At 45.2% G+C, this 102918-nt stretch overlaps 1 protein-coding gene across 2 annotated transcripts; it reads right to left on the bottom strand.

The window, feature by feature from the left end:
* Positions 1-2772: 2772 nt before the first annotated feature.
* Positions 2773-92824, bottom strand: ACAN (aggrecan). Of its 2 annotated transcripts, XM_075897060.1 has the most exons (19): positions 92377-92824; positions 45801-45877; positions 44949-45332; positions 41530-41704; positions 40675-40802; positions 39697-39990; positions 36366-36824; positions 35649-35823; positions 34658-34785; positions 34192-34485; positions 33561-33758; positions 30021-32312; positions 28313-28426; positions 16311-16424; positions 11499-11657; positions 9004-9086; positions 8366-8510; positions 6223-6405; positions 2773-2968 (listed from the first exon to the last, which is right to left on the bottom strand). In XM_075897060.1, exons 2-19 carry the CDS (start codon positions 45868-45870, stop codon positions 2880-2882), a joined length of 5484 nt encoding a protein of 1827 aa, XP_075753175.1. In that variant the 5' UTR covers positions 45871-45877; positions 92377-92824; the 3' UTR covers positions 2773-2879. The 2 variants fall into 2 exon arrangements, with proteins under 2 accessions (XP_075753175.1, XP_075753176.1); XM_075897061.1 differs by lacking the exon at positions 16311-16424 and having other exon boundaries at positions 92377-92821.
* Between the last annotated feature and the right edge of the window lie 10094 nt (positions 92825-102918).

Raw genomic sequence — 102918 nt, 5'->3', positions numbered from 1 at the left:
CAAGTGCACAGCTTACAGGGAGCACTGACTGTGGCTACCAGAGGAGTATTAGGTTCTTATCCTTTGAGTAACCTAAAGGAGTGGAATGAAAGGGGTCTGCAGGATCATGAACAGGAGGGCAAGGCAAGGAAAGTGGGGGTAGGGAGCCTGTGAAATAGCATGGTGGGGTGGATTCTGGTAGAGGGCTGCTGTGTCATGTTGGGGTGAGGGAAACTACCTGCGACTGGTTATGCCCAGAAGCCAAGGGGTTGCTTCTTTAGCTCATCTGCTGTGACCTAAGGACCTAGGTCTAGCCCCCAGATTCCTATTTGCATTGGCAAGTCAGGCTGGGGGATGCTGAGACCTGCTGCTGCCCTGGACAAGAAGGCTGCTCCCAACACAGTTCTGTAATAGCAGAGTTAACCCTAAGAGCTCCGCAGTGCAGGGGGCAGCATGCATGTGGAGACGTAGCATGAATCACCATTTCATGCTTCCCCACAGGCCCCACTCTGCGGAAAGCACGTTTCCCCAGCTCAGGATGCCCCCTCAGAGCAAGAGAACCCAAGGCGACATGTTGGTGATAGAGAGCTACAGAAAGACTCTCTTCCTAGAGTCTGCGCTATATCCTAGAAACTTTTGGGTTGGGGGGCACTAACCCACAGAAAAATCAGTTGGGGGGGCCACACAAAAGCAAGAAGAAAAAAACCCCCCAAAACGAAAAACACCCCCCCCCGCCCAAAACCTCCACCTCACTGACGTGGTCTGCAACTGAGAAGGAGAAGGATGCTGCCCACATTCCCCTCACATGCCAGAGCCTAGGGGGTAGATTTTTGTGCCCCTCCCAAAACTGAGGGGGGGTCAGTGTGGGGGAGGGAGAGCTACTGGGAAGCAGGCTTGACGTGTGGGTCTAGGCTGGTGGGAGGGTGCAGGAACAGAATGGAGGTGGGGTCTGGGTGGGAAGGGTGGTGCGAGGTCTGCGTGTGGGGGGATGCCGGAGCCCACTGGGCACAGCCCATGGGTCAGATCTGGACCTGGTTTGCCTGGCTGCAGACCACGAGGCTTGGGGCACTCCAGATGGGAGAGATTGGTGGGGCTGCAGGGCTGGAGAGCCAGTACCACTCCCTGATGCTAGGGGAAGGGCAAGCTGTGGGGGCTGAATTCACACAAGCTGGGGACCCCTGGGCCTTCGGGTCCCCACTCCTGTTCTAGACAATGCTGCCCTGAGCATTATAAACTTTCCTGCTCCATAGGTGACCGGAGACTTCCAGAGAGGTTTGGAGGAGCAGCTCTAGCAGGAATTCATGTCACCACCAGTTTGGTCTCAAAAGACTTATGGGCGGCTCATTTGCATTGCTGCAAACATACAGCCTGGCCTGATCAGGGAGGCACCTTTTGCTTGGGGTTTTAAGGCATGTTGCTTGCTTCCACTCATACACTCGCTCACCTGGGGAAGGGACGGACCCCTGCTCACTCAACCCCAGCTGCATGTGTGCACATGGCACCCACAGATATGCATCCGCATGCACACAGAGCGGTCACACAGCCAGACTCCCAGGTGCCTGAGTGATGGATGCCATTGTGACCAGCATCAGGGCATGGAACAGTGGGAACTTTAGCGCTAAAACCACTGGCCTTGCAGCCTGAACTAAAGAGTCAGGCTCTGGAGATGGGGGCTGGATCTGACTCCCATCCAGTGTGGGTAAATCACGGAAGGGGCTTCTTGATTTACATGGGGCTTTCCTGGCGCATGTGCAAGCACACACACACACACACACACACACAACATTTCATAAGCACACGCTTGGCAACACGCACACAAACACGCTGTGACACACAACCACATGGTCACCTACACGCAGTCCATCAGGTAACAGGAAGAATAAAATACAACCAGTTTTATTGTCCAGGTTTCACAATAGCGCTGACAGCAGCAGGCACTGCCGTGTGTCAGGGTCTCATTTTAGGCACAAGACTTATAATAAAAAAAGTTTGGTTTTTTTTTTTCTTTTTACAAGAAGAAAATCTCAAAGCTCCCCTGCCCCTTCCCAGACTGAGTCTCCCCACCCCTTGTCATGACTGAAAGCACAATTCAGGCTATGCACACATAAGCTCCTACCAGCATCCCGGAGATTTTGGCTAAGACATTAAATTACCCCTCCCCCCCAAGACTATTCCAATTTTTCTTTACTATCATTTCTCAGCTTCATGTTTTGAAAATATAAATAGGTGCAGGGAACCCTGGTGCCCCGCACGGTCCCCCAGAAAGAGCGTGCCATCACAGGATGGGAGCTGCTTCGCCATGGGGCCTGGGGAGACTCGGCATCTAGGAACCAGCGGCGGGAGAGAGGGGAGGGGCCAAAACCAAGAGGCATCTGGGCCCAGATTTTTAGCTTTCCTCCCCCCTCGTCCATCTTTCTCACTCCCTTCCATTCCCCCGACTTTACTTGCCCCTCTCATACATTCAGCAACACTTCACAACTACAGACGGCCCCCCCCCACTCTCCCGCCGTACTGCAGCAGTGGAAGGATTCTTTAAAATAAAACAGAGGTGGCGTCCACCCCAGCGATTAAATAACAGAAATAATTACATTGTTCGTGGATAAAATCAGGAAAAAATAATCTTCTTTATTATTTAACTTAACCCCCCGCTGCCCTCTGCAACCCTCCCACCCCATCCCCAAAGGCACAAAGGTGTTTGGAACCGGACGGTTAGTAAAAATGCTGGAATCGAATTCACGGTGCTTTGGTGTGCTGAGGTTGGTTTGTTTTTGATATATATACACAAAGGTGGAGTTTTTCTTTAATATATTTTTTTCCTTATATGACAAAAAGCAACAACATCAAGAAGAAGACACTGACTCTGCTAATATAATTTTGGTAAAAATCTCTCGCTCCCCTCTCTAATGGGTGGGTGTCTGTGCCTCTCTGCCATTGGGTCTTGACCGATTCCTTGGGCTCCTCTTGTGTAGTCTGCGTTTGTAGATGGAGGCTGCGGGAGGAGGAGGAGAAGAAAAGGCAGCTTGTTACTGGGAGAAAGTTACAGAGCCCCTGCTTGTCCTTAGCTGGCTCACCCCAGGCCTCACGCTCCCTGGAAAAACACAGCAGGGGCTTCTATGCAAGCTCTGCCTCTGACCATCCGGGCAGAGTGTGCTGTGGCGCCAGCCCGCTCGCCACCAGACAATCAGGCCTTCTCTTGCCTCTGGCGCGCCGGGACCGGAGAAATCAGTGGAGCTTTTTCAGTGCACTTTGTGATGGCCCCTGTCCCCCCGCAAACACCGAATTTAAAGAGAGTCAGGTGCCTCCTGGGAGCCTGTTGAAAAGCATCCTATTCAGAGACAACTGGGCTGCTGTCTGTCCAATACGCTGTGTATTTCTTCCCTCTCCTTGTGAGCAGACAAGCATAGAAGCAGCCAGCACAGCCCAGACCACTGGCCCAGCAAGGAATGAGATCGCCCCCAGAAGCACCCATAATGCACCCAAAGACTTTGCTTAGGGAGACAGGAGCTCTAAGGTCTGTCCATTGTACAGCTGCACAGTGTGGCACTGGGCACATCCCGTCCCCTGTCTGTGCCTCAGTCTTCCCATCTGTAAAATGAGGCTAATTCCAACTTAACCCATGGGGTGGAGTCGGGGAGACTTTGAGCACCTCTGATAGAAGAGGCTACAAGAGGAAAATGAATTAGTGTTACGTGTAGTGGGAGAGTTTCTTCCCACCCCCAGCAGTGATCTCATTTATCACAGGGGCAGATGGCTGTGAATACAGCTCACAGAGCGGTGCCTCCCCACCTACATGTGGAGCCTTCTACTCAGGATAGCTCAGCAGGTTGCCGTAGGGGCAAATATGACATCAGTGGGGAATGAGCAGTGAGCACAGATGGGCTAGTTAGGAACAAAGACCTTCCTTTCATGCATCTGTCCCTGAGTTCAGACCCTTCCTCTTGGCTTGATTGGCACCAGCAGTGGATAAGCGCCTATGGGCCTTAGGAACATGGTGCAACATGTGCAGTGCCAAGGGGAGTCAGGAGCCAAGGCTGACTAATACAGTGTTTACCTGCAGTTGTATTTCACTTATCTCCTGGTCCATTTTTTCCCCCTTGCTTCTGAATTGAGTAGCAACTTTAGTTAGCCACACTTTGATTTACCTTGGAGTCACCTAACTAGATCACAACTGAGGGAGGCAACTGAGTTGTTCTGATTAAAATGATTTGTTTTTTGCAGGCTTTAGATCAAATTAAACCCAGGCTCAGATTAGCCAGTGAATGAGGGGTCCTGTAGCACCCGGGCAGGGGACTGAACAGAATGGCTTGGTCATACTTCCTGGATGTGTTGGTTGCTGTTGTTTAGATGCTTGGGAGGGAACAAGCCAGGAGAAGAGGGGACAAAGACCCCTGGTTGCCTGGCTCTTGGACTAACCCTTCCTTGGAATTTTATGTTTCCTGCTTCTGTTCAGAGCCTCACTGCGGGAGTGGGATACACAGGGACCACATTGGGTAGACAGGCCTAAACTGAGTCTCAGTGAGGTCTTAGGGTGCCCTTTAAGGTGGCACCCTAACTCCCCGCAGATATTGCCATAACAAACCATTTAATCTTCTTCCCTCAACCCCCGCCACGTGCAGATTTCTCCCTCCATGGGAATCCTGGTAGATCCATTTTAGCTGCTTCTCCTCCCCTCCCCATGAGCTGTCCCCCATCTTCCTCGACAGCTATAAGGATCCCTGGGCTCAGAGAAGCCAGCACATTTTGACTAGGCAGAAGCTTTCAGACCATTGGCGGCTGCACTGACTTGGAAGAGTCAAGGCTGTGTTTCCAGCTGGTCCCCGTGGTCCAGACCCACCTGGGAAATACCAGCACCAATAATCCTGGTAACGCAGGAGTTTTAACTGAGACAAAGAACAATCTTGACTTTCTGGCACAGGCTAAACAGCCCTTTCCACTAGTCTGGGTGACAGCAAACCTGTATCTTCCGTGGATGAGAGAGTGGGTGGAGGACACCTCTGTCCTGGAGCCATATATATCACCCTTCCTCCTGCACTTTGGCTCTCCACCATCCCACCTCTTTGCTCCATGTCCTTCAAGTCCCTCCAGACAAAAAGAAATGGAGGCAACTCCCTCCAGAAGCCATCAGTCCTACATCTGGGTGGGGGGGGGGGGGAGGGGGGTAAAGTTGCCCTCTCCCTGGTTAGGCTGCCTTTTCAATTCAGGCCCCACCAATGGCAGTGGGTGTGCAAAGATGGCAGCGGCCCTGAGGCCTCAGAGATTTAAAAGGGCCCCAGGCTCCCAGCCACCACTATAGAAGCAATGGCAGTGGCCAGAGCCCTAAGCCCTTTAAATTGCTGTTGGAGCACTGGGCAGCATGCACTGGGCAGTGCTGAAGGGCTGACTTGGGGCGGCAAGCACCCAGCCACAACCCTTTTGCCCAAGGTCCCACCCCTTGCAGGGGTCTAGAGCTATCTCCTCCCACCTTTCCCAAAGCCCAGCAAAGTCTGTCGGCCACCCTGCCCTGCATTGTAGAGTGTGGATCAGTGGTCCCCAACCTTTTGGGGCTGCCGTGCGCCCGGCGGCGGGGCCACTCACGCGCTGGGCACCCAGGGGCCGGGACGCACATGCGCCTGGGGGCGAGGCCACACAGGCACCCGGGGCTGGGGCCGTGCACGCGCCCGGGAGAGGGCCACCCATACGCTGTGTGCCCAGTGCCGGTGCCACCCATGTGCCGCACTCCTGGGTCCGGCGCTGCTCCTGTGCCTCACACCCAGGAGCCAGCAGCGCCCATGCACTGCGCGCCTGGGGCCGGCGCCGCTCCTATGCCACGTACCCAGGGGCGGGGATGCTCATACCCCACATGCCCGGGGCTGGCACAGCCCATGTACCATGCGCCCATGGGTGGGGACGTCCATGTGCTGCGCACCCAGGGGCCGGCACCACGCATATGCCGCGCGCCCGGGGCTGGCACCGCCCTTGCGCTGTGCACCCAGGGGCGGGGCCACTCATACACTGCGTGCTTGGGGCCGGCACCACCCATGCACCACGTGCCTGGGGGCGGGGCTGGCCCTGATCACTCCACAGGCGCACAGAAATGGCCCGGTGGGCGCCATGGCGCCCGCAGGCACCGCATTGGGGACCACTGGTGTGGATTGTTTCCAGGAATCCACCCATGGACTCCCAGAGCTTGGCCTTGGGCTAAGTGTCACGCGGGAGACTCAGAGGGCCATGGTGCAAAGAGCAGGCAGGGAGAACAATACGTACGATCTATGCAGGCTATCCGTGGTTCCTCCCAGTGGCCATTGGGCTGGCACCGAATCGTGGGCACGTGGCGTTGTACGTAGCCCTGGTTACACTGGTACCGCACCATGGAGTTTATTTCATATCGGTCCTTCTTCCTTCCAAAGGTCCTGGCGTTCTCGACCACAGGTGGGTCCCCGCAGGCAACTGACACAGGCAAGCAAGACAATGAGCAACTGGAGGCTCCAACCTCAAGGTGCCCCTGCTAGGCAATGGGCCAAAGCGGGCTGTCCACCAAGCAGCTCGAGTCTAACCATGCTGCTCACATTCACACACTCTCCCTAGAATAAGAACCATTCAACTACAGCTCCCTGGTGCAGTTTCTCCCAGGGGATCCCAAAGTGGGTTACAGGCTGTACATAAAAGGACTGCTTCACCTACCACTGAAACGCAGTCCTTTCTGGGGGGGAAAGGGGCAGCTGCATATACAGGGATCATTTCTCACCCCACCAGGAATAGGCTGACTGGCTAGTGTGCTGCTCAGTGCTTCTGTGCTGCACGGGGTGAAGTATGAGCTGCTCCATGTGGCACGTGAGTGGTGGGAACCCTGAGTGTGCATTATCTCAGAGACACAGGTAAAACATCAGCCTGTTTGATTCACTGCAGCCACAGCAGAGGCCTCCGCGTTGCTCGGCTGACAAGCACACCTGGCTGCAGTGCAAAGCACATGGCCAGCTCCCTGCGGATGCCTTGGATCCAGACAGGGAAGGGGATTCTACACTGGAGCTCTGTTGGGCATCTATTACATGCCAGTACTTGATGCCAGCGTTGCTAAGTGCCTGCCCTTGCCTAGGCCTGGCTTGCTGTATTGCCACATCTGTCAGCCAGACGTGGGGGCCACGGAAGCAGCAAACAAAGGAGGGATCATTTCCTTTGTTTGGGGGACTAGAGACGGAGGCCCTAAATAAAAGCCAGTTAATTACAAACCAAACTCCTTTTCAGATTCTGCTGCGGTTACTTCTGTCTTGGAAATTTAATCGGGGGGATATTGAAATTCTGCGACAGGCTGGGAAACTTAGCAACAACCTTCCAAAGGGTTCCATCCCTCCCCTCTGGAAAGGCAGGGCCATAGTGAGGGTCAGGCACAAGGAAGTGGCTGTCAGGAAGGCTTTTGTTGTTTCTGTGCCACTGGGGCTGTGGGTGGATGGGAGTGGATGGCTTGAAGAAGAAAGTGAGCTAGGAAAGGGCACTTCCCATACTCCATCATCTTCCTGCAATCACACCACCTCTGCAGCTTGATCCAGGGCTGGACGAGATCAATGCTTGGACCGGAGACCTCCAAGGTGTATCAAAAGAGCAGTGAGAGTGACCCAGAATCAGCACGGACTCAAACACCCCAATGCAGGGCTGGGGAGTACGAAGTCACAGGCGATTCTAGACAGTGGTGTGCTGCAGAGATGGGTGGGTGTCTCAGTAGACGGTGCTCTCCATCCTCAGGCAGTCTGGACTCAATGGCCTTAATTTTTGTACAATGCTAAGGGATGTGGTGCTGCTGGAAATACCATCATACCACATAAAGCCAACGTCCTGACCATGCGTGTTTATTAAAAATTTTACAGCACTTTTCTTCAAGACTTGAGAGGTGTTGGTACTGGGGATCCTGGTCAAATCCTAATTCTGCTTCCATAAATCCCTTTTGCTGTTTCAAATCCATGTGGGATTTGTCTCCATTTCCCGTACTAATCTCTTAAGCGGGGTCACTCTGCAAAAATTAAGGTTCTGCCCAAGGAATGGGTGAGGTTTCCTGGGTTCACAGCCAGGTGTTTACTCCTGTTAGAGCCAAGCGATAACTAAAGTATGGTCCACCAAGTCCTGCAGTGCCTCTGTGAACTCCATGGAGGGTAAGTATCCCAGCTTGCAATGTTCCACCTTTATCGAAGCAGAAGTCACACTGCTTTCCGGGCCTAGTCATCTCGTAAGCTGCCCCTACGTATCAAGGAGGAAGGGCTTTGCTAAGTACTCTACTGAAGCCCTTTACATCCTGGCAAGATGCCGATGAAACCCTTGGTAGGATAAAATTTAGCTGCTCTCGTGCTACAGATTTAAGAGCTGCAGCCTAAGCCTGGATATGGACCCGCACCCAAAAACAAGGAGCGCCATAGCTCACCTGTTCCTTTCTTGCACGTGAAAGGGAGGTGATAGTTGCATGGGACATCGTTCCACTCTCCTTGCTCATGCCAGATCATCACCACACAGTCCTCTCCTGCCGCAAAGAAGTTGTCGGGCTGGTTGGGCCTCCAGTTCTCATATTGCTGTGAAGAGATGAGAAGCCCTTCCTCTAAGTTACAGAGACATTTTCCCTATTCTCTTCAGCTTTCATACTGTGCAAACACTGAACGGGATGGTCCCAGTGTTCCCTATAAGCTGTGAGCTTAAGCAGCCACCCAGGAGAGATTCAGATACTACCCAGATGATTAGCAAAACACCCACAACCGGTAGCATGTGTTTCTACAAGTGGTGCATATTTGCACATGCCTTGGTGCATCTAACACAATTTATTCCACACATGGATGGAAAAAATGAGAAGGAACGTTGGTCCCTCCCTCTGCAAAATAGCTCATAACTGACTCCAATCAGTGCGTGTCCCAGTTGCCTCACTCCAATGACTCTAACATCCAGTCCCCAGACAACAGCTTCATGACCATACACCACAGCACAAAAAGTTAAAGTGGGCATGGGAAAAGGTGGTGCTTTCCTGAAATGACTCTCAGTGAAGAAATGCCCCCATCCCCACACACAACTCACGAGGGAGTTTCCATCAGACCAGCGGAAGTCATGTTCAATGGCCCTATCACTGAGTCCAATCCACTGGTAATCCTGTGCGTAGTCTGAAAAAGAAAGATGGAGAGAAGAGTAAGGAATGGGGAAGGGAGTTCCACCACCATTCACCTCGCCCACGCTAGTGGCAGGAGACGCAACAGAGGCACCCTGGGTTCTGCCAAGGATTGGAACATCATAGTGACAGGTCTGTATCATGGTTGTTTGACAAAGGGTGGCTCTGAATGATGAAGTCAGATCAGTTAAAGGAGCGGTGGATAAATCTCCCTCAGCTAGGAACTGAGAGTGCCTAAGCTGGCGGTGCTCTGGAGCAGTGTTTCTCAACCTTTTTTTATAAAGTACCCCTTTACAAAAAAAATTATAAGTACCCCCAGTACCTACAGTTTTCAGACAGACAACATTTTTTTCTACCGTCGCAACACATTTGTTTAAACAACTTCATCGTAGCCGGGCGGGCGATGAAATTTTTGGGTGTAAAAAGTACAAAAATAATAAAGTGCTGTAAAACTTAAAACAAAAAGTCAGATTCTCCAAATTTCAGTTGTGTTGACGTACCTCCCAGATTTCTCTTGAGTACCCCTAAGGGTACTTATACCACTGGTTGAGAAACGCTGCTCTGGAGTGTCACTGTACAGGTGGCTCTAGTTTGCCTTATTAATCTCATGAAAGTCTCCTGTAGTACCCTTGCCATGGGCTGCCAGGTGGCTACTCCGACTAGAGATGTTATTATCCTAGTGCGGACGAAGGGCAGGTCTTACTTTGTGGTCTATCACCCCTTCAGAAGCAAGGATGCAGAAGGGCACAGCAAGAAGGGAAATGTTGCATCTTGGTGCCCCAACATAAAACCCCAGTTGGGTCCAAACTGGGCCACTTTTCCCACATGCCTGCAGGCCCTCATATCTCCCTCGCTCACTAATGGGGCCAGAGAATGGCACACTGGCATTCTGGTTGGTTTTGGCATAAGGGAAGTCCCCAGGCATCCTGGACAAGACTGTGCACCATAGTAGAAGTTTCACCAGTTCTAATCCCCTTAGACTGAAACTTGGTTGGACAGAGTTCTGCTCCCCACCCCGGCTGCATGATGATCCCACTCCAAGTCGATCCATGGGGTGTACTCTCATCTCAGCTCCCTCTCCTCCAGAAAAATGGGAGGGTTATTCCTTCTTCTCCCGGAGTGAGAAGACTTCTCCAGCACCTCCTCACTGCACCAGCTCAGAGGAGACCATCTCCCTCTCTGGTCTGGAGCTATTTGGAGTCCTGGGGTGCAGTCTCACTGGCTCCAGTGTAAGAAAGATGCTGCTTCCACCCCAGCCCACTCCCAGGTCTTGCTATTTCTACCAAGATTGGAGAGGTGGGAGGCAGAACAGTCAGGACTGGGCAGCCCCATGGACCAGCCCTGCAGAGTTTCCCACAGCCAGCAGGACTTTTCCCTGCCTTTCTTCCTCTGGGCCACCAAGAGCACAGTGGCACAAGTGCCGCGGGTGGGGGGGAGAAGCACTCCCCTTGGATCCTTCTCCTGGCTGGTGTGAACTGCTCCCCACACACCCCATCTCAGAGTCCCACTCCTCACATGCCCTGCCCATGCCAAGTTCCCCACCCCTGCTCCCATTCCCCCCATCCTGCCTCAGACTCCCACATGCCCCATCCTCACCAAACCCCTCTCCTTACCGCAGGCTCCCAATGCTCAAACCCACTGTCAAGCCCCATTCCCCCGCCTCAGGGTCCCACTCCAGACATGCCTTGTTCCTGCCAAGATCCCCTCCCCCGCCTCAGGCCCTTGACCCCTAAATGCCTCACCCCTGCCAAGCCCCCATCCCTGCCTCAGGCCCTTGAGCTCCACATGCCTCACCTCATCAAGCCCCCTCCCCTCCCTCAGGCCTTCAACCCACAAATGCCTCACCCCCACCGACATCCCTCCCCACTTCAGGCCCTCTGCTCCTAGTGCCTTGCCCTCCTGCCAGTTCCCCTCCCCGACCTCAGACTCCCACTCCTTAACACCCTGCCTTTCCTCTCCCACCTATGTCACACCTTCCCACTCCCCAAAGACCTTCCTCCCAGCTCTCTCACACTCCCATCCTTTCCCCTCCTCTCAACAAGTCACCAGGCACCCACCCCTCAGCAACACCTACATCTTCCAATATCCTGCTCCCCACAAACCTCTGCATTGGTATGAACATGCCAACAGGTGCAAACATCTTGGGAAGCAGCTAATGTGGCAATGGGATACCATAGCAAGTCTGTATGAGCCACAGATCTATGGAATGAACCGGGTTTGTTTCCCAATATGGCCCCAGATACTGACGATTCCTCCTCTCCTTTAGGTTGACAGGCCTCGATTGACAAGAACTGTGAGAGTCAGTGGAATTCACCCAGCAAGTTCAGTGGACTTTTTGAGGCCTAAATAGTCAGCTTGATCTTTGCCCATCCTCCCTCAGATCCTAGCCATTAACCCCAGCACTCACTGTTCACAAACTCTTGTTCTTCTGGAGTGATGATACTGCTCAGATGGGATTGATGTTCCCGGCACCGGGTCTCAGCTTCCACCCATGTCTCTCTCTGTTCAAAGTGCTTGTAACAATGGCCCTGGAACTTGGTCCAGCCCTCATCACAATCCTCCAGGTCTGAAACACACAAGAAGGGAATGAAAGGGAACTGCATGTGTCAGAGCAGAGTGCCATCCAACTCACCTCTCGGTTGACCAAGCATTCATGGAACAAAAATACACACATGGTCACACCCACTAAAGAATAAACCTTGATATTTTTGTATGTTATAGTCTCCAAGGTAAAATGATCAGAAGGCAACCAAGGAATAGTTTATGGAGGGGATGTAGGCTAAAGACCCTGTGGTAGAAGTGGAGATAGGCACTACTGAAAAATTTGACAGATAAATTCCTGAATATTTCAAATTCCCAATCAGGTTCCAGAACTCTACATTTGAGAAATACCCTCAGATTACACCACTTTCCCCCCCCAGGGCTGTCCTGCTGATTTTGTTCACCTTGGGGAGCAGCTTTCATCTTTGAAACCTGTATTTTGCTCCCCACAATCAGTGTTTATGCATCAAAGATGGGAGGGAGGGGAAGGAGAGGTCACAGTTCAGATTCAGTGGGATACAATCACTATTCTGAGTCTTCTCAGATGGAATAAGCAACCCGGTGAGATCACAGAAAAGCAACGTGGGGCAGGACTTACCATATGGGAGACAGAAAAAAACAACCACTAAAGAAAATATTTAAAAAAAGGATTAGGAAAAGAGCAAAAATCGATCACCTCTTTAAGTGGTTATTGCTAGTGATTACTGAGAAATGCCATCAAAGAAAATTAAAGGCACAAAATATTTGATTTTTTACATTATGACTGGGGTCAAGGATTGAAAGGTAAAGTCATTAAAAGGGAAGTTAGTGCCTACCCTCTTCACCTCAGAGAAGTTAGCTATTTTAATTTGTTTTAATAATGGAGGGGGGTAGTTTCTTTTGAACAGAAATGCTAGCTCTTATGTGGAGAGGATGCATATGGGAGATTCTCTACAAGGAACAGATACCAGGAAAGGGCATCAGATGGTAGCTGAGTCCTACATCAGGAAGTGTGGGTCCTGGAAATGAATAATTGGGGCCACAGAAACTCTGGAAACTGATTCACAGGGCACAGGGACTATGAGACTAGCTGTCCAGGGCTTGGGGACTGAGGAGAAAAGGTAAGCAAGGGATGTAAGGCAGAAAATACATAAAAGTAGAACCAAATCCTTTTTAAAAATGGAAAAGGGCTGAGCAGATGCAACGGAATAAAGAAAAGAAAGGATTTTGGGGAATCCTTTGTTCTCTGCCGTTAACAAACGCATACAAATACCTTCTGAAAACCAAGAAGAAACAGGGACAAACACAGAAATCGTTGGGGCAGATGCTCTTGTGATGACAGATTCATAGATTCATAGGATGGGAAGGGACCTCAAGAAGTCATCGAGTCCAGTCCCCTGCACTCATGGCAGGACCAAGCACCATCTAGACCTTCCCTGACAGGTGTTTGTCTAACCTGCTTTTAAACAGTTCCAATGATGGAGATCCCACAACCTTCCTAGGCAATTTATTCCAGTGCTTAACCACCCTGACAGTTAGGACATTTTTCCTAATGTCCAATCTAAGATAAAACAATCTCCTTCAAATAGACACTTACATTGCAGGCAGTTGCCCTCAAATCATGGAATGATTATCTTTTTCGGTCTTTGAATTTACTATAGCCTATCATCTCTTATCACGGCCTCCACTGACTAGCACCCAGAATCTGCACCACCACGACAAGGTACAAAGCCAGAGAAGAACTGTCACTGTGAGGAAGAGGAGATGCGATGAGCCCATTGATGAGAAAAGGGAGCATCAGTGATGTGAAAGGAAGGAAGATCTAATGGTGACAAGATGGAGATTTAGTCGCATCCTTTCAGTGGCAGAGAGAGTTCATCCATCTGTCATCCTTTCTCAGCTCCTTGTGCCTTCCAGGTCATGGGTTTTATTTTTCCTTTTGACCATTCAACAAATCCCTCTAACCCTAAGCAAGGAAGACGTTGTATATTCCACTTTAATGAAATATAGATATATCTATAGAAAGGGGTTGGTGGGTCCTTTGAATTCTCTTTTTTTGCTTCTTCCTTTACAGACCAAACAGACCATCTCCACTGGGTCAACCTTGGGGCGCAGGAGCTGTTCACAAACCTGGGTCACGTCCACCACATCTCCAAGAGCTCGGGAGGGAGTACATAATATGCCTAAGTGTCTTTTTCTGGTTGGTTATGTCACAGACCTTTATAAACTATCACACTCACTGATTTAGGATGGAACGCAATGCACAATCTCACTAGGACATTCTACCAGAAAACAAAAGGCTTTCTTATAAAGCAATAACCTATACATAAATATGTAGAGCAGCTGTCTATAAGAAGCAGGTAAAATTGAATATCAAGTGGCACTCACTCCAAGCTTTCACATAGGAACATAAAAATGATCATACTGGTTCAGACAGACAAAAAGTCCATCTAATCCAGGGTCCTGTCTTCCAACAGTGACCAATGCCAGGTACCCAGAGGAAATCAACAGAACAGGTAATCATCAAGTGATCCATCTCCTATCGCTCATTCCCAGCTTTCTGCAGACAGAGGTGAGGGACAAAGAGGCTAATAGCCATGGATGAATCTACTGCCCATAAATTCATCTAGTTCTTTTTTGAACCCTGTTATAGTCTTATCCTTCACAACATCCTCTGTCAAGGAGTTCTACAGGTTGATTTCACATTTATAGGCATTTAAGAATGACTGACTGTGTATATGGCCATGAGAAGTGATTCTTCTGCTTTACTTCGTGGTGATTATGCTTCAACTGGAGTATTGTGTCCAGTTCTGGGCACCACAGTTCAGGAAAGATGTGGAGAAATTGGTGAAGGTCCAGAAAAGAGCAACAAAAATTATTAAAGGTCTAGAAAACATGACCTATGAGGGAAGATTGAAAGAACTGGGCTTGTTTAGTTTGGAAAAGAGACAACTGAGAGGGGATATGATAACAGCTTTCAAGTATCTAAAAGGGTGTTACAAAGAGGAAGGAGAAAATTATTCCCCTTTACCTCTGATGATAGCACAAGAAGCAATGGGCTTAAATTGCAGCAAGGGAGGTTTAGGTTGTACATTAGGAAAAACTTCCTGACTGTCAGGATGGTTAAGCACTGAAATAAATTATTAGGGAAGTTGTGGAATCTCCACCTTTGGATTTATTTTAGAACTGGTTAGATAAACATCTGGAAGGGATATGGTTCCTGGTCCTGCCGTGAGTGCAGGTGATTGGACCTGATGTCTTCTTTTGAGGTCCCTTCCAGTCCTAGTGTTCCATGATTCTATATTTCTATCTAAAATGCTACTGACTTCATAGATGTTTTTAGGGAATCAAAGAAGTTAGAGAAGGAAAAGTAGCTCATTCATTCTGTCTTGGGGGTAAGGCTGGATTTTAAAGGTGGCATTTCCACTGATATTTAGGGCAGTAGACTGCTCTCATACATTCCAAAGTAATCCAATATAAAGATACCCATTGATGTCAAGATTCCATTAATAGACAAACTGTTATGAAGAGAAGAGATTACACTAGGTTTGGGTCAAATATGGGAGTGGTGTTTCAATACAGCCATTAGAAGCAATACTCCATATTATAGGAGGTCTCTTGCTTCATCTAAGGTGGGGCTCCTATGCCAGACCAGTAGGAGATGCTAAACATTAGGACTGAGGTACACTGGAAGAGATAAGTGAAGGAAGCTTGAATAGCGCCTGCTCACAACTCTACTCATTCTTAACAGTTCTTCTTCTACCATTGACTCTATCATATATTCATATTAAAAGGAGAACGAGTGGGGGGAAGATCAAATATTGTTTCTATTGCCCATTAGAAGGTGAATGGGTAGTATTTTCAAACCTGCTTCTCCCTGTCCCTGTAGAGAAAGGCAGGAGCATTTTTCCTCCTGGAGAAAGTGTCAAAAAAGCTAACTTTCATGGACTTGAGGTAAAATATTCTTCTGTTTTCTCTCTCTAAACAAATGATATTTGTGCACACAAGAAAATATCATTCTGATGAAAAAACAGGATATTTCATTTTTCCCTCAAGGATTCTCACTGCTTGCCATTGTTGCCGTGAAAACTGCATTCGTTGGAAGGAAATGACACACGTCAGGTGGAATCTGAGAAGATTCACAAGCATGAATGAAGTCCTTCATAGAAGAATCCTCACAAAGTGAAACATGGTCATGTCACATGACTCAATTCACCCATCTTTCACTGAAGTCCCAGAAGAGCAGACAAGATTCACATGCCATAAAAATGTGCCCTATTACTACAGATGGATTATTACAGGTAGATTGGAATGGTTTTCTTTGAGCCAACAGCATGCTTGTGCTTATGGCAAACAGTATCAAATGTGCTTTATGCAATTTTTTTTAGCAAAAACAACAAGAAAGAGAGTAATCTCTCTCTTCAAGAAGCCAAGAAGACAGTAGGTTCCCTAGAAGCCCTAAAGATGCCACTGTCTCCTAGAAGTTAAGAAGAATTTCCTGGATAAACAAGATGCTGTGATGGAAAAATAACAATAATTGTAAGCAAACAGCTCGGTCTTTTCCCCTGTAAGATGTATTTTAACTGCTGTTAGGAGTTAGCTTATTGCGATGAGGGCGGGATTGGTGGGAGAATGTTGGGGGTCAGTTTTTTGGGTGGTGCAGCTGTTAGTAAAATTAGCTGAAGCTAGTAGGCCGTACCGATCTCACACAGGTCCCCTCCGTAGCTGGGAAGGCATAAGCATTTGAAAGAGTCGATGCCATCAGCGCAGGTAGCTCCATTCAGACAGGGGCTTGAGTGGCACTCATCAATGTCTGCAAGAAATCAAGGGCTGCCATTAGGACTCCGGGCAGGGAACTCCACCAACAGGAGAACTTGTTTGTTTACTTGTTCAACAGGGAGCATCCATGGTTTTGGGAGAGCTCAAGCTTGGGTTACGGGATAACTTTTAAAACTACTGCTGCTGCTGCTACTGCTGAAGAAAAGAAAGCTAAAAGCCCAACCCACCCTAAAAGGCTGACATTTTTCACTCAAATTTCTGTCACTTGATGGCTGGAGAATGCTATGGTGATATTAGGACAACATCAGCGGAGATTGGAGAGATGACTTTCAATGTATTCTGCTCAGTATCTTTTGACGTCAGTTGTGGCTCTTCCTTGTCCATCTTTTCTGCTTAACTTGTGTCTCAGCCTCCATAAGCTAATGTCTAAAAGTCAGACATTGGACTTCTCTTAAACAAGAGAACAACCTCAAACATGGAACAATACTTCCCTTTCCCTCCTGGACTCCTCATTTTTGACTTCTTCTAACCAAAGTCCAGATGTCATTCTTGATCCTGAACTCCCAGGGCTAACTCCTCACCTGTTCCATAGAACAGCGGGTTGCAGGGGTCATTTCTTTGGCAAGAAATGCTGGAATGCCATATGTTCCAACCTTGGCCCTGCCATGCACCTGACCCTGCTTGCTAGTGATGGGGCAGGAGTAAAGCCAGCTCTAGCAGCTTTTCTCCATACAGCAGGAACTTCTAGCTGCCCATTTAGGACAGTTTTATGGACTCTTTGTACTGCTCCATTGGTACAAAGAGGCCTTTGGGTAGATCCAGCTTTGGTCCCAAGTCTCATAGTTTGTCAGTTACCCCCAATATGGACAGTACATGTCACTACTGTAATGGCTTGCCTAGCTCCCACCAATTCAGGGAGGGAAAGAAAGTGGCTTGGATCAATTGGTTGTTATGTTCAGAATGATACCACAATGAACAGTCTGGATCTATATGCTACAAAATACAATCTTCTATATTTTTTTCTTAATATCTCTCAAGTCTGAACTTAATCCTATTCCTCAGTGAGTCTTGAAATCAGACAGAAGAAACAAGTTAATTAGAATGAAAGGGCTGCAGAGATGAAGTCAGCTCAAGAAACTGTAGCAAAGCGCCAATGAGTAAGAATGTAATTGTCTCCAAATGCATACAGAAAAGCTTGTAGGCTAAAAACAGTAGTTTCTGGTTAGCTCCTTTAGTGAGACTATTCTTTTTTTTTTCAAAGTCTTGCTCCTCAAACACCGAAGTACTAGAATGTCTTAAAGATACTGACTTTAACAGAAGTCATCTTCCTGACACCACACGTCAATGCCAGAGGGGTTAGTGGGAAAACAGACTAAGAGAAGATGAATCACAGAAGGGCGTGGAGATGGCCATCATGGTGCAGAACAACAATCCATCAAGTTCCATATTCTGACTTCTGCCACATTGGATCAGATTAATCGTTTGTCTAGTCCAATATCCTCTCTGCTGCCATACCAGAGCAGAACAGCGATCCATCTAATCAAGTATTTTGTCTTCAGCCATAAGAAAACAGATGAATGTTTTAACTTTGCTATTGTCTAGTCAGATACTTCAGAGAAAAATCGACTCTTTTAGCACATTGAATTGTAAAATATTACTAGGGAGCTGCAACCTTTACTCGCTATGCTTGCCTACCCCCCTCTCTCTGGCTGCTTTTGCTTCGCTGAGAGAGCCTGTTGATGCTGATGATGTGATGATGTTATTCTGTTGCTCGGCAGGAACATTCTGTCATCTGGCAGGAAAAACTTTTTTGTATATAGAGAGAGAAATGATGAGCAGCAAGTCTTCCTGGCACCAGCTGGTAGTCAGTTTGCACTTAAAGATTGAGAGCCCTTGTTATTTGTATCCTAATTTGTGGGCCTGGGGGGTATTGCAAATATTCTGCAAATGGCTTATGAAACATTTAAACTAGTTTTGCACTTGGCTTCTTCTCTGGACTTTCCACTGAAATACTAATTCATCTTTTGTGAGCTATTATTTTTAGTGTAATGTGAGGCTTTCAACAACACTAATAAGCATTTTGGGACTTTCCAGAACAAAAAAGGAATGATTTTGTAGAAAAGAAAGGATGAGTCAGGTTGATAACAACTTATGGGCTCACGTCTTTGGATCCTAAAAGATTTAAAACACAAAAGGGAAACTGAAATGTGTTGAGAGGAGATTAAAATCCCAGTACACACCAAATTTCCCAGGAACAGTAGCAGCAGGAGTTGATGCCAATTACAGTGGTCGCCACCTGAACAAGTAAGGGAGGGTTCTCCTTTGTCCATTAGCTTCTATAAGTGGAAAGCCACACTGTAGAAATGGAAATAAAGCATGTATAGGAGCTAAAGCAGAATGTTTAGCAAGGAGTTGCAATGGGCTCTTCATTTATGTTCAGTGAGAAGGATTAACGTTTTATGCACCCAAGATCACTTTCAGACACAGCTGATCTGCAGTGGTCCCACCTGGAGGAAGAAGGGCAGCAGATATACACGTGGGCTAGTATACTGCATCAAATTTCAAATCAGGAAATAACATCAGAGCAGAACTTGCTGTTGTACTTGTATATAATATGCACTGTACATATTATATATGCTATATGGATACTCAATATATATATATATATAAACGCCTATACACACACACACACACACACACACACACACACACACACACACACACGATATATTTTAACAGTGTTGGTAAAAATAACATAAGAACATTCAGACATGAAATGCATGCTGCAAATATTTTGAAAGCTGACATTTAAAACACATGAAAATAATAAATATTGAACTAGCCATTTAGCATGTTAGCTCTTTGAGGCAGGGACTGTGCTTTTGTCTATATTTAGAAACCATCTTGTCTCAGCAGTTACCGGTATCTATAGAGTCTCCCACAAGTCAAGACATATGGAGTTGGTGTGGCTGAGTTTCTATTCACCCTGGTGGTATTTGGGTTTTAGAGATGTTTTAGAATAATAAATAATATCACCTGCTCACATCCAACATAATATAGACCCTAGAGACACTGGAGAATAGATCTATGATATGTATGTTCTGGAGCCGGAGCTTTACATGAGAAGGAAACTTAAGTAAAAGAAATGTTAAACCATTCAAACACGTAATGCTTGGCATTTTACTGTTATCCCTTTAGCTGCCACAAGTATATATTACACACCCATAGCCTCCATAGTCTGGCTCACCATTCAACCCTTCACGACAGAGACTTTCAGAGTTGAGGGGAGGATGCAAGGATCCTTCAGCAGCCAGCAGCTGTGTCATGTATCTTAACACTGAAGGAATTTACAAAGCTACTGTAATTTGATATTTGTTATTTTATGTAAATTTTGCCTAAAATGCATGTTTGTTTTCTCACGATTCCCTCGCTAGTCCCCCAGCATTGCTGGTTTTAACAAGGACAGGAAGAAAAGATGACTATTATTTAAGGGCTAACAATGTACTTGGGGTGGTACAAAACAGATTGAGAAAGTCCCTGCTTTGACGAGCTTCCAGTCTAACAGAAAGACAGAAGATGGCATGTTCTGGGGAACTGAGAACAGAACATCAAGAAAATAAGGAGTCTTTTGAAGATGATTTATACTTACGTTGGTATCGTCAGAACATTAAAAAAGACCATTCAAACGTCTTGTCACAACATGAGGTTTCTAGTTGATGTATTCTTAAAGGGACTAGCATTTTTACAAAAAATGTTTTCATGATTAAAAAAATGAAAATAGGATGTCCTATTTAATAAATATAAACTGTTGATTGACGAAAGCAAGGAGGTAGCAGGATTGCACTAGATCAGGGGTGGCCAAACTCTTACAGTCAAAGGGCCAAAATAGTTGTGCATATAGTGCAAAGAGATAGGGGGAAAATGTTGTTAAGAAAACAAACAAACAAACAAACAAAAACAAAAAAAAACCAGTTCAGTCGAGCAAAATAGACACTGCCCCTTTAAAAAAACCTCAGATTGGCTTTTTGGACACATCGTGCTCCTGTCAGCACTATTTTGCTTTGCCGCACCGGACAGCTCCCCAGAGAGCTCAGAGAATTGGGGGCCATTTCTAGGGCTGCAAGGGAGGCTTCACGAACTGCAATTTAAGGGGGGGGAAGAGCCACATGCGGCTCACGAATTGGCCACACCTGCACTAGATGTTTCATTTAGGCAAATACAAAATAGCTTCACCAGCTTGTTATCCCCTTCCTAAGTTCCAGTGTTCCCAGGTACATATTACATTTACTGCTACTCTAGTCACCTAGGGTATATCTAGACTACACGCCTCTGCTGACATAGTCAATGAAGCGGGGATTTAAATATCCCTGTCTTAATTAAAATAAAAATGGCTGCTGCGCTTTCCCGGCTAAGCTGATCGTCGACACAGTGCGCAAGTCAAGACACGGATAGGTCGACAGGGAATGCCTTTGTCAACCGCTCCCTTATGCCTCGTGAAATGAGGTTTACAGGAGCGGCCGACAAAGTCGTTCCCTGTTGACCGATCCGCGTTTTGACTGCTGCGCTGTGCCGACGATCAGCTGAGCCGGCACAGCGCAGCAGTCATTTTTATTTTAATGAAGCGGGGGATATTTAAATCCCCACTTCACTGACTATGTCGGGTAGTCTAATTTACATGCCTATGGCAACAGAGGCATGTAGTCTAGACATACCCCTTGTATTAGATGCAACAAAGATCTTCCCACGCAGTCTTGCAAACTTAAACACAGTAGCACTGTACCAGGACATAAAAATCAGGAAGAGAAACCCTTTGTAAACAAAAGTGAAACTAACCATTTTATATAATTACAAACATGACCAAACAGCACAAGTGATGAAAAAATACATTAAGAGTTTCAGAACCATTTCCCTTTTAAATATCTAATAACTTACTGGCAGTAAAAGTAGTATGGATTTAAAAAAAATACAATATATTGTTTTATTAAAAGGGCATCCTTTATCACTGACAGATTTGAGTATTGATTAAATAAGTTTTGTTTTATATTTAAAACATTCACTGATGAGGAACAGCATGCAAGGAAGGCTGTGAAGCATCACTTAAACACTGAAAAAATTCCTATTGCCATCTTGGGTTTTAGGGTAACCTGTCTGGAAATACAATCTGACATCCAAGTCTTGACCCCATTCTGCAGGTTGAGTAGCAAGACATTTTCAAAGTGTACAACAACACTAACCTGTGTTTATGGGATTTTCTGATGTATGTGAATCACTAAATAGGGACTCAAAGGACCAACTAAACAATAATTTTTAGAGAAAAACTTTCCAGAAGTCATAGCTTCTGCTTTCCAGGAATTCCTGGGAATATGATAAATACTGATCTTGTGTGTTAAGCAGGGAAGAATGTTCCAAAGTCCGTAAAGTGGCACCTAAAAGATAACTTCATTCACACTTTATCTCTCCTGATCAAAGAAGAAAAGAAGCAGCTGGAGAAAACAATTATCGTAGATGTGAGAGATAATTAATGGCTCGTGGCAAGAGCACAGCCGAATAGTGACTTTGACAGCAGATGGAAAGAGTATAATTCTCTGACTTAAGCCACAGAAATATATATCAAATAATGAAATTTCAGCCTCAGGGTCCAGAGGAGGAGAAAATAACCTGCCACAACACAAAACATATACTATTAAACTACAAAACGCAGACACTTATCAGGAAAACAAGTTTATCTTGCAGTGCTCCCTCTCAGGCTACGTTTCCAAGTGATGATTTAATTACAAGCATTCAGAGCTCAGGAATCCTTGGTTCCATAATATTATGTGTGAAAGAAAACCTACTTTACCTGTACAACAGGCCATTCTTTTAGGTTGTGTCCTCAGAGCTGGTTTTCCATTAAGCAAATAAGCCTCTGGCGTCATGTCATAAAACAGCCAAGAGACAGCAAATAACAGGACTGGCCAGTAAAGACAGCTGCCAGTGCTGATATCTCAGCTGAAACTTATTAGAGCTACCTTCCTCCTTCATAGCCACATTCCCACATTAAATAGAATTGTATGAAGCAGTCGTGTGATTTAAAAAAAAAGTTTTTCTTTTCTTGCTTTCCTTTAATTGACAAAGTATCCCCTTCAGGCTTTCAGGCCCTAAAGAATCCTTGCACCAACCAAGACTCCTTCAAAATTGCCTACTACTATTTAGCTGCTTTGGCTGGTTGGACAACAGATCCAGACAGATGCAAACCTTGTGGTAAATTGCTGACATTTCAGCAAATGTCAGTTTTCGCCTCCACCTGACTGCAGTCTTTAAACCATCTGCTAATTCAAAAGATGCAAACCACAGCATTTCCAGTGAAATGCCCACACAGTATTTTTGCTAATACTTGTGTGCCCTCAGATTCTGCCAATGGTAACAGACTTCTACACATAGTTGTCAAAAGTCTGGCTGAAGAGACCAGTGATGTGAACAGCACTTTAAATCTGAGGCTTTTGTGAGATCCTAGTCTTGAGGACAATTATAGACTGCTGATTACTTCCATGCCACATCGACCTTATAATTCCTTGTCTAGAAGCCTGGAAAATGCCAGCATTCCACGAGTTAATTTTCAATCCACTGGGTAACACAACTTCCACTTTGGCTTCTAATGTTGTTATCTTGGGGGAATAATATGGTATGGTAAAGGAAAGAAATCTTCATATAAAAAAACCCTTGTGATCACTGAATCTACTTGAAACCCTTAGCCAGGTAAGCTTAATAGGAATGTATATGAAAAACTATCATTAAAGCCCCACTTCCACTGGGTCTTAGCTTTGGGTTTCTTCTTGCAAGACAAACTAGATTGCATTCTGCTTTATTATCAACTAGCAGATTTACCCAGCATTTCCCTGTAGTGCCAAAACAGAGCATTAATCCACACTTCTCCATTTTATCTCTTTTCTGTAAGGTTTATTGAGAAGCAATTCTATTTCAGGTCCACCCTATTTTTCTGGCTCCTCTTTCAACATTTGCTCAGTTTTATCAGTCATGAGGGCATTCCAGGTGCATCCCATTTTCCTGGCACAACCAAATTCTTACGTTACTTTAATTTATGATAAGAGGATGCTGTGTACCTAATTTGGTGATCCTAGCTCTAATTGTTTAGAAGGAGGTCTTGATCAGTCAGAAAGACAAACAGACAAACTCTCTAAAATATATAGTAGATTATCTTTTTTTGATTATTCTTCTGGTGCCAACAAATGTTCAGCACAGCACAAGACACAAATATCAAGACAGTGCCTGTTCCAAAGAGCTCACTTTCTAGATTAAGAAGGCAAGACACAGCAGAAGAGCCAGAAGAAGGAGGCACTGAAGGTCCATTATATTAAATACCATTATTGTTATCAGTAATTGCCCATTTCATTACTCTAGCACCTCTCATCTCAAAGGATCCCAAAGCACTTTGAAGATTATCATTTTAGTTGAATTGGGCTAACCCTGCAAAACAATCTTTGTGAATATTTGTTTCATTAAAAAATGACATTGTTTACACATTTAGTTCTTATTTCTAGATGAAATTCACCCTTTTGTAGAGGGTTAGTACAAGGAGTAGGCATCCATTAAGTTCTTTTCTGACATAGGACTCGTGTGGGCTCTTTGCCCATGGGTGAATTTCACTCTGCATGAATATGTTGGTAAATAAGCTTTACTAGCCTAAAAGGCATGTTTTCAGCTTCAATGCTAGAATAGTCACTGAACACAGATTCTAAACCATATAACTAAACTGTCATATATATTCATTCCAACTTTTTACTGTTGATTACTTACATCAATTTTCCAACTGACAAACAAAAACAATACATTGTGACTTTTGTACGTTACCACTACAAAGCACATTTCAGATTTTGAACATGTGCAGCGAGCTATACACAAATGAGATGCAGATCACAAACTATTCCCCAAAGAGAGTTGCCAAGAATTTTAAACAGGTTAATGTGAGAATTTTGCAGTTTTTATGGGTAATTTACAGATAGAAAAAGAAGCACAACGATCAGGCCAGTTATTTCATACAGCTCATTTGATGAGCTCTAACGTACAGCCATATAATCATTTCCTATGTCATTGCTACACCACCGTCTCTGGGGCTGACCATGCCAACAGTGAGTTAAGCCAAGACTTTAACCAGTACTCTTGCAAAAAGGGCTGGCAACTATTTAATGGCCGGGACCACAACTCCATTAGCATAGTACCAAATCCCATGGCTGGCATCCTGTAAGAACAGTGGTTCAATAATGTCCCTCTTGAGTCCTTCATACCAACACAGTATATTTTAGCAACAAACGGGGGCTCTGCCATTAGTACTGACTCAGAAAGGAAAGTGTCTTCTATTGAGTTACCAATACCATTCCCTGCAGCACAGTGCACCTAGAACCGTGCTGGGGTATCAAGATCAATAGTTACTGATAGGGAGACTTGCCCCCGGCAGAGTCACCCACACTGTTCCCTACACCATTGCCCCCCTACTACTCTGGTGGGGAATTCAGGTCAGTTCTGAATAGTCCCCTGTATATCGGATATTGGAATCCTTTGATTTCACTGATTCTGGAGCAAAGGAAAGAGACAACACCTCAAATGAGATGCAGACTGTAGTGAGACATGTAGCCTCCACAATACTACAACTTAAAGAAAATAGATGCTGGCTCCTGTCACCTATTCTCCATCATCATGTATTAAGAACCGACAAGGTTGTGATTTCAGGGTTTCTTTCTTCATACATGATCTATGCCTGGAGTTGTGTTGGTAACCTTGCAAACAAGAAGAGACTGCAGTTTCATAATCCGCCACAGGTGTGGGCAAGATTTGCAGAGATGATCACATGCATGGGATACACCATCAAGAAACCACCCGACAAAGTAAACATTTTATTAGTAAGTCAAAAAGAGAAGGCAGTGGGGAGAGAGCAAGAGGGCACTGAAATGTCAGATATATAACAAGCTTGATGGTCAATTCAGATCTCAGAGACAAAATAATACTTTGTATTACCATAGCACCTTTCACCTAAGAAGTGTTTTATGAACAGAAATTAATTAAGCCTCACAACCTACCTCAGAGATGGGTAATTAATACTATTTCTATTTTATAGATGAGAAAAGTGAAGCACAGAGAGTGCAGCGATTCAGTGGAAGGTACAGAATCAGAACCCATCTCTCATCTCCAATGCTTCTAAAAGCCCCTGCCTACCTCCAAAGCAGTTTGCACTAGTGGTATCATTGAGTTAAAGTGAGAAAATAGTTCTGGGGGGGCTGCTGATAATTTTTTTTAACCAGAAATGACTGAGTAAGTCTGGTTGCATCCATGGATTGTACTCTCGTTTGATATATAGGCTACGTCTAGACTGGCATGATTTTCTGCAAATGCTTTTAACGGAAAAGTTTTTCCATTAAAAGCATTTGCGGAAAAGAGCATCTAGATTGGCACGGACGCTTTTCCGCAAAAGCACTTTTTGCGGAAAAACATCTGTGCCAATCTAGACACGCTTTTCCGCAAAAAAGTCCCGATCGACATTTTCGTGATTGGGATTTTTTTGCGCAAAACAAATCTGAGCTGTCTACACTGGCCCTTTTGTGCAAAGCCTTTGCGCAAAAGGGACTTTTGCCTGAATGGGAGCAGCATAGTATTTCCACAAGAAGCACTGATTTCAGACAATAAGAAGTCAGTGTTCTTGCGGAAATTCAAGTGGCCAGTGTAGACAGCTGGCAAGTTTTTCCGCAAAAGCAAGTGCTTTTGCGGAAAAACTTGCCAGTCTAGACATAGCCATAGAGAGAGAGGCAACCAAACACACACACACACACACACACACACACACACACACACACACACACACACACACACACCATGTTAACAACTGTGAGGCACAATTACTTAAAGAGACCCTTATTTTATACAGAAGGCATGTCCATCCTTCCATATTGCAACCTTGACTTGGTCTAGCCTAGGGTACATTCTGTTTTGCTATCCAGAAATGGGACGTGCCAAGGAATTCTATGTTATCCTTCACATAGTTCTCCTCACCCTGGCAGACAGCAATAGCCAGATAGGTGATTGCTGTGGAAGAAAATTCCCAATTAATTGCTAAGGAATGACTTTTTCTTCAGTAATCTTCCAGTACATTAGGTTAGGCAGCTTACACACTCAGAGCTGGTCTACACTAGGGAGTTATTTGAAAATTACCCCCCTTATTTAGAAATAACACGTGGAGCTTCCACACTACCAAGCCTGTTATTTTGAAATAATAGGCTGATTATTTTGAAATCTGTACTCCTGCTTTCCTCAGGGAAAAAAGCTTATTTCGACATTGTTATTTCAAAATAGTGTGGATAATCCAGTGCTGTTATTTTGAAATAACTACTCTTTGGAACAGAGCAGGACAAGAACCACTTGACGTTCAAATCAAGAGAAGAAAGTGGGGATGGCTAGGCCACACTCTCAGAAAACCATCATCCAGCATAGTCTGTTAAGCTCTCAAATGGAACCTGCAAGGAAAACGCAAAAGAGGAAGACTTTGGACAACGTGGAGAAGATCTACTGAGATTGAAGGACAACAACTGGGGTACTCCAGGAAGTTTTGTCTTGAGACAGAGTGAAGTGGAGGAGACTTGTAGATGACCTATGCTCTACTCAGAGTACAAGGGTTTAAGACTCCCCAGAGTAATTTGAATAATTGCTCCCCAGTGCTTCCTGGGGTTCTAAGTCAAGGTAGCGTGATCACAATAATGGAACCTGCCTCGGATTAATTTTGGGCTATTTTGATTTTGTTACTTTGGGAGTTATTAAATCAATTTTAGTTATTTCAGAATAGTTTCCTAGTGTAGACATGCCTTCACTGTATGAATAATATTGAGCTGTTTGTAAGTTCCAGAACAATGTATACGTACACCAGTGAAAAAGCCCACCAATGCACAGATTGAAAGAGAGGAGTGAAACAGACATATGCCAAAAGAGCTAATAAAAAGTAAGAGTTAATCTGAATTAGACCCCATCTCATGCATAGTACCCTTTGGAGCCAGTCCCCACAAACAGAGGCACAAGACACAGGACATCAGGCAGAACTGCAGTTCACTTCTCTTCCTTGAAAGCTTTGAAGAAATAGATTTTATTTCATTCCCAATGCATAACTGGGCCTGACAAACTGATGCCAAGTCACTTGCACCTTAGATGGGGATGAAGGTCCACCAAAAGATCCTTTTTGGATATGGCAAGTCCTAGCTGCCATAGGCAATGAAGTGACAAATTCTGGTGACAGAAGGGGACCCAGGCTAAGCGATGGGTGGTGAGGGGTTGCCTGCCAACAGTTGCCAGTGGACAATGCAAAGGCTAGGAACATGGGTTGGCATGTGCATGTACTGCATCCAGCTCAGAGAGCAGAAAGTTCTGATTTTCATACTGGCTTGTTTTTTACCTTGAGTGCCACAGAAGAGGCCAGGGAGTCCATGGTAGCAAACCTACTGCACCCCAGCAACAGAATGAAACACAAGGCCTCCATCCATAAGTACATATAGATTCTAGTGCTCAAAATTCAGGGCATATATGTGTAGCTAAGGGTGGAAGGCTAAAGAAATAGGACCAACAATGGTGAATATTCCATGTTACAGTACTTCTCTGCCTCTTACTCTCACCCCTGAGTTGCCAGGATAAAATTTCCCTATTGATCAGGAATGGAAGGAGCAGCTGCCTTTTCTAGGGCTTCAGAAGAACAGTGCATCCCTATTTTCTCTGGGCTGGAACAGCATTTAACAGTGATAGTGAAAGGGAAGTGAACTCTTCATGGTTTCCTCCAGATCTGCTGTGCTCCTGGACATGTCCACAACTGCACTCACTTTAGGTTTTTTATCTATATATTCTCTCTCCCCACTATCCTACTGCACATCCCCAAACAAAGCAGAGGACAGAACTTACCTATAGCACAGTGGTCACCCATGTACCCAGGTGGGCACAAGCAGGTGATGTTTCCATCTATTTCCTGGCAGGTCCCAGCTCCACAGGGCTTCTCATCACATGTAATGGGTGTAGCTGTAACTCACAGGAGAAAGGAATATCAGCCAAATTATACCAATGCCTTTTGCAGTTATGCAGCATGACTACTGTTGCTGCCCGATGTGGAGAGATGCCAGCCACTCACATCTCTGTGCTGGTTCACTCTCTACTTGCCATGTTACTCTGAAGTTAGCTTTGGTTTAAGAGTACTTTACTTTGGCTACACTGCCACAGAAGGTCAGAGTCAAGTAATGGGGATGGATGAGGGCTGGATAATTGTAGGGCCAACAACAGCAGTTGTGCTTGTGAAGATAAAAGCAGTTGGATATTTTGTGTTTCCAGGCATAACTCAAAATTGCTGCAGGTGTGGGAAAGGAGCCATTCCTCACATTCCCTCCATCTGCAGAACTGTACAACTGGCCTGGTGCATTATGATTGTTCCATCATAGAACCATAGAATCATAGAACACTAGAACTGGAAGGGGAGGACCCAGTACCGTCTAGACCCATGTTTCTGAGCCTAGCCCTGGCTGCTTCCTGCGGCTCCCCTTGGCTGCAAAGGACGAAACAGAGCCAATGGGAGCCGCAAGGCTCCGTGGCTGCGGTGCCGGTACATAAATAAACCAGGGCGGCCAGTTAATGTGTTTCTGAAAGTGTTTCTGTGGTACACTTTCAGAAACACTGATCTAGACCATCCCTGGTAGATGTCTATCTAACCTGCTCTGAAATATCTCCAGAGATGGAGATTCCACAATCGCCCTAGGGAATTTATTCCTGTGTTTAACCACCCTGAGAGTTAGGAAGTTTTTCCTAATGTCCAACCTAAATCTCCCTTGCTGCAGTTTAAGCCCACTGCTTCTTGTCCCATCCTCAGAGACCAAGGAGAATAATTTTTCTCCCTCCTTCTTGTGACACCCTTTTAGATACCTGAAAACCGCTATCATGTCCCCTCTCAGTCTTTTCCTTTCCAAACTAAACAAGCCCAATTCTTTCAGTCTTCTTTCATAGGTCATGTTCTCTGGACTGTTAATCATTTTTGTTGCTCTTTTCTGGATCCTCTCTAATTTCTCCACATCTTTCTTGAAATGTGGTGTCCAGAACTGGACACAATACTCCAATTGAGGCCTGATCAGCGCAGAGTAGAGCAGAAGAATGACTTTTCGTGTCTTGCCCACAACACTCCTGTTAATGCATCCCAAAATCATGTTTGCTATTTTTTGCAACAGCGCTACACTGTCGACTCATATTTAGCTTGTGGTCCACTATGACCCCTAAATCTCTTTCTGCAGTATTCCTTCCTAGACAGTTACTTCTCATTCTGTATGTGTGAAATGGATTGTTCCTTCCTAAGTGGATTACTTTGCATTTGTCCTTATTAAACTTCATCCTATTTACCTCCTCCTTTTTACATCATTTGTCAGCCACTCTGAGAGGTAGTCTACTAGGCTTGAGGGCTTAATGGTGTGATCTGGTGTGGCAAATCCTACCTCTCTATAGCTTTCCACTCAGATAAAATACTGCTTAAATACCTTTTCATTATGTTCCCTCTGCTGTACACAGAAGGGAACTTTCCACCCCCTTTCTATAGAAAAAGGTTTGCTAGAAAAGCAAGAAATATTTTTAAGAATACCTTTTGCAGTGGGTTCTGGCACATCGGTGGCTTCTGGTGAAACCTGAGGCAAGATAGCAGTGGCAGTAGGTACTATCTCTAGAGTTTCTAGAACAACAGCTACTTCTGTCTCCTGTTCTGATGCCATGGGAGTAGAGAACTGTATTTCAAGCTGGGCCTCTTCAGGACCCATGGGATCTTGTGTTAATTCAATGTCTGGCATACTGGTATTAATTACAACATCTGGCACAAAGGTTTCCCCTGAAACATCTGGAAATGGGAGTGTGGGTGTGGGTGTTCCTGAAGAATCTTCTCTTCTCTCTTCTGGTACCGCAGGAGATTCACCACTGACCACAGCTACGTCAGATGTTTCTGTGTTAACTTCAGGTATTATAGATGTTTCACCACTAGTTTTGTAAACTGTTGACGTTTCTAAGCTAATTTCAGGCAATGCAGATTCTTTGTCCCTGGTTTCGTGTACTGTAGAAGTTTCTATGCTAATTTCAGATATTGCAGATGTTTCACCACTAGTTTTGTGAACTGTAGAAATTTCTATGGTAATTACAGGCAATCCAGATGTTTCACCGCTAGTTTCAGGAGCTGTAGATGTTTCTATGCTAATTTCAGGAATTCCAGATATTTCTACAGTAATTTCAGGAAATGCGGAGGTCTCTCTACCAATTTCTCCAGATGCAGAGCCATCCCCACTTGACTCAAAAATATGGGGGAGTGTGACGGCTGTTTCTCCACCTAGCTCCTGTGAAACTGTTGGTTTTGTCACAACTTCCACCAACTCAGAAGTAACCAAGGTGACTCCTGGAAGTCCTGAGGCCTCCCCACTGACTCCAGTCACTGCTGAGGATTCTCCACTTAAGTCTGTGACTCCAGAAATCTCTCCACTAAAATATGGGACTCCTGATGGCTCTCCACTGATGTCTATTGTTGCTGATGGCAACCCACTAATATCCATAACTCCTGATACTTCTCCAGATGTTTCTCTTTCCCCTGAAGGAAGTCCACTGATTTCTAATATCCCAGATGGCCCTTCTCCTACCTCTTGTGCAACAGATGTCGGGGTTACAACTTCCATTAAAGTTGTATCCACAAGAGAGATAGTGGGAAAGCCAGATGGGAGTCCACTATAATCATAAATTCCAGATGGCAGTCCACTCATTTCAGGAGCTCCAGAAACCCCACCACTGAAGTCTATTTGCCCAGAAGGATGACCACTAGCATCCAAAATTCCAGACACTGTGCCTGATATATCTTCATCACCAGAGGGCAAGCCACTGATTTCCAAAAACTTTTTTGCTTCTGCTTCCGTAATAGATGGGGTTGTCACTTCAACCAAACTGGCATTTAAAAAGGTTATGCCTGAGGACTCTCCACTTATATCAACACCAGAAACGAAGCCACTTAGGTCTATGAGGCCGCTTAAATCGGGTATCGCAGATGGTGCTCCACTGATATCAGGTAACCCAGATGGTGCTCCACTGATATCAGGTATCCCAGAGGGTGCTCCGCTGATATCAGGTATCCCAGAGGGTGCTCCGCTGATATCAGGTATCCCAGAGGGTGCTCCACTGATATCAGGTATCCCAGAGGGTGCTCCGCTGATGTCAGGTATCCCAGAGGGTGCTCCACTGAAATCAAATCCTGAGGGCAATCCACTGATTTTCCCACTAATGTCCCATTCAGCAGATGGTAACCCTGATAGGTCTCCTTCTCCACTGAGCCCAATTGTTCCTTTTCCTTCCAGTTCCCTTCCTGCTACTGTTGTGACAACTTCCACCAAAGTCGTATCCACAAGAGAGACAGTTGGAAACCCAGATGGGAGTCCGCTTTCATCATACTCTCCGGATGGCAGGCCACTAGGAAGATCAACACCAGAGACTTCTCCAGAAGGCAGCCCACTGGTTTCTGGAATTCCACTGGTTTCTTGCAGTCCAGATGTTATCCCACTAAGTTCCGGGATTCCAGAAGCAGACACGTCTTCCTCGCCAGACGGTAACCCACTGACTTCAATACCCGAGGGCATCCCACTTTCATCCCCTGATGGCAGTCCAGAAGGAAGTCCACTGAAATCCAGGTCTACTGATGGCAATCCACTTTCTTCGATCCCTGAAGGCTCTCCACTAGGTTCCAATGCTCCAGACGCTGATTCTCCAGATATCCATCCAGACGCTGATGGTTCACCACTGGTTTCAGGTACTCCAGATGCAGATATCTCTCCTGAAGGCACTCCACTGAGAGAAGTCTCTGCACTTGGCTCCTCTGGTATTGCACTAACAGGAGGGAAAGCTGATGGACTCACTGGAGAAGAAGCGGGGGGGGGGGGGGGGGGGGGGAGAGGGGAGGAGAAAGGAGAGAAGAGCAAGAGAGCAGAGAAGAAGAATTTAACAAATCAGTTTCAAGAAGCTTTTGAAAATTTCCTGTTTGTGCACAAAAATTGACATATACCAAAATACTCACAGACTCTGAAGATCCTATACACATTCCAGATAGCTCTCTCTCCCCTAAACTCTGTTAATGAGGATTTATCTCAAATACAGTAATTCTGGAAAAGTGGTTCAATTTATTGCCTTCTGTGACAGTACAATTGCAACATAAATTCCCAAAGGATAATCAGCAGAACAAAGCCAGCATTCCCAGCTACCATTAGTGGATGGAAACTGCTGCTGCTGTTCCACAGAAAAAAAAATCTAAAGCTGTCCTGCTGTTCTTGTCTCAATGTTGCTTCCAGTAAAGCTGTACCCCCTCCCTACACTGGAAAGCCAGAAACTAAAATATGTTTCTTGGCTGTATTTTTCCCTCTTTACATGCACATCAATGTGTATAAGGTAGTTAATGAATGCTGGGCTATTAGCACTGGTTTATCAGTGTAGGGTTGGCTGATAAGTCCAATACTTTGGTTTTGACTATTTTTATTGTAAAAAGATGTGCACTGAATCATTGTTTCAAAAAATAAGCACAATTTGAGCTCAGTTTTCCAGAACTGCATGTGGAAAAAAGCATGTACAAAACTGGCATCTGGCTTTGTGGTATCTGTACGCACATCTTCTGTATGGGCAATTTTGAAAATCCGGGCCATAATGAATTACCTGGATTTTGCTAACAGGTTTAAAAAAAAGATTCCTGTCACAAGCAGAGCTGATACAGGTGAGAGTTCTTGGTTTTATTTGCTGTAAAAGAGCCCTCACTTCCTTGTCTCAGAATTCCCTTTCTACAGTCACATAAAGCCCCATTTGCCCTGGGTTGCCTGCATGTGAATAATGTAGTGTCTATGAACAATGCCATATTTCACTCAGTGTGATCCAAAGGAGAGATGCCTTGAGCTCCAGGCCTCAGAGATTGGCTTGGCTAAAGGTGCATGAGAGGCAAATCTGGATTACTCTGCTAGAGAACGGACTCCCCCTGAAGAGAGTGCTGCAGTTCAAAGCTTCCTCCTTCATCATACTACTTCTCAGCTGGATTCAGACAGGGATTCGTCTTAGTAAGGACACAGTACTTTTATTTCTGGATTGCCCCGGTCCTCCGCCAGCCTGCTGTGTTTAGACCCACCTGATAGCAAGGAAATGTCAGTTGGAAAGACTTCCGTTCCCCACTCCGTCTGATTTTCAGGTTCAGTGGTAAACTCAGTTTCCACAGTTGTCTCCTCTCCAGAGGGTACTTCCTCCAATCCAGGGATCATCTGGGGTACAATGTGCTCCTCAACAAAGAATGGGGTGACCTCTTCAACCTCTTGCAGAGATGGTAGGGCTGGAACCGAAAGGTATTAAAGACAATTTCTAAGACTGCATTGGCTCTCTCAGAAGCCTGCTGCTGCTCCATAAACCATCCTGATACCATGGTGACGAGCAATATAGAGCTTTCTATAATTAAATACATGACATTTCTCATACTAGGAGATAAATAGACTAAATTAGACTGGAGAAAATAGGGGCAGAGGAGACTTCATAGCTCATTTCCATCTCAAATTTTCTGATTTGAGAATGAAACGACTGCAGAAGTATAAGCAATATGCCATCCCTGTGTGTCCTTGGGAGGAACAACTCCTTTTGGTAAACATCATAGAGTGGAACCCCTGTGTAATCATCTCCTTCATGAAATCCCTCCCCTACAGAATGCAGAGATTTCCTTGTGCTATCGGCATTGTGTGCTATGTACATGGCTCTGAAGAGTGGGTCAGTACCTCGGAAACAGAATGCCTGGTGTCTTGACAGTGGATCAGGGAATCCTGTCTGGTTGGGGTGCAAGTAGATGGTTCTCACACCAGGTTTGTCTCCCCCACAAGCAGGACGTGGGGTCACAATGGGATATCGGATGCTGCCATCAGCAAGCCAGCCAGCATGGCATCTATCCAGGCCCAGCTTCCAGGCGGCATGAAGTTGCCCAACAGAGGCCAGGGTGGCATTCTGGGTCTCACAGTATTCCTGGGCTTCTAAGAAGGTGAACTCGTCTGGCTGGGTTGCAAAAAACACCTCGCCTAGGGGAAAAAGTCAAGTGTGAGTCACTGACACATAGAAACTCTGGACATTTCTGCCCCTCTGCTGTACATTACACACACACACACACACACACACACACACACACACACTCACAGACAAACACACACTCCCTAAAAACAGTACTTTCTCACAGGCATGTGAAGAACATACCCTGTAATTTGTCTATGTAGCAGTACACGTCGAACATCTCAGAAGCTGGGCGCATTCCATATGTCCGAACGCCTGGGGAGCTGTCCTTGTCTCCTATGCATTTACTCCGTGGGTTCACAATGGGGTATCTGCCAAAACAGAAAGAAAGGGGCCTCTCTGGTGATGGTGCTGTATACACTGTGATTGAAGAATCTCGGTGGCTGCATCTAGACTGGCATGATTTTGTGGAAATATTTTCAACAGAAAAACTTTTCCGTTAAAAGTATTTCCGCAAAAGAGCATCTACATTGGCACGGATGCTTTTGCGCAAAAAGTGCTTTTGCATAAAAGCATCCGTGCCCGATATAGACGCGCTTTTGCGCAAGAAAGCTCCGATGGCCATTTTAGCCATTGGGCTTTCTTGCGCAAAAAATTAAGGTGCCTGTCTACACTGGCCCTCTTGCGCAAGTATTCTGAGCGGGAGCGTCAAAGTATTTGCACAAGAAGCACTGAATTCTTACATTAGAATGTCAGTGCTCTTGCTCAAATTCAAGCGGCCAGTGTAGACAGCTGGAAAGTTTTTGCGCAAAATCTTGCCAGTCTAGATGCACCTGGTGGGTGTTCATATGGAAGGAAGATAAGCAGTATTACCTGTAAGCTAAGCGCTTGAGTAGCCACCCAGGAGAGTGCAGCCCAGCTGAATGGCAGAGTACCTACTTAGCATTTAGAGGTGCCCTGATGGTAATATCTGGATGTTATATTGGGCTTTTCATTAGTATGATTTGGAAACCTGTTGTGGACACACAACATGGGAATATGCAGGGAGCATGTTCCCATTATGCCACAGACCGATATGTGTTTGACCCATGTCAGGTGCCGCTGCGACTGTGTTATCACTGGATCCTGCATCCATGAGGGGCCATGCAGCACATTTGCTGTAACCCAAGTGACTCAGTTTCATGGCTGAACATTTCTTTCATGGGAATCTCGACCTGGCCTGAGCTGTCCTTACCTGACAGTCTGGTCCCTCAACCAGCCAGCATCACACTGATCAAAACCAGCCTCGTAGGCAGCCTGCAGCTGTTCGGGTGTGGCAATGACGGCATTGTTATCCAGGCAGGCCTGCTGGGCTTTGGTGAAGGTGAGGGAATACCTGTCGGAGGCTGGTCGGTAATGAAACACGACACCTGTTGGGAAAGAGGAGAGAGCTGTGATGGACAGACATGGAGATCCCCATGCATCCTGAATGGAAGGGCCTTCAAAACCATCCTGGTAGGAGCTGGACCTTCTGGAGTCGCGTGGATTAAAGTCCCATGTTAACAGATTTCTGCTGTTATTAAAGAGGCTATAAAGGGAGGGGTTACCCTGGGGATCTCCTCCTCCTCAACCATTACAATGCAATGACCTCCCTTTCAGTTGTAGACAGAAACTCACCGACCTTAGGAATCTGGTTTATCAGACAGAGGGGGTCATTCTACAACAAGAAGGCTCCCCTGCCCATTCCTGTGCCACGCAGAGGAGAGCTGCTGGCAGTGGGCAGGTAACTAGTCCTGCCATGAACTGCTAGAAGCAGAAGAAAGGCTGGGAGTGCCTGACCAGACACACCTTCCCCAGTAGAGCCAGATTCATTGCTAGATGGACAGAGGTCAGATTTTGTCAGCTGAAGCAGTGGTGTGGCTGGCCCTGGAAGAAATGGATTGTGAGGTTTCTTGTTGTCCCTGTGACTTACCAGTGGGAGAAATGGGCTTCTTGGGAATAAGGCCACTTTCAGGAGCGGCTGTCACTGGCACAATCGCCTCTTCCATCGAGGCAGACTCTAGTTCCGGTGTGGCAGTCACCCCCATGACCTCCTTCACAGAGCTCGCCTCCAGGGCCTCACTGGTGAAAAGAGTCTCCAAGACCGAGGTGGTGACCTCCTCAGGAGTCACCCCTACAGCTGTGACTGCCTCTTCAGTCACGTTCTCTGCCTCGGTGAAAGCCGTCTCGGCAGTGATACCAGTGGCAAAGAGATCTGGAGTCACAGTGAAGCCTTCATACAGCTCTGACGCAGTGGCCGTGAGGTTGATTGGCTCTAGAGTTGCAATGCTACCTCGGGCTTCCTCCTCGGTGACACTGTGTGAGGGAGGCATCTCTTCTTCTCTCTCAGTGACGGTCTGGATGGTGAAGTTTTCAGGGGCTAAGTCCTCATCTACAACAAGAGGCAAACGTTTCCTTTACTGCCATCTCCAAGGGGCACAGGCTCAGGCTTTGGAAACAAATCTGTGTACGGACACTCAGAGAAGGACTGGACGTGTGGACGCTCTGGTGTGAGACAGGGAGGGTGATCAGAGGAATAAGGAGGTTGTGAGGGGAACCTGGCCAAAAGATAGGGGTGTGTGATGGGAGATGGGGCAGGTAATGTGACGAGAGCTATGGTAGATAATGGGGTGATTGTGCAAGTGTTGTGAGGGGATCTGTTACTGCACAAGGCATGTGCGTGATGGGAGATATAAACCATGTGAACAGGTGCCGTGATGAGTGAGAACATGTGGATACTCTGGGAATTATTCGATTTTGCAGAGGGATTCACTGAGACTGTGGGGCACTGGCCTGCTGGGTACTGAGTGCCCCTGTTTGGAGGATGGCTTCTACCTTTTAAATAGTAAAATAGTGACCATTTCTCCTTCTACTGCTCTCTTCCCTCTAAAACCTCCTACAATGGATATTGAGTTAAAAGGCGAGTCTCTTGGTTTTTCCCCATCTGTTCTCTACCTTTCACATGTGTTAGGGAGTCAGAACTCCCTTTGTTGCCTGCTCGCCCCCATTATACTCCTGATTCTAAACCTCTAGCACACCGCACACTAAGTCTAGTCTTTTGTGATCTCTAGTGCCAGCAGCAGGGAATTTAAAATACAAAGCTTAAAATGGGGAGAGGAAAGGATGCTCCCATAATGCTGCACTGCAGGCTCAGCCTGGAAGTGCAGCCCAGAGAGATGTGGGGAGACAAAGAATCTCCTGTCATATTTCAAGGCATTTTCTCTTTGGGTATGTCTAGACTACATGGCTCCATCAATGGAGTCATGTAAACTACTTTACCCGGCATAGTCAATGAAGCGGGGATTTAAATAATCCCCGCTTCATTAAAATAAACATGGCCACTGCGCTGTGCTGATGATCATCTGATCCGGCACAGCGCGGCAGTCTAGACGCGGATCTGTTGGCTGGGGAAGCCTTTGCTGACTGATCCTGTAAACCTCATTTCACGAGGCATAGGGGGTCGGTCGGCAAAGGCTTCCCCAGCTGACAGAGCCGCATCTAGACTGTTGTGCTGTGCCGGATCAGCTGATCATTGGCACAGAGTGGCGGCCATGTTTATTTTAATGAAGCGGGGATTATTTAAATCCCCGCTTCATTGACTATGCCGGGTAAACTAGTTTACATGGCTCCATTGATGGAGCCATGTAGTCTAAACACACCCTTTGAGTCCAGAGGGGAAGAGGGGAGGAGCTAAGATTCAGACACTGCTCCTGCCCCCAGCACAATCCCATTGGCTAGTTTCTGAACAGACACTGGCTAATGGGAGCTGCCTGTTTCAATAACAGGCAGCCAGAAAGCACAACCCTCCTGATCACTCCCTCAAACACATGACCGAGCAGGCAGAAACATTTTAAGCTCTGCAAGCCTTTAGGTCTGCAGGTAGGTAGGCAGGCTGGTAAGTCTACTGATGAGAACCTGCCTCTGACACCTCCGCCCCTCCCTTCCTCAATCCTCTTCCCCCCACTCCTGCCTCACTACTCCACATGTACCCATACTCCTTCCCAGATTTGGCACCCCAATCTCCTGCCTGAGATCATAATCCCCTCTTACCCTAAGTCACATCCCAAAACCCTGCACTCCAGTTCCCTGCCCTAGGTCACAATTATTTCCTTCACCCAAATTCCCTCCCAGACTCCATTCTCCCTTCTGCACCCCAATCCCCTTACCCCAAGCTTCCTTCTGCACCCAACTTCCATCTCAGACACCATACTTCCCCCATTAATCCATGGGGGTATGTCTACACTACCCCGCTAGTTCGAACTAGCGGGGTAATGTATGCATACCGCACTTGCTAATGAAGCCCGGGATTTGAATTTCCCGGGCTTCATTAGCATAAGCGGGGAGCCGCCATTTTTAAATCCCCGCTGCTTCGAACCCCGTGTAGCGCGGCTACACGGGGCTCGAACTAGGTAGTTCGGACTAGGGTGCCTATTCCGAACTACCTAGTTCGAGCCCCGTGTAGCCGCGCTACACGGGGTTCGAAGCAGCGGGGATTTAAAAATGGCGGCTCCCCGCTTATGCTAATGAAGCCCGGGAAATTCAAATCCCGGGCTTCATTAGCAAGTGCGGTATGCATACATTACCCTCCTAGTTCGAACTAGGAGGGTAGTGTAGACATACCCTGGAAGAGTACAGCCCTTGACCACTTTACAAAATCTTGGGAGTGGCCCCCATCAAAAATTATTGCCCACCCCTGATGTAAACTGACATTTGCTTTCTTTCTTTAAGTGAAACTGTAAGAAGCTTTTCAGTGTTAATCCAGAAGAGGAGATAGCAACAGAATCAAAGGCATTCAGAGACGGACATCATAAGCGATCAGTGGGGAAAGAGTACAAGTGATATAGCTGACTCCTATATACGATAATATCTGAGTTAATTGTGCACTGACATGATTAAGAGGGGATCAGGACGTATTTGAAGGAAGTATCAAAAGTGGAGGGAAATGTAATGGGATCCCTGTGATTATAGCTATTTTTATTATTTATCACTATGATTGCTACTGTTAATTTAATTAATTTTGTAATAAAATAGACTGTGAAATGGTCTCTCAAGGGAAATTATGGAAGTCCTATCACCTGACTTACTAAAAACTGGCATAGACACACCAGTGTGGAACAGACAATGACAAATAAACAGGCATTGGACAAGAATAACAGTTTTTTGTCTCTAATTTCCATGGGAAAGTCCTATATACAGCTCCTGGAGCCTGCTGCTTAAAAAATACTGACAGAGGTACTTAATTCAGCAAAAGAAGTGCAACTCACCTATGTAGCAGATTGCATCATAGCGCGAGTGGGGGTAAGGGTACCCCGTCTGATTGACATGGAGGTACACCGTCCGCACTCCCACCAGGTTCCCGCCACAGTTGGGACGTGCCTTGGAGATGGGATACCGAACGCTGCGGTCTGCCAGCCAACCTGCACTGCACATATCCATGCCACCCTTCCATGCCAGGTATAGCTCTCCGGTGGTGGCCAAACGGGCTCCAAGTCTATGGCACTTCTCTGCGGCTTCCTGGAACGTGAACTGCTGTGGGGAGCTGGCATAGAAGACTTCACCTGCAATTACACAAACCATGGACTCAAGAATTCACTGCAGTGTTTAGTTCCTGTTCCATCAACCTCTCTCTTCCTTTTGCGTTCCTTTCCTAGGGGCTGGCGGGATGAAGGAAACGTTAAAAACACTGGATGTGTACAGCCTGGACGAGTGACAACTAAGGGGGGAGACGCACAACTATGGGGGAAGACCAGTATTAGGAAGGTACAAACCTCAAGGAGGGAGCGGAATTTCTAGGGTAGAACAAAGGGGTGTATGTTCTACTTGGAGTCATATGATGACATTAAGTGAAAGAATATTTTTAGCCTGTTTTTCAGAGGCACTGAGCCCCCACTGCTCCCATTGACATCAGTTGTAAGCATCGGTGGTCAGCATCTGTGAACATCATTTCCCAATGAGAGATACCAGAATGTGGAATTTCTCCCTGAGGTAAATAATGGGAGCTCCTTGGCTTTAGTCATTAAAACTAGAGTGAACAAAGCCCAGAAAAACTAGGCTTTAGGGGATAATCCAGCCTTGGCAGGGGATGGGACTAGATGGGAATCTCACATGACATGGCTTTTGCATCTCTAATGCCTCTGACTTCTAGTTCCTTGCCTCTCATTTTATCCTTATTTGCAGTGAGGGCGCTCATAATATTGCCTGCTCAGCCCCATGGGAATTACATAGGAGAAACCCAAAAGTACCTTGCATTTCCTCTGCGTAACAATAAACATCGTATGTTTCATTTGTCTCACGAATGCCATAGGTCCTCACTCCAGGAAACGTATCCTTGTCACCATAGCAACCCTCTCGGGGATGATGCATTGGGTACCTGAGAGTGAGAGTACACACAGGAAATGTCTAGTGAGCAGACAGAAGTTTCATTGGAAAGATGACAGCCACATGGCTCTGTGGTACCATCAGGATGAGCTGAACAAATGGTGGAGAATAAGAATTGGGATATGACATTCTGGAGGGAGGGAGGAATTGGAGCAGGATAAAACCCCAGAATTTTTCCTGAACAGAAGTTGAACTTAACTTATTCCTTTCTATTCTTGACAATGCAGGGAAGGGGAGAGGAGCCCTCCAGGTGTCTCTCTGATGCAGGGGAAGTTGCTGGTTTTCAGACTCCTCTGAGCCCAGCTAGATGACTCCTAGATGTGTGCAAAATACCACCACATCTGTTGAGCTTGGCACGTAACCTATGCAGTTTGCATGGGCAAAAGGAGAGGGTAGGTGGATGAGGATTTAACCACCACTCTCAAGTCTCTGGGCCATTCAGTCCTTAGTTTCTCAGCTGTGACCACCAAACAAAGGGGCTGGTTGTGAGAGTGGTTTTATGACGTGGATACTTATCTATTGAGAAATGGACTGAGATCCACCAGCTCATTCCACACCATATGACTATCAGATGGTAACTGATAGTCATTATTTACCTGAAACAGGCTTAACCTAACTATTTACATGTGAAAAGCTTTGTATCCCATTTCCCTTCCTGCCTGTATAGCCCTCTTTTCTTCCCTCTTGGCCACCTGGCTTCCTTTCTTTCAGTTGATTACCTGACAGTCTGGTCAGCCAGCCAGCCGGCATCACACTGATCAAACCCATCATCATAGGCAGCCTGCAGCTGTTCAGGGGTAGCAATGACAGCACTATTCTGGATACACGCCTGCTTTGCCTTCTCGAAGTCCAAAGTATACCTGGAGGAGATGGCTCTGTAATGGAACACGATTCCTGGAAAACACATTCACCAGTACACACACACGCATCAGTCAGTGAAGAACCAGCCCCTCGCCAGTTTCCCTTTCGAAGGGGTCAACAAGTCAGAGAAGAGGCATTCTAACTCATGTGGAAAATCATGCATTTGCCACGGATTGCTCATATTGCAAGGATAGTCCACTGTGCCCTGAAGATACTATGTTTCCCCAATGCTATATTCCACCATCCCACGTCCACCAGGCTTCAATCTCAGGGCAATGAGATGTGCTCCCTTTGGTGAACAGACCTGCCATTCAGTCCAGGGTTTTTTATCCTATGATGTTGGAGCACACTTGGTACATCTAAATCCAGTGTTTTAATGCTAACTGCTTCACCATAAACCAAAATGCAATGAACACGTCAGTCAGAAGGATTCAAAACATTCAAGACATTTACAGTGTCTGGCATGGCACAGCACAGTATTGTGAAACCCCTCTATGGAAATTGGCTAATTGTGTGTTATCAGTATAATGGTGAATTATTTATTATAGACTTGTGTATGTCCAATAGCCCAATCAGGATAGAGGCTCCAAAGCATGGGGCCCTGTCCGAACACACAGGAAAGCATGGCCCTTGCCTTAAGGATTCCTTTATTTCATACAAAGCAAATGTGCTTTGAAGAGTTGTCTGTACTGCAAATGTAGTTAAGCCACAGCATTCCAGAGAGAGGGACTTTTAAAAGGAGTGGGTGGCTATATGCATAAACATCAACAAGGGTTAAACCTCCTTGCACCCTCTCTTTTTTGGTCCCTCTTCTCACTCACCAGTTTCATTGGTGAGAGAAACAATATCCACTGGGGAAAGTTAATTGTGTATTATATTATCTACATATCAGTGAACTAAACCACTTTTACATTTCTTGAAAGAATATAACAATGTCTTTACCGAAACAGACGGATGGGGCCATCCATACAATATCCCATCTCCTAACATACTAGGTTAAGGTATGTCTACACTACAAAGTTAATTCGAACTAATGAACGTTAGTTCGAATTAACTTTCAAAGGCGCTACACTAGCGCTCCGCTAGTTCGAACTTAATTCGAACTAGCGGAGCGCTTAGTTCGAACTAGGTAAACCTCATTGTACGAGGACTAAGCCTAGTTCAAACTTACTAGTTTAAATTAAGGGGTGTGTAGCCCCTTAATTCGAACTAATGGGAGGCTAGCCCTCCCCAGCTTTCCCTGGTGGCCACTCTGGCCAACACCAGGGAAACTCTATTGCCCCCCTCCCGGCCCCGGAGCCCTTAAAGGGGCACGGGCTGGCTACGGTGCCCGTGCCAGGTGCAAGCCTGCCAGCACCCAGCTAGCAGACCCTGCACCTGGCACGGCTCGAGCCAGCCACCCGATGCCCCCCAGCCCTCCCCCTCTTCCCGGGACCAGGCTGGCGGCTCCCGGGAGCTTGCCCGGGACCGCAAGATTCGGGCACCCGCCTGGTCTAGTGCGGACATCGTGGACCTCGTCTATGACCTCCGCACTAGGCACAGGAAAGTGGCCGTCTAGGGCAGGAGAGCTGCCAGCCTGGCCACCCAGGAGCAGGTGTGCATGAAAATCAGGGTGGTCCACTGAGACCCCCGACCCTGAGCCCTGAGCTTAGAACAGCCATACTAGGTCAGACCAAAGGTCCATCTAGCCCAGTAGCCTGTCTGCCGACAGCGGCCAACCCTAGGGACCCTGGAGGGGATGGACCAAAGACAGTGACCAAGCCATTTGTCTCGTGCAATCCCTCTCCAGCCTTCCACAAACTTTCAGTAGGGACACCACTCCTACCCCCTGGCTAATACCACTCCATGGACCCAACTTCCATCACTTTATCTCACTTCTCTTTAAACTCTGTTCTAGTTGTAGCCTTCACAGCCTCCTGCAGCAAGGAGTTCCACAGGTTGACTCTTTGCTTTGTGAAGAACAACTTTCTGTTACTAGTTTGAAGCCTGCTACCCATTCCTTTCCTTTGGTGTCCTCTAGTCCTTCTATTATGGGAACTAATGAAGAACTTTTCTTTATGCACCCTCTCCACCCCACTCATGCTTTTATAGACCTCTATCATATCCCCCCTCAGTCTCCTCTTTTCTAAACTGAAAAGTCCCAGTCTCTTTAGCCTCTCTTCATATGGGACCTGTTCCAAACCTCTGATCATTTTAGTTGCCCTCCCCTCTCCCACACTCTCTCTTCCCCTCTCCCACCTCCTTTTCCCAGTCTCCCCGAGTTTTGTTCAATAAAGACAGATTCTATTTTTGACCACACGTTTTCTTTATTTTGTACATCAGGAAGGGGGGCTAGGGAAGGGTAAGTGGAAGGAGGTGAGGGAGGAATGGGGTACGAGCCCCCGATGGGGAGGACTGGGCTGGCTCTGTGGGCTTCTGGGGGTGGAAGCTCTCCTGCAGCCCCCCAATTGCCCCCTCTCCCCAGATGGCAGCCTGCGGCAAGTGCAGCCGGTCTGATGGCCGAGTGCTGTGATGTGCCCAGTGTGGGCACTCAGGGCACTCCAAGCCAGTACTGCTTTGCAAGCGGGGCACCCCTGAGAACTGTCTGTCCGGGTTGGGGGTTGGGTCCCTTTAAGCACAGCCCTCGGCTAGCCTGAGGCAGCAGCTCCATGCTCTAAGTCCTCATCTGATGCCCTGCCAGCACTGCTTCCGGCCGTCCTTAAGCCTGGTTCAGGGTCCACTTAATGTGGACATGCTAGTTCGAATTAGCAAAACGCTAATTCGAACTAGTTTTTTAGTCTGGATGCGTTAGTTCGAATTAGCTTAGTTCGAATTAACTAATTCGAACTAAGTTAGTTCGAATTAGCGCTGTAGTGTAGACATACCCTTAGATAGGTCCAATGTTGTGTTTCCTGCTACACCACATCAGACCACCAGTCCATCTCATCCAATGTTCCATCTCCTGCCCATATCAAAACACATTGGTATCATCTTCTACCATACTGGGGGACACTGTTGGTCTTTTTAATCTGCCGTGCCAGATCCTGCCTACATTAGAATAAATGAATGATCCATTTGTTTGGCTCCTACTTATATACAAGATCATACCAATGATCCATCAAGTCTGAGACCTTTGTATGACAGCGAGTGATGCCAGATGTTCATGGAAATGGTAAAATGTTCCCACTCCTATTCATGATGCAGCTGGTCAGATTTCTTCCTCCCTCTTTTTCCCCAGTCAAATCAGTGTAAGCATCAACACTATCACCAAGAGAAAGCATTAAAGTAATGGCCTCACCTTTCACTTCAACATTTATTGTATCCTGGCTGTCATCAATACCATGCATCACCTCACAACGATAGGTCCCAGTGTCATTGGACCTCAGAGCTTTGATTTCCAAGGTGGCATCGGTGGGAATGGCAGGGTAATTGGGCAGAGAGATCAACTCCTTGTACTCTGTGTTGATTCGAACCTGCCCCTCTGTGGCCACTAGTAAGACGACTTCCTTCCCATTAGAGAGTCTGCTCCATTTGATTCTTGGGGTCAGAGGAGGTGTATAGAGGGCTGTGGCGACATGATCCAATGATTCGATGAAGTAGCAGGGGATAGTCAGAGAGTTTCCCAGGGCGACACGCAGAGGAGACTGTTCAGGTATGCTCACACTCAATGTGCTACCATGATCTGCCAATCCCAATGTGGAGGGAGACAAAGTGCGGATTAATAATCGATAACAATCATCAGTCATAACTATCAATGTTTTTGAAATAGCCTCAGTCTAGCTCATCGATCTACACCCACAATATTAGCACATAGTTTTTGTATATTCTAGTCAATATAATTGAAGTTATTGATGTTCCTAAAAGAGCACCAGCGCCTTGGTAACAACCCTGGTGGAATATTACACTATTATACTGAACGTAGTGTGGGACTTGGCATGAGGATACAAGCAGCTCGGACTGTCTTCCACCCCACCAAACACAGCAACAGCATGTCATGGTGTTGCAGCAGCTCAGAGAGGAGGCCCTTGGCAATGGAGGGTAAAATTAGACAGCTCATAGGTAGATTTGTTGTCTGCTGTGTGAGGGGTATGTTAGCCTGTTGCATGTATGGTCTCCTGCACTGAACAGTGATCCTGACAACTGTACCTACCTGAAACTTCCACAGAGGTCGCTGCAGTGATGATTCGCAAACACACAAACACTAATAGTAAAGTGGTCATAGTTTACCTGTAACAAACAAAACATGGAAGCAGGGGTTAATTACAGCTGGCCGATCATAGGGGAATGAAATCTTTACAGGACTCTTAAGAGGGAACAAGCTCATTAACCTACAATATCTAAACACAGGATGTTTTAAAATATAACCAGTAACAAGAGAGAGTTTTCTGGGCAACACTTTGTCTAATAGAGAGAGTATTGCTCCAGACAAAGAGTGTTCATTACGTACAGTAGCATTACTAGGGATGTAAGCGACTAGTTGACTACCCTATAAGCACAAGCTTATCAGATAGTCAACTAGTCCCTCAGCTTTCACTTCTTCCCCTGCCCCTTGCTGCCTCTATCAGTGGCAGCAAGGCGGGGGAGCAGGAGCCGGTGCTGGGGGGAGCTGGCTTAAAAGCTGGTTCCCCCCCGCACCGACTTTGTGGGGACACAGGGGAGACAGAGAGGTAGTAGGGACTGGGCATGAGCTGGGAATCAGCTGATTCTCGGCTTGCACCCAATCTCAGGTGCTGTGCAAGCTCTTATTACATTTAAAAGACTGGTGCACAGCATGGGGGATCTGGCGCGAGCTGGGACAGCTCATTCCTGGCTTGCGCCGTATCCTCCCCCCGCTGCACTTCTGCTTTTTAAATGTATTAAGAGCCAGCTCTTAATACGTTTAGAAGCAGAGCCGCAGCAGGGTTAGCTCCCAGTCCCAGGAGCTAACCCCACTGCAGCTTCCCTGCTTATCAACTAATTGACTAGTCGATGGAAATTCCATCGAGTAGTCGATTAGTTGAGTCAACTAAATTTAACATCCCTAAGCATTACTATTCTGTTCTCACACTCTCTCTTGTGATCTTCACATCTGGTCAGAAAGACGATTTTGCCATGGAGCATCTCATTTATTTTACATCTATTCTAGCAATGTCCACTCGGTCAGATGCTCTCTATATTTAAACTTACACTTCAGCTACCACTTGGAACACCCAAAGTAGAAGCTCCTTCACATTACCGATATCCTTCCTCTACCAAGCCAACATGGAATCCTTGGCCAGCTGCTCGGATGTACTTTGTACCACTCAGGCTATTCTAGCGGAAGTCTGGTCCCTTCAGAGTGAAAAGGTCAAAGGTCACCACACAACCAGTTAGCCTGTCTTTACAGTCTATATCACTTTAAATACGAATGGATTCCACAGCTCTTCAGCAACTTCACTCTAAGGCCTACATGACACATCCATCCAGTAGGGATCCCTTTCATCAGGGAGCTCACCACTTCAGAACAGGAAGTGGGGGACTATCCTGTATCTAGATGAAATGGCAGAAGGAATGAAGGGAGGTGGAAGGAATCACACAAATGGGAATGCCTCTAGTCTTGTGTATAATGCCATGGGATTTTAAATAACCATAAGTGGGCAGAATCTCAGTTTTGTGTTGCCTCCAAAAGACGGCACAGCACCCACTAACTCTGCCCTGTAGGACTGATTCAACAGAGTCAGAAGGAAGAGGCCCACCTCCTCAGTCATTTAGGTTTTCCTTTTCAGTCACCTATCCAAATACTGGTTGTTTGTCTCCTGAGAGCTAGAGATCTCAGGTTGTGTGGGTGTCACTGTAGCCAGAAAACATTATGGGAGACTATGTAGATTTCTTTTGGCTTAGTAGTAAAGTTCATTAACTAGTATACTTGAAAGCATGGCACAGGACAAGGGAAAATATAAATTACATTGTATGAAGGCAGGCCTTTAGGGTTTCACTTCTGAAGAATTGGGTTCAAATCCTACTTAAGTCACAAGAGAAAATGTGTTTCAAAGTTTCAACTTGGTACATAGTGAACTGTTATTGACATGAAAAAAATATTAAGCCCTTCTCTACTCCAGAGAGGCTAAACATTGAACAAGCAAGAGCTGTGGTGGGTCAGGGCTGAGGTTCATTGGCAGAGATGTGTGTGGGCCTAGATTTGTAAAACGTGGGTTGTTGCATGTCAGGACTGATGTGTATGGGGGGTTGAGGGTGAGGGGAGGGGAGGGGAGGAAGGGCTGCCAGACAACATTAAGGAGAATCAGCAGAGCTGTGTTGATGTCTGGGACTAGAACAGCAATGGGTGCTGCAGGGTAGGACTGAAATATGTATGAGAAGTCTCAATCTTTGCTCATGTATTATTTATTATGTGTGGCTCTAGGCAGTACAAAAAGTCATTTTTACGAATGATTACTTCACACGTATATTTGTAAGCATCTTTCATAGTATCCATGACCAAAAGTACCCTGTAAAACAAACAAACAAACAAACAAACAAACAAACAAACAAACAAACAAACAAACAAACAAATAAATAACCAGAATCAGACTGCCATTGCTCAGTCTGCACAGTGTCCCATAGCATTTTGTCAAACAGCAATGCCGAGGTCAAATAGAAAGCTAAGCAGCAAGAGACAGGGAGTAAGATATTAATTTGTATCACAGGGAAACACTATAGTTTCTCGCTGGCTGCAGAAGTTATGTACCTATCCCTGTTAAGTTTTAAGCTATTATTTATTTGTATGCCAAGAGGATGGAAGTCCCACTTTAGACACAAAGCCTTAAAAATGGACAGACTATGGGTATGTCTACACTTGCCCCCTACTTCGAATTAGGGAGGCAAATGAAGCATACCGAAGTTGCAAATCAAGCCCGGGATTTAAATCTCCTGCGCTTGATTTGCATGTTCCTGGCTGGTCGCCATTTTACAAATTCACTAGCCCAGAGTAACTGCCCGCGTCTACATGTGGCAGTGAAACAGGAGTCCGATTTAAAGCCCTAACTCAAATTAGCTGGTATTACTCCTGTAATGAGGTTTACCAGCTAATTTGAATTTGGGGCTTTAAATTGGACTTCCGTTTCACTGCTGAATGTAGATGCGGGCAGTTACTCCGGGCTAGTGAATTTCTAAAATGGTGATCGGCCGGGAACATGCAAATCAAGCATGGGATATTTAAATCCTAGGCTTGATTTGCAACTGCGGTATGCTTCATTTGCCTCCCTACTTCGAAGTAGGGGGCAAGTGTAGACATACCCTCAGTCTTAGACTCTAGGTAAGGACTTTAGCATGGGGTGTCTGTGGAGATAGGAAGGGGAAGAAGCTCAAGCCAAATGTCAGAAATGTACCCAGTGTTTGCAAGGGCACCATTTCAGATTTTTTTGGGGTGTGTGTGTGCTGATCTGTGCATGCCCTAATGGGGGAGGGAAAAGGGAGTGAGAGCATGGAGGGGGGCGGGAGTGCAGACTGAGGACAGCGGCTTCAGCAGTGTTACTGAGCATACTCAGTACAAGCCAAGAAGCAAATTGGGGGGACCGATTCTGTTCACTTTCCCCCCACATACATATCACCTGTCTAGGTCTACTAAGGCACTGGAAAACTCTAGTCTTTTGGGCAGATAACTTAGCAAGTAGCTGACTCAGTTAATTCCTATATAAAAGAAAGAACATTTAAATAAATATTAGATCCACTCAGCTCTAATATTAACATTCCCACATCTTGTGGCAAGCCACTTAAGGGACACTGGTTAGCCTTAAAATGTTAATATATATCCTTACTTTCTTAAGCTTCAGAGGGGTAGCCGAGTTAGTCTGTAACTAGACAAACTTAAAAAACAATGAATAGTCTAGTATCACCTTAAAGACTAACAAAACATGGAGATGGCATCATGAGCTTTTATGAGCAAAACCCACTTCTTCAGATGACTGGAGTAATAAAAGTCCAGATTCAAGAATAAATAAGTGAATGGAGGTAGGGAAAGGAGGGGAAAAAAAGGAGAAAAAAGACAGTGAATAGATTGTTCAAGTTACAAGAGGCTGATAAGAACAATTAGAAGCTTCAGGGGGTAGTTGAGTTAGCCTGTATAGGATAAATTTAAAAAACAACAAATGGTCTGGTAGCACTTTATAGACTAACAAAACATATAGATGGTATCATGAGCTTTCCTGGGCACAATTAGCACCTCCATTGTTTGTTTGTTTGGTTAAGTCATTAGGATGTGGAAAGTAGTGTGAGTCAGCTGATATCCCTGTTCATTCCATTTTTATAACAATCAAATTTATAAATGAAGTTACGCTCCAACCGTTCCCAGTGTATTTGGCTTGTGGCATTGGCCTGAAACAACAGGTTACTTGGAGATCCATTAATGAGAGAGAAAGGCTATGTCTAGACTGCAGGCTTCTTTCGAAAGAGGCTCTTTCGAAAGAGCCTCTTTCGAAAGAGAGCGTCTAGATTGCACGGAGAAATTTCGAAAAAGCGGCTTGCTTTTTCGAAAGAAAGCATCCAGTGAGTCTGGATGCTCTCTTTTGAAGAAGCCCTATTTACATTGAAGAACGCCTTCTTTCGAAAGAGGAACTTTTGAAAGAAGGCGTTCTTCCTCGTGAAATGAGGTTTACCGCCATCGAAAGAAAAGCCGCGTTCTTTCGAATTAATTTCGAAAGAACGCGGCTTGAGTCTGGACGCAGGGGAAGTTTTTTCGAAAAAAGGCTACTTTTTTCGAAAAAACCCCTGAGTCTGGACACAGCCCAAGAGAGAGACTGCCAGGACTCTTGGGCTCTATCTTAGCTCTGGAAGTGGAGTGGGTCTAGTGGGTTGCAGAGGGCAGATACATTTGGGCTCTATATAAGATCAGAAAGGCCATACTGGGTCAGATCAATGGTCCATCTAGCCCAGTATCCTGACTGCCAAGAGTGGCCAATGTCAGGTGCTTCAGAAATCATAAACAGAAGCGGCATTCATCAAATGATCCATCCCCTGTCGCCCATTCCCATCTTCTGGAAAACTTATATTATTCTTATTGAAACCCTGTTATAGTTTGTGCCTTCCCACCCTCTGCTGGTAAAGAGTTCTACAGGTTGACTATGAAGAAATAATTTGTTTTAAATCTGCTGCCTATACATTTCATTAGGTGACCTTATTGTGTTGTTAGTGAAAAAGTAAAAAACATTTCCTTATTCTATTTTTTCACACCATTCATGATTTTCTAGCCCTCAAACATACCCCCATTCTTTAGTCATTTTTTTCCAAGCTGAAAAATCCCAGTCTTGTTAATCTCTCTTCATTTGGAAACTGTTCCTTACCCCTAATCATTTCTGTTGCCTTTTCTGTACCTTCTCCAAATCCAATAGATCTTTTTAGATGGAGTTACCAAATCTGTATACAATATTCAAGATGTGGGCATACCATGATTTTATATAGAGGAAATATGATATTTTCTGTGTTATCTATTCATTTCTTAATGATTCCCAATGTTCTGTTAGCTTTTTAGTTTTTAGACTGCCACTGCACATTGAGCAGATGTTGTCAGGGAACTATCCACAATGATTCCAAAATCTCTACCTTGAATGGTAATTTAGAACCCATCATTTTTGTATGTATAGTTGAAATTATATTTTTCCATGTGCATTACTCTGCATTTATCAACACTGAATTCCGTCTTCCCTTGTGTTGCCCAATCATCCAGGTTTGTGTAACTCTTTACAGTCTGCTTTGGACTTCATTATTTTGAGTAATTTTATATCATCTGCAAGTTTTGCCACCTCACTATTTACCCCCTTTATAAGAACATTTATAAGTTTAACAGTACTAGTCCAAATTCAAATCCCAGCAGCATAACACTCACTGCTACCCTCCCCCCCATCTTTTAAATACTACCAATGTTTTCATGAGGATCTAGTGATCCTTCAATTACTTGAATGACCAGCCTTTTGTTATTCTCAGTCACTACCTCCATTTTTTTAATAATGAACTCCCTGCCCCAAAGGCAAAGCTGCAAGCAGCTCAGACTGTTGCATTTGGAGCCAGGGCATGCAGCTTTAAGCAGACCTCAAGAATTAAATCCAGAGGTTCCAACTTCAAGGGAGAGGGCTATTGTCCCCTAATCCCCATAAATGGAGCCCTTGCATGTTTGTTAGAAAGAACAAATGCTAGGAGAGAGCATAACTCAGGAGATTGTTTATTTAACAGAGAGGCCACTAATAGGACACTAGTTTTAATAAGGTCCAGGTCTTTGGTGACTTAGGTTGTGTCTGCACTGAATTCTAGCTCCAGGGGACATACTTGCACTAGCTCCAATCAAGTTACTGCACTTAATATAGAGATTAGCCATGGCAGACTGAGTGGCAGAGGTGTGAGGGCAGAGAGGGATAAGGGGGGCTAGCCACATGAGTGTTTCAGATGGGCTTGTGCTCAGGTGTCTAGCTCTATTTTTAGTGTGTTAGCTTGATCAGAGCTAGGTCAGGTCTACATTATGTAGATTACGTAGCTGGAGTTATTTTACTCTAAGCCGAGCTTGGCGGTGTCCCCACAGTGGGAGGCTGATGGGAGCAAATCTTCCAGTCAGCTTCCCTTCCTTCTCACAAAAAAATGGAATACTGGAGGAGGATGCCAGTGCCCTCTGAGTTTGATTAAGAGAGTCTTAACTAGACTCATTAAATCAAACTCTGGAAGATTGATGGTGGCAGCGGCGATCTTCCATATATTGTTGACAAGGTGCTAGTGTGGGTTATGTTTCCTCAGGCTGGAAATTACATCTTCCAACTTGAAGTGTAGCCTTACAGGGAGTTTCTGCAGAAGAAGTTTGGAATTGAAATATCTCAGAACAGAGAAATTAAATATAAGGGCCTGGCTGTCTGAAACACCTCCAGGGCATTTATTATTATAGGCCGGTATTACCACTGAGCACTAAAAGTTGCAGCAATAAAGTTGTTTCTGTGTCAATATTCATTGCCGATGAGGGAAATGAAGCAGGAGAGCAGGTTCACACCAGCGCGGGTTAGGATTTGCCAAGCATGGTTATTCTGAATGGGTGACATTCACTCCTGTTTGGAAAGCCAGCACAAGCCCCATGTCACCCCCTGATGATGCTAAATGAATTGGGAACAGGGAGAGGGGAGCTCAGTCCAGTTTCTAACGTGTGGATATCATGAAAAATATGCAATTATAATAAGCAGCCTTGAGGACTAATTGGATCTCATGATGACAGAATCAATAGAGAGGCCAAGGATTGAATACGCCATGGAGATGGAAGTCCCCTATCATCACTAAGTGTCATGGTGGGGGAGGCCTCCAAGGCAGAAGGTACATTTAGAAGGATCAGCCTGTGGGAAACCTTGTACCATCATAGCTTTTCTAGCTTTAAACAAAACATGCCACTTCTCTAGTGTCAACAAATCTTGTACCTTGCAGCAGCGTGAGCATTCTGCTCAAAACAATTTAAATTAAATAGCCTTGGCTTAGTGCATCACATGCCATTAAGCAAAGAGACAGGCATCCCTTTGTCTGATTTCTCTGCAGAAGAAGCCTGGATTGAAACATCTTAGAGCACCGAAACTGAGAAATCAAATATAATGGGCGCCGACTGGCTAAAAACACCTCCAGGGCTTTTACCTATTATAGGCTGGTATTGCCACTGGGCACTGAAAAGTTGCAGCAAAAGAAGTTTCTGTGTCAATATTCATTGCCAGAGGCAAATGAGGAAGGGGAGCAGAGTCATGCCAGTGCTGGTTAGAATTTGCAGAGTTTGAATGGATCAAATTCACTCCTACACAAATCCCATTCACCCCTGAAATCCCACTTTGTTTTTTTCTGGTCCTTCACACAGGGGTTATTTCATCATACAGTAAGAGCAGGAACTTTTCCAACTTACATTTGGCTTATTTATGAAAAAGAAACACCCTCCCTCCATATTCCCTCCTCTGCAGTATCCCACAGACAGTGAATTCTTTCTCTCAATGGCAACTTAAACAAATTAGAATAATTGTATAGAGTACATTCTGCCGGCTTCAGATCCCTGACTCCCTACCAGTGAGAAATTCAATCTGGTGCTTACTTCTCATGATCATGTTTGCAACATGTTCTCCATTTCTCAGTATTCTAACTACTGCAGGGAAATCTTATTCTACAGCTCATACAAAGCCCAGGTCTATGCTGCGTAGATGGTGCTGGATAATTTGCTATCATTAGCAACAATGATTTTATATCCTACTGTTTTATGATTCCGTTTTCTTTCAGCGATTATTATTTATTAGAGCATCTGGTACACGACAGTGGGTGACTATCTCCACTTTAAAGAGAGCTCCTATCACCGAATAAACAACAGGCCCTTGTCGAAAGCCCTCAGCGTGTGATGCTGTAGTCTATCCAGTGCTGGGCAAATCAGGAGTGGTATGCAGTTGCTATGGCTGGGATGCGTCATAGGCTTCTAAGGAAAGGAAGGAACTTTGTGACCATTAATTGTGTGACTGTTTGAAGCATGGAGTCTGGAGGGTTTAAGGAGAGAAGGGTCTGCCCACACCTCAGGACCTCCATGAAGTTCCACCAGGTGGCCTCCAACAGCAGCTGAGTGGAAGCAGGAAAGTGATTCTGTGGGCTCTGGCCAAGCAGTGATTAGTTAGCTGGGGACTGAGTCTAGGGGTTAGGAAATGGATCCCCACTGGCTCTTGAATTGGGATATAGGATTGTAGGTTTCGCCAGCATGAGTTGCATTATCAAGGCTTTTCACAAAGAAAAGAGCAAAAGATTGAGTGCTTTTATAGGGCCCAAAGACTGTTACAAAGCTCCATCCTCACCCACATCCCCAGGGCCAGTCTGTTAGGGGTCTGAACCTCTTTGAGTACATACAATATTATTTGAGGGTTAGGGCTAATGTAGGGTTACAATTAAGGTTGTGGTTAGGGTCAGTTAAGGTTAAGGATAGTGTTAAAAAGATGAATTTTAACATAGGGTTAGGGATATAATTAAGCTGTCTACATAGAATGCTTAAGAAGTAAAATAAGTGACACAGAAGTTCTATAAAGGTACAGATTAAATGCCTCAGTTTGAATGTTTCTGAGTATCTGTACTAATAGAAAATTAGTTCATTAACTCACACGAACCACTAGATGTCCCTTCCGAGAAACACAAATTACCTGTTGGTGTCATTATCCTTCTGTAGAAAACCTCCCCCACTATGCAGAGAGATTCTGAGGATGGGTACCTTTTGGAGGGTATATGTGTCTGATTAGATTATACTGAGAAGATAGATTCTACAAATCACCCTCATAAACTGAAAATTGTTTCTGATGGCAGCCAGTGCCACAAATGGAGAATCAGGATTGTACTGAGAATCTCAGAGGAGTTTGCGTTATAGGAACAACAATTCCCAGCCCCCAATCAATCACAGAACACTAAAACTGAAAGGGACCTTGAGAGAACATCAAGTCCAGTCCTCTGCCCTCATGGTAGAACCAAGCACCGTCTAAATCATCCCTGACTGATGTTTGTCTATCCTGTTCTTAAATATCTCCAGTGATGGAGAGTCCACAACCTCCCTAGGCAATTTATTCCAGTGTTTAACCACCCTGACAGTTAGGAAGTTTTTCCTAATGTCCAACCTAAACCTCCCTTGCTGCAGATTAAGCCCATTGCTTCTTGTCTTATCATCAGAGGCCAAGGAGAACAATTTTTCTCCCTCTTCCTTGTAACACCCTTTTAGATACTTGAAAACTGCTATCATGTCTCCTCTCAGTCTTCACCTTTCCGAACTAAACAAGCCCAATTCTTTCAGTCTTCCCTCATAGCTCATGTTTTCTAGACCTTTCATCATTCTTGTTGCTCTTCTCTGGACCCTGTCCAATTTCTCCACATCTTTCACACTACTCCACAGAACTGGACACACTACTCCAGTTGAGGCCTAATCAGTGCAGAGTAGAGCACACAGCCATGTATTTCTTGTATGCCTAGCAATGGGAGCACTTTATTAAATGTAAAGTAGAGCGCGTTATTAAATGTGAGGTGACTTCCTTTAAGTTTACAAGCTTTGTTTGTGCTGAACATGATTGCAGATCAATTGAAACTCGTCAGACGGAGTGTTCAAGACAATTTCTTCTGGCTTTTGTGGAGCAGAGAGAGAGAAGGAGGCAGGAGATATTATACAGGGTTACTGCTACCCACACGGAGTGTCAGAGCACATCCTAGGCCAGCTAGTCTGGATGAAAAGCATTCAGGCTTACTGCTCACCCAAAATTCCAGCCAGTCTTCCTGTTCTCTAAACATGAACAGGAATTGGAACTAGACTGGGTTAGCATTTTTCCTTGGATTTATTTATGTATCTGCCTTCAGGGCCATCCCTAGGCATACATGAACTACACGGCAGTGTAGGACACCTGAAAATTTGGGGCACCAAATTGCAACTGTGTGTGCTTATGTGCCTAAGGACAGCTCTGTCACCTCCAGTGCCAGGCTCCTCTGAAGCCCCTGCACCTGGTTGCTCTCTCCGACTGGTGGCAGGTCTTCTCTCTGTCCCCCCCCTCTACATGCTCCTCTCTGTCAGCAGCCGACTGCTAAATGGGGACTCCCTTCTGCTAGACTGGGGGTGGAGAGGAGCCCTCAGACTCTGTGGCTCTGCTCCAGCCCCAGGGAAGCCCCAAGTGCTGGTAAACCCACACTGCGGGTGGGGGGGGAGGAGGGAAGTCCCAGGTCTCCCAGAAACTGTGTGGGAGAGGGAAGCCCCAAGCCCTGAAGCTGCACTGGGGAGAAGGGTGGCCTCAGTGAATTGGATAAGTCCCCATAAATTGTAAGGACAGCTCTGTCTATCTTCCTAATTCAGTCAGATCTGGATGTAATTGAGTTCCCTGAGTTTCCAAACCAGACAGAACTGGAAAGGATTGGGTAGCACAGGAGATTTCTGTCCTGGAGGCCCATTGCTACTTTAACTTGGGTTTATTGCCACTTTATATTTAGCCCACTTATGCATGTGTGCAGCCTCTCATTTGGGCTCCTGCATCCGGGATTGTATGCAAACAATCACAAGTGGACAGCAAGTAAAAGTGCATGTTTGAGAAATCTGAGTATTTGGGATTTTTTAAACCCCTCTCTCTTTCTACCTCTTTACCCAGATTTTCACAGAACTAAAAAATCTTGTGAGAGTAAAAATGGTATTTTAGAGGCAAGGAAATTTCTATATCCAACAAAGTGCCTGCATAGTAACATCCCAGGAAGGCAGGCAGACATGCCGCCTATTTAAAGCTCAATCTGTCTAGACAATTTGTTTGCTTTTTGGCATGCATTTGCCAGTCTTTTTTCTAGCTTGCTTTTGAGTCTATCCCTTCCACAGTTTCTCCTGCTGCTTTTGGTTGTTCATTTCATATTAATCAACCTTGCAGCAAGTTTATTTTAATCACCCTTAATGCTGTCTCTTTTCTTGGGTTCATTTCACACCTTGTTTCTCAGTCTGCTACCCTTTCAGAAATGTGCTGCTTTTGAAATTTGGGACAAAGTGGACACTATAACACATCTTGATGTTACATCACTGATACACCATCTTCATGACAATACAAATGTCATCTCATTGCAAATTATGTGAGCAAAACTCCACGTAGCTTCCATTCTTTGATTTGATCCAGGCACATTGCAAGATTTGGAAAACTTTTAATAAACCTTAGTAGGCTCTTGGACTGGTAATAAAACAGCATTCATGGGCAGGTGCATGTGCCTTTTAGTATAACAGCATTTTCCAGGAGAACATAGTCCTTTACATTTGGATGTAAAGAAGCATCTACTAGGAGATCAAATCAGCGATACTTTAATGGACTCTCTTCCCTCAAATATTTAGTCTCTATTCCGTTCTTACCCTCCAGGGAATGCACCTCAGCTTCTCTCGGGAATTTCAAACATCTCCAGTCAATCTTGTTTATTTCAACTAACTCTTCCAGTTCTGCTATGTTCAGGACTTAATATGATGGCAACACTTTGAATGAAGGCTTAAGGAGAATTCAGAAAATGTATCTCCTCTTGACAGACATGTCTATGGGGTGTCCCAGGTTCCTTCAGTCTTCAAACCTGCCAATGGCTTTTTGTTTCAGTGAGAATAAGGAATACTTCTCTCTCATCTCCATGAACAAACCCTCCATTGTCTCTGCATGCTACAAGCTCTTTTTCAGGACTGAGCTTTTCTGTTCTAATCCCAGTCTGGTCCAGGAAATGGGAGGGGAGGGAGGGAAAAAAAGAGAGAAGGGAGAAACAATTTTATTTTTTTCAAATAAGGCAAGTTTTGGAATAGAAGTATAGTAATGAATATGCTCCTGTGACTTTTTGTGTTTTCTCAGCTGTAAAGAAAATAGAAAAACGATTCCATTCTGTCTGGCTTCCAAACCATTCTGAGACTGAGCCCTTTATGCAGTGGGCTGCTTGGCTGTTGCTCCTGCCAGAGCTGTTTTTGACGTGATTCCTGGGACAAGAAAGTCCTTTTTGAATCAAGAATGAAACGTGGCAGCGGTTACTGTGATATTGTGTCATTGTGGTGTGTTGCCCACAGCTTGCCAGGGGCTGACTTACCTCTCGTCAGCTTCCTGCTTCAGCCAGCAAGTTGGAAGCACAGAAAGAGATTTTATTAGAGCGAGGGCAGCAAGAAAAGGCAAGATTACTCAGGGCTCAGTACAGAAACAGATTTCCTCACACACCATGGCCAACGTATCTCACATCTATCCGGAAGTACCTCTTGTTACTGTGGTCAAGGGCTCTCCTGCACACAGCTTGCTCACTGGGCTGGCGGGACTTGGCCCTTCCCTGTTGACTGGATTGACAGGAATATTGTGCCCCTCTGTAATAACAACTCATGGCTCACTCTGGCTATGTCTACACTGCCTCTCGCTGGCAGAGAGTATGCTAATGAAGCACTCATTAGCAACTTCTCATGCTTCATTTGCATATTCTCTGCCTGATGCTTTTTGCACAACAGGTTTTTGCGCAAAAACAAGCTGTGTAGGCGGGTCCGTTTTGCGCAACCCCCCCCTTTTGCACAAGATCTGTATGCCTTCTTTTTTGAGGCATAAGGATCTTATTCAAAAGGGGTTTTTCGCGCAAAACAGATCTACCTACAGTGCTTGTTTTTGTGCAAAAACCTCTTGCGCAAAAAGCATCGGAAGAGAATATGCAAATGAAGCATGATATGTTAATGAGCATTTCATTTGCATTGCCTCTTCCGCAAAAAAGAGGCAGTGTAGACGTAGCTTCCTTCTCTTTTAGTTTGGGTATGCAGTAAATGGAGCCAGAATAACTAGACCTGCTCTAATCCACACACTGGGTTATTTCAGGTCAAGTCTCTTTGGCTATGTCTAGACTGCAGGCGGATCTTTCGATAGAGGAAATCCGCTTTTTCGAAAGAGAGCACCCAGCGAGTCTAGATGCTCTCTTTCGAAGACGGCCTCTTTACATTGTAGAACGCCTTCTTTCGAAAGAGGAACTTTCGAAAGAAGGCGTTCTTCCTCGTGAAACGAGGTTTACCGCCATCGAAAGAAAAGCCGCGTTCTTTCGAAATAATTTCGAAAGAACGCGGCTTGAGTCTGGACGCAGGGGAAGTTTTTTCGGGAAAAGGCTACTTTTCCCGAAAAAACCCCTGAGTCTGGACACGGCCTCTGTGCCCACTCTTATTTCAGTATAAGAGCCCTGTTTCCTTATAACTTCCAGCTTAACTAAATCAACATAAAGGCAATCTTATATCAAAATAAAAATATCCACACATAGACTTAAACCAAAATAAAACTAAAGGTGTCAAGGATAACTGATACAATTATCTCACATTCCATTTCCAAGGAGGATTTGCTCCCATCCTCTGAGAAGAGATGCCAGGATGAGATTCCAGTAACAATCTGAACAACCAACAACCTGCTAAGTTTCAGGTAGTGGAGATTCAACCCCCAACAATTTGCCTGGAGCGGATTTCCCTTTGAACACATAATACCATATAACAGGGGTGGGCAAAATTTGTAATGGGGGGAGGGCCACTCCAAGATCTTGGCAAGTGGTCATGGGCTCCATTTCTATGGAGGGGGTGCAGGGTCTGGTATGGAGGTTGGGTGCAGAAGGGAGCTTGGGGTAGGGGACTGGAGTGCAGGAGGGAGTGTGGGGGGAAAAGGAGGGAGGCTTCACACCCTGCCGTTCCCCCCAGCAAGATTTCTCACCTCAGAATCTGGCCAATAAGAACTGAGAGATTTTGCTGGGAGGCGGGAAAGCACGCAGAGCTTCCCTCCTCCCTTCCCAGCATCCAGAGCATAGTGTGAGCTGCTCTCTACCTAACGGTTCTGGGGAAGCGGCTGTGGGCCAGATCCGGCAGTTTGGCAGGCCGGATCCAACCTGCTGATGGCCACTTGCCCGCCCCTGCCATATAAACTACTGTTGGCACAGTATCCAACACACAGTGGGCCTAAGTCTCATTTACACCAGTCTCACACCAACGTAACTCCAGTGACATCAGCAGAGTTCCTCCAGTGTCACAGCAGTATGAGTGAGAGCAAAATCAGGCTGGACATATTGTCCTTCTTGCCTGCAACAGCACAATCATATCTCCCAGCCAACCACTAACATTAATTATCCAACAGATCTCTCATAAAACTAGTAGCAGAGAGCAGATCACATTGCCACTTACAATGGGCAGCATTTACTTTTCCACCATTCAAGACTAAGGTGTAATATCTTGGGGAATGAGCAGGAAACCTTCATGCTAGATACAACATCAGCACTAAATTATTTGTGAGGTGCCATGCTTCCCCGTGCAGGTCTTGTATGGAGACCACGTCCTTATCTCAAAACTTTGCTCAGTGATTCAGGAAAGAAAGATCTCCCACGTCAGTTTCTACTTGTATCTGTACATTTGTTTGACTGTCAGCAAATGTTCCCTCTAATCTTTTCCATCCATGTGCACTGAGGCATGTGCAAATGTGTACCATGAGTAGAAACAAAAAACCTACTGTGGGTTCTCTGCTAATCAGCTGGGTGGCATTTGAATCTCTCCTGAGCAAGCATACAAGCGCACAACTTACAGGGAGCATTGCCATCAGCTAAATGAATGCTTAGCAGACCCCATCTCTCTGGCTTCCCTGCTGACTCCCACAACACATCCAAAGCATTTAGTGGGGGTAAATAAAGGAAAACTCTCATTAACTATTCATTGTCACCCAGGGGGGTTTCAATCTTTGGCATGGATTCTAGGTCTCAAATTCCTTTTGCTGCCTGTGTACCTATGATGGGAGTGTCTGTTCCACCAGCTGTTACACAGGATTAGGTGATCATTCTCCCTGTACCCTTAAAAGAGAACATGCTCTTCATAGATCTAATTCTTATTGGCAAATAGTTGGTCTGGGGCAAAAGCCTTCAGTTATCTTGATCCTGGCTCTGTCAATGTGTTAGTTTATCCATCGAAGCTGAGGGCATCCATAGGTGCCGAATGTAAGCAAGCATAATAGTCCTTTGCTCTTGTCTACATGCACCATCTGATGATCACAAAAGTCTCCACGAAAGTTAGTTAACCAAGCCTCACAACACGGCCATGAAGTACGGAAGGGCAAGGCTCATCATCTCCTTTCTGCTCATGGGGAGACCAAGACACAGAGCAGAGAAGTGGCTTGTACAGTGACAGATTTGCACGGAGACATGCAGATTCCCAGTCCACTCAATTAACTATGATAAACACTGTCTCTCTCTGGAGCCAGAATAGACAGCAGTCCCTTATACCACAAGAGTCTCCTTCCTCTGAAATAAAACTGACATATCCTGGCTCTCAGATCTATGACTTCTGACTAGAACTGGTTAGAGATTTTCTGTTGAAAAGTTTTCTTTTCAATAGAAAATGTAATTTCTTGATGTTGCCTAACATTTTTGATTTTTCTTCTGGGAAAATCAAAATTATTTTTTTGGTTTTGTGTTAGTCTGTGAGCTGCTGGAGTTTCTCATGCCTCCATTATCCTCCATGAGCCAGGTTTCCTGCTGGACTATATCTCCCATGATGCATAGCAGTCTCTTCTTTTGTTTAATTACCATGGTGCATCATGGGAGATACAGTCCAGAACAGGAGCATAAGATATCCCAACTACAACTCCAAAGAGGCACCATGAAAAAGGCAACAGAAGGATTGCAATACCTGTCAGAAAGCTGAAGGGCAGGACTGTGGCTGGTGCAGAAAGGAAGTGCTCTAAGAACCAGAAGCACAGGAGGGTGGCTGTGGGTGTCCTGTTATCTCTGAGTCCAGGTTTATACTAGACCTGGAAGGCTGGTTTACGGTACACAACTCCATCTATGCAAATAACATAGATGGAGTTGACATATCTTAAGCCGAGGTTGGCACTGTCTTCACAGTGGTTTCCTTTATTCCTTGCAACTGCAAGGAGTACTGGTGCCAGCTGTGGGTGCTCTCAGGGCACGTCTAGACTACATGGCTCCGTCGACAGAGCCATGTAGATTTGTTTACTTGGCAAGGGGAAATGAAGTGGCAATTTAAATAATTGCCACTTCATTTAAATTAAAATGGCTGTGCCGATCAGCTGTTTGGCGGCACAGTGCTGTAGTCTGGACGCTTCGCGGTCGACATCAAAGGCATTTGTCGACCTCCCTGGTAAACCTCATCCCATGAGGAATAATGGGGAGGTTGACAAATGCCTTTGATGTTGACCGCGGAGCATCCAGACTACAGTGCTGTGCCGCCAAACAGCTGATCGGCACAGTGCAGCAGACATTTTAATTTAAATGAAGCAGCGATTATTTAAATCTCTGCTTCATTTCCCTTTGCCTACAACCCTAATCTACATGGCTCTATCGACAGAGCCATGTAGTCTAGACGTGCCCTCAGTGTTCAATTTAGTGGGTCTTTACTAGACCTGCTAAATCGAATGCCAGAAGATCGATCTCTGCTGTGGCAATTGGAGATATATCCTGAAGTTCTGAGGTGAGAGACAGGAAATATGAGCTGATGAACATACTGGTGCACAGGACAGACTTGGGGAAGGGACTACATGGTCTGCACAGACTTTGAGGGAACACTCTATGAAGCTTTGATCGTGTAAAGAAGACTTGAAATAAAACAAAACAACTAGCATTGCTGGAAACTGTTTCCCTGGAGGGTTCCAGACAGGGTTCCCCAGAGAGGAAGCTAACTAAGCAACTGCAAATTTGGACCCATTCAGGAAGGGGGGTCTATGATAGGCCATGGTCCTGTAAAAGGACAAAGACAAATTTGGAAATACCAAAAGTTGCCACAAGGTGAAAACTCTGATACAAGGACAAAGACAAATTTTGAAATACCAGAAATTGTCACAAGGTAAAAACGCTGTTTTTCAACTGCTTTAGGGTGACCTGTGCAGTGGAATAAGCAGTTGAAAAACCACCTACATAGCTTTTGCATTCCTTTGGGAATTTAGCTCAGCCCTATGAAGTAGAAAGATGACTACAGCTGAATGGAAGTTGTATTCATAGGAGATACAGTTCAGAATGGTGACATAAGATGTCCAAACTATAACTCAGATGAGGCACCATGATATGGAAAGTTAAAAAAAAAACTGTTTAGAAATCTCATTTCTTACCTCAAAGCTTGGATACTTTTTTGAATCTTTCTGGTCTGTAAACCAAGCTAGAAATGCCACCACAATAGATCCTGCCATGAAATTTCCAATACCTTCTAGAAGGATCAGGAGAACAATCTCTGCAATGGTATTTTGATGAAGGAAATTGTTTCTGATATAACTGGCTTTTCTTAAAACCTAAAGAGAGTTCTGGTCCTGTTAGAGCTCTCTACAAATGTTTTTGTGGCTCCTTTCTTACATAAATCCCTTTGCTTGTTATTGCTAAAGAATCTCAACACTGTACTTCTAACATTTCAGAAATATCTTCATATAGAGAAATCAATTTATTGCCCTCCAAAAGGATCAATCTCTCAGCAACAACATGCAAGCAGGCAATGGTAGAGTCTACACCAGGGAAACAAATTCCCAGCAGAAGCACGGATCGATAAATAAATGAACAGTGGGAAATAGTGTTTTAAACACAAATTAACTGACTCATGTATCCGCTGAACTCTAGCTCTATGTGTGATGCATTAATTGTATTGTAGATAGAAAGAGAGAGAAAAGAATGGCTGAATTCAGTGTGATAAACCACCATTTAAGAAGCCAATAAACAGTGGCTATTTAACAGTGCTGGGTCTCCTAATAGAGGTGTTACAGGACTGCACTCTGTAAACATGGGGATACTTTGGGGCAGATGCTGAAGATAGGAGGTTGCTTAATAGGACTGATCTTGTGTACTAGTTTCACTGTGTACCTAGCATAAGTGCACTAATGTTAAGTGAGAATCTTGCAAACAGTCTGCAAATATGCTAGTCTCCTGTCCAGTACGCAACTCCTGTTTCAGTCATAATGCTGACATGTGCAGTGTACTCCTCATGGAACTACAGCCCACTTTGAGAAACACTGAACTACAGAGACAGGGTAGCCCACGTTCCCTCTCTTCTGTGTGAAGTTTGCCCTAAATTATTCCTGGCATCTACTGTCATTAGCAGGCATGACTAGAAACTTGGCACCTGCTCATTTGCTCTTGAATGTTGTTCTTAGTGTATCCTCCAGTAAAACGTCACACGGCAGCATGAAATCCAACACCTCAGCATGGCTTGTATGACTTGCTCAGGGGAATGATTTTCACTGGAGAACAGCTCAGAACATCTCCTGCCCTCCCTCACTGAACTGTTTACTCTCAGCTTACCTGCAGTACTTGTCCACTAAGCCTTCTCTAACACTCCCACACTAGCATCAGCTTCCTGGACCCACAATCAGCTTCAGTAATGGAGCCCCATGGACAACCATGTACCAGAAACTCCACAGATCACTACACCTCCTTTCATAGATCCACTAAACACTCCAAACACACCACAAAGTCAGTTATTTACAGCCAGGTACTCAGATACCAGGGAGTATGCTCCAAAGAGAAAGCCCAGAATATGCTCCTCAATGAATTCACCGAACAAGGACACTCCACAAGAGAAGTCTATTACATCATGGAACAGGCCACCCAAATATCCAGAGAGAATCTGATTCTATACAGAAAAAATTAAAACCTCTCCAACCTCACACCCCTAGTGTCACATAGGATATCAGACTTGAACCCATATGGGGCATGATCAAACCACTACAGTCCATACTGGATGGGGACTCCATCTTGAAAGAAATCTTTTCTGAAACCCCATCTTTTGACCTTCAAACAACCTCCCTCCCCACCTCAACTTCTCCAGGCTCATCATTAGATGCAAGTTCACCATAGGCCAGAACACACCAACTCAATGCAGCACCAGACCCTGCCAGAACAACAGATGCAAAACTTGCAGGCATAGCTCCATTGCTATAATGATCAGCGCCTCCCACAACACCCCTTATCAGATCCATGAATCCTACATCCATGTACCCGATGCCCTGCATTAAATGCCTCAATAACAATGATGTGGATTAAACTAGATGAGCACTATACTCTCCAATGGACTCACACAGGAAAACGATATAAGACAAAGCCAGCTATGGGGGAGCACTTTCTACAAAGCGCTCACTCTATAGCTGACCTATCAGTCTTCTTCCTCAAAGGAAACCTGCACAACACTTTGAAAAGATGAGTCTGGGAGCTTAAAGCTTAAATTCGTAACTGTGCTAGACACTAAACTTCGTGGACTGAACAGAAACTGGATTTATGGCTTATTAGAATAATCTGTAATCCACTAATCCCCCTTTTTTCCTATGATTACAGGAGTGTTAATGGGCCACTCTGCCTTGAATGGTCCTTTGCAATATGTGCTAACTACTTATACAGGCTGCACTTCCCAAAACTGGCACTCGCTAGTCCGGCATCATCCTTGGTCTGGCAGGACCACAGATGTTCCTGAACCAGACAGCCCCAGGAGCCTAGTGGCAGGAACAGTGACCAGCAGGAGGGCCAGTGTCCAGCAGCCGGACTGGGGCCAGACCTGGCAGGACTGAGGGGCTAGGGACTGTGGGGCCTGTGGCAGTTGACCCTGGTCTGGCAAATTCCCTCGTTCAGGACCAGTCAGGTCCCGAGGGTGCTGGACCAGGAAGATCCAACTTGTACTAAATTTTTTTTCTCACTTTACATTTAGTTGTGACACTGAGAGTACTTTTCCCAGACAGGAAGAGCTCTGTGTGTCTTGGAAGCTTGTCTCTCTCACCAGCAGAAGCAGGTCTAATAAAAGATATCTCACCCATCTTGTCTAGAAGACCTTCCAGACCTCAAAAGTCCTGGTTCAAGTCTTAACTTTTCACTTACACAATAGTTCCTCTCATTGCTCAGACTACTAATAAGGCAGATGTAACAGACTACACCCCCTCCCAACCACCATTGTTTAGTACCACACGTGGGCATAGTTTTATAAACTTGTAGGAGAACAAGGTACCTGCCTCAAATAGCTTAAGGTATGTCTACACTACCCTCCTAATTCGAATTAGGAGGGTAATGTAGGCATACCGCAATTGCAAATGAAGCCCGGGATTTGAATTTCCCAGGCTTCATTTGCATAAGTGGGGCGCCGCCATTTTTAAATCCCCGCTCGTTCGAACCCCGTGCAGCGCGGCTACACGGGGCACAAACTACCGTTACTCCTCATTCCACAAGGAGTAACGGTAGTTCGAACTAGGAAGCCTAGTTCGAACTACCTAGTTCGTGCCCCGTGTAGCCACGCTGCACGGGGTTCGAACGAGCGGGGATTTAAAAATGGCGGCACCCCGCTTATGCAAATGAAGCCCGGGAAATTCAAATCCTGGGCTTCATTTGCAATTGCGGTATGCCTACATTACCCCGCTAGTTCGAACTAGTGGGGTAATGTAGACATACCCTTACATACTGTATCATCTGGGTCTAACTCACTGATTAGTAATAAATCCGGTCAGTCTCACCTCAGTCATTGGAAAAGTCATGAAGCAGGTCCTCAAGGAATCCATTTTGAAATACTTGGAGGAGAGGATAGTGATCAGGAACAGTCAACGTGTATTCACCAAAGGCAAATCATGCCTGATCAACCTAATTGCCTTCAGTGATGAGATAACTGACTCTGGATGTGGGGAAAGTGGTGGATGTGATATACCTTGACTTTAGCAAAGCTTTCAATCCCACAGTATTCTTGCTAGCAAGTTAAGGAAACCTGGTTTGTATGAATAGACTAAGGTGGATAGAAAGCTGGCTAGATCATCCGGCTCAATGGGCAGCAATCAATGACTCAATATCTAGTTGGCAGCTGCTATCAAGTGGAGTGCTCCAGGTGCTGTTCCTGGGGTTGGTTTTCTTCTACATGTTCATTAATGATCTGGATGATGGGATGGATTGCGCCCTCAGCAAGTTCATGGATTACACTAAACTGGAGGAAGAGATAGATATGTTGTAGGGTAGGGATTGGGTCTGGAGTGACCCAGAGAAATTGGAGGATTTGACAAGATGAAATCTGATGAGGTTCAATAAGGACAAGTACAGAGTCCTGCACTTAGGACAGAAGAATCCCATGAACTGCTACAGGCTGGGGACTGACTGGCTAAATGGCAGTTCAGCAGAAAAGGATTTAGGGATTACAATGGATGAAAACCTGAATATGAGTCAACAGTGTGCCCTGTTGCCAAGAATGCTAATGGCATATTGAGCTGCATTAGTAGGAGCATTGCCAGCAGATCGAAGAAAGTGATTATTCCCCTTTATTTGGCACTGGTGAGGCCACATCAGGAGTATTTGGGCCTCCCAATACAGAAAGGATGTGGACAAACTGGAGAGAGTCCAATGGAGAACAACAAAAATGATTAGGGGGTTGGGGCATGTGACTTATGAGGAGACACTGAGGGAATTGGACTTATTTATTCTGCAGAAGAGACGAGCGAGGGGGGATTTGATAGCAGCATTCAAGTACCTGAAGGGGGATTCTAAAGAGGATGGAACCAGACTATTCTGGTGGCAGATGACAGAACAAAGAGCTATGGTCTCACATTGGGGGAAGTCTAGGTTGGATATTAGGAAAAAGCATTTCACTATGTGGGTGGTGAAGCACTGGAATGGATTTTCTAGGGTGGTGCTGGGATTGTAGAGGTTTTTAAGGCCCAGCTTGACAAAGCCCTGCTTGAGATGGATGATTTAATTGGCGCTGGTCCTGCTTTGAGCAGGGGGCTGGATTAGATGACCTCCTGAGTCTCTTCCAACCCTAATCTTCTATGATTCTATAAGTCTATGAAGTCTCTGGTAGATAGTGTCCAAGTGGAGATTAGAGGTGGGAGCTCGCTGAGAGAAGGGAGCACGGAGGAGAAAGGAGAGCAGTGTGCATAGGTGTGAGTGTGGGGCTAAAGACTGCTTTGTGCACAGGAAGATAATGCTGCATATGTGCAAAAAGGCTATATTAGCACAGCAGGGAGAAACAGAATGATGGGGACTTGCTGAGTTTTGAGGAAATGGGAAAAATCCATCACTACGTAACTTGTTCATTGTAGAAACTCTGTAGGCTTTGGCAGTGGAGCTTTTAAGTACTTTGAACTGCATCTATTTGATCCACACTGCTTACAGCCAAACTTGCATCTCTTCCAATCTGTCCTGCTGAAATAAATAGAGATGAACCTGGACTCATCTGTTCTCTGGATCCCTCTCCCCACCCTGCTTTCACTGACACTGGCGATAATTCTGCTATTCTTCCTGTCACTCAAGCTTGCAGACTTGGAATTATAGAATCATAGACATGTAGGGCTGGTAAGGACTTTGAGAGGTCATTTAGTCCAGGCCCAAGCACTGAGACAAAACTAAATATACGCAGCCAACCCTGACCAGTATTTGTAACCTGTTCCTAAAAACCTAGAATGATGGAGAGTCGGTAGCCTCCCTCAGAAGCCTGCACCAGTGCTTAACTATTCTTACAGTAAGGGGCGGATATAGGGCAGGGCGAGTGGGGCGGCCGCCCTGGGCCCCACGCTTCAAGAAGCCCCACGCATGCGCGTGGTGCCACGGCGCATGCGCTGTGTCAAAGGGGGGCCCCGTAAAATTGTGCTGCCCTGGGCCCCCCAAAATCCTCATCTGCCCCTGCTTACAGTTAGAAAGTTTTTCCTAATATCTATCCTCACTCTTCATTGCTACAGATTGAGCCAATTACTTCTTGTCCTACCTTGAACCGAGATGGACAACAATTGGTCATCTTCCTTATTGTAATAACCATTATCATATTTTGAAACTTTTGTCAGATCCCCACCAGAATCGTCTTTTCCCGAGACTAAACATGCCCACTAATTTTAATCTTTCTTCATAGTTTTGGTACTTTTGACTTTTCTGCCTTTTCCTCTTCACTTCACATGCAGGCTGTGATCCATTCTAGTTTTTTCTCTATTTGTAAAATCCATCCATTCCTCTCTGTCCACTCTGGAAATCCCAGTTCACATCATTGCTGTCTAAGACAGCTCCACTGATGGGGAAAGGGAAAAAGAGGGCAATTGCCCATGGGCACAGTCATCTTTTGTCCCTGCCCAGTTTGCATGAACATTTGCAAGTCCAGTGGACATAGGAGTGCATTGGCTTAAACATAAAAAGCTTTTAGAAAAACAGCCAGTTTAGTCCATATTGTTACTGTTCACCCAGCACTTTTATGATACTTTTAACAACTCTAAGGAATAGACTCTCTTTTCCCCCCAGGTGCGAGCATTTCTTTCTGTAGGCTGGGAGCCTGTGTAGAGATCTTGAAACTTTCTCTGTGTCATTGAGGCCATGTCTTCACTACAAAATTAAGTCAACTTAACTTTCGTTGGCATGTAGCCAGTGAAGAAATTACATCACTTGTACATGTCCACACTTTGTTCCTTGTGTCAACAGAGTATGTTCCCACCAGGAATGATTGTATCAATTATACCATCAGTGTGAGGCAGCAGAAAGCCAGTAACATTTGACATAAGCAACACAATGTCTATACTGATCTGTATGTAGGCCTAACTATACTGACCTTCATTCTACGCCACTTATGGAGGTGGAGTTATTAAGTCTGCATAGCAGTTAATGTTGGCAGGAGTGAAATTTAAGTGTAGCCACTTCCGTAGTTAGGTTGATGTAACCTGGCTTGCATTGACCTAACTCTGTAGTATAGACCTGACCTGAGCTTCCTTCACAAGCTCAGGCCATACAGGTTCTCCTTCTTATGCCACAAAGTAATACAGTCAGTTCACACAGTAAAAAATTAAAAAACAACAAATAGTCTAGTAGCACTTTAAAGGGTGTCAGAAAGCCAATCCAGACTTCTCTCTCTAACTCCATCATATCAAATTTCTTCACCCCTGCACATGCAGGAGGTATAAATCTAGAAGCACCCAGTCTCTATGCTTGGAAAATATATCAGCTACCTAACACACCTGAATGATATAGATGAATCATTTTATATTTTAATAGTACTGATTAGTAGTTTTCATTAGAGATGGTCTATTAAGTTCATAAAAATGTCTGAAAATTGGAAGAGTTGGAAACAGAGCCAATTTTCCTTTTTAAAACCCCTTTTAAGCACATTTTATTCCCAATATGTTTAAAAAAAATAAAAAACTGGATCAAAACTGTTTAAACAGTTAAAAATTGTTATTTAAAATAATAAAAAGTATTAGCTGATTGTGAAAGCTATGTTTCATTTATCAAAACCTGGGTTTTCTGTAAATGAAAAATGTATAACTATTTTATAGTGTTTTCAATAAAAAATCAGCAAAAATATAAAAAGCATAACTTATTTGTGGAAAACATTTTTGAAACCACTAACTTTTTTGGGATAATTTTTTTTTTAAAAAGAGACCTAAAACCCACTTGTGTTAAAAGTAAAGTTGATTTGCTTTAGCTTTGAGTACATTACACAGCAACGTTATTTCAAAATAACTAGCGTTATTTCAAAATAACTTAGTCTGTGAAATAATGTCAAAATACAGGCAGTCCCCGGGTTACATGGATCCAACTTACATCGGATCCCTACTTACAAACGGGGTGAGGCAACCCCGCACTAGCTGCTTCCCCCCAGCAGACCAGGGAGATGCAAAGCTAGCGCCCTCCCAGCAGACCAGGGAGACACGGAGCGGCTTTTCTCAGCAGACACCTCAGCTTGAGAATAAAGGACTGAGGGAAGTGAGGTGTGGGAGAATAAAACTGAGCTCTGGAGAAATGTTTGGCTAGAGTTTCCCCTACAATATGTACCAGTTCCGACTTACATACAAATTCAACTTAAGAACAAACCTACAGTCCCTATCTTGTACGTAACCCGGGGACTGCCTGTACTGTCAAACTGGAGGACTTCTTACTCCGAGTCCTGTAACCCTCATTGTATGAGGAATAAGGGAAATTGGAAGAAGAGTGCTCTATTTCAAAATAAGTGCTGTGTAGACGCTCCCAATTTTGAAATAAGCTATTTCGAAATAAGCTACTCAATTGACGTTGCTCAATTTGCGTAGCTTAATTTGAGGTAAGCCCTGCTGTGTAGGTGCACCCTTTATGAAGTAATTCACAAAGGGAGCATCTACACAGCACCCTAAACTCAAAATAAGAATCTATTTAGAAATAGCTTATTTTGAAATTTAGTGCGTCTACACAGTTCCAAATTTTCAAAATAATGTGCCATTTAGAGACATCATTTAACCCTCGTGGAATGAGGTTTACTGAGATGCCGAAATAATGTGACCCTTATTTTGGCATCTCCTCACAGATATGCTAGATTCCCTGTCTAGGCTGCAGGAAAGTCTCTAGCTCTGCTACTGATCCAACAACAGTGAAGACAGGTACACAGCCCTAAGTGGAATGTGGGACCTGAAGCAAGAGAACTAGCAGGGGTGCACTTCATTATTGCCTTTAGCCTCGTGTACTCACCCAGGATGTGAGAGACCCCTAGGGTAGCACCCTTCACCTCCGGTATGGGAGAAGGGATTTGAACAGGGATCGATCACCTCCTAGGCGCATGGTCGAACTGTGGTATGGAATATTCTGACATAGTTTCCTTCAATCTCTCCTGTTGACATTCCACTGTAATTAAACTGTAATAAGTGGAATATTTAAATACTACTTGAACCAGAAACAGCATTTAGAATTACTCTAAGGCCTAGTGAGGTGGCAAATCTATATACTTACATCCCTTCTCCCCTTCAGGAGGCACCTCAAATTGAGGGTCTTCCACATACTAGTTGAGTACAATAGGCTAACACTTATAAGGAAGTCGCTGGCTCCTCTTATTCCTGGCATAAGGGTCTGATTTAGCAGGCACACTCAGGAGACACCTGTGGTGCACCGGCCCATAACCTGGTGCCCCTGCACATAAACTGAATGCTTGTCTTTCCACCTTTGTGAATGGATCTGGGAATCAGGAGGACATAGGCGCCCAGGTGCCTAGAGCAAGGCTGGATGTTCATACCTTAGTAAAAACTTAGCAGCCAAGTGAGCTTAGGCACCCACAATGTTAGGTGACAGCCAAGCAGGTGTTTTGTGGGTTGCCGTAGAGCCTTAAGGCAGGACTTTAGGGATGGGGCACTTTCATGGATCCTACTCTAAGGTTCTGACTCAAGTCCACTTAGATATGATCAGAGCCAGAATTTTTGTCAGAGGGAGGAGAATGAGTATTGAAATGTAATATTATCCTTTAGCAGCCTCTTGTCACCAAACAGCCCTGCACACACCAAACAAGTGTTTAGTAACAATTGGTTTCCAGTTCCACTGCTAGCCCCCAGCAGCATTCTGGGCTGGAAGCAAAATGTCAAACATTGCCAAAGAAAAGTCAGCTTAGAAAGTGATCTCTCCCTGGGTGCCAAGGATGGAGACAGCGGCATGGGCTGTGAGCCAGGGAAGTGCAATAGGGGCTTTTAAAGAGCTCTTAATCAAACCATTCCTAATTGAATACATTGGCTTTTTAAAAGGTACCCAGGGGAAATACTAACATTGTTTATGGAGGTGAATCGCAGATTCCTACTATCTAAGCTTACATCAGCCAGAGTGCAAGAACCATCTGCCACTGAAGTTCCCCAAAACCTAATACAGGACAAAAGGGAGAGGACAGAAGAGGAGCACTGGAGCGGGCATTTGGTTTTGTTAGCATTTTGTTGGGGTGTCAGACTGGCCACTTTTGCAGTTTTTACTCTTTCTGAAGCACCAATTAGGCCACATCTATACTTACTGTCTTGAGATCAATCTACTGGCTTTTGATTTAGCAGGTCTAGTAAGGACCCGCTAAATCAAATGCTGAGGGTGCCCCTGGTCGGCACTGGTACTCCTTGATTCATGAGGAGTAAGAGAAGTCGATAGAAGCATTTGCTTCCATCGACTTCCCGCTCTAGAGATGGTGCCAAGCTCAGCTTAAGGTATGTTATTTACATAGCTGGAATTGCGTACTATAAGCCGACCTTCTGGGTGTAGTATAGAGCTGGTCTTAGTAGCCTGCATGCAATGAGCTAAACAAAGAGCCAGAGCCTAATGAGGCTTCTTTACATCAGTTGAGGTTATGGCCCAATGACCCTGAGTGGGACACAAGAGGAGCCTGTGCTGGCTCCTGTGCACATTGGGCAATTTCATCCTCAGGGAATTTTGACTCTCCAAGTCCAAAGCAGTTTCCTTTCCTGGTGTGCCGGGGCTTTCCCACAATGCCACAAATGACCTGGACAGTTAATTAAATAAAAGTGAAAGTCAACGAGTGCATGTCATGACACAGAAAGCCCATGAACAAGAGAAATTGGGGAAATCTCTGCAACACATTCACATGGCCAGAAATTGGACAGAAAATATTTTCTACGTATTTAGCGGGTTCTGTTTTCCCCCAAACCCACCCAGCTTTGCCCTGTCCTCTAATATTTCAGCAGGCTCCTCTGCTTCCCTCTCTCTCACCTGATGCCCTGTTTCCTGACTCAGTCCTGTCCTGCAGCATTAACAGAGCTATCCTGCTTCCCCACCACCTCCTGTGGTTTGCTTTATGGCTCAGTCCTGCTGCTCAGGGAAGCCAATACACTCGCTGGGCCCCTGGGCAAGTTTGGAACCATGGGGAGGAGGTTGGTTCCACAATCCTGGAAGGGGTAGGGCTTTGGGTGGAGAGGATGGGGGCTTGGATGTAGGGGAAGAGCTGGGGAAGCCAGCCTTCAGTGCTGCCTAGACCACACTGTTCCCCCCGTGCCCTCAGCGCCATCCAGAGCATGCTACCCAGGGCTCTGGAGTGCACCGTGCAACACTTCAGCAGTAATTTAAAGGGCCTGGGGCACTGTCCACCCTCACTGCTGCAGTAACAGCAGTGGCGAGTGGGAGCCCCGGGCCCCTTTGAGTCGCTGGGCCCTGGGGCTACTGCTCCGTTTTGCTCCGTTTTGTTTGGGTGCCTAAATACTTTAAAAACTGGCCCCAAATCCCCAAATATGGGGGCCGAGTCTGATACGGCAGTAACTTCCAGCCATGCCACTTACTCATCTAGGAGCGATCCAGTCCCTGGCCCTGGCTGAGCCACCTGTCATGCAAAAGCACTGTCATGAAGCCTTTAATTTATGCACATTGCAGCAAAGGGCTGCATTAAAAAAAAACACAAAAAACAGCCCGCTACCTCCCACCAGCCTCATGAGCAATGGGCACCTCCCTCTTGATCAGGTGCACACAGAGAACACTTGGCTGAGGCGCTGCTATGGTGGTATGCAGACTGTCCATGCACAGTCAACCACCAGATGGGAGACACCAATAATTGGCCACATTTGCTCTAGTTTCTGACCACTCATTGGGTGGCTTCATGTCCTTATGTTACTCAAGAGCATAGGGGTAGGAAGCGGCACCTAGATGTCAGCATTAAAGACAACAAGGGTGAGTGACGAATTTGTCAATGTAAAGTCATTACTGTGGAGAAGTTTGTCACCCCTGTCATGCAAGTCACAGAGTAGACCCGTGTCTGGGACTTAGCCACTTACTACAAAGATTTGCATCTGAAGTGAGTTCACACCTAGGATTAGGGACTCACAGGGCCATGTTAGTGCACATGGTGATAGACATACAGCTTTCAAACCTGGTGTCTATTAAAGCCACATCATATAACTATATCTATTGTCATTTATAACATAGCACATGATGGCATACACAGATATTATTAATCATATGCTTTTTCATATGACTACACCTTAAGCTGACTCTAAGGCTGTGTCTACATTGGCATGATCTTGCGCCAAAGTGGCCGCTTTTGCTTAAAAACATGCTGCCTGTCTACACTGGCGGGGAGTTCTTGCGCAAGAACACTGACGTTCTAATGTGTGAAATCAGTGCTTCTTGCGCAAGAACTATGATGCCCCCACTCAGGAATAAGCCCTCTTGTGCAACTGAATTTCTTGTGCAAGAAAGCCCAATGGTTAAAATGGCCATCAGAGCTTTCTTGTGCAAGAGAGCATCTACACTGGCACGGATGCTCTTGAGCAAAACCACATCTCTTGCGCAAAGGCACATGCCAGTGTAGATCTCTCTTGCACAAATACTTTAATGCAAGAACTCTTGCGTTAAAGAGTATTTGTGCAAGATCATGCCAATGTAGACACAGCCTAACGACATAATCTGGGACTGCCCACCAGACTGGTGCTTATGGCATATGATATAAAATGACATGTCTCCCTGTTGTGTAGAATGGGAAAAGCAACTTTCCAACCATCCATTCCATTTAGGCAATGAAATTTCAGGTTCAGTTTCTGCCCCTTCCTGCTCCTTATTTTTGCTTCCCAGTGCTGGCACCTGAAAGTTTCTCTGCATTAATTCCAGACACTATGTAAACACGGGACTTGGAATCTCTTAAACAAGGCTGTTTCAGCTCAAACATTCCTACCAAAATGTTTCCTGTCTCATAATTTCAGGGAATGAACAATTTAGCTTCATCTGTAAGATGAAACCTTCACCCCTTGTAACCTTGTTGGCAACTGGTAGACAATAGAGTAAATTAAAGCATCTTTCAATGGGAGGAATCCTGTGCATTTCTGGAAAGCAATTGGGAAAGGGAAAGATGTTCTCTCTTGTGATATTCACTCGCAGCACCAATGGGCCATGTACATACCGCTGATGTAAATATTGTAAAAGATTTGAGGTTAGGGTATGATACTCAATCTTTTTCCAACTATTTTCTTCACAGCCCTGGAATTTCCTCAGACAGGATGAATTATTTTGATTTTACTGAGATCATTGATATTGGTGGCAGATACTGGTGGCATTGATAACTGGTGTAACCAGATATTGGTGGCAAACATCCTTTGCTTTCTTCGAGCTTTGGGAAAACACAGTGAGAAATCAGTTGCCTCTGAATATCCACCTGAACAAATGTATAATAAACATGACATCAGCATGGTTGCTTCAAACTGGCAAGTGCATCATTTTCCAAGGCGGAGAGATCCTTGTAGCCAAAGAGAGCCATTTGTTCTTTCATTCATGCTCAACTAGGCACCAGCATTCACGAAGCAGTTTAGATGTCTTCCTGGAGCACCATGGGCTCCTGGCATTAAAGCAAGTGTGAGCTTTGTTACCGATGACAAAGATCCTCCTACTCATCTGTGTCTGAAAAAGGACTTGTGCAACACTTCTGAGTAAAAAACAAGGAGTCCTGCAGCACCTTAAAGGCTCACAGATTTATTTGGGCATAGGTCTTCATGGGCTGGCGTTCACTTCATCACATGCAGGAAGTGGAATCTTTTGTTTACACATGTGCAAAGATGGGAGTGTTATGTGAGTGTTGCACATGTGTAAATATCCCTGCCAAACTGAAGATTCCACTTCCTGCATCTCCAGCCCTAGGAAAGATTATGCCCAAATAAACTTGTTAGTCTTTAAAGTGTCACGGGACTCCTCCTTGGTTTTGCTAAGACAGACTAACATGGCTTCCCCCCTGAAACTCTGGCATTTGAATAAGTGTCTCTTTACAGCTATCTGTGTGTCTATGGTTTTTGTAGAGCTATACTTGGTATCTGAGGATCTCACACAGAGCAGGTGTCCCTATGTTACATTTGCAATCTAGTTCCACTGCTATGGCATTCCAAATTTAATCTGAGAAGGAGACTCTGACATAGGAAGCACATTCCCTTTTTACACATGAGGTGGAGCTTTCTCAGAAGGGAACTCATGTGGCTCAGAAATGTCCTGCTGCTCCAGGAAAAGTGGGACTAAATAGCTCAGGGATCAAAGATGGGATACAGCCTTTCAGCACTACATCAGCAGTACCACTCTGGCTTTAGATCGGAGAATTGTATGCTTCACAGATTAGGCCTAGGAAACAAAGTCTTTCACTTTTATGCTGCTGGGCCTAATCAGGCTGAGGTCAACAGTGACTGGGTGTCACTACCACACTTAAACTATTCTGCGGTCTACATTGTGTGAAAGTAGGTGGCCATCTCAGTCCACATCCCAGACAGCACCATGCTTAGCCTCATTGGTGTCAGTTCGAGCAGAGATGCTAAGGATTAAATAGGCCATGAAGAGTGCATTTGCCTCTTCCCTCCAAGACCTGGACAGGGTGAGCGGAATGATTGCTGCCTGTGTTGCACCACTATCTGCTCTGCAGGTAACATGGAACTTCAGTCTCTAGAGCATGTTTCCCCAGCACTTCAAATAATCTTTAAAAAGAAGCATGTTGAGAGTTGGGAAGTTTCATTCCACAGCATGTGGAGATTCACATGTTTGTTTGCAGAATTCAGCATCACCAGTTTTCTAGCATATACATTGTATATACTCTGTGTCTGGTACAAAAGCAGCAGTCTCAGATCCCTCGTCCTTTTGCCACATCACAGAATCAAAGATTGTTGCAAAAGACCTATTAAGTCACATTGTCCACAACTCCCAGCAAGCCTAGGACTGTTCCATTCAGTATGTCATCTACTTTTGATTAGCTTAGTCCACAAGATTTCCTGCACTTCTCTTGAGAGACTCTTCCACAGCCCAGCACACCTCACTCTTGGGACATTTTTCTTTATATTCATGCTGATTTATTCCGGTGGTAACTGTCATCTTATGACCACTAATTACACTTCTGCGTGCTACTTTCCTCTCCTTCTTCTGTATTTACAGCCTTCACATACTTGTAGAGCAGGGGTGGAGAACCTCAGGCTCAGGGGTCGGATGTGGCCCCTGGCTTGCCTGGATCCGGTCCTCGAGGTTCAGGAATCCCCCCCCCCAACACTGGGGAGCCTGCACTGGTGCTCCAGGCCCCTGCCACCCACCCACAGGGTAGGAGCACACAAAATCTACTAGCCTGGTCCCCCAACACTCCGGTGTGCAAGGGGAATGTGAAGAGTGCCTTTTTCCTTCTCAACCAGGGGCTTCTCACTTGTGTGCAGCTCCTGGCTGATTTTTTTCTGTGGGTCAGAAAAAGGTTCCCACCCCTGTAGTAGAGTGCTCCCATACAGTCCCCCATTCACTTAGCTAAGCCATATGGCATATATCCAGTTAATTTAGCCTTCATCCTTCCATTTGTTTTAATTCTCTTAGGGTGTGTCTAGACTACATGCCTCCGTCTACGGAGGCATGTAGATTAGACATATCGGCAGAGGGAAATGAAGCCGCGATTATTTAAATCGCGGCTTCATTTAAATGGCTGCCCCGCTCTGCCAATCAGCTGTTTGTCGGCAGAGCGGGTCAGTCTAGACGTTCCCCTGTTGACAGAAAACCCTTTTGTCGACCGCCCCGGAAAACCTCATCCCACGATGAGGGGCCATGTCTCTGTGCATTGAGGTACTTAGCACACTGTTGGACATTGTAAAATAACATCTCTACCCCTCCTCCCAGTACTTGTAGTCATGCACCAGCTCGCACCATTAATACTAGCAATAAGACACCAACAGTCACCCCTAACTAGTTTCATTTACTAACTTGGTATTTTCTCCCCTTTAGTTCAAACTCAGTTTTCATTTTAAACACACTAAGGGAGGTGGATACATTTAAGAGAATCAAAATGATTTATAAGAGACATTTGTTTTTATTCTCAGGTCATGGCCACATGAATGCACGGAGAGATGTTATTTTTACTTCATATTTATATTGCAGAGACGTTGGGACCCCTCGTTCTGCACAAACACGTATAAAGACTAGGTCCCTGCCTCAAAGAACGTATCATTTGAGAACTATGTGACTAACAAAGTCAAAAGGTCAAACATAAATTTGGGGAGCCATTGTGATTCCTTAGTAAAAGCTAGCCTCCCAACCCCCCCGTTAAATAGAAAATCACCATGTGAGGTGCAGATGAGAAATCAATTTAACTGTAACCTAAGTGTGGCCCACTGGTGACCTTCCTGCTCTGTGTGAGCAACTTTTGTCAGGCCTGACAATACTGACTGCACCAAACACACTGTCCTCATAATCTGTATCATATAGAAACTGGTAATGTGCTGGTCCTGAAAAATAATTCTGTAGTAAATGTACAGTATGGCTACGTCTACACTGGCCCCTTTTCCGGAAGGGGCATGTTAATTTCAGCTATCGTAGTAGGGAAATCCGCGGGGGATTTAAATATCCCCCGCGGCATTTAAATAAAAATGTCCGCCGCTTTTTTCCGGCTTTTAGAAAAGCCGGAAAAGAGCGTCTACACTGGCCCCGATCCTCCGGAAAAAGCGCCCTTCCTTCGAAGTAGGAATAAGAGCTTCCGGAAAAGGGCGCTTTTTCCGGAGGATCGGGGCCAGTGTAGACGCTCTTTTCCGGCTTTTCTAAAAGCCGGAAAAAAGCGGCGGACATTTTTATTTAAATGCCGCGGGGGATATTTAAATCCCCCGCGGATTTCCCTACTACGATAGCTGAAATTAACATGCCCCTTCCGGAAAAGGGGCCAGTGTAGACGAGCCCTGTGTGTACAAGGAGTTATAAAAACATGCTATAATTATGTTCTTAAAATGTGGTTGGCCAACAATGTATAAACCCAGTATGCCCTAGACCAGGGGTGACCAATAAGTGACCCATGGGTGAACTGCATCCTGTGGGCCAATTATTGCCCATCCCTGCCCAAGACAAAGGTATGTGTATGTGCTTGTTTAACCAGCCTGGCTGTCAGGCAAAGATAATGAAGGCACATTTACATATAAGGGAAATAAAGCGATCCAGCTAACAAACAGGGAAAAAGACAGCACAGCATCTATGCATCTATGCACCAGTATGAGAGAGAAACTTGGTCCGAGCTAACTTTTCAAAGGACACATTTCAAAGATGTACTGGGCTATAAAAAGAAGAGGAAAGAAAGAGTCCAAAGCACAGGCCAAACATGCATTAAGAAAAGTATCTTTGAACAAAATATTCTAGTTTAAATTGAATTTATGACTTGGAAGTGTATTTACTTTTGCTTGTTTGTAACCATTCCTACCCTTATTTCTTATACTTGGTATCACTTAAATCTATGTCCTTTTGTTAATAAACTTGTTTTACTTTTTCCAAAAAACATTTCAGTCTTTAAATTGAAGTGGAGGGTTTGTCAGCCACAATTAAGTTAATCATTTGGTGTGTTCTACTTCTTTAAAGGAGCAGTGAGCTTGATAAGGTGCTACAATAAGAGGTGGTGAACACTGCAGAATAAGATGTCACTGAGGTACTCAGAAATTGGTGTTCACTGATCATTACGTGCTAGTCAAGGTCTGTTGTGGCAGAGTCTAGGAGAGTTTGCTGGCAAGGCAGACAGCTGGTGTGTTAGGGAGGTGACAAAGCTCTCACTCTCTGAGGCTGAGATGTAACACAGTGGCTCACAGCTCTGGGAACCCCCACAGATTGTTGTACCAAGACATGGACATTTGTAGAACCCATGAAGTTAGTGAAGTGAAGATCTGGGTTCTGAAGCCTGGCCTAAAGTTAAAATTAATGTCACTATAGCTATGGCACTCAGGGGTGTGAAAAATCCATACTCCTGAGCACCATAGCTATGTCAACATACTCACTTGTGTAGCTTCCATCAACCCAGCTAACATTATTGGGGCAGGTGGTATTCCTACGGCAAAGGAAAAACCACTTTTGTCATTGCCGGTTTTGTCTACACTACAGGATTATGTTGCAATAGTTGCGGTGCCATAGCTATGTTAGTACAATACCCATCGTATAGACATTGACTGAACTTGGTATGGAATGAGCAGAGTTCATGCAGCCTCATTTTCAAAAGAGAAAGCTAGGAATGAAGGAAACCAGAGGAACTATTAAATAGAAATAGAAGGTTTTCTGAGAAGGAAAAAATCCTGTGCATGAGATGTGGTTGAAAATACAAGCCAACAAGGAGCTATGTATTTGGTGAAATACACCATAAAGTGAAACAGAAAATATTATTTTTCCAAAGGTATGGAGAGCAGTTAAAGCCAAAGGCATTCAGATTCTGGGAGAATATCAAGGCAGCAGATCCCCTCGTAGGTGCAGTGACTGCAGAGCAAACTGATTCAAATTGGCAAATATGCCTAAATATTGATGGCAGAGATGGATCCTTTAAAATGGTATAGTGAGGCACACTGTTGTGTTATTCCAAAGAAAATATACAATACTGTAGTTACAGAAGCTTATAGAAATCTATAATAAAGCTTGTTTTGTTCAGAATTTAAAATGCCAGTATAAGGACAAGTAATAATTATTTTTTTTTTTAAAAAGAGTCTCACTTAAATTTCCAAAGAGTAAAGACAGGTAAATTACCTGGTGGCCTGATCCATTGAATTTTCCATTGAAAATAGTAATGTTGCAATTTACTTCAATGGTAGTAGGACTGGGCCCCTGGTTTAGGACTACAAACTGGTCTAGACATTAATTTAATTTTAATGAGAAGTTGTTTCCTATAATTGTTTTGGAACCCTTAAAGATTTCCACCAAGAGAATTCTGAGACCTAGAAAGTTTGGATGGAGATTCTGATATTCACACAAAAAAGTAATTAACACCAAAGGTAAATCCAATTTGTCTTAGCAGACAGAGTTAAAAACTGAAATTAATAATAAAGAGAACTTAGGAGTTATTGAAAAGACAATACAACCTACAAATTAGATCAATTCCATGGCTATGATAAAAAAAAACCACCTAAGCCATGGATGTGCATCATTCCATGTGATTTAAGTTAAACCATGAAATATGGACATTATCCATTAAAAACTGCCAAGGAAGTGGCAACTGACTTCTCAAAAGCACAAATACTTTTAGCTTTTTATACAGAAAATGCATTCTGGAAAATAAAGTCAGATGTGTCATGCTCTAAGCTAGTAAAGTTTAACACAAATGTATTATAAATTGAAGTAAATGCCATTTGGTATTAGTTCCGCCCCTGAGATATTTCAGAGTCACTGCCCAAATCATTGAGGAATTATGAAGTGCTAAAGTTATAGGGTAAGATCTTCATCCCTGCTCCAGCCCCTTAAGGGCCAGACTATTTCACAAAGACCCTAAAAGACTCATACCTAGCTAGGAAAGGAGTTCCCTGATATAGGCACAAAGAAGCAGCTGAACAACTACCTGCCAAGGATACCCTCACAAGCCATATTGTAGGTAGGATTCTGGAAGTGGTGCCAGGATTGCCACCTGTCCATTTTTTCCTGAAATCATCCCTTTTTAAAGGTAGCTGTCCTGGAAAATCTGTAAGGGTGTGCAGAACATGGTAGCTGTCTAGTTTTTTGGGCTCAGGGTCATCTGGGATGTCCTACAATTTTATACCAAACTGGTATCAACTTTGGTAGGGTTATAGGGCCATGTCTAAAGTAAGGCAACAGGATAAAGGCTGAGCTGTAACTTGGGAGGCTCTATATAGCCCTAAATGGGTTGGGTCTGGAGTATCTGAAGGACTGTCTTCTCCCATATGAATCTACCCAGTGATTGAGGTCATTTGGGAGGCTTTGCTTCATGTTCCTGCACTTGTGAAGATAAGATTAACATCTATCCGGAGCAGGGCCTTCTCAGCTTTTGCTCCCAGGCCATGGAATTCTCGCCCCTGGGATATTCACATGGAGCCAACATTAGCATTGTTTCAGCATCAGGCTAACACCACTCTTTTTACTTGTGCTTTTATTGATGTTTGAGTCTGTGTGTGTCCCTCCTCTCGAGATGACTTAGCAGGTTTTCTGTCCCCCCGGGATCTCGTATTTTATTTTTTTTATATATATTTATATTGTGTTTTAAAAAAATAGTAAGAAACGTTGAATATTTTAAATAGAGAGTTGGGGTAAAAATATTTTAAATAAATAAATAAATACTAGGTTTGAATTTGGGTTAGTGATGTTAAAGGAGACAATGGAAGGTTTAGGTGAGTGTTGCTGAGAGCAAGTGAAAGACACTTAAGACTGGACACTAAAAAGCAACAAGTAGTCTAACAAAAGTCACTCCTACATAACAAAATCAGAGGTTGATTATTAAATCAGATATAATAATAGGAGTAGCTAAAATGTATGCACCACATCATAAAATAGATTTACAGAGATTTATGGGCATGTTGAAACATTTAGCATAATTAATTTCCAATCTGGTTAATAGTGCCAAATTTTCAAAGGTATTTATGCACCTATAGAGGTAGACAGGGGATTTAGGCACCCAGATACTTTTGCGAATCTCACTACACACCTATCTGCATCTGTAGATGCCTAAATACATTTGTAAATCTGGCCCTAATCCATTAACGTAGCTCCTTGGAAATGTCATAAACTCAGATAACAAACATGATTACTCCTACAAAAGCAAATACCACTCTGACAGATACAGCTGGAAGAAAGGCAAAAGAAACAAAACTTGTTAGTGTAACACAAATACACAATTGTTCAGCCTGACAGCTGAGCAGCCTCAAAGACAATGGTAAGCAACGTTGTGGCCCATCAGGGTTTTATCTGTGATCTGTGAGACATTTTATTTACTCTTGCCTACATGCAGGGTTGCCAGATTCTGCTGGTTTACATCGGCATAGTCTTTCCCCCACCAGTATTACTAAAGTGATACACATATAAAGCAAGGGCATGTGAAGTAAGATGTGCTAACTGCACACAACATTGACAGCAAATATCATTCACTCCCTCTACATCCAATCAAAGTGCGGCTATCATTCAATTGGCACACCCTGCAAATTCTAGATATCAAATGCAGTTAGCAAAACTATCCTATTCTGAGAGACCGTCTTGATTACAACAATCTTGTGGCCCACTGAGATGGAGGAGGGCCACTCCTGTGGCCCACTCACTAGCCTAGGTTGCCTATCATGGCTCAAAGACAACATCTGGAAACATTAAACCAGACCAGAGCTACAATCATATGCTGTGGAAACAGACAGAGGAAATCATTAGGCTATCCCACATCTCTGATGATGTTATCAGCAAATTAAAAAAGTTACAGGTGCAGATGTAATTGTGGTAGGAATAGGTAAAGGAACGAGAGTGGGCCAAAGCCAGCAGAATTATAACAGGCAGCTGCAGCCCTAATGCCACCACATACAGAATTGCATTGCCATCACAAGTGCAAGTTGATACTACAACATAATATGCCGTAATATGAGTAGTCTTAGGCCACATCTATACTTTTGCAACAGAGATCGTTCTTCTGGTGTTTGATTTAGTGGGTCTAGTAAAAATCCACCTAATCAAACCCTGAGGGTGCCCCAGTCAATGCTGGTACTCCTCACAGTTGTGAGGAGTAAGGGAAGCTGATTGAAGTGTTTGCACCCATTGACCTCCCAGTGTGAAGATGGCACCAAGCTCATCTTAAGGTATGTCGACCATTATTTATGTAGCTGGAGTTGCGTACCTTAAGCCAACCTTCCAGGTTAAGGATAGACATGGCCTTAGTGGCTGTGTCCTGGGAAAATCATCTAGACACAAGTACTGATCATGTCCAGTGTTCTTTGGCTTGCTCAGTTTTGTGGGATCCAAGCCCAGGGGCAATCTGATTCCAAAAGCAGAGAGACCAAACACTGGGGCTACGTCTACACTGGCCCCTTCTCCGGAAGAGGCATGCTAATTTCTAACTTTGGAATAGGGAAAGAGCGTCCAGACTGGTGTGATCCTCCGGAATAAAGCCCTTTTCCAGAGGATCTCTTATTCCTACTTTCAAGGGCTTTATTCCAGAGGATCGCACCAGTCTGGATGCTCTTTTCCGGCTTTTCCCCAAGCCGAAAAAAAAGCGGCGGCCATGTTTATTTAAATCCCGCGGGGGATATTTAAATCCCCTGCGGATTTCCCTATTCCAAAGTTAGAAATTAGCATGCCTCTTCCGGAGAAGGGGCCAATGTAGACGTAGCATGGGTGGAAAAGATCCAAGGTAGAGAAGGATCCCGTGATCTCAACTTGTCCCTGCAATATCCCACACAATCACATTACATCTGCAAACATACAGCAAAGGAAATTAAAAGCCTGGGAGAAACCATCACTTCCCTTGGGGATCTACTTTGGCTCACCCATGTTGTCAGGGACAGCAATGACCCTTGCAGCTGAGGCATAGGCGTGCATAGGGAGTGTGCCAGGTGTGCCCAGGCACACCCTAATGTCTCAAAAAAAGTGGCTTTGCATTTTAATTTAATCGCATGATATGCTCTTTTAAGAAAGTTTAGTTGTTAATTTTAAAAAAATAAGTTTAGTTTTAGTTTCTGTAGTTTGTTTGATGAATAAAAATAATGTCTTTTATGATTGAGTATTCAATAAATGCTCGCCTTTAAAAAAAATAAAAAATTAAATTCCCTGGGTGCACACCCTAAAGCAGTGGTCCCCATCCTTTCGGGGCTGCCGGGTGCCCTGAGGCAGGGCCACTCACGCACCGGGCACCCCACGCTGCATGCCCAGTGCTGGTGCCACCCATGCGCCATACTCCCAGGGCTGGCGCCACTCCTGTGCCGCACGCCCAGGGGTGGAGCTGCCCATAAGCCACGCGCCCGGGGCTGGCGCCGCTCTTGTGCTGTGCACCCAGGGGCGGGGCTGCCCATATGCCGCACGCCTTGGGCCAGAGCAGCCCATGCGCTACATGCCTGGGGCTGGCGCTGCTCCTGTGCTGCGTGCCCAGGGGCAGGGCTGCCCATATGCCACGTGCCTGGGACTGGAGCAGCCCATGCACTGCATGCCTGGGGCCGGCGCTGCTCCTGTGCCACGCGCCCAGGGGTGGGGATGCCCATATGCTGCACTCTTGGGGCCGGCACAGCCCATGCACCACACACCCAGGGGTGGGGCCAGCCCGATCACTCGGCGAGCGCACAGAAATGGCCCGGCAGGCGCTATGGCATCCATGGGCACAGTGTGGGGGACCACTGCCCTAAAGAAATGTGCTGCACATGCCTATGAACTGAGGGATGAGCCAGACTGCTGCACCGACTTGGCTGTTGAGCTCAAGCCCAAGGGATATCCTCCTCACTTTGTCACATATGTGGCTGTAGATTCTGAGTGCCTTTCACTACTCTCCAGGGTGCGTTTAGAACAGATATAGAGCAGAAGTAATACACAGTGGCCTAAATTCTTAAAGTTTAGATGGGAGACCTTCACCAAGCAGTTGTGCTCCAAATACTATACTCCTCTGGGATAAGGATGATCTAGATCAGGGGTTGGCATCCACAGGTATGGCTGCTTCCAGCACCTATTGGCTACAGCTTGCTGTTCCTGGCCAATGGGAGCTGTGGGAAGCTATGTCCCAGTCCGCTCCAGCAGCGATCTGTGGCCAATGGGAGCTATGAGTGGCCGTACCTGTGGATGTGCAGGTAAATAAAGCATCTGGTAGCCCATCATGGACTACCCCTGGTGGACCACAGCCACCTGTGGGCTGCTTATTGCCCACCCCTGGTCTAGAAATACTTGGCCCTGCCATGAGTATAGGGGACTGGACTGGATGACCTATCAAGGTCACTTCCAATCCTAGGATTATTTATAGCCCACAAACTCTCTGATGGCAGGTAATAGTCATAACTGCAAACTAAGCACTACACAGCCACAGGGTATTATGTATATATCAGCTGCTATAAAGCAGCAGGGTACCATTTATACAATAAATGCTACACAAAGCAGCAGGGTATTATGTACAGGGCAAGTAGTAAGGAGTGGAGTGGTATAATTTACTACAGTACATTTGTATTATTGACACACCAAATACTATATAGAGACTGGGGGACATTTACATGTCAAGTCCTATACAGGGGCAGGGTAACATTTAAACACCAAATACTATACCAGGGAAAGGTATTATTTACAGGCCAGATTCTATGGAGTAGCAGCAGGGTGTGATTTCTATTAGAGGGAAAAGATATTATTTCCAAGCCAGTTAATATAGACTGGAAGGGTAATCACTACCATACAGCCTCAAGCATTAGCTACAGGCTAAATCCTATAGAGTAGCAGGGTGTTATTAACACACCAAATACTATACAGACGTGGATATTATTTACAAGCTAAGTAACCAATGGCAGGTTATTATGTACATGGAAACTATACTAGCATTTCTAAATGAATTACTTAGTTATTGTGGATCTTGAAACTATGTTGCAAATCATACAATGGTTATTAATTTTGAATCTACTTCTGCTCTATAAAACCAGAATAAGCTATTAAAATCAATGGCCCAACCTGTGTAATGGTCTGCAGTGATCAGTATTTCTTATGCTGTTACAGGGTATGTATTGAGTAATTCTGTGCAGGTGCCATGTAAGTAAGAGTTACAGGTTACTAGAGGCTTCAGGAGAAAATGCTAATGAAGAATAAGGACTTCAGTTGGAGAGAAATCACTGTTCAAGACCACCTGTTTCATCAACTGCTTGTTCCCAGCAAGTATTATTTGGCAATTTTCCCTTTGGAGTTTGCTGTCTAATCTCACATTGGATGTTTCCCTTTGTTGTCCTCAAATGCCTTCTCTTGGGCTATGTCTAGACTGCAAGCCTCTTTCGAAAGAGGCTTTTTCGAAAGATACTTTCGAAAAAGCCTCTTTCGAAAAAGAGCGTCTAGACTGCAAGTGGAACTTTTGAAAAAGCAAGCCGCTTTTTTGAAAGGCAGTCTGGATGCTCTCTTTTGAAAAACCCCTGTTTGCATTCAAGAACGCCTTTTTTCGAAAGAGCACTTTCGAAAAAAGGCATTCTTCCTCGTAAAATGAGGTTTACCGCCGTCAAAAGAAAAGCCGCATTCTTTCAATTTAATTTCGAAAGAACACGGCTGCAGTCTAGACGCAGGTGAAGTTTTTTCGGAAAAAGGCTACTTTTTCTGAAAAAAACCCTGAGTCTGGACACAGCCACAGAGTCTGTTCTATTATGGAATTAAACTTCTTATCTAGTCTAAAATCCCTCTTCATTAATTTAAGGCTGTTACTTATTGAGCTCAGATAAATCCTCCTTTCCTTCTGTTTTTTCCTCTGTTATTGAAGACAAAGTCTCAGAGATGGATTTCTGACTGATGCTAACCTGTGTCATTCCAGAAGCCATAGGCAAATAGGAATTGCCATCCCAGAGCTAACAAAGGGTTCAGTTAAGCTAATATCCTGTCCCTGACAAGTGGTCAGCATGAAAAGCTTTGGAGTGTAAAGCTCCCATCATGGAGAAACATGGAATAAACTGCTGAGGTAGAAGTTTCTTCCAACACTAGGCAGTTAGTGGTTGGCTTAAGCCTTGGATCATGACAGTTTTGTTCCACATTTTTTCCTAATGTAAGCTAGCTTATTGGCCATGGTTCAACAGACAGTTTCAACCCTCTCTGGTCTAACTATAGCCACTCCCTGCCCCCACCAAATAGTTTCCCATCACACACATTTTCTACCTCTAAGACAGGGAGGTTTTCTAGGGTAGTCTTCAATTCATAAATGCTCCTTAATTTGCTGCCTGGATATTGCCTCTGCCAGCACCAGGTGCCCTGCTACTGGGATCTCTGTCCCAGCACCTGGGGTTATAGGAGAAAGTTCTACACCAGCTCATGTTCATGTCCCAGGTCCTGGAGCACAGACCTTCCTTTCCCAAGATACCTTCTCACCAAAATCCCTTGTAATAATAACCACTCCTCTTCATGCTGTAAGCCTGCCTCCCTGCCCCCAGTTTCAGGGTTAGCAGTGTTGATTATATACTTTTCACACTGGTTACATAACCATCTTTGCTTATCTGTAGCTCACATTCGAGTCCAGCACGAAGGCCTTAGTGAACTTCCATGCAGTGGTGACTTGGTTGGTGAAGCTACTAATGGCAAAGCAGAAAGTCCAAATCTAGACCACACACCACAGCCTCCCATTTCTCTCCAATGCCAACTCTATCTCTCAGAGTAACATTCCTCTGCCTAGTAGCTTAATCATCCTCAATCATACACAATCCATGCCCTGACTCTGACTCCACTCTGTTGTCTTCGGCAAGTTACTTCATCTCATTCTGTCTCAGATGTACCCATCTGCTAAATGGGGACAATAGTATATATCCAAAAATATATATCCACCTGTCTCATGGAGACTCATGAAGATTAATCATGCAATGGGCTAACTCCATCTCTAGTGTAAGTCCATTAAAGCCAATAAATTTCCAGCAGGGATGGATTTATTAAGTAGAGGAGGAAACCTTAGCAACTGGAACAAAGCCTCCAGCCTGCCTGCCAGTCAACAGCCTGGGAGTTTCCAAGCCAGGGATCACCAAGGCTTTTGGGCACCATTTGGGATCAAAGCCAAATGTCCTATTATTCTCCCACATGCTCATCTGCACCTTGTACCCTTGCTCATCTGGATCTGCATCTAGTCCAGCTTTGAGCCATGTGACGAAGGCAAGTTCCTGAATGAGATGCAGCATCTTCCAGGGAAGAAGTGGAAATTTTTATTGAAAAACAAAGAAACACACAAAAAACCCAGGCAAAGCCTCAACGTGAAGAGAATCTAAAAAGCTGGATGGTGACCATTACAAATCCCTCCCCGCATCTATTCATGAGCCCAACAAAAAGCTTCTTTAGATTTATACTGTATGTTCATTGAAAGCAAGGGAGAGAGAGCCACTCACACACTCTCCCCACTCATACAGCTGGAGCCCGCAGATCAGCTCTGCACACACAGGCTGAGCTGTTCTGCTCTTTCACAAGGAGGCACTGAGTTTTTAAAAGTAAACTGTAAGGTTTCCGTTCTTGCACTGGGCTCAAGTATTTTTTTTTATATATATAACGGCTCCCTCTCTTTCCCTTCTCTCTCTCTCTCTCTCTCTTTCACTCTTTAAATGGCCCTGAATGTTCTAAGTGGCTCTGTAGCAGCTGAGTTCTGGCTGGCACTGTATGTGGTCCAGACCCGGCCATGAACACGGCTTTTGTTGCTGCTGCTGGGAAGCTGGCTGTGAACTACACACACAGACCGGTTTATTCAGCACATGGAAATTGGAGTGTGTGGAGGGAGACCAGGCAAAACTGGCATCATCTTGGGGGAGCAGAACACCCCTCTCTACAGCCGCAAAAGGAAAGGGGCAGACAGTGCCGGCGGGTGAAGGGGGAAAGACGCCTCATTATGGTAGAAGGACTCTGTTGATTTTTAAAATGGGTGGGTGTGGGCAACGGAACAGCTGGCCACAGTCCCTCTAGCCCACAACTGAATTCATGCTTAGATCCTCTGCTGGTGCAAATGGAAATAGCTCCAGTGAAGTCAACGGAGCTATGCTGATTTATACTGGCTGAGGATCTGCACCACAGATGGGAAAGGAAAGCTCAATAGTATAACCCATTTTGTTTCCATTTTACTGGAGCTAACAGTTGCTTTCCCCCAAACTTCAGGCTCCTGTATGAATCCCTGGTTAGCTATCAGAGCATGCAACAAACCAAAAATAACTTGGGATCCTCCATCAGTTCTGTATATATTCATCATTTCTAACTTTATTTGGTATTAACCATTCTTTTCCCTGCCCTTGACACTTGACCTTCCCATTCGAATTAGTTGAGCGTGTAGTAGTGATGAATTCCTATTTGTTCTGCAGATGTAAAGCTCAGATGCCTGCTAAATGTTAACACTTCTTTGCAGTTGGTCTCACTCATATTCCTTTTTCCCACTCCCTCACTTTCCTATCTTCCTGGCTTTCTTTCCCCACTGATTGTCCAAGGCGTTGTGCTGCTCTCAAGTAACTGCTGCCGGAGGTGTAGCTGAACATTAAATAATAGTTCAAGTGGAACAGATGGAAATTCTCCCCAAAGGCCATGCGTGTTATTGGGAACAGACAGCCTGTGTGTGTAATTCTTCAGACTTTTTTAGCTGCCGGAATTCAGCCACTGAACCTAACCTGGGAAGCATGTGAGCAAACAACATCTTTGTGTCTATAGCATGTCTCCCCCCAATCCAGCACTCTGACACCAACTTGAAATGTCAGTGAGAGGGGACAACCCCCTTTGATCTGTCATTCTAGCGACAGAAACAGTCATCTATCTACTTACAGCAAGCATGGGAATGTAATGTAAAAATAAAAATCAGATTAAGTGTGGCAAAACTCAACTAGAGCAACTAGCAATGCCAAGGGGAGGGGATTATTTCAGAGCTACCCAAGATTTCTACAGATCAAAGTTTGCTTCCCCAGATGTTAAAGTTGTAAATAAGCAGCTCCTACTGGAAGCAGGCCAGTAGCTCAACTTCCAAATTTGTGTGATGCCTTTGGGTGGGTGAAGAGTCTGAGAAAAATGTTTCCTCCCTCAAAACTGAAGTCCCTTACCTGGATTTCATCGATCACTACCCGGGGAAAAAAAGATAAAATAAAAAAAAAACCAAAGCAGGAGAAAGGCTCAGCACCTCATTGTTATTTTCCCTCTTGGGATCCCCTTTTTGCACACTAAAAATAATGCATTTGGTGAAAATTAAAGTTTACAAACTAAAGCTTTTAGTTCTTGGTTAGAAAACTCACAAGGAAAGAGTTAAACTAGAGCAAGCTTTCAGGGGCACCTGGCAGAAAGATATTTATGTGGCATCAGATTTAAATGAAAACTTCCAAAAGTAATGAACTGATTTAAGAAGAACGGTCTGATGCTGGTTGGGAGAAAGGAGGAATTCCCCTGAATACACAAAGCCTGCACTCTCTGCAGGCTATTGCTCAGGACATACACTGTCTGTGCATTCATTCAGAAAGAGAGGCAGGTTCTGCTAGATGCTCTTTCATTACAGGTCACTCAGCTCCAGTGCCATAACTCTTTTACAAGCAGTGTTCACTGTCACACTTTCAGGATCTAGTCCCATGTTATTCCCATCATGGGGATGAGCTGATGTACCAGCCACCCCCTTTTCAGGGTTCAACAGTCCTTTAACTAAGTTATTCCCTTTGCCCTCTATGGAGCATCATCATCATCATCATCATCACCATCAGCAGCAGCAGTAACAACAACCCAGGTTAGGACATTTCTAAAGAAAATAAAAAGCAGAGGCTCCTTTCCATAGTGCTCATCATTACTATGAGAACTGTCCTCGGTGCTCAGCTGCCAGCTGAAATAAGTCTTAAAGAGACATTCAGAGTTTGGGGGGTCGCTTGGGAGGAAGGAGGAAAATCCTCTCCTCTACGTCCACCTGTTGATCTTGGCAGTGGTTTCTTTAAAATCAGCTACAGAGGGTTTTTCTTTTCTTTTTTTTTGCCAAAGGAACCAACAAACTCAATACATAGTTGCTACTTCTGACTGTAGGTTTAATATCCAGAAAGTGCTCCTGGCAACCTTAAACAGTACTTGTGTTCTAGACAAACTTTTATCTTTCTGGAGCTGTGCACAAGTGGAACTTGTTAGAGAAGTTTGGAGTCAATCTATTAGCAAATTCCCTCACATCCTCCAACCCCTGTTCACCAATCCACATATCTGTACCCTGCTTCCTTAGGGCACTGAGAAAAGAAAAAGAAAGGTTAAAAACAATCAAAGCAGAGATGATGGATGAAAGTGTTATACATTACCTTTAACAGTTCAGTGCAGTGTTTCAAGAATCTAAGTCCCATACACCTGGCAGAGAAGTTAGGTTTTCTCCTTTTTTTGGGTTTAATAAGGAAAGGGCTTGCCACTTCTTGCTACTACTGTATGTCTTCTTCACAGCCTCCAGATGGTGTTTCCAGTCTTTTTTTTTTTTGTCCCCCCAGAAGAAATCAAAATTCCCTGTGTGGTATGTCAGGTTCCTTTCAGACAGTGGCAGCAGGAGCAGCAGCACGGTTGAAGAGTACTATACGTGAGTGTGAAAAAAGAGAGACGGTTTGCAACATCAGACCACGTTTAGCTGCCACTGGCTGTAAGAGAGACCTTTAGACTCCTCCTGTCAGCCTCCTTAGATACCTCCTGGAATAGCTGGCAGATTACTAAATGTATTGGATCCTCCTCGACTCTCAGAGTAAAGGTAGGCAGGCATCCAGAGGAAATAACACATGGGCAGGGGGAAATAGGAGGGCTCTGGGACAGAAACAGAAGCCCTGCCCAGCCTCTTGGAAAGAAGGGGGAAAAAAGCAGCAAAAGAAAAGAAAAGATGACTTAAAAAAAACTGCAAAGGGAGAAAACTGAATGGGGAGGAGGGGTTGGGGATTTAACATAGCTTTCCGGTTTGGAACTAGTTAGACTGGGAACCACAAGTGATTGATAGAAAGGAATAAGTTAGGTAATGAGAGAAGAGAGCCATATGGGGTTTATGCAAAATAAAATAGAAAAATCTAATTAAAGAAGGTGAGTGAAAAGTGTTAGAGTGTGCCTGCAGGCGGACAGGAATTAACAGACTTATTTGGAGTAATGTAGAATGGGAAGAGCCCAGAATTAGAAACATCAAAAAAAAGTTTAGAGCAATGGTTCTCAAACTTTTTTCATTTGCAGAACCCTAAATATTTTGCATGGACCCCTTTGGAAATTTTACACATAGTCTGAGGACCTGCAGACCACAGGTTGAAAACCACCGTTCTATGGTAACAACCACCTTTCATGGACCCCTTAGACATAGTCTGCAGACCAGGAGTCCACAGACCATAAGCTGAGAACCACTAGTTTAGTGCATTCTGGTGTGGTTTTGACTGTTTGACTGGTACATCTACACTGCAACACTATTTTGAAATAACTAGCGCTAGTCCGAAATAACTTAGTCCATGTGTACACAGCAGGCAGTTATTTTTAAATAGTGTCAAAATACTGTCAAGCTGGAGAACTTCTTAATCCGACTCCTGTAACCCTCATTGTATGAGGAATAAGGGAAGTCGGAGGAAGAATGCTCTATTTCAAAATAAGTGCTGGGTAGACGCTCCCTATTTTGAAATAAAATACACAATTGACATGGCACAATTTGCATAGCTTATTTTGAGTTAAGACCTACAGTGTAGATGCACCCTTAGTGAGGGGAGGGATCAAGAGTAGGAAGAAGAGGGGGACAGGCAGAAGAAAGAGGAATTTGGAGATGGAAATATGATGAGGATTTCTAGCACTAAGGAATGGAAAGGGTCCCAAAACCTCAGCAGCCAATGAGCCACTTAAAAGTAATGAAGTAACAAGATACTGTCAATGAAAGAAACCTGTTTAAAGGCTGGGAGGAATAAAAGATGAGATGGGAGAAAATACTGAGCCAGGAAGAGCTTGGGAATGAAGCAATGACCAAAAAACCCTCAGTTTGTTTCTAATAACTAAATGCAGTCTTAATCTGGAGTGAGTCTGATGGGGGAAGTGCTGAGGGTGCAGAGATTTGAAACATGGCAATGGGTGTTCACTCCACTGGCTGTGAGCAAGTTCTGGTGGCAGAGAAGTTGGTCTCCAAACAGAGGGAATATATTTGCTTTTGCAGATTTAAACCCTGGCTGGTGGAAAGACTGGGTGGTAGAGGGTGTGAATGGTGGCACGTTGCCTAGAATTCCATCTCCAGTTTGCCATATCCAATCCATCCTAGGCAAGTAACAATCAAAAGCTGATACTCTATGATGCCTGTGGGGCAGCCTATATGAAAAGAGTAGCTGGGTTCAATCTCATTGACAGGTGTCCTCTTGGTAACCTCCCAAATGATACACCTTAGTAGCAACTTCAATAGAAAAACCAAGAAATGATTGGGCCATGGAACAGAACTCTCCTCTCATACCTACAGAGGCCTCTCCAGGTTATGCTGAGTGTTTATCCCTCATTTCATATGTGCCCACCCCCAGAGCATCTGTTTGGAATAGCACAGTTAAAAATACCATATTTTTACCTCGACGTGGTCCATGTTTGATCAGGAAATTCTGCAATGACAAACAAGGAGGCTCATCATGTCAAAGCACAGAACCCCATGGGAAAACACAGGACTTCAGAGCAAAGAGATGCTGGCCTTCTTAAAAGGAAGCCATCTCCCCACTTCCATACCTCACAGGCGAGAAAGACAGAAAGCCCTAGAGAAAGCTCCTTACAACTGGCTGTGTGACTAGGAGTCACCAGGGTGGTAAAAACAGGCACATGCACAAGGCCAATAGGAATCATATTTTCCATCAAGGAGCTTCTGAGTCCCTTCCATCCAAAGTCTGCTATTTCCTTAGCCACACGTCCACTGCCTTTCTCATGATTAGAGCCAAGCAAATACTTGATTTTTTTTATTCAATAGCTAATCCAGAAAATCACAGAAAATAATTTTTGTTTGAAACCAAATCTGAATTTTTATTTTTTTTTTAATTTTTCTTGGTGAAATGAACAGTTGAAAAAATTTCATCTGGCTCAAGAGAAACAAGTTAAATATCAACTGAAAACAACATTTTCAAAATGAACGATATGGACCTTTCCAAAATTTTTGTTTTCATTTTTTTTCAGCTGAAGCTGGTGAATTTGACTCAAATTTATGAATAGTTTTTGTGTCTCCTCCTCCAAAACCATATTTTTTAGTAAAATTACTATTCTCCGAAAAAGAAAACACCTTGCAGTATTTGTGACAGCTGTTGGCACACATGCTCCATTCTGTACGATCCTTCTTCAAGCTTGCCACCAATAATGTTTCATCTCTTGGTCTTGTGTACCCTCTGCTAGTTAAAGATATCCTGTCACCTTCCCTGGCCCTGAGATCCTCAAAGTTGCACTTAAACTGCTCTCCTACATAGCAGCATAGTGGATTGCACCTCCATAGCACATCATTGCCAGCTGCCTTTGAATGGTCCTCACCCTGATGAGGAGGTGTCCAGAATGCTGACCTACCACTACATCTGTTTAGAAATTCTTTCCTCACTGGCTCCAAAGCCCGAAAGTACCTCATTGTCTTTTAGTAGCTTGGCCCTGCCTGGGAAAGCTGGTGTTTACATCCTAGGCATGTTCCATGGATTTCTTACTTCCTTGCATCTTAAACTACATTCTCCTTCCCAATCAGTGTTTCTCCTTCTATCTCCTTTGCCAGGATACTAAATATCTATTTCCCTGTCTGTTCCCTAATTCCTTCTTTGACTTCCTTTTTTTATGATTATAACTATTTTCCATCTCTTCTGGAATTTTATTTTAACCCCGTCCCTCATATTAAATATGCCTCCTTCTCTGACTCACTTTTAAACTTGATGTCCACTGTCACCTCTGAGAATCTGTGCCCTTTCCCAGCAGCAATGCATCCGTCTTCTTGACAGCTAATGTTCGCTGACCACAGAGCCTGGAGAAACACATGTAGGTGACCTGCCTATCCACAAGTAACTCATCATAGCTCAGTTGGGGTATGTCTACACTACAAAGTTAATTCGAACTAACGGATGTTAGTTCGAATTAACTTTGATAGGCACTACACAAGCGCTCCGCTAGTTCGAACTTAATTCGAACTAGCGGAGCGCTTAGTTCGAACTAGGTAAACCTCATTGTACGAGGACTAACGCCTAGTTCGAACTTACTAGTTCGAATTAAGGGGTGTGTAGCCCCTTAATTTGAACTAGTGGGAGGCTAGCCCTCCCCGGGTTTCCCTGGTGGCCACTCTGGCCAACACCAGGGAAACTCGTCTGCCCCCCTCCCGGCCCCGGACCCATTAAAGGGGCACAGGCTGGCTACGGTGCCCGTGCCAGGTGCAAGCCTGCCAGCACCCAGCTAGCAGACCCTGAACCTGGCACGGCTTGAGCCAGCCACCTGATGCCCCCCAGCCCTCCCCCTCTTCCTGGGACCAGGCTGGTGGCTCCCGGGAGCTTGCCCGGGACCGCAAGAGGTGGGCACCCACCTGGTCTAGTGCAGACATCGTGGACCTCGTCCATGACCTCCGCACTAGGCACAGGAAAGTGGCCGTCTAGGGCAGGAGAGCTGCCAGCCTGGCCACCCAGGAGCAGGTGTGCATGAAAATCAAGGTGGTCCACTGAGACCCCCGACCCTGAGCCCTGAGCTTACAATGGCCGTCCTGGGTCAGACCAAAGGTCCATCTAGCCCAGTAGCCTGTCTGCTGACAGCGGCCAACCCTAGGGACCCTGGAGGGGATGGACCGAAGACAGTGACCAAGCCATTTGTCTCGTGCCATCCCTCTCCAGCCTTCCACAAACTTTGGGCAGGGACACCACTCCTACCCCCTGGCTAATACCACTCCATGGACCCAACTCCATGTAGACATACCCTTATTTAGTACATCAGGAAGGGGGGCTAGAGAGGGGTAAGTGGAAGGAGGTGAGGGAGGAATGGGGTACGAGCCCCCGATGGGGAGGACTGGGCTGGCTCTGCGGGCTTCTGGGGGTGGAAGCTCTCCAGCAGTCTCCCAATTGTCCCCTCTCCCCAGATGGCAGCCTGCGGCAAGTGCAGCCGGTCTGATGGCCGAGTGCTGTGATGTGCCCAGTGTGGGTACTCCGGGCACTCCAAGCCAGGACTGCTTTGCAATCGGGGCACCCCTGAGAACTGTCTGTCCGGGATGGGGGTCGGGTCCCTTTAAGCACAGCCCTCGGCTAGCCTGAGACAGCAGCTCCACGCTCTAAGTCCTCCTCTGATGCCCTGCCGGCACTGCTTCCGGCCATCCTTAAGCCTGGTTCAGGGTCCACTTAATGTGAACATGCTAGTTCGAATTAGCAAATCGCTAATTCGAACTAGTTTTTTAGTCTGGATGCGTTAGTTCGAATTAACTAATTCGAACTTAGTTAGTTCGAATTAGCGCTGTAGTGTAGACATACCCTTGCAGATTAGGGCATAGAGCTAAATCATTTCCCCATCTCCTTCATCAACTCAATGTGAGATTTTTATTTCCCAGGTTCCATAATGTTAGAGGTCAAAAGGGCAATGGAAGACATCTCTCTGCAGTCAATAGAATTGGCGTAGCTCTAGAGACATACCTTGCAGCGTCTTACACCTTTGTTTGATGTGTCTTATGCCTTTACATGCTTGGGAACTCAGTCTGTCTGCAGGGGCCCTGATCCACCATCCACCGACAGGAAGAGAAGAGCCTATCACTGACATAATAGGCATTGGACCAGGCCCAGAGATGGCAGACATATTATTGAGTTGCTTACAACCTGTAACAAGGGAGAGACTTACATGCACATGAGTGCCCAGCATATGCATACTGGTCTCTCATGGGGACACTACCGTTCAGCTTTTTTGACCTAAGATAAGAATCAGTTCAGACTGAGTATGTCTGCTTTGCCCTATGAGTGATACTCATACGAGCAGTTTTGGATATTTCAAAATATTCAGAAATGGAGTGAAGAAGCAGGATCCCTCTAGTAATTGTTACCTCAGAAACAAGAGGGAGTCCTGTGGCACCTTAAAGGCTGATGGGCATAAGCTTTCGTGGATAAAAGCCACTTCATCGGATGCCATGCAGACTGGGGCATAGAGATAAATCATTTCCCCATCTCCTTCATCAGCTCAATGTGACATCTGATGAAGTGGTTTTTACCCACAAAAGTTTATGCCCAAATAAATCTGTTAATTTTTAATGTGCCGCAGGACTCCTCGTTGTTTTTACAGATACAGACTAACACAGCTACTTCTCTGAGGCTGCTTTGGATCTCCAGGACTTAATGTACTCCAAACACATCTCAGTTATGTCTTCACTCTGTGGAAAAGTGAGGCTGCCACAATTGATCTTCTGGAGTTCAGTTTAGCCAGTCTAGTAAAGACCTACAGGTTGGCCCTCCCTGGTCTAGCACCCTTGGGAGCTGACTGGTCCTGGATGAGTGATTTTGCCAGACTGGGGAGGTCATATATGGACCTCCTGCTACCGGTCCCACCCCAACCCTGGACTGGCCACTGGCCTCTTGGTCGGCTTTGCTCCCCATCCTCTCCCCACTGCCAGCTCTGTTGCCCTGCCAGTCCATTCCCCTTCCCTGCTAAGCTGGGCAGTCCCTCTCCAGCCCTGCTCCCTGTGTGCCAGGCTCCTGGCCATGTCGGGCAGCCCCCACTGCAGCACACCAGATTCCTGGCCATGCTGGGAGCCCTGCTGCAGTGCACTGGGCTCCTGGCTCCTCCAGACAGCCTCACTGGGTTGTACCTAGCGGTTCAGCTGCAGAGAACCCAGCCACCAGCCTTCCATGGGGACTCTCTGGTCCTGGAACTTCCATGGTCCTGCTGGACCACAGATGTTGCTGGACCAGGGAGTCCTGGTTAACAGAGGTTCAACCTGTACTAAATCAAACTCAGAGGGTGCCCCCGATGGGGGCCAGTACGCCTGCTCCTGCGGGGAGCAAGGGAAGCTGACAGGAGTGTTTGCTCCCATTGGCCTCCCGCTGTGGGGATGGTGGGGAAACTCGAATCAAGGTACATCGACTCCAGCTACATCATTAACATAGCTGGAGTTGTACATCTTAATTTGACCTTCCCCTTTAGTGTAGACCTGGCCTCAGCCTTGGCGCCCTCACTATTCCACACAATCCGCAGCACAAAGTTCAGCCCTTTCTCGCCATAACAGAAATAGTCCACAGGGAAATGAACCAGCATTGTTTTGTTTCACCATGAAAATGTTGTGCACCCTGGATTGTCCTCTGGTGCCATCGAAGTTTAGAGACAAGAAGCCATTTAAACCTTTTGTGGGCAGAAGCCAAAGGCGTTAAGAAAATGCCACTTTAGAAGTGAGCAGAGGGAAAGTGGAATTCTCTTCTCTTCTCTTCTCTTCTCTTCTCTTCTCTTCTCTTCTCTTCTCTTCTCTTCTCTTCTCTTCTCTTCTCTTCTCTTCTCTTTCTTTTCTCTTCTCTTCTCTTCTCTTCTCTTCTCTTCTCTTCTCTTCTCTTCTCTTCTCTTCTCTTCTCTTCTCTTCTCTTCTCTTCTCTTCTCTTCTCTTCTCTTCATTAGCAATTTCAGAAAAAGGACAAAAAATGTTCAGTACCTGCTATCTACCCCAGTTTCTTGTCAATGGGGAGAACTAGTGCATAAAGCAGCATATTTTCACAGAAATTGTAATGGAAGAATAGCTATTTTAGGGGCATTACAAAATAAAAAGACCAAATATATCCCCATGTTCTTGCAGGAGGGAAGAAAAGTCATCTGACTGTTATTTTAACAGAGGAAGCAGAAATGTAGAGGTTTGTGAAATACTTGTAACATCTTTCCAAAGTATTTCCATTTCAAGTAGGTAGTATTGTTTGTTTTAAAAACATTAATTTTAAAAATGGATCATTTGCATGAAGAATTCAGTAGCGGGGGTGCAAATATTTTCATAGCAAATGGCCTGTAGTTAAAAAAAAATCCATTTTGGAGTGAAGATGGGTTTAAACTAAAAACTGGTGACCTTTCTCAAAACAACCACTACACTGGAAAAAAGCACATACCCTCCCCCCCACCTAAATTGCAACAATAAATAATGGACACAATAAAAACGCATAGAGGGTAAGCAGGGCTGGCTCGGGCCATTCCTATGCTCTGGGCAGCGGGCGTGCGACGCATGCGCAGCTCCGCCCCCGGGCACACGGCACATGCGCAGCCCCGCCCCCGGCATGCTGTGCACTTTACAGCTGCAGTTGGGCGTGCGGCGCCTGATTGTACCTCTAAGGGGTGCCGAACAGCCCCTGGACCCAGGTGCATAGTGCCTGATGGCAGCTCTAAGGGGTGCCGTGTGGCCCCTGGCCCTGGGTGCGCGGCGCCCCTTACAGCTGCCATCAGGTGCCCTCCATAGGTTAGTGCCCTGGGCAGCTGCCCACCTAGCCCCCCCACTTAATCGGGCCCTGAGGGTAAGAACAGCCATATTGGGTCAGACCAATGGTCTAGCTACAGAACCTGTCTTCTGACAGTGGCCAGTGCCGAAAGCTTCAGAAAGAATGAACAGAACTGAGTGATCCAAGTGATCCAAATGTCATCAAGCGCCAAAATCGGCAGTCAGACTACCCCTGACCATCCTGGCTAATAGCCATTGATTGACCTATTCCCCATGAACTTATCTCATTCTTTTTCTACCCGGTTATAATTTTAGCGTTCACAACTCACCTGGGCAATGAGTTCCACAGGTTGACTGTGCATTGTGTGAAGAAATACTTTAAACCTGCTGCCTATTAATTTCATTGGGTGTTCCCCTGATACTTGTGTTATGTGAAGGGGTAAATAACCCTTAGAATAATTCTGAATTTGTGAATTAATTTCACTTTATCAAGAAAACCCTGAGGCAGAATTCTGACTGATTTTATAAAATATAAAACACCCAAGACACAAGGGCTGTGTCTAGACTGGCCAGTTTTTCTGGAAAATCAGCCACTTTTCCAGAAAATCTTGCCAGCTGTCTACACTGGCCGCTTGAATTTCTGCAAAAGCACTGACTTCCTACTGTAAGAAATCAGTGCTTTTTGCGGAAATACTATGCTGCTCCCGTTCGGGCAAAAGTCCCTTTTGCGCAAAACTTTTGCGCAAAAGGGCCAGTGTAGACAGCTGAGATTTGTTTTGCGCAAAAAAGCCCCGATCGCGAAAATGTCAATTGGGGCTTTTTTACGCAAAAGCGCGTCTAGATTGGCCACAGACGCTTTTCTGCAAAAAGTGCTTTTGCAGAAAAGCGTCCATGACAATCTAGATGCTCTTTTCCGAAAATGCTTTTAACGGAAAACTTTTCTGTTAAAAGCATTTCTGGAAAATCATACCAGTCTAGACGTAGCCAAGGAATAAAATCCTCAGGCTGTGTAACAAATTGTACAACTAACACAGTAATTATAGTTCCACAATCACCCTATGCAACCCTACTCCTCCCCCTTGTCTTATTTAATCCAGCAGGTGAAGCAGCCCTTACCAGCAGCCCAGAGTAGGGTTGCCAACCCCTTCAAGATTGGCCTAGAGTCCTCTGGAATTATCACTAATCTCTGGGTGACTATTGAAAGCAATCCCAGAGATTTTAAGAAAATGACAGTAAGTCATTTTTTGGGGGGAAAAATCTCCTGGGATAGTGTTAATTGGAGTTGGCAGCCCTATCTCTGGAACCAGAAGGTTATTTACTTTGTGCAGTGGAAGACCAAGTTGGAGAGGATGGAGTTTCAGAATGAATGGCTCCTTCCCAAAATGCCCTCTCCTCCCTTTTAATGAGGGCGATGCTCCCTTCTGGATCTCACTGGGAAGGGTGGAAGGATAGAACACACAGTGTGAAACAGCAAGTTTCTGGCTGGAATTCAATGAAACAAAAATGGTGACACTTATTGTCCAGCTCTAGAGCCAACTGCTGTAAAATGTAGACCCTGGTGCTGCCAGGACCTCCTGTCCTGCTACTCCGAATGCTGTGTTATAGGGAATCCCTGTCCTCCTTTTGAACCAAGCCCCTTTGTGCTGCTGCTGTCTTATCTCTCAGCTGGAAGTCTCTCACACAGATGTCCCAGCTGTCCTATAAGTTGTTACTGGCATTCCTCCCAGGATTAGAAAGGGCCGATCCTTTGGAGATCATCCTTAGTATCTCCTGTTGTTTGCAGCCTTTGTTGCTCCACACACAGCAGGATCCCAGGGACTCCAGCCCTTCCAAGCTTGTGCCAGTTGGCAGAGGTGGATTCTGTCTCTGTGCCATGGGGCGGCTTTGACCTTTCTCATTAAGAATGGCACCTTTTCTCAGAACAGGAGAATTATTGGAAGAGTCAGTTACCCCTTTGTTTAAAGTCCCCCGTGTGCACTTCATTTAGTATTTGTAGTTATTGCATGTTAAACATTAATAAGTCATTTAAAGATTAAACCCAGGAGTCTGAGGCTTTAGCTATTCACTTAACCTCCGCTAAGTACTTTTACAGTGTCTGACACTGAGGTGTTCACTATTGCAAAGTACTTTGCAAGCATTAATTTATGATGCCTTATAGACCAATAACCAACAACTACTACACAGTTACTTGGCACCCATTATGAAGCACTGAGACTGCTACACAAACAATATCCATTGTCCAGATGGCCAACAGAGGTGAAGTGACTTGCCCCTGGTTACACAGAAAGTTTATGGAAAAGCCAGGAAAGGAATCTAGGAATCCCGATTCCCAGTCCCACCCTCTTCCTTAAACAGCTTAGGTATGTTTATACACAGGTCCACCAAGAGAGGAGCAGGGGAGAAAAGGGGGCAGAAGCACAGAGATACTCCCCCCGCCATCTTGCACAGAGGTACGGCAATTCTGTCTACACAACTCAGAAAGCCCCAGTCTGTAGGATCT

Source organism: Pelodiscus sinensis, chromosome 14, assembly GCF_049634645.1.
Source record: "Pelodiscus sinensis isolate JC-2024 chromosome 14, ASM4963464v1, whole genome shotgun sequence".
Lineage (NCBI taxonomy): Eukaryota > Metazoa > Chordata > Testudines > Trionychidae > Pelodiscus > Pelodiscus sinensis.
This window is presented reverse-complemented; position numbering and strand designations above follow the sequence as displayed.

Excerpts from the sequence above, each read along its gene's own strand:
- ACAN (XM_075897060.1), bottom strand. The coding sequence starts at position 45,870 with ATGACCACTTTACTATTAGTGTTTGTGTGTTTGCGAATCATCACTGCA. Across the intron at positions 39,991-40,674 it reads TTACGCAGAGGAAATGCAAG|GTGAAGTCTTCTATGCCAGC; the intron begins GTACTTTTGGGT and ends GTGTAATTGCAG. Across the intron at positions 33,759-34,191 it reads CCAGGCATTCTGTTTCCGAG|CCCTACCATCTCTGCAAGAG; the intron begins GTACTGACCCAC and ends TTTCGGTTCCAG.